Source organism: Rattus norvegicus, chromosome 18 (assembly GCF_036323735.1).
Source record: "Rattus norvegicus strain BN/NHsdMcwi chromosome 18, GRCr8, whole genome shotgun sequence".
In the NCBI taxonomy this organism is placed as follows: Eukaryota; Metazoa; Chordata; class Mammalia; order Rodentia; family Muridae; genus Rattus; species Rattus norvegicus.
Window position 1 is genome coordinate 57,406,222 of NC_086036.1, and position 140,195 is coordinate 57,546,416.

The 140,195-nt window shown below is 48.1% G+C and overlaps 5 protein-coding genes and 1 long non-coding RNA gene across 20 annotated transcripts in view; 1 reads left to right on the top strand and 5 right to left on the bottom strand.

Annotated features, from left to right (window-relative positions):
* The first annotated feature begins 5,310 nt into the window (after positions 1-5,310).
* On the top strand, positions 5,311-9,682 carry Il17b (interleukin 17B). 3 transcript variants are annotated; one of them, NM_053789.1, is made up of 3 exons: positions 5,311-5,372; positions 7,262-7,551; positions 9,347-9,682. In NM_053789.1, exons 1-3 carry the CDS (start codon positions 5,352-5,354, stop codon positions 9,576-9,578), a joined length of 543 nt encoding a protein of 180 aa, NP_446241.1. In that variant the 5' UTR covers positions 5,311-5,351; the 3' UTR covers positions 9,579-9,682. The 3 variants fall into 3 exon arrangements, with proteins under 3 accessions (NP_446241.1, XP_038952471.1, XP_038952470.1); XM_039096543.1 differs by lacking the exon at positions 5,311-5,372 and adding an exon at positions 5,446-5,763; XM_039096542.2 differs by lacking the exon at positions 5,311-5,372 and adding an exon at positions 5,862-6,018.
* Positions 9,683-14,749: 5,067 nt separating this feature from the next.
* Pcyox1l (prenylcysteine oxidase 1 like) lies at positions 14,750-25,411 on the bottom strand. 4 transcript variants are annotated; one of them, XM_039096826.2, is made up of 7 exons: positions 25,237-25,377; positions 21,053-21,259; positions 20,896-20,937; positions 19,737-19,911; positions 16,572-16,783; positions 16,192-16,332; positions 14,750-15,826 (listed from the first exon to the last, which is right to left on the bottom strand). In XM_039096826.2, the coding sequence occupies exons 4-7, from the start codon at positions 19,769-19,771 to the stop codon at positions 15,165-15,167; spliced, it is 1,050 nt and encodes a 349-aa protein (XP_038952754.1). In that variant the 5' UTR covers positions 19,772-19,911; positions 20,896-20,937; positions 21,053-21,259; positions 25,237-25,377; the 3' UTR covers positions 14,750-15,164. The 4 variants fall into 4 exon arrangements, with proteins under 4 accessions (XP_038952754.1, XP_038952753.1, XP_006254868.1 ...); XM_039096825.2 differs by having other exon boundaries at positions 20,857-20,937; XM_006254806.5 differs by lacking the exon at positions 20,896-20,937.
* Positions 25,412-31,946: 6,535 nt separating this feature from the next.
* On the bottom strand, positions 31,947-44,187 carry Grpel2 (GrpE-like 2, mitochondrial). Its single transcript, NM_001109513.1, has 4 exons — positions 44,091-44,187; positions 37,472-37,625; positions 36,505-36,586; positions 31,947-33,641 (listed from the first exon to the last, which is right to left on the bottom strand). Exons 1-4 carry the CDS (start codon positions 44,162-44,164, stop codon positions 33,277-33,279), a joined length of 675 nt encoding a protein of 224 aa, NP_001102983.1. The 5' UTR covers positions 44,165-44,187; the 3' UTR covers positions 31,947-33,276.
* Positions 38,094-40,723, bottom strand: LOC134482948 (uncharacterized). Its single transcript, XR_010059713.1, has 2 exons — positions 40,647-40,723; positions 38,094-38,994 (listed from the first exon to the last, which is right to left on the bottom strand). It is a non-coding gene; the product is annotated as an uncharacterized LOC134482948 (long non-coding RNA).
* Positions 44,188-47,898: 3,711 nt separating the features above from the next.
* Afap1l1 (actin filament associated protein 1-like 1) lies at positions 47,899-108,363 on the bottom strand. 2 transcript variants are annotated; one of them, XM_006254794.5, is made up of 19 exons: positions 108,146-108,363; positions 80,625-80,753; positions 79,656-79,739; positions 78,823-78,917; positions 77,621-77,729; positions 74,711-74,809; positions 73,931-74,142; positions 70,810-70,989; positions 68,902-68,994; positions 66,072-66,165; positions 65,493-65,645; positions 63,631-63,842; positions 61,295-61,440; positions 60,839-60,911; positions 59,540-59,651; positions 56,102-56,266; positions 53,323-53,501; positions 51,525-51,656; positions 47,899-48,957 (listed from the first exon to the last, which is right to left on the bottom strand). In XM_006254794.5, exons 1-19 carry the CDS (start codon positions 108,159-108,161, stop codon positions 48,934-48,936), a joined length of 2,307 nt encoding a protein of 768 aa, XP_006254856.3. In that variant the 5' UTR covers positions 108,162-108,363; the 3' UTR covers positions 47,899-48,933. The 2 variants fall into 2 exon arrangements, with proteins under 2 accessions (XP_006254856.3, NP_001099612.1); NM_001106142.1 differs by having other exon boundaries at positions 47,900-48,957; positions 51,525-51,653; positions 108,146-108,259.
* A 13,332-nt stretch (positions 108,364-121,695) lies between these two features.
* Ablim3 (actin binding LIM protein family, member 3) overlaps positions 121,696-140,195 on the bottom strand; it is a 119,020-nt gene continuing 100,520 nt past the window's right edge. For 3 of the 9 annotated variants that reach the window (XM_063277351.1, XM_063277347.1, XM_063277346.1), the window contains 11 exons: positions 139,756-139,885; positions 138,950-139,048; positions 137,055-137,102; positions 134,954-135,088; positions 134,310-134,374; positions 132,136-132,283; positions 129,870-129,899; positions 129,308-129,366; positions 127,226-127,286; positions 125,891-126,471; positions 122,059-122,226 (listed from right to left, as the gene is read on the bottom strand). In XM_063277351.1, coding sequence (XP_063133421.1) covers positions 126,449-126,471; positions 127,226-127,286; positions 129,308-129,366; positions 129,870-129,899; positions 132,136-132,283; positions 134,310-134,374; positions 134,954-135,088; positions 137,055-137,102; positions 138,950-139,048; positions 139,756-139,885 — 798 coding nt within the window. In that variant the 3' untranslated portion in view covers positions 122,059-122,226; positions 125,891-126,448. Of the gene's footprint in view, positions 122,227-125,890; positions 126,472-127,225; positions 127,287-129,307; positions 129,367-129,869; positions 129,900-132,135; positions 132,284-134,309; positions 134,375-134,953; positions 135,089-137,054; positions 137,103-138,949; positions 139,049-139,755; positions 139,886-140,195 lie in introns of all 9 variants that reach the window. The other 6 variants (XM_063277349.1, XM_063277352.1, XM_063277350.1 and 3 more) reach the window with 4 other exon arrangements.

Genomic DNA, 140,195 nt, shown 5'->3' on the forward strand with positions numbered 1-140,195 from the left:
GGAGCTTAAAATAGCCCCCTCTTGGCTGAGGCTCTGCAGTGAGCAGTGAGGTAGGCATTTGTGCAAATAAGGGCTTGTGAGAAGGGTTCCTACCCAGGAGGGCGGGGAAGGAGCGTGGCAGAAGAGGAGGGCCTCCTGGAGGGATGCGCTTAGGGGTTCATCCCTGCAAGAGTGCCCGTGAGTGTCCTCCTGCCTCCCTGAGCTAACTGGATCCCCTTGATCAAGAACCTACATCTCTGAGCCTCCTGGCCTGGCTGAGGTCCTGGGGTGGACACTCTGAATAGAAAAGCCTTTGTAGGGGCTGGGGATTTAGCTCAGTGGTAGAGCGCTTACCTAGGAAGCGCAAGGCCCTGAGTTCGGTCCCCAGCTCCGAAAAAAAAGAACCAAAAAAAAAAAAAAAAGCCTTTGTATTCTTCCGCCTGTATAGCCTCACTCCTGACTCGTTCAATAATGCCAAATTTCTACTTAGGAATGCCCCAAAAGCATCCCGGAAAGCCCAAGCTAAAACTCATTTTCCTAATAGCAATGAGTCGGACACTCACTTTAGCCCAGGCATTGCGCAGAGTGCTTTGATGTGCGTCCTCATTAGATCCTTACCGCAATTCATTGAAAATCAAGCGGTTGCCATTTTGAGACAGCCTAGGCTGGCCTCAAACTTACTTTGTAGCCGGGGACGACCTGAAAGTTCTAATTCTCCTGCTTTTGCCTTCTGAATGCTGGGATTAGAGGGGGTGAGCCACCCACCTAGTTTATGCAATGCCAGAAATTGAACCCAGGGCTTTGTGCAAGCTGGGCAAATACTCTTCTCTACCAAGCGAGCGGCATTCCCATGCACAAGCTAGCATCTCTATCGAACAGAAGAAACACAGGCTCGGCTTAGGCAGTTTCTTTCCCAAGGTCACACAGCTATGATGAAGAAGATGGGACCAAGATTAAAGTCCATCAACCTGAGTAGTGCTAACTCCCCTGGAGGATGTACCTGTTCCTCTGGATCCCCACAGCTCTGATCGCTCACCCTGAGTTCCAGCATCTCCAGCCCTTGTTAAAACTGGTTCGGTCAAATGTCTCACATTGTGCTTTCTCTGTATCTGAAATGTTATAGCTAAACTGCCCCTGAGCTTGGGAGCTCTCAGGTCTCTAAAGGACTGGAGTTCCTGCCATGAGCTCCTAACCTTGCCTCATCTGGCTTGTTTGAGACTGGAAGGTGAAGCTGAGGTGTTACAGGTCCTCTTTGAGAGCAGCCCCACTCCACCGGGGGGGGGGGGGCGGGCAGCTGTCTTGCACCTGGACCACAGAAGGAGACAACGGGGTAGAATGGACTTGCTTTGTGTCTTCTGTGACTTTGCAGAAGTGGTTAAATAGAAGTTCCAAGCCTCAGCGTCCTCAGTTATCAATAGAGAGCAAAGTAGGACTGAACTCCAGATGTGTTGGGATTGTTCCAAATGAAACAACATACTTGAAGGAGCTAGCCCCTGCCAGGCACCCAGGAGGTGTGCCTCATCAATAACTTCTTATTTCTCATTATTTTCTTCCCTCTATTCCCCTCTCCTAATCATGTGTGTATTTGCATGTATGTGTGCACATGTGTTCTCCTATGTGTAGGTGGAGGCACACCTCAGATGCGATCCCTCAGGAACCAGTCATCTTTGTTTTGTTTTTCCAGACAGAGTTACTCTGTGTAGCCCTGACTGTCCTGGAGCTCATTATGTAGACCAGGCTGGCCTTGAACTCAAGAGATCTGCCTGCCTCTGCCTCCCGAGTGCCGGGAGTAAAGGAGTGTGCCACCATGCCTGGCTTCTATCTTGTGTTTTGAGACAGGGTCTCTCATTGGTTAAGGGCTTGCCAGGAAGGCTAGGCTGGCCAGCAAGCTCTAGGGATGTGCCAGTTTCTGCCTCGCCAGCACGGGGAGTACAACGCAGACCAGAGCTCCTGGTTTTTCTACTTAGAATCTGGGATTGAACCAAAGCCCTTATGCTTACGTGGCAGGCCTTTTTATCAAGTGAGCTATCTTCCAGCTCCATAGTTGCTATTTTCTGAGAATATAGTAACCAGGTTTCAAATACTAAAGGCCTAGTATACAGTAGGTGCTCAAAGGGAAGGGTGTACTTAGGGTCAACACATAGCAACTCTCAGCAACTGTCCTTCACAGGCTGGGCTGGCTATCCCTGCTCTGATGTGGAAGACATCCTTAGTATTGCTTCTCAGCAGAAGTGCTACTGGGAAGCCAGGGGCAGCAAGCACAGGCCTTGTCCACCCGCTTGGAGAGCCTGCTTAGCCTCAGACCCAGAAGGAATGAGCCGCGGCATTCTTCAGGGCCGTCTGGCTTTCTGATGGTGCCATCTTGTGGTCAGCATGATGAGGCTCTCAACGCGTCTGCAGTGAACCTTCCTGCCTCACACCTACTTCGGCCGTGGATCCAAACATCTGCTGTGTCTTTCTCCACACGTGCTCCTAACCCTTATCCATAAAGACTCAAGGACCCCGGTCCTCATACACAAGGCAAGAATAGCCTCCAAGTCCTGCTTTCTTCTCCTTCCTCTGGGGCCCGGCACCCGACCTCTGAAAGACTCCACAGGTTCACATACCAGACATCACTATGGGTAGACGACCCTTCTGTGGTGTGTCAAAGCCAAGGCTGGAGGAGGAGGCTTCTGTCTGATCCAAGACAGCCCGGGAATGGGGAAACTAGTGATGGTTCCTCTGTTGTCCCTGGGGTCCATTGTGAGGAATCTGAGCTCTTGGGGATGATCTAGCTCCCCCGCCCACTATAGACTAGCAAGGATGCTCAGCTCGGCCCAAGCCTGTCTGTCAGTTTAAGCATTGAGGGAAGCGCAGTGGATAGAAGCAGGAGCTAGTTCTCCTTCTTGTTTCAGCACAAGTGCTGTGTGACCCCGGCAAGCCCTTGTGAACCCGGGATGGCCCACCTACCCTGAGTTTTATCCCTGGCTGGGGAGTGGTAAGGACCTCTGATAACTTCTAGACTGGGTTTGTATTAAAATGGAAGTTTTCCTATGTCAAAATCTCTGGATTAAAACACTAGAAATCTGGCTGGAGAGATGGCTCAGTGGTTAGAGCACTGACTGCGCTTCCAGAGGTCCTGAGTTCAAATCCCAGCAACCACATGGTGGCTCACAACCATCTGTAGTGAGATCTGATGCCCTCTTCTGGTGTGTCTGAAGACAGCTACAGTGTACTCATTTAGAATAAATAAATAGATCTTTTAAAACACTAGAGATCAATCAACACCCTTCTTCTCTTCCTGTTATGCCCAAGACTGGGTCTCTTGTATCCCAGACTGGCCTTGAATTTGACATGTAGAGGAAGAGCTCCCCAAACTCCTGATACTTTTGCCTCCATTTTCCAAGCGATGCAGTCACAGGCTGTACTGCTGGTTTCCGTTATTTTGTAATCTCCACTAGCACCACCCTGTGTCTGGACACTGGGCAGCTTCTCTTCATCCTCATGAATCAGAAGGAAAACTGCATGCACTAGCAAGTAAGAGGAACGGATATTTATGGGGTCCTGAAAGGCAGAGGAACCTCTATATTCTAATATATACCTTTCAATCGCCTTCCCTGTCTACAGACCCCCAGCGTAGCAGCAGAAGAAAGCAAAGAACTAGTCATGCTGCCTTCATTCACTCCTTAGCCAGGGCCTTTCATTGTTTAAAGAGGGGCTGGGACAGCCGGAGCTGGGGGGGGTGGGGGCTTGTTGCCCAAGGAGGTATTTTCAGAGTCTCCCGCCCTCCAGACTTTCCAAGGACAAAACAGAACCCTGTCTAGTATTTGACCAAATATGGTGGTATCTCTTGAGGAGCTCGTGCCCCAGCCAGCTCCTCAGTTATGCCGTGGAAACCTGCCCCACACAGATTAATCTTGTGACATTCAGGAGCCTCTCACCCCCACCCCCCACCCCCATCTCCAGTTCTTGTAAATGGCCAAGACTGGCCCTCAGCAAGACGAGGCTAAGGAACTTGTCCGCTCTAACCCCCTTTGCCCTCACCGCCATTCCTGCCTCCCAGAAAATGTTATCTGTCGCTTGCTCACATTCGGTTGGCTGTTCATACAAAGTGACTGACCTTAGCCGCAGAGGATGGTCAGGTTGCCTTTGGAGGCCCCATGAGCCCTGGGGTCATGAAGCTGTGGCCCGCTCTGAGAAGGCTGCACGCAACACCTCAGCCAGAAGGATGGGTTTGAGGGGTACATGGGAGAGGCACTAAGACACATAAGCTCTAATGCTAAGACATCTGTTGTTTATAATAAAAAATAATAATAATTATCACAGCATCGTTTTATAATAAACAGTGAAGTGTTTGTTGAATGCCTTCTTTGTGCCAAGCATTGTCTTCTCTGACACAGCTTAGTTATTTATTCTTTGAAGTAACATCCAGAGATGTGGGAACAGACTTAGCCTTTAAGTAGGAGTCTGCGGGGGCCCACTCTTCCCAGGGTGTAACACCCATTATACAGATAATATAACTGAGGCTGAGAGAAAGAAGGCCGTAAGTAGTAAGTCACGCAGGGGATGGAGATCTCTCATGGAAGGTGGGCAAGTGTTACTCCAGCAAGGCTATAACAGTTGGCTGTGAAGGTTTTAGGCATCTGCACCTTAGCCTGGGTGGAGCACACCAACAGAAACATGTCCATAGAGGGCTAGAACTGTGCAGAAAATATCCCAACACAAACAGTGTGGGATGGCATGTTGAGTTCTGGATAGGAACCAGGCCCAAAGTCCAACCTTGACACTGCTGATTCACTGTGGAATACTGGGGAAATCTCCTTCTCGTTCAGGTCTCAGTTTCCCTGCTTGTGACCAACAGGGTGGGCAGCCAAGCTCACCTGAGGCTGGTTGGAGTGGCTGGGGTTGTTTCTCTGGGAGATAGTGCTCCCTGGCTCTGGGCCAACCTAGTCTCAATACATTTTTCTCTCCCGACCAACCAGCAGCCCATCCCTCCTCCACCCTCACCCCCTTGCCATCCCCAAGGCAAACGAAGCTGATTGTCTCAGCTGGCGCTGTGGGTGCTGGCTGGTCAGCCAGCCGCAGGCCACAGGCAGAGGTGCCATCAGCCAGGGCCCCACCAGACACACAGGGCATTGTCCTTTTGGTCAACAGCCCCTGGGCACCTCAGCCTGGCTCCTGGCCGGCCCCCACACCCCTCACCGCCTGCCACTGTGCTAAGGCACAGCCAGCTGGGGGCCCAAGGCTCCCAGCTGACAGTGAGCCCACCCACCCACACCCCCCAGCAGCCCCCTGTGGAGCTATAATTGCCTCGGTCCATCCTGTTGCTGCCATTCTCTCTCTACGGCATCTGGGGTTCCTGGCCGGTGGCAGCTGCAGGCTGACTTAATGGGATGGACTGGCCACACAGCCTGGTACGTGGTGCTCCCCTACCCCACCTCCACCTTCTCTGTGAATGTTTCTTTCCCATTGATTACCGGCTGCCTGTGTTTGGCTTGGAATCTGCAGGGACCAGCTCTGTCCTCTCCTCCAGGTCCCGAGAGAAACAGAGCTTGGTCTTAGCCTGCAGTCATGGCCCAAGGCTGGGACTCCAGTTCTGGACCCAGCCTGGCCACACTGAACCCCTTTCAGACAGAAGCAACTGGGGAGATCCAGACAGACTCAGGGAGGGACTAGGGTTTTTCCAGGCCTGGCTTCTGGAGTCTGGGCAGAACGCATGATCTTTAGGCAAGTCCTTCTGTCTTTGTTGCCCATCTGGAAATTGAGGGAGAGGCTGTCGAGTCTGGTCTGTGCTTCCCCTGCAAGGTGAGTTGAGCAGTGTGTGGGAAGCTTCACTGAGAAAGCCTGGAATGACGGAAGTATTTCTGCAGCAGAATGTAGGACCAAAAGGAAGAATTTAGCAAACTGATTCACTGCGGCGGCGTTTACGCCAGCAAGTAGCTCTGCCAAGAGGGGCTATGCTGAAACTTGTTTCCAAGGATCAAAGCTTGCTGGGTAGCCTGGATAAGAAACCAGGCCCAGTCCTTGTGGACTGAGAGGTCGGGGAAAGCATTGAGTCTGGTAAGAGGAGGAGGAGGAGGAGGAGGAGGAGGAGGAGGAGGAGGAGGATGAGGAGGAGGAGGAGGAGGAGGAAGAAGAGGAAGAAGAGGAGGAGGAGGGGGAGGAGGGGGAGGAGGAGGAGGAGGGGGAGGAGGAGGTGGTAGTGAGTGAATGATCTGGAAATGGAGTCTCAGAGGAACCGCGCGCCAGCTCCATGAGGTGTTCCTTCTTCTCGCCCACTCTTGTTTCAACTCATTTCCTTTCTGCAAAGCCTGTAAGCAGCTCCAAAACTCCTCTCACTCTTCCACATCCCTGGAAAAGTTTAGGCTTCCTCTGCTCGTGAGCCCTCCGTCTTATTCCATTGCATGAGCCTGTAGAAAAGCTGGGCCCAGCCACCTTGCTGACCCAAGCCAAGTGCGAGCCCCAGCCCCAGCCTCCAGCCCCTGTCCCGACTTGTCATTCCGGAACGCCCCTCCACCCCCACTCGTCGTTCCTGCTACTTTTCCGTCCCGCCCCCACAGTTATCACAGCTGAGTTTCAGGGCAGGCTCGGTGGTGCAATCTATTCGCTCTGCTGGTATTCCAGAATGTCGTGACACCATGCAGATACTGACACGAGGGATAAAATTGTATGGAGAGGAGCTCAGTGCTCTCAGGGAGTCAGTGCCTTGGGGGTGGGGCTGAGGGAAGCTAAGAGGATATCAAAGAACCGCAGGTCCAAGTACAATCGCAGATGCATAAGGGGCACTCGGGTCAGGACAACTCCAAGGTGCTGAGGCAGTGAACTTGAGCCTACAGCTGTCCAAGGTGTTAGAAGGTAAACGGAAAAGGTAGAACTCTGATGGCAGAGGTCTGTGCAAAACCCCTCCTGCAGCTGCAAGAAACATGCTGAGCACAGACACAAAGGAATCGAGAGGGTTGGGGGAACAGGAGACCCCTGAGTGCCTCAGGACTGATGCCGGCCTTGGTGTGGTGAGATGACTAGAAGTCAGATAGGTTTGCGAAAGCCAGTTAGTAGGCAGTGGAACGGTCCTGGCAAGCAACTACGGTCTACAGATTGAGTGAGTAGGGTGCATAGGGGGATTTTCAAGAGACACCCTATTTTAAGGACTTCAAGATAGCTGTGGGTGTGTGGGTGTTATCAGTGCCCAACACAAAGCGGGTGTCCATACTCGGGGTGGCCCATGCAGAGGCCTCTCTCTGTGACCTAGCTTTGGCCTAGAGAGACTTGGCTCTGGCCTTTGACCAGTAGGCTTCTCCCCCAGCTCTTCCTTCTTGCCATCTCCATCTTCCTGGTGCCAAGCCAGCCCCGGAACACCAAAGGCAAAAGGAAGGGGCAAGGGAGGCCTGGCCCCTTGGCCCCTGGGCCTCACCAGGTGCCGCTGGACCTGGTGTCTCGAGTAAAGCCCTACGCCCGAATGGAAGAGTACGAGAGGAACCTTGGCGAGATGGTGGCCCAGCTGAGGAACAGCTCTGAGCCAGCCAAGAAGAAGTGTGAAGTCAACTTGCAGCTGTGGTTATCCAACAAGAGAAGCCTGTCTCCCTGGGGCTACAGGTAGGTCAGCTGGGCACAGCAGGCCACCTTTCCCACTGTCCCAGACACTGCATTCAACACCTTGGATGTGGACGAGTTTTAACCCCACATCTGCCTCTTACCAACTGTAAGGCTTTTGGTCAGTTGATTAGTTTTGCTGGGCCTCAGTTTCCCCAGCTGTCAGTGAAAGTAAAGGCCGTATGGACTCTGTAAGCTATTATAAACAGGCAGCCACATATAACACTGTCTTTATTATCCTCCAGGGGTGCTTCTAAGGTATTTTGTCCAGCACGCTTACTGGTGAGGCTTACATATTTCATGCCACATGGGTGCCTTCTTAATGTCTGCCTCAGAAACACCTCAGTGTTCCTGCGTTCACCCAGTCAAACTCCCTAGGACTGGTGCCCAGATCACAGTGTTTTACTTGTCTTGCCTGCTTACGGTGCATAGTCCCTGCTTTGATTTGGGAATGTCTCTGCTGCTCTGGGCTGCAGAAGCAATGTCTGTGTGTCTGTCATCACCTTTTAGGTCGGCATGCAAAAGGAGTCCAAGATACATGAATTAAATGGAATAAAGAAATGGCTAGTTCACTTACAGACACAGTCCAGGGCTCTCCCAGCTATGCTAAGACTCTGGACTAGCACTGTTGGCCAGCACTGTTGGCCAGCACGTTCTTTAATAAAGTCCACTGTGGTAGCCATGTGACTACTGAACCACGTGGCTAATGAGACTAAAGGACTAGCATAGATTGAAATTTAAGCTGGCGTATGTAGCTGGTGGCTACTGTGCTGAGAGGTATAGCCCTAGAATGGGGCAACAGAGTCAATAATGATTCTTCAGGCCACAGCGTGTTCCTACTTTGGCCATGCCCATGTGTCAGTCAGGGAGATTGTAAAACTGTAGGCTCATTCAGGAGGTTTCCATTCATTTCCAAGAAGCTCCCAAGCAAATCGAGGTGACTGAGGCCGTACGTTCCTAGGTTTAATTCTCTTACCTCTCACTCCTGTTTAATTGTGGAGGAAGTCGCGACAGAGAAGCAAAGTGAATCTGGAACAATCCCCAGAAGGCTCTGTTCCTTTTGCTCCCCCATGAATGCCTAAAGTTCAGGACAGAAATACTTATAACAAGGGATGTGTATAAAAATACAACCCCCAGAATTCACAGAGTGGAAGGAGAGAACTGACTCCCAAAAGTTGTCCTCCAGCTCCTTGCAAGGTCTCCCCTGACTCAAACAAACCAACAACAGTTTGTTGAGCTGAGCCTGGTATAATTCCATCACTGGCAAGGCGGAGGCAAGAGGATTGCAAGCAGGTCAGCAAAACAAGACCAGCCCCAAAACAGGAAAGGACAGGGAAAAAAAGGACAGAAACAAAAGACAGAGAGAAAGAAACAAAAGTCCAAACCAAACCACAACACTCCAAAACTTGTCAAATCTCTGAGGCTCAGTAACACAATAGAACACAGGCTTAGATTCTCTTGCAATGAATATTCTACACCCATGTGTGATCATTTTATCTCTGTAGATTAATTCCCCACAATATTAAAATAGGGTAGAGAAGGAAGAGGGATGACTTTCTTTTCCTCCCATAGTCCCCATGGTATCTTTCTGGCTGAAAGGAGGAACCTAGTTTTACAGACCCTGACTACCAGCGACTAGCTTCCAGATTTGAGTCTCCTCTTTGAGAAGGAGTTCAATACAACACACCCTGGCCGCTAGCCCTAACTCTAACCCTAACTGTGTAGACCCCTTGTGGTTGCCCTTCGTTGTTCTTCCTGGCGCTCACCCTGCCCTCTCTTGCCCACCCACTCCTTGCAGCATCAATCACGACCCCAGCCGCATCCCGGAGGACTTGCCTGAGGCGCGGTGCCTATGTTTGGGTTGCGTGAACCCCTTCACCATGCAGGAGGACCGTAGCATGGTGAGCGTGCCAGTGTTCAGCCAGGTGCCAGTGCGCCGCCGCCTCTGTCCGCAACCTCCTCGGCCCGGGCCCTGCCGCCAGCGTGTTGTCATGGAGACCATCGCTGTGGGTTGCACCTGCATCTTCTGAGCCACCAACCCTCAACCAGGTGGCTACTGCAACGATCCTCCCTCCCTGCACCCACTGTGACCCTCAAGGCTGATAAACAGTAAACGTTGTTCTTTGTAAAGGAAGGCATTGGGCTTGCTCCTTATGACTAGGAAGCTAGCACAATTTAGCTAGACAGATTCCAGATCAGCGTGAGTGAGCTTTTTCCCGGACTCGGCTCTCCAACAGTGAACCAGGCTATTAGAAAACTCTGGTCTGAGAGTGTAGCTCAGTTGATAAGAGTATCTGCCCAGCACAAATGAAGCCCTGAGTTCCATGTCTAGCACCATATAAACCCAATGGGGGTGGTCCACACCCGTAAACTCTGTGCTCTGGACGCGGGTAGGTCAGGAAACGCAAGGCCATCCTTGGCTACGGGTACAGCCTTGGATTCATGAGACTCTCAGGCAAACAAACACTGCTCTTATTTTTCTCATTTAAGATCGTGGTGGGCTTGCTTTGGGCTCCTAAGTCTGTGTAGCAGTGGTGTGATTGAAGCCTGGTTGTCTTAAGCCAATATGCTAGCCAACTAACTCAAAGTTACTAGGACCTTTAAGTTAGCAATTACTCTTGAGAAGAGACTGGCTCCAGGCTCTGCAGTGACAAGCTAGGGCTCAGCCTCTCTGGGTTTGATGGAGCCGACCCCTGTCACAGACTGGTTGTCCTCCGCCCCAGAATTCTTTGCAGAACAGATCTAACCTCCCACAAAGGACCTCTGCTTGCCAAAAAGGCATGAAAATATTTACAGTCACACACACACACACACACACACACACACACACACACACACACACACAATGAATGAATGTTTTATATATAAGAGCATTATATATAATAGGGTTAATACATATTATTATATAATATATATCCCAGAAGGGGAACTCTGGCTTCTTTTAAACATGAAAGAGTTGTAAGGCAAACTGGATATTTTTTGGTTTTTTTTTTTTTGTTTTTTTTAAATCCAGCCACTAATTTGCAGTGCTGGATATTATGTATCCGTGATCCTCAAAATGTCAGCGTGAGTCAGTCACCTGGGAAGCTCGTTCAGCCAGATGCTGGCCCAGGACTCCGAGTGCTGACTTAGTTGGGGCTTGCCATCTTTTCGCTTTGAGTACAGTGACTTCTTTTAATTTCTACCACTGTGAGTCTTGGCTGTTCCTTATGCTGCCATCTGTGACCAAACTCTGAGAAGCACTGGGCCACAAGCAAGACATTCTACTGACCAGGACGCGCAGTATGGAAAGTTATCCTAAGCCCCTACAGGGTTTTGCCCCCTGATGTTATCTCTTTCCCCTTGAAATTGAATCTTGCCCCCTGGGCCTTCTAACCCCACAGCAAATCCCCAATCAGCTGTCCTGGGCTCTAAAAATACCCTGCCTCCCCCCAGGACAGCTGAGGGGCTTGAGCTATCCTCCTCGAGTGAGTTAGCATTTCGGAGTTACCCTCCGGGAAAGGGTCAGCAGCCCCCTGCAGGAATACTTCACTCGGTTGCTTGAGCTCCTGTGTGTACTGCAGCTTCAATGTGCAGTGTCCTAATTGTCTGATTCACGAAAAGCCAATGGTTAGGTATGCGCCTGTCTGGGCCTGGAAAGTTACTTACCTTTTTTGGTATCGTTGTAGAGTGTATACTGGTTAAAATTACCCTGGGAAGCTTTTTGGCCTGGTTCCAGACACATGGAAAATACACTCCACGTGCCAGCTCATGCTGATCCCTTTAGCAGCTACTTCTGCAGGGGTTGCTTGTCTCTGAGACTCCCACAGATGTTCTCTGGGTCTTTTGTGCCTCTAAATACAGGGTAATCAAACCCAGGCTTTATACACGTTAACTACGAACTATACCACTGAGCTACCTGTCCACAAAGCCTTGTGCTCTCTGGGTCCAAGGCTTTACTGGAAGTCACCTTGGGGGAAACTGAGCTACAGAATTCCTGGGAGAGCACAGGTAGGTAGGTAGGAGGGAGTCATCCTTATTGAGGGCATGTCAGAACTCTGGTGATGTTTAGTATAGGCTTGTTACATGAGGATGGCGCTTTCCCTATTGCTGGGTCCTCGTCTGTGAAATGAACAGATGAAATTTCACTACCAAGTTCTTCTCCAGTCTACTTAAATCTATAGCCACGTCTTAAAAACAGTGTGATTTTCTTATTATTTAGAGAGAGAGAGAGAGAGAGAGACAGAGACAGAGACAGAGACAGAGAAACAGAGACAGACAGACAGAGAGGGAGAGAGAGGATGTGTGTATGAATGCATACCGCATGCCACTGTAAAGTTCACAGGATTAATTCCTTCCACCCTGTGGGTCCTGGGATTGGACCGAGGTCTTCAGGCTTGGCAGCGAGTGTCTTAACCCACTGAGCCATCTTACTGGCCTGAAACTTGGCCTCTTCTTGGACCCGAGCAGGATAGCACAGGGACTGGGAAAAGTAAACCTAGAATCCAGAAACGTACTTGGGCCTAAAGCTAACTACATTTACTGTTTTCCGCTTGCCTGTGAGAAACTACCCGTCTGTGGGGTAGTGGCCTCGTCTGCCTTGATGGGTGCTGCACATCTGTACCTTACAGAAACACAACACGTAAATAAACACAGGCTTCGAGGGACCTACCATCCGCCCCTCACTTTCCTTGGTGCTGTCTCATGACTAAGTTAGGAGCACCTAATCGTGGCAACTCCTGAAGGTCGGCCATCTTGGGTCATCTGCTCTAGAAGGTAGAACATTTGTGAAGTTTTCTGTTTTTCTTTTTTCTTCTTGTCTCTTTTCCTTCCTTCCTTCCTTCCTTCCTTCCTTCCTTCCTTCCTTCCTTCCTTCCCTCCCTCCCTCCTTCCTTTCTTTTCTTTTTCTGAGACAGAATTTCATGAACCCTAGGCTGGCTTCAAACTTACAGTGTAGCTAAGGATGACCTCGTACTCCTGATCCTCCTGAATGCTGGGATTACAAGCAGGGATGACCGTGACTCAAGGCTTCCTGCATACTAGGCAAGGACTCTATTGACGGAGCTACATTAACCTATGTGCAGGGTTTTAAGCGTTCCTTATACTGTACTGATGACTATGGACCACAAAGGTGGTGCCTTTTCTGTTTTACTGCCCAGACTCACAAGCCTCTCTAGGCCTGGGGAGGGATTGCTGGTTCTGGCCAGAGAAGGCTGAGTTGGGCCCTGGGACCAGTTTTTGATTGACCTGTGTGTTCCCCTATCTGGAGTCTGTCCTGAAACTATGGTGACCATGAGTTGAACTTGAAGGCCTGAACTTTGAGCAAGCAGGCCTGAGGGCATTGGGAGTGTCTATGGATTGGAGCTGTTTAGGTCAGATCATTTGGGCAAAGAATGGCTCTGAAGAGTGCCCCTACCCCAACCTTCCCAAGATGCCTCAGCCCAGCACTGGACCTGCCCTGGGGTCTAAACCATGGTCTCCTTAGGGAACTGAAGAAGGGATGGTTAAGAGTATGTTTTGCATTGTCTTTGGTCCTCTGACATACAATGAATGCCTGAGCCATCTGACCAGTGAAACACACTATCGCGTGTTTTACTGATGCCATTAAACTTGGGGACTGGGGGATACACACCTTTGACATTTGGGTAAGACCTCTGCTCCAGAGATTATATTATTAGAACCTGTTATTCTAAGAAAATCAGTCTACTCTGTTGTCCCCATTACTGGATGGGTGTCCAAAACCTGATCAATCAGCACTTGGCCCTTCCCTGGCCATGAGTGTTGGTGCAGGGCTGGTCTACATGGTCTGTGTTAGGAATTTGGCTCAGTGGCTGTGGAAGAACCTCCCAGGGGTTTCGGGGTGCTGTTGAAAGCAGTCTTTGGTTGTGGGACAATCTGAGAATTGCCCTGTGCTCTGCAGGTGCCCTCAGGTCATTTTAACCCATTTTGTCTTTACTGTTCAGACGTTTGTTTTTCTACTTCAACCAAATTTGTCTTACTGGCGTGCCAGTCTGTAACACCTACCACATGAAGATCACTTGTGCCCTAAAGACCATCTCTTCTCTGCCACTGCTATCACCTTCTGGAGCACGAGCCTGTCCTCCGAGTGTGAGCCTGTCCTGCGCGGGAGGGGCTTCTGCTCCAGATTCAGACTTAGTCGAGACCTCAGACAAGTTATATGCTCACTTATGTGGGCTTTCGTCTTCCCTGCAGAAGGGAGCAGCCAGATGACTCTCAGGACTATCAGTTGGGCAAGCTTCTACGCTAGAATCCTCAGGTAGCAATGTTTCCTGTGTGCACCTAAGCATCTCCCCTAAAACCCAGCTTAACAAGTCTGAGTGGCCTGTGTATGTGTCTATATCTGCTTCTTCTGTGTGTCTGTGCGGGTAGGCGGCCCATACTGGGCTCCCTCTGTAGAAAGGCCCAGATCCAAAGGAACGGAGACAAGTTTCACTTCATCGTTAAAAGGCAAGTTTTGGGGGTGGGGTTGGTGCTGAGACTTGAACCAGGGGCGCCACACATGCCAAACATATGCCCTTGAGTGAACTATGCCTGCACTCAATATTAATTTTTATCTATTTATCTAATGGTTCAGGGAGCCAACGCCCTGGCCTTCCCAAATGCTAGGCCAGCACTTTCCTACTGATCTTCATAGATTAGAGAAGCAAAGCAATGATTCCCTCTTAAACTAGGGCTAGAGAAAGCACCAGATTAAGCTTCAAAGAATTCCATCCCATGCCTCCTTTTGCCCAGCTGGAGGAGGCTTTGGGGGTGAGGGAGGACCACTCCCTGAGGACTTGTCTCTTTTGCAAGACAGAGCCATCACATGACTCCTGTACCCTTGCATAAAGAGAATGGCCAGTACCTCCAGGGGATGTCAAAAGTGACTCTTCCTCCGAAGGCCCAGCTTATTTCCTTCCATTTTTAATAGCAGTAGCGGGTAAACGTTTCTCCCTCAGGTTGGATGAGGTTGGATCAGGTCGGAAGTGTGGAGATGGTCTCTAAGGAAGTTCTGAGCTAGAATCCGCTGCAAACAGCCCACCCTAGTGCTTACTTTCTGATCTTGCCTTTTGCTCTTAGTAGCTGGTTGTACACGCTTTTCTGCAAGGCTGTGCATTTTGGGAAGTTGGGAATGGAAGACAGAAACGAAATAAAACTGAGTTCTCTGCTCTATACCCCTTCTCAGTCATCTTGGCCTCTAGAGAGAAAATGAAGTCAGAAGTGGCTTGGAGGATGGATTTTTATTTCTTCTTGAAAAACAGTAACCAAACCAAACCCAAAAAAAAAAAAAAAAAATTCACCAACAAAAACAAAACCCAAACTCCAGAAAACAAAACCAAACCCCCCCCAAAAAAACAAAACAAAACCCAACCAACCAAAACAAAACAAAGCAAAAAACCCAAAAACCTACTGACTTGAATTTGCTTCCCTTTTCTTAATCTCTCCCTCAAAAAATGAAAATAGGCAGCCTCTAAGAGGATCCTTAGATAAGCAGACAGCAGATCACCTGGACCTGCTCAATATATAAGGGCAGAGAAAGCCGCGCAGCCCGTGAATGTGACCTAGTCAGTCCTGTGCTGCTGGAGTGGGCTTCATCTTCAGTGTGGGACAGAGTTCCTGGGCTCTCCTCGGAGCCCTCACAGTTCAGTCTTGACCTTATGGATTAAGTCCTTTTGGTCAATCTTGTCCAGGTCCTGGTACCAGCGGTTATAAGCCAACAAAGCCACGTTCTTAGCTGCTACAGCCGCCACCTCCACGGAGCTGGCCGCCCACTCCAAGGCATTGAGGTAGAAGAGTTGATCGTGGAGTGCGAACTTTGGGAGGGTGCGGCGGGAGCCGTAGAGGGGGTGGGCCTGCCACTCCGCTGTCTGGACGGAGTAATAGGAACGGAAGAGGGTCTTCAGCTCCGTCCGGAAGAGGGGCTTCGGGGACTGCACTCGCCACACTGCTGCCTCCTGGGGTTGCTTCCGCCGGAAGCTGGCTGAGATGTTGACAGGACAGATATTGTCCAGAGAGCAGAAGAAGCTCGGGAAGTCTGTGGTGAGTATGTTGGCGAAGGGGAAAAGCTTAGGGTCAGGGAAACCAAAGTAGGAAGAGTTGAGGTAGCCATGGACCAGGGAGACCACAGTGGGCTGGAAAGAGCCCTGAATGTCATCAATGGGTGGAGTAAAACCTTCAAAGGTGATGTTGCTGCTGCTGTTGTCCAGGTGCAGGGGTGTGGCAATGACCACGATGTCGTAGAAGTCAGAGCTGTTGCCCTTGTCAGTCTCGTACCCCACTTGGTACAGGGCTTTCCCTTCTAGCAGGAGAGAACACAAACGTTCATTTATACCCACCCACCTTCCCTTTGGGACCTAGCACTGGGGGTGCAATGAGAATCTGGTGTCAGGGGTGCAGTCTCCTTTCCATAGTGATGTAGCTGCTGGGCGAGCACTGACAGGGCTGTTAGAATGCCCAAGCCCTTCCTCTGGTTCTGCTGCTGACTGGCTGAGGAAAGGATGTCATTTGAATTCTCAGTGCTCAAAGGCATTGTAGCTACATGGTAGGAAGCTTCCTAGCTCTTTCTGTGAACCAAGACAGTGCCCTCTAGTGTTGGTAAGCCTCACACTGATTTTCTGAAAAATACTTCCTACAGGGACCATAACTCCTGCTCTGTTCACTTACCTGTGCTGTGCAGGGTCACAGAGGTCACTGTGGCATGGATCACAGTGGCCTTGGCGAGCTTCAGCAAACCAGAACAAACCAGCTTGTTGCCCCCTTCCACGGACCACAGGTTGCCCTGAGCCCCAGCTAGTGACATGGCTCCTGGGAGAGGGAGGACAGATGTTGGGCCTTCCTTCCAGGACAAGGCTCCTCCCAACCATGAGCATGGATAACATACATTAAATACGATGTGATTTTAAAATTAAAAACATGAAGGAAGAAGGAAAGAAAGAAAGGAAAGAATGAGGGCAATGGTAATAAGCCAGAGGGTTGTCATGGGACCCAGCTTGTTCTAAGGATATGGGCAGGAAGGAGAAGCAGGCTGAGAGTTACACACTCACCAGCAAAGGCGGGCATTGATGCTGACTGGCCATAGCTGGCCCGTAGGACAGCGGAGACGACATCATCAATGAAGCGCTGGGTGACGCCCACCTGAAGCAGGGACTCAGCCACGGAACGCTGGGTCATGTTGACAAAGGTGGCTTCCCCCAGTGAGTAGAGCAGCTCTTCTGTGCCCGAGAAGGCATAGCCGTGAGCCTGGTACTTGTAGATCCTACGAGAAGCAAGGCACTGGAGTCTTGTGCAGAAAAGCTTTTGGGTCGGCCACCCATCACGAGGCCCTCCTGCAGGCCCGCCACTCCATCCCTTTGGCCTGTTCTGTGGCTTATACTGGGTTTGTCTGAACCTTGTCACTGGTGACCAGGGACAGCGCAGAGGTAAAGACACAGAGTCCGGGGTCCCACAGGACCTGGCTTCCTAGTGTGGCTCTGCTGCGTGACGGTTACCTCACACTTCCTGCCCCAGGTGCCAATGTCTCTGAGTGGATTTTGTTTTCCCAGCTTTAATTCTGCTCTGGCTTCAAGGACCGAGCTGGGTGGATGGCAATAGGCTCATATCACTACTGCCCTCCCCTCTGGCTTGACCTGTCGGGGATCTCACTTGCTCAGAGCTCCTGTCTTATCCGCCGCCATTCACTTCGGGCCCCCAAACTAGCACAGAAGGGAACCACCTGCTGCTACAGTTCTGGACTAGCTTGCTTTTGAATGGCTGCCTTGCCTGGGCTTGGCTTTCGATTCGGCCACTAGAGAGCAGTATGGAGAGGGTGGATAGGAATGAGGGACCGGAGGAAGACAGGTAGAACTTGTTTCCACAACAGGGGACAGTCAGCACGGTAGAGTTACTTAAAATGACAAGAGAGAAAAGCATATGAAAGAAAAGAGAGGGCGGAGCACAACTGTGTCCATGAGGAACGTAATGCAGTCCCAGGACTTGGGAGGGTGAGACGGGAGGGTTGTGAAAAGGTCTTATGGGCACGCCATGGCTGTGGCACTCAGGAACTCACAGCAACTATAGTTGTCTGCATGGAGCCTGCAGAAGGTAGAGCCCTACAGGCCTTCAGTCACGGATGGGGAGGAGCTCACGGGGCCCCAGGCCACCCGAGGAAGCTAAAGACAAGTCAGGGCTGATGAAGAGAGACACTGAAGTCAGTGTCTTTACTAGAGAGACTCATACTCCAGGACAGCTCCACACCAATCGCTGTGTGAGCAGCCTGACTAAAGCCAGTGGATGTCAGAGTAAACACAAAAACAGGGCAGAAGACATGAAAGTGGGATAAGGACCTGGTGGGAGTGGAAGAGAGACCAGTAAGAGAAAGAAGGGGGAGGGGGAGGGAGAGGAGGATGGAGGGAAGAAGGAAGAAGAAGGAGGGAAGAGGGAAGAGGGAAGAGGAAGGAGGGAGGAGGAAGGAGGGAAGAGGGAAGAGGAAGGAGGGAGGAGGGAAGAGGGAAGAGGAAGGAGGGAGGAGGAAGGAGGGAGGAGGGAAGAGGGAAGAGGAAGGAGGGAGGAGGAAGGAGGGAGGAGGGAAGAGGAAGGAGGGAGGAGGAAGGAGGGAGGAGGGAAGAGGAAGGAGGGAGGAGGGAAGAAGGAGGGGGAAGAGGAAGGAGGGAAGAGGGAAGAGGAAGGAGGGAGGAGGGAAGAGGGAAGAGGAAGGAGGGAGGAGGGAAGAAGGAGGGAGGAGGGAAGAAGGAAGGAGGAGGGAAGAAGGAGGGAGGAGGGAAGAAGAAGGAGGGAGGAGGGAAGAGGGAAGAGGAAGGAGGGAGGAGGGAAGAAGGAAGGAGGAGGGAAGAAGGAGGAAGGAGGAGGGAAGAGGAAGGAGGGAGGAGGAAGGAAGAGGAGGGAGGAGGAAGGAGGAGCAAGAGGAAGGAAGGAGGAGGGAAGAGGAAGGAGGGAGGAGGGAAGAAGGAGGGAGGAGGGAAGAGGAAGGAGGGAGGAAGGAAGAGGGAAGAGGAAGGAGGGAGGAGGGAAGAAGGAGGGAGGAGGGAAGAAGGAGGAAGGAGGAGGGAAGAGGAAGGAGGGAGGAGGGAAGAGGGAAGAGGAAGGAGGAGGAGGGAGAAGGAGGGAAGAGGAGGGAGGAGGAGCAAGAGGAAGGAGGGAGGAGGTAAGAGGAAGGAGGAGGAGGGAGGAGGAAGGAGGGAAGAGGAGGGAGGAAGAAGGAGGAAGGAGGAGAGAGGAGGAAGGGGAAGTAGGGGGAGGGGAAATTGAAACCAGAATGCATTACATACATGTATAAAATTATCAAAGAATAAATTAATTTAAAATGAAAGAAAGAAGAGACATCGGAAGTGCAGGGACATCTGGAGAATATCAAGAAGTCATGTCACCTTGGATGGCCTAATCTAGAGTGGAGAAGGACAGAGAGGTAGAGAAGGGTGCTATGGAACCATAGTAGGGCATCTGACACTGAGGAGGGTCAGTGATGGGGCTGGAGGAGCAGCCTCTCCTCAGGGCTCCAGGAAGCAGGGGGTTTACAGAAGAGGCGTGGCTGCTTGGCGGTGAGTACAAAGCGGGTTCAGACCACCTGTCCTCTGTATCTAGAGGTAAGAGGAAGTGGCTGGCACTCAAGAGGAAGGAAAAGAGAATGTTCTAGAGCAGTGGTTCTCAACCTGTGGGTTGTGATCCCTTTGGGGGTTGAACAGTCCTTTCACAGGGTTCGCATACCAGATATCCCGCATATCAGATAATGACATTAGGATTCATAACAGTAGCAAAAATACAGTAGCAACAAAAATAATCTTATGGTTGGGGCTCACCACAACATCAGGAACTGTAAGAAAGAGGTGCATCATTAGGAAGGTTGAGAACCACTGTTCTAGAGAGGCTGCTGGCTGCCTCCCTCAGATGGCCTTACTTCTCAAGCTACCCTGCCTCCCTGTCCTCTTCCACCCGGGCGCCTCGCATAGGCACGCCGCACTTCAGCCTTTGTAAGTTACTGAGTTTGCAACTTGTGCTTCAGAACTTTGGTGGGAGGAAAGAATGGAGATTAGTATGACATGGCCAGGCCCTGTCCCACACACTCCACAGGCTGGGGCTTGCTCTGAGCCTACATTGAATTGGGCCAGGCCCTTGGATTTACCATCTCTCCCCTTTCATACTTTCCAACCAATCACTTCCTTCCTAAGAGCATTCCTAGTCTCCAAACAGGGTTCTGCGGCTCCACCCGACCTTACCTCATGAACTTCTCCATGACTTCCTCCACCCACATCTGCAGCCTCAGGAAGCTGATGCCGTAGTACCACCAGAGGCGGAAGAGGTTCAGCAGGTACCAGTCGGTTTCCTCCAGCACGAAATGTTCTCCTCCGAAGATGGCGCTCCTTCCCACCACCTCTCGCCTCTGTCTCAGCCCTGCGGGAGACCAACAGCCCCCTCAGCTCCCCTTCAAGGACCCCAGGAGGCCCAAGCAGTACCTTGCTTGAGCTTTGGCACTGGGGCCTTCCTGATGCAAATGGCCGGAACTGTCTATTTTGTTCCTATACACTCTTGCGTAGAAGCAGCATGCTAAAGAGTACACTGAGAACATTCACTCTTCCTAGCCAATATAGAAACGAAGATGAAAACAATGTACCAGTTTGTATTTCTCTCAACAGGGATCTGCTTAGCCAAGAGCGAGGGGAAGGCTACCATTCCAGAATGTCTAAAGGCTGTTGTGACAAGGCTGGCTTTGAGGTGGGGCCCTGACCTCACATGAGTTCCTTCTAGTTTCTCAGCTCTCCAAAGAACACTCCACTCATGAATATATATGTGTATAGCCATGATTTGGTCCCTTCTCCCCCGACCCCAACATAACATATACATTATCCTGCTCTGGAAAAACATCCTGCATCCTGGATAGTCTACTGCATTCTACTGCATGCTTACATGACATTGGGTTTGAGCCCCAGTACAGAGAGGGTGGGCCGAGAGGACATGTCAACCTTCTGGTATGGCAGACCCTGCTGTGGTTCCCATTCTGTGTATCCACAAGATCCTACAGGACCACTTCCGAGAGCTGGGACTTCTTGAGAGCAAACAGGGTGTAGATTTGGAGTTTAGATGATGCTGGCTTTGAGTTCCAGCTTTACTGCCTATATAGATTGTCATCTCAGCTGAGGTAAGTTAATGGTTTGAGCTCCAGTGTCTTTAGAGTGAGATCGGTCTCTCATCCTGAAGGCTGGTAGGGTTTGAGGTAATGTCCACATATCACCTAGTAGAGTACCAGGTATCTGGTGGGCAACAGGATGTGTGCAGTGATGTAATTGTGTACTGAAGAGGCAGTAGGCTGAAAGGGAAAGACTGGTGTGGGGGTCAAACCTGAGTTCTAATCCCGGCTCTGCAACTAACACTGTGTACCTCAGGCAAGTTCTTTCCCCTCTCTGGTCTCAGCTGCTCCATCTGTAAAATGAGGAGATTGGGCTAAAATGACTATCTGACCTTAAGGGTCTGCAGGAGTCTGGGCCCCCGGGAGCCTGAGGCACCGGGCACTGGAACCCCCATGATGGGCACTCACCCAGCAGCTTGACGAAGTCCTGCATATGGAGGCTCAGAGAGTGAAAGGAGGCAGCTCCGCTCTCGTAGTTCTGCTTGTTGACGGAGATGGTGGCCAGGCGGCCACCTACGGTCCCTTTTTCATAGACGACAATTTGCACTCGGGGTCCAAAGTGTTGCTGAAGGAAATGGGCCACAGCAGAGCCCCCAATCCCAGCTCCAATAACAGCTGTCGGCAAGTCCAAACAAGGCAGGGAAGGAGAGATGGCGAGAGAGAGAGAGAGAGAGAGAGAGAGAGAGAGAGAGAGAGAGAGAGAGACAGAGAGACAGAGAGAGAGAGACAGAGACAGGGAGGGAGGGAGGAAGGGGCTGGTTACTTTTACACTATCCTGTGCAAAGCAGAGGCTCCTGGCACTTGCACTTAGTAGGCTTATGAAATTTCAAAGAGGGTAATTTCAGTCTGAGTTTTTTTTTTTTTTTTTTTTCTTTTTTTCAGAGCTGGGGACCAAACCCAGGGCCTTGCGCTTGCTAGGCAAGCGCTCTACCACTGAGCTAAATCCCCAACCCCCAGTCTGAGTTTTAAGATGCTCTAAGCCCTACAATTAAAGGGCTGCCCTCACTTACTACCACCCTTATCAGACAAAGCAAGGCCCTAGCGGGAGAGAAGGAAAGAATCTCAAATTCCAGAATGTTCTGAAACATCAGATTGAGCCGTTCAGTAGTGGTGCACACCTTTAACCTCAGCACTGGGGGGTGGGGCTGGGGGGAGAGAGGCAGATGGATCTGAGTTCGAGGCCAGCCTGGTCTACAGAGTTCCAGTACAGACAGGGCTACACAAAGACATCCCTGTCTAAAACAGACAAACCAAACAATGAGAGTGATACAGACAGACAGAATGGGCCAACTAGATGACTCCACGTAAAGGCATCTGCTGCCAAGCCTGGTAACCCCGAGTTTGATCCTTAGGACCTATATAGTAGAAGGAGAGAGCTAACTTTTGTCCTCCGATCTTCACACAAATGCCGTGGTATGCATGTACCCGCTCTGCATATATCAATCAATTCATCAGTGTTTAAAAAAAAAATCAGATAATAAACTTAGAGTTTTATAAAATTCCCCATCTCCTCCATTTCGCTTATTTCAGGGTTAACTGGTGAAAAGTTACTGACCAAACAAACACTTCCATTGGTGGCTAGAAACCAGACCTTAACCCCTGAAAACCATTCCTTAGTCCAGGATCAGCACACTATAGCCCGCAGGCTAAAATCCAAGCATAGGCTTGTTCTAGAAGTTTTACAGGCATGGGTCTTCCTTCCTTCCCCGATTTATTTATTTATTTATTTATTTACTTACTTACTTATTTGTGACAAGGTCTCCCTAGGTAGATGAGGCTGGCCTCCAACTGATAGATATCTGCCTGCCCCTACCTCTCCAGTGCTGGGGCTAAAGGCGTGAGTCACCAAGACTGTCTGGTCTGGTCTGGTCTGGTCTGGTCTGGTCTGTTTTGAGATAGGGTCTCACCATGCTGCTTAGGCTAGCTTTGAACTCCTAGGCTCAAGTGAGTCTCCCTCTCAGCCTCTTGATGCCGTTGACTCTGCCAATGAAGCCCACACCCTTCCTTTTACCTAAGGTTGTGAGATGGCCTTCAAAGTCCCAAATATTTACTCTTTGGCTCTTTATAAACAAAGTGTGTCAACCTTTGGTCACAGACCAGCCTACCACCTGATGCTGGTGGGAACCACTGTCTAGACGGACAGAAGTCAACAAGGAGCCCTGAGGGAGGAGGGTGAATTCCTTAAGAAACCCTTGGGTTGGGCTATTGCCTTCCCTGCAATTCTGTCTGTCCTCTATCTGAAACACTGCTTCCCTCTCTCACTGATAGCCCAGTCAGTATTCCTGACCAGCCAGGCAAGAAGATTGACTCCCTTCAGCTCAGCTTGCCCTAACCTCCTTCTAGGGAGAGGCAGGGATCTCTCACACATATTCCTACAGCACACTCTGCCATTGCCACACCACATTCAAAAGGTTTGAGGACAGAGAGGGAGCAGGGTTATTCTGTGCCCAGACCCTGGCAGACAGCAAAGTCCACCGAAATATCTATTCCATGTTGAAATAACCAACTCCTTTTCCTCAGTCCTTAGGAGTGAGTCACACCTTTAATCTCAGCACTTGGGAGGCAGTGGCAGGTTGATGTCTGAACTCTGGGGCCAGTCTGGTCTACAGAGCAAGTTCCAGGACAGCCAAGGCTATGCAGAGAAACCCTGTCTCAAAAACCAAAACGTTACTTCCAGAAATACCCTTAGCTTTTTCTTAACCACTCTGCTCTCTTTCCTTCCTCTTGAGAGTCCCAAATTACACATTTCCCCCAAAGAAATGGTCTCCAAAGAAGGTCTGGGGGTGTTACTCAACTCCCACTCTCCAAGGCTCTAAGTAAGATGTCATGTCACTGTGAAGAGGTTTATGAAATACACCTAACGGTGGACATTGTTTTGTCTTATAAGATGTACCAAAGCTCAACGATGAACCAAAGAGGGTTCTGGTTCCCAGGAGCCTAAGCAGCCAATGGGCAGCCAATCACTGTAGAATGATTATTCTACAGTCAGCTAGAATAATCCATAACTAAGTAGGACCTCAGGCTTTCAGGGTATCCTGAGACAAACCTGCATGCCCGTGAGAGCAGAAAGGACAGTGTGGGCAGGCCATCAGGGGGACTCTAAAGGGTCCCAGGGCCACCTAGAAGCATTGAGATGAAACCCTGCTGGAGCCCGAGGACTATGCCCTCAAATAGGAAGCACCCTCTCTTTCCTCCTTTCTAGGTCCTGTCCAAAGCACCAAGGGGTTGAAGGCGTTCAGGTTGAATAGCTAAAGGGTAGCTTGTCATCAGTAGGGGAAGACTTGGGTGATGTGTATCTGGGGACAAGCTGGAAGGAGGCAGGATGCAAGTGTTGGAATCACCATTTGGTTCTGCTGGGAGGGGTCCCTGCCGCACATCTCTAGGAAAATGGGCACTGCACATCCCTGGTCCCTGCCTGCCTAACTCTTCAGTACCCTGCCAAGTCTGCTCCAAAGTCAGTCTCCATTAGGTCTTCTCTTAATACCCAACCCCCAAGATTCTCTCTCCCATGGACTCTCAGTCATGAATCGATTCTCCAGTATGCTTTTGGCAACTTTTTAACCCTTTGTAGCCTGTTGGAGTTTTCTTAGACAATTAAACTTTAGAATTTGTACTGGTTCAGGCACGTCTATGATGTCCCAAGGCACTCCCACCTGCCCTCCCACAGCTAGAAGCTCAGCATTTTCGGTTGTAGGAATTCATATACAAAGAGATTTGAGAATCTCTGAGTCATGCAGAGTGAAAACAAAAGAAAGAAAGAAAGTTGGGAACAAATGCGGAGCTAGTGACAATGACTACACAATGGGGTATTTAGTGAGGTGTCCCCAGGCCTGCAGTTTATTTTGAAATGCTCCAAAATGTAAGTGGTGTTAGTAGCAGGAGTGGGTGGTGGACACATGAACAAGATTGTAAAATGTTTTCAACTTTGCAGTATGCCTCAAGAACTTCGGAATGAAATGTTGGGGGAAAACCACAGAACTAATCATTTTAAAAAAGAAAAAAAAAAAAGGTCGTTAAGAGTTCTATATATTGGGCTGCGGAGATGGACAGTGCTTGCCTAGCTAGTCTGAGGAGAAAAAGTTCCCCACTCTGTCACTCAACAAATCCACCCCCAGCAACCTATTGTTCTGTCCTGTGGAAGGAACTGCCTTCTACAGACCGGAAGTTCTGGTTAAATGTTACTCTTCCAAAGCCTTTTTTAGTTTCTGCAGCACCTGCCAAGTGCTCTCCGGACACGGAACTTTCTCATTCTAAGGAAGGGCCTTTCGTCCTTCAGGAACCACAGCCATTGCCTCTGCTACATAAAAGGCCCTCAGCAGATCCCTGCGAACGCCACCGCCCGCCCTGCTCCTGTCTTGTCACCCGCGAGCTTCTCTAGAGCAAATGTGCAGTGACCATGTGCTTTGCAGACAGCAAGCTGTCAGTGGCTATTCCTGCCCAGGCCCCCTCCTTCCCAGGAGACCCTCTCCTCGTGCTCAAGCCACCCTCCCCATGGTCTCCTCCCCTATGCACTCTTCTTCCGCGCCCAGCAGCCCCTAGCCTCTCCTACACCCAGTTCATCTCCGGAGCAGCCCTCCCCTAACCCCGGTCACCTGCGAACCCTCTTCCCGCCCGTCCTCAGTGAGCACCCCACCGCATCCTTCCCGCACCGATTTTCCCCGGCGGTGCGTCTCCGCCTGCAGCGGCGGCGGTGAGAAGTGTGGCCAGCACGGCGAGCAGCGGGGCAGCGCGGGCCATGGCGGGTGGTGACCAGGCAGCACGCTGCGGATCAGCCTCTAGCGGTTGGCGCTCGACTGTGCGCCCCGCCCTGGCGCCCCACTGGCGATCCGGCCTAGCAGCCTGGCTGGTCTCAGTCTTTCATTGGTCGAGCAACCGTCCTTCTGCAGTACGAAGTCCTCATTAGCTACATCTGTCTCAGGGAGAGCTCAGCCATTGGCAGCGACCCTGTCCCTCCTCCTTGGATGCGGGTTCTTCATTGGTTGGCTCATTCTGCTCAGGCGCAGGTGTGCCACTTCTTTGGATCTCAACATCAGGACCAGGGCCCAGCTGCTGGAAGATGCACAGAAGGGAGTCCAACCAGTTACTAGCTCTGTAGTGTCCCTTTTCTGTGTCTGTTTCCAGGGGACAGAATAATCTGCGCTCTTTCTAGGTTGTGGTGATCACGTGAGATAACAGAGGGGGAAGTCCTTTGGGGGCTTGTCTTTCCAGTGCTGTAAATTGCTGACCAGGCTGGCGACCTGCAGGACTAGACACGCTAGCGTGTGCTTAAACAAGCGGGTCTGCGTTATATCCTGAATTTTTGGTGTTTGTTTTCTTCCAGTTTCTACATTTTACACCTGCCTTCTACCGTCTCTCCCCTCCTTTATTTTTAACTATTTAATTTAGATAGAGGTAGCTTTGGCTGTCTTGGACCTCACTGTGTAGTGGAGGATGATCTCGATCTCCTGATCCTCCCGCCTTCACCTCTCAAATGCTGGGATTATGGAATCTTTGGAGACAGGGTCTCACTTGGTAACCTAGAACGGCTATTCTCCCTCAGCCTCTCAGTTGCTGGGAGGACAGGCCTGAGCCACCATACTTGTTTTAAAATTTATGTGCTCGAGTGTTTGCCTGTGCAGCACCTGTAGCCTGCTCTCCTCTAAAATCAGAAGAGGATGTAGGATCCCACGAAGCCAGAGTTACTCAACATGGATGTGAACCATCATGTTCATGCTGGGAAATGGACCTGGGTGCCAAATGCACAAGAGCAACAAAAGCTCTTAACCACTGAACCATCTCTTCAGCCCTTGTTCCTTATTTTAAATAAGTATTTATTTATCATTGAGTCAGGTTCTCTTATGTGCTGACCACTTAGGGTTTTTTTTGTTTGTTTGTTTTAGTCATATTGACTCTAAAATTTGTTTTTTTCTTTACTTTGTAAAACTGGGGTCTTGTGTTCATTGAATCTAAAGATGAATCTTTAGTTCAATTTTTATTCTTTACATACATTATGTCCTGACTTCTACTTCCACTTCTCCCAGCCCCTTCTCCATCCCTCTCCCCTAGATCCACTCCTCCTCCATTTCGCTTAAACAAAACAAAACAAAAAACAACCACCAAACAAAAAACCAAGCAGGTCTTTCACGGAGATCAACCAAACATGGTGTAACAAATTACAATAAGACTAGGCACAAACCCTCATTATCAAGGCTGGACAAGGCAACCCCAAGTGTAGGCAAGAGTCAGCGATCCTCCCCCCATTCTTGCTGTAAGGGGTCCCACAAGAACCCAAGCTATGAAACCATAATATTATGAGGACCTAGCTCAGGGACATACAGAGTCCATGATTGTCACTTCAGTCTCCATGAGCCCCTATAAGCCCTGCTTAGTTGATTCTGTGTGCCGTGTTATCGACCCCTCTGGCTCATAGTTTACCTTCCTCTTCTTTGGGGTTCCCCTGGCTTCACCCAGTGTCTGGCTGTACCCATTGGTTCTTATAACCCTACCAGCTTATTGCCAATGCATGAGACAATCAGGCTTTTCAAAAGAGCTGGTTAAGAGGAAAAGCAAGCAAACAAAACCACACAAATAGTTGGTACTGGGGTGTAATGAACCACTCTAAAACCAAAGTAATAATCTTTTAGTTTGCCCACAAATGTACAGGGTAGCCCCACTTGCACGATGGAGCCACTGGTGGACAAGATGGTCTTTGCTCAGCTATTTTTTTTTCCTTTTCTTTTTTTCGGAGCTGGGGACCGAACCAGGGCCTTGCGCTTGCTAGGCAAGCGCTCTACCACTGAGCTAAATCCCCAACCCCGCTCAGCTATTTTTTTAAGGGTTGATCCAGAAGCCCAAAGTGCCATTTTCACTATTATCACATGGGTCCAACAATCACAAAGCAATGAGATGACTCGAGAATGAACTCAGGAACTAACCTTCAATGTGTCAAAAAACACTGGTGTCCTTTTAAAGATTTGTTAATCTATATGTGTGGGCAGTGCCTTTGGAGGCCCGGGGAAAGCAATGAATCTCCCAAATTGGAGTTACAGGCAGCTGTGATACCACAGTGAATCTGGTCAGTTTCAGGAACTTCCTAAAGAAATTTTGGTTTACTTCCCCTATAATGATCAGGATTGAATGCCCCTGTGCATATAGGACATTTTTTAAAAATTATTGATGGGGAGGCTCCAATCCATTCCCAGGTAGAGATACCCCTGGGTTGGTGGTTCTGGCTTCTGTAAGAAAACAGACTGAGCAAGCCAGTAAACCAGTAAGCAGTAGTCCTCCATGGCCTCTGGAACAGCTCCTACCTCCTGCTCTGACTTCTTTCAATGATGAGTGATAGGGAAATGGAAACAGAATAAATCCTTTCCTCCCCAACTTACTTTTGTTTATGGTGTTTCATCACAGCAATAGTAACCATAAGAGTCAGTGTAGCGATGAGTAAGTCTGAGTGAATGTGCATTTTGATATGGATACAGCCTGCTGAGGACTACAGGGCCAATTAGTTGGTCCATGGAAAACTGGCTAAACTTTTCTCTGGAGTCTGAGTGTCTATGGAAGACTCAGTGTTTGCAAAGACTAGCAACCATGGCTTTCTCCTCCTGGATGCTTAGTCTGAGATTGCTGGGCTCCAGACATCTTTGAGAATAGTTAACTCCTCCCTTGTGCTTATCTAATAATATTCACAGGCTCCAGTGGTAGTGGCAACATTAGAGAGGCCCATCTAATCCCAGCTTCACTGTGAGTACATGTGTATGTCTGTCCTTCCTTCACTCCCTCCCTAGCCAGGGTTCCAAGTTCAAGCACACAGGTCACAGAAGGTTAGCTAACAACAATCATAATCCTCCAGCATCAATCATCATCAATCATCATCAATCCTCCTCCCCTCCTCCTCCTCCTCCCCCCTCCTTCTTATTCTTACTCATTATTATTAATGCTCTCACTCAACCAGTCTTTAGGCAACCATAAAAATGTAAGAAAAACAATGTGACAATCTAAGCAATACTATCGGAGAGCTTACTGGAGTCTCATGTACTCCTCACAGCATCACAAATTATAACCATTTTATAAGCAGGGAAGGATTAGTAACAGAAGTCACAGCGACCAGAACTAGGCTCAGAGTCTATACCAAGAGCCTGATTTCTAGTACACTGTCTGGCTTCCTCCCTTCTTTCAACTTTTTTTTTTTTTTTTTTTTTTTTTGCTATTACAGCTTCATCTCGTTCTGAATTCATGATTTAAGTCTGCAAAAACTACAGAGCAGTAAAAGAATATACTACTAACCTACTTGCAAAACTATATGGAAAGATCAGAACGCTCTTTAGATAACAGAAATTCCTAAAGTTACAGTTCCTCCTAGTTTCCTGTCAAGGGCAGCTAGTAACTCCAACATAGACACAGCTCCTTTTCTCACTGTCTCCATCTGTCAATCTGGTAGAAATGAGGCAAGAGGGGGCAAACTCCAATTGTGGAATTTCACTGCTTATTATATTTACAATGTGCACCTAGTGGAAGAGTGAAATAACGACTTGACAAGAGAATCTTCTGACTGCAGAGGGTGCTGGGAATAAATCCTGGTTCTCTGGGAGAACAGCCAGAGTGTTCTTCACCACTGAGCCGTGTCCCGGCCCCAGTAAGTGTACCCGCATGGTGGCTTACAACCATGTCTAACTCCAGTTCTAGGGGACCTGACACCCTCTTCTGGCCTCCGTAGGCACCAGGGATGCACAGGACAGACTTACATGGAGACAAAACGCGCACATAAGAGAGTCATAATTGTTTTCTAAAGTGGTTATTTATTGCTCTCGGTACACTTTATACCATCTCCAAGCCCTACCTTTGCCTAAGTGTTTAGATCTGGTGGAGATGGTAAGCACCAAAGAAAGATGGCTTCATTTAAACACATCTTACTCATGAGGGTCCCACCTGAAGATGCCTGGAGGTCTGAGACTAGTATATGCCACCTCAAAACATTCTGTGGTATATATTGAGCTGATATTATTTTGGGAAATTGCAATCATGAGAGTACTCAAAAGGCTTACTTTTTCCTTTTTTTTAATACACAAGTTGAAAATTTGTATATTTACAATTGTCAGTTTTATGTATCAAAGGACCTCCCAATGTCTACAAGACCACCTTTACTCATTATAGTTTTCTCTGCTCTTCCAGTTTCTAGGAGACCTAAGCCCTGTTCTATAGATGAGGACAGGATCTAAGCATCAATTTTCTAAGTCTCGGATTTTGTGGAATTCTTGTATTTATATATACAATAGAATTTGGTTCTTCTAGTAATCCAGTTTATTTTGTAGTCCAATTAAAGTGTCTAGAAGGGTCGTCTCTCACGAGTCTAGTCTTCGAACAGACTGGATTTTTAAGCTTCAGCAGCAGCAGAACGGGTGATGTTATAGAATTCATATACCTTCCCAGGGAGAAGTCACTCCATCTCTTAGGCATTAAAAAGGAAAGCTCTTTTCGTGTCAGCACATGACTGCTTCTGGCTAATGGACAAAGGGGAAGCGGTCCTGAACAGAAACCCCTGCCAACTGATATACTTTCCAGGCTCCAAGTTATACTTTGAGTCATTAACTACATTTCAGTTAGAAATTCCAAGATTTGGTTGTTTGGACAAATGGGGTAAATTTACAATGTAAAGTACTGTCATGGTTATATCAAGACAGACCAGCACTGCTTTTCACAGGCAGCCGTTAATCTGGGCCATCCTGCCTGCCTGGGAGAATTATGCTAAGAGAATCGGAGTGCTTCTTTTGCTAAATTCTACTTAATATTTCCTAAGCAAGCTTACAACATCAACTTCTCGTTCCTGGTTTTTCCTGTATCAGTTAAGACCTCTTATATTAAAACCTTTATAAAGTTTACCTCATGCATAATTATTATTATTATAAGTATTATTCGTGCAATAATGTACTTACTGGGCAGATATTTTATACACCATCACTTACTGAGACTTAAAAACTATACGGGTTCATAAAATTTACAAGGTAGGTGTTCATACAAATAAGGCCTAAGGTGGATACAAAGACTAGGAAACCAAGCTTGTCAGGGCGCAGAGTTGAAGAGAGCTTACTTAGGATTCATGAGACCGGGGTTGGGGATTTAGCTCAGTGGTAGAGCGCTTGCCTAGCAACCGCAAGGCCTTGGGTTTGGTCCCCAGCTCTGAGAAAAAAAAAAAAAAAAAAAAAAAAAAGAATTCATGAGACCTTGCATTCCATCCCCAGTTCTAAAAACACGAGTTTTGTTGATGTGAGAGGTAGTAATTTGTCAGCCCCTATGGTGGGGAAAAAAGGCACACATCAGCCTTATTTAATGAGGAACTATAGAAGTCCAGAACTTTTGTCTTCTCCCCATATAAGCTAACATAGGATCCCAGAGCTAATCTGACAGAGGCCAAGATCAGGGTTGGAGGAACCAGCCACTGTAGGTAATTACCCATACAAATGTATTTGGGTCACTGGCTGTTGGTGCCGCCTAAAATCACTTCATACCCAAGAAGCTGTGAAAGTAGCTCCTTGCCTATCAGGGAAGACACTGTGTAGTACCCACGTTTACCTGGCAAGCACAGGCTTCTCTCAGGTCCTCCACTGCAGGATCCCCACCTATCCCCATTTGCCATGTAAGCAGATATTGTTGCACTGGGACTAACAAAGCTGGCTTCATGGGCAAAGATGCTTCCGAGTCTGTCTCCTGCCTCCTGGTGGGTAGCCAAACGCACTGGGGTGTGATGGTGGCACTGGCAGGTTTCCTACGTGGGTGGCAAGGCCTAGAGCAAGAGAAGCATTCTGACCCCGAGGTATCCATAAAGGATGTAAATGTCACCAAGTTGGATGAGAGATAATATGAGGAGACATGTGTGGCCCTGGAGGAGCATGGCACTTGGTGCTGCTCACTGAGGCTCCCCGAACCCTAGGCCAATCATGAATAGAGGACCCAGATTATGCATATATAGTGACCGAGGCTGTGCTGTCTTGATATCCCACTTGCATCCCAGTGGACTCGGGAGACAGGGTCACCCACACTATCCGTTTACAGTCCTGTTGGACAAGACCTTATAGGTTACCCATGAAGCTCCTGAGTAAGCATGCTACAGCCTCACCACGGCCAAATGTTAACGTCAAGGAGAAACTGTGCCATGTTGCCTGAGACTTCCCACAAGACATGCCTGCTGCTTCATCTTCTCCTCCCCGGAGAAGAGCTATGAGCTGCCCGATGGCCAGGTCATCGGTATTGGCAAGAACCAGCCCTGCTGCCCGCGGTGCTCTTCCAGCCTTCCAGGTGTGGAATAGGACGGCCTCTATGAACTGACCTTCCATCATTAAGTGTGATGTCAATGTCCGCAAAGGCCTCAGTGCCGACAGTGCCCTCTGGTGGTACCACCATGTACTCAGGCACTGATGACTACAGGATACACTAATTCCCCCGGCATCCTGCACCTCTGCCTTACCTTCCAGCAGATACAGTGCACCAAGAAGGACTCGGGGAATACGGCCCTTCCTTTGCAATGATTCTAGGTGGAGTTCTAGGAGCTGTGTCACACCTTTTCTTAACAAAACATATGCAGAACTGAGACAACTTTGATCTTTTCGTCAATTATAAATATGCAAAAAATTTTTCTTGGTGCTTTGGACTCAGGATTTAAAAACTGGAATGGTGAAGGTGACAGCAAGTGTTTCACAATGTGGACACATTCATTTTATATTTATTTTTGTTGCTGCTGCTATAGGAAGTTCCCTGTTCTTTCCAAAGCAGCCCCACACCCTAATCCAGAAAGGAGGATGGCCCTTCCGAGTCCATGCAAGGGAGGCAAGCAGCATCACGTCTGTGTAAATTATATACTGTAAGAAATTATCCACCTTAGCATTCTGTTTTTATTTTTGAATTGATAGCCATCATGCCTGGTCCCTAAAGTCTATTTCTCCGACTTGAGATGTATGGAGGCTTTTGGTTTCTGGGATTGGGTTGTGTTGTCAAGGCAACCAGGGCTTGCCTGTTCTTAGACTTGAGACTAGTTTAATGATAAACGTATTCACCTTACCAACAACAAAAAAGGAAGACTGGCCTGACCCTTTAGCCCTTCCAAAAGGGACCGGAAAGGGGTGGCTATGAAACAGTGTGAGTGTGACCCTAGAAGGGAATACAAGCACAAGAGATGACTGAATGAAATGCGCAATAAAAAAGGGGCCTTGGGAAGTCTCTCTCCACTCCAGCCCAAATGATCTAAATTTATACAAGGGTAAGGCATTATTCATCCACGTACCTAAATGTCAAAACCAATCCCCACCATTTCCCTTTCCCAAAAACTCAAGATACAGATGCTGCACTAGTTCCAGCAGTCAGATGAAAACACAGGTAAGAAGGTTCTGGATTCAGTCATCTGAGTACCAATTTAAATGATTTCTGTAAACATTTTGATAAAGGCCACATGGCACTCGTCACATTGTTCAAATGCCTAGTGGCAGGACTCCTGATAAGACCAAACAGGTCACATAAGCCCATAAGACACTGCAGAGACACAGCCAATGTGACTAAATCCGAGGTGGAGCACACGAAGGACCTCATGTATAATACAAACCAGCTTAATAAATAAAGGAGACAGGTGCCTGACTCTAGGACAGGGTTTGGTTCCAGTCACCTGTTCAGAGCCTTCTTTGAGACTCTACTGCCACTTCCACTTGTGCAAGTCTAATGGTGCGGCCATGAAGTTTGTAGCCATCCTGCCGAACTAATGCCACGGTGCCAGGCTGCACCCCAACACCTGCTGGCATGTGGCAGATGAGTTCATGCTCATGAGGGTCGTATTTGTCACCGATGGGTGCCATTTTCTCTAGGCCATGCTTGGTAAACACACTTTTCAGCTTTGCTTCTAACAGGGACAGCCCTTGGAAGACTTTTTCCAGAGTAAGCTTGTGGTCCTGAGGTTCAGCTCCGTCTGAAAAGCACTCGGCAGTCTTCTCCAAAATGTCTGCTACCTCCACGAGGTCCTTACAGAAGCTCTGGATCCCTGTAGACAAACCAAACACACATCTGAGGACAATGCTGACCTTAGGGGCACAATCTGGAGGAGGTCCAGGGAAGTGACTAGTACACTTTATACTGAGTATTTCTGAAAGGGGGAAGGTTGCCACTCAGGACTTGGGGATCAGCTTAACCATCCCAGCTCGTCTGACAAGTCAGTGCCTTTTTGCGAAGTGTGTCTGTTTGGAGATAGACAGCTATCTCCAGGAATCCTACTGGGAAACTGGGAAGTTACAACTTGACCAAGTAAGTCTACATAAAACAGACTAAAACCAGGTATATCTTAGTTGTGCAGGGGCCATTCTCAAGAGGTAAGATAGGAAGATTGCACTGGGAGGGTACAGGTTGGGAGTATCAAATAGGAAAAACACATTGTGCTAAAGAGCCAAGAGATGTTCTTGAGGCTGGCTAGACAGGAAGGTATGACACACCTACAGACAAGGTGAGTGTCCTTCCTATGGCCTATCAGGAAGGTACTGGAAAAGGTCCATACAAACCTTTTAGAGCAATGTGAACTGCTACAAGAGGAAATAAAATTCAGTTGCTGAGACCTACTGTTCTCACTCTGCTGGGACAAGAAATGCTCACCATTAGACATCCAGCGCATAATGCCCAGGAAGGAAGGGTGGGTGAAGAGTAAGGGCTCTATGGACAGGTTGGCAGCCATGCCAAGTGGACAGCTACCTAAACTAGCCACATGTAAGCAACAGACAAGCTCTGACACAGAGACCTGAGAAAACTGAGCATAACAAGGAAGGAACTCTCCCGTTAAGTGCCAGGGAAGACGACCCAGTAAAGCTCTGAGGAAAGCAGTGGGAGCCTGATTCAGGCTAGTCCAACGAGAGCAGTATTAGCACTGTGCTTGCTGGTTTGCTGGTTTGCAGGAATGCAAATGGGCTCACAAGGAAGGAATGAACTCAGTGTTGCATGAAGTACCATCTAGTTTACAGGAAGAGGAGGCAGCAGGGAGAGAGAAGGGTGAGCAAAGGTGCTTCAAAGGAACAAGCCCTGATTGAGAGCAGACTAGGTTTTCAGTGCTGGCTATCATGCTCAAGTCCGCGGCTCTGAACATGTGTGAGTGCTGAGCCACTGAGCTACAACTTCAGCCCTCCAGTACAGTTTGAGAGCAGCAGGCTTCTGAGCTGACCTGTGTACTGCCAGGAGAGGCCTGGCTTCTAAGTTGGTGAAACAGTGGAGATTTGGCTAAATGGAAGCCCAAGTTCTCCTTGCTACACCAAGGCCCAGTGTCTGATTGCACTCCCACTACTGCATTAGGACTATTTAGTGTGTGATGTGTGCATGTGCTTTCCTGTATGTGCACACCAGCAGAAGCCATCATAGGTCAACACTGGATGTTTTGTCCTCTGTTTTTCAGTCTTTTACAGGCCACAGAGCTGAACATTTCAGCCAATCTGAGTGCTCTGTAAGCTTCCAGAATCTACCTGTTTCCTCTCCAACAGCACTGGGGTTAGTTACACACTTAACCTTTTTATTCATGAGTTCTGGGTATCCCAACTCAGGCCTTCATGCTTGCAAGGAAATTACCCACTGAACTATCTCCTCAGTCTCAATTTATTACATTCTTTTAATAGGTAGTAATCTCTTGGAAAAAAGAATCTTTGTGACCAAGAAGACAGACTTTGAAGTTAAAAAACTACGCATGCGAGGAGATGAGACAGTTGTCATGACATCTGTTAAAAATGCCATACTTTGTGCCAGGCACGGTAGCTCACTACCTTGGATTTTAGCACCTGGGAAGCAGAGGCAGAAATCTCTGTTGCGTTCGAGGCCAGTCTCAAACTGGTCTACATAGAGGGTTTCAGGATAGCCAGGGCTACATGGAGAGACCCTGTCTCAAAAGACAAAAATCAAAAACAAACAAAAAACCCATGGTACATTCTTTCTCCCTCCATGATCATCCAAAAACCACTTTGGTTTCCTAAGTGACTCTGGTCACCAGGAGGAAATTCCCTAGGCTAATGACTGTTATGGGCTCTCGGGCTAGATACAGTTTAGGTTAATAAACTGGCTAGCAGTTATCTAACATGAGTTTGTTCCTGGTATCTGACTATTTCTTGAGTAAACGGATAATAACTAGTTCTAATTCAAAGCTTGACTTCTGGTGTCTGCCCATCTTGCTCAGCAAGCAGGTGTACACCAGAAATTCTCCCATTGCTAAAACTGTGCTATTTGCAACAGACATTTCCATAACTCATCAGCCAATAACTGTCTTCTGTAAAAGACCACATAGGAAGCATTTTAGGCTTTGTGGGACAAGGGCAAAAGCCAAGGACTGGCTATGGTTTGTTGAGCCTTGCTATAAACTTGGTGTTTCTCTCTCTCTCTCTCTCTCTCTCTCTCTCTCTCTCTCTCTCTCTCTCTCTCTCAAATTTTAGCTTCCTTCAGGCTATTTTATAAATCACCAACTTGTGGAGTACTGATAGAAACAAAGAATTCTCACCCACAGCAGCGCAGTCTTTACCATGGAGACAGACCAAAGTTGCTTACACCAATCAAACTTTAGCCTCCCTGGTCATGCACTGTTCTTTGGATTCTCCTTTGACCTTCTTAAAGACTGGCTCATTAATGACAGAAAAGGTTGTGTACAGACTAGAATGTTGGAAATTTACTAACTGTATATGCTTAGAAAAACAAAGGCCAGCATTATCATAGCAATGGTTAACATGACACTATTCCCACCAACAGCAGAGAAAGCCTGTGGGGAGAGTGGGAGGAGGGATGAGATCAGCTAGGGACTCAGATGCATTTCTACTTCACTTACTTTACAAATATGCTACAAAGGTGCATGCCCTTCAACCACACTTATTCGTTTGCGAATCATCTCTTACCAAATATCTTCGCATCTTCCACACATCTCTGGGTCCGTCTCCTTATGTTTTCACAGTCAGCGACGGCTCTCTGGTATCTCAGCTAAACATCAAAAGCAAATTCAAGGGATGAGAAACCACTGGGAAAGAATGCTTTTACGTTCTAAGTCTCTTGCTAGTGACAGGGCTCTCAGCATGCACAAGGGCTTCAATAAAACTAGTTGTTAAGAACAAATAGTGTGAAGCTGGCTGCTCTCCAAACTACCAAAGAGGTGATCTACTTCCTCTCCAGTAGCTCGTAAGTAATTCCGACTAGCTTGAACACATCAGTTCATTATTCAGAGAAAAGAGTTTCGAATTTAGGAAAAACTGCCGAGATTTCTTTCATTAATTTGAATCTGATATGACTAAGAGTAAGTTTTAAAAACCTATCACTTATTTCAAGGCAGTTCTCAGCTTGTTTAGTCTTCTTCTCACTTGTAATTCCCGGTTTCTTTAATTGCTCTCATAAGACATGCTTCCCAGCACCCTTTAGTCCGGAGTGGCTTTGCTCTGCTTTGAAATTCTTCTGCTTTATCGATTGATCTCTTCTCTAAATGCTCAATCACGACTGTGTCCAGTAAGCCAGATGTCCTGACGAGCAGAGTACAGAGACCCTGCACACCCAACAAATATTTACTCTCTATCACCTGACTGGCAGGTACTGCGCCACCTTTTCTTTGCCAAGCCATCAGCTATCTAAATGCTGCAATGCAAGAGGGAGCCAAAAACAGGTACATTCTGAGCCACGTGGCATTTAAAAACCACACCTTTTTTTTTTAATTTTTTTTTTTTGGCCTAAAGGGCCCAGTGGTAGAAGAGGTCAAAGAGCTATTTTAGAGGAAAATTTATTTTTTAAAAAAAAACACACACACACACAAAACTTTGCTTGAACATTTAAACCAGAGAAAAGACATAAACAACAAATAATATAAAATCTACTACTCACTGTTAAATCCTGGACTTCTTTTTCCAGTTTAACAGCTTTTAGCCTTAAGGCCTGTTCAGCAAGGGAGGGACCAAGTCCATCAGGAGGGTCCTCAGAACTGCAGTCTTCCCCAGCAGTTCTCTGGGTGGCAGTGCTGAAAGGGTGTAGCCATCCCCTAGGAGGGGGGGCGGGGCAGTGGCACACAAATGCAAAACCACAACAGTTAGAGCCCAGAGCACCCACACAGAAACTCTCCACAGTTTTCAATCATTGGTGACAAACAATGAAGTCCTTCCTAGGCATTTTTCTGCTTCGTCTGTCTCATGCTTTTAATCACCCAATACCAGCAGCATGACTAGACTTTAAAGTGCTCTTAAAAGCAATAGCTTTAAGGAGAGAAAAACAGCCCATCAGTTAAGAGCACTGGCTGCTCTCCCGGAAGATGGGGATTCAATGCTGAGCCTTCCGCATGGCAGCTCACCACTACCTGTAACTCCAGTTCTAGGGGATCTGATGCCTTCTGGCTTCTGTGGGCACCAGGCATGCAGGTGGTGTGGTACACAGACACAATGTAGGCAAAACGCTCACACACAAAGTTCTATCAGTACATATTGTCAGGTCATACAATTTACCATTCAAACTGTAAAATTTAAACATTTTTACTATGTCCAGAGCCAACCAAATTCTGAAATCACAATTTCAGAACATTTTTGCCACATAAAAAGAAGGTTTTTGTACTCAGTACAGCACTTACCATTTCCTCCTGAATTGCTTGCCCCAGGTAAGCCTGACAATATTTTGTTTTTTACAGACATGCCCTATGGATGCTTAGGTCAACAAAATCATAATAGAATGTGTTTCAGATTCATTCATGTATTTGTGATAAGAAAAAAATACTAACAAGTTTTCCAATTAAAAAGGAGTAGAATGAATTTACTGACAAGTAGAAAATATTAGGTTACACAGGTAGATCAAAGGGATAGGCTTAGTCAATCTGAGTAGGAGCAGTCTTTATAGAGGAGCAGTCTCCAGAGGGGAGAAGCTATGGTGGACAACTTCTGCATACACTGCCAACACTCACACTCAATCCCCAGAGGAAGGCGTTGCCAAGTCTCAGAACCTCACCCCAGGGGAGGCTTTGCCATTCCTCCATGGGCCTGAGGCTCTGGGGTCTTTCCCATGGCCAGCTCAGGTCAGGTCACACACATCCACTATTTAATCTCCCTCAGGGCTTTCTCTGTTCTCTACACTTTCTTATTTCTCAGATGTTCAGGATGAATCTTCACTCCTGGTCCAGTGGCCGTTTGCTGCAGTATTCAGTACCAGACAGACAGCAGTAAAGCTGCCTTCTTTTGTTGTGTGCCTTTTGGCTACTCCATGTTTGTGCTCCCACTCTCCCACTTTGGGCTCCATCTTGCCCTCAGGTGCTCAGAGTCACTGTTTTTGGGAATCTGTCTCAGCCTCTTTATACCTGGAGACAGGCTCTTCATTGGCTCCAAGGACCTTTCCAGGCCTCAAAGGTACCCAAAGTGGCTGTTCTGCACCTTCAGGAAAAACACAAGCATACCCTCAATCCCACATTAGCATGGACCAGATCCTTCTCCTGCTACGATATCCTTCCACAGCGCCTTAGGGTTTACTCCTCTGTCCTTTGGTGACCAGCACCATTCTACACAGTGAGGTTGTCTACTATACAATTAAACCTTTTAATGTAAATAAGGCCTTGTTAGGTAACTGGGCAGGCATAGAGCTTTACTCCTTTTAGTTTTTTTGTAGTTTGAGACATCTATGGGATCTTTCAAAATAGCCTGTCCCTAGGGGTTATAAGGAATGCATGTGTTGTGAGCTAGTTTATGTTGGGCACAAAAGTTTTTAATGTAGAAGATGTGTGAGTAGGAATATTTTCTACCTAAAGATGCTGTGGATAGCTCGAAATGGCAAATGCTGTGAAGCAGTGAGCAGTGTGGTGTGCTCTGCAGCCTCTGTGAAGAGAGGCATAAGCAATCTGAGGACAGGTATCATTAAACATGCACAAACTGTAGTTCCCAGAGAAGACATGTGAGTAACAACCATCTGCCAGGGAGCATTGTGATGTAACCCCTGGGGTCAACACCTCATGTGTGACAGGTTGAAAGGAACCCAGTGGGTTCCTGCTTAACTACTTGCCTAGACAGTTCTGGGGAGATGGCAAATTTATGGCATAAAGAGGCGTCATTTTGATGGTACAGAGCATGATTATAAAGAGCTTGCATTAAACAGACTACGCAGCAGCAGGGAAGCAGAGAGGGATCCTGAAGGCGCTGGCTCATACACTACGTTCAGCCAATGGCAGAGGGAGACCTCAGTGTCACCAAATAGGATCAACATAGTAAGAGTTCTGGGTCCTACATAAAAGATGGCATAACTCTTGATCTAGGCTTGTAGCCACTTCCAAGGCTTGCATTATTCTGACAACATAGGAGTTGTCACTGTAACCATTGATGGGAAAAGAAGCAGAGTCTCTTAATTAAACAAGGTACAGCTGTAGTCGATGGCAGTCCTGCTGTAGGGATCCACTGCCCGCCTGTGTGACTTCATGGCTCTTAAACCCTGCAACAGCCTCCATTTACCCTATTTCTTTTTTCTTTTTCTTATAACAAAGAGGGGGTGTTCCAGGGGCTTCTGGGCCATTCTGCTTGGCCTGTAATTGTTTTCCACCAACACAGTAGCTCCAGTGAATACCCCACCTGATGCTGCAAAATGGCCAACTATCTACAGACCAGCTTCTCTGATAGTCGGTGGACTAGGAGAATAATTTCCAGTGGGGTGTGCCTTGCAGTATTGATGAGGGCTGTTAGTGGAAAGAGTCTGTCAAGGAACACCTGGCTCCTGGTCATACATCGATGGGGCTGCAATGTTTTCACTCTCTTGGTTTCTCAAAATCTCTAAGTACTGAAATGTAACTAACTGCCTGTCTCTAGAATCTATGTGTCCTATATTTCTTATACACAATACTTAGAAGTGCACACCCAGGGTTGGGGATTTAGCTCAGTGGTAGAGCGCTTGCCTAGCAAGCGCAAGGCCCTGGGTTCGGTCCCCAGCTCCGAAAAAAAGAAAAGAAAAAAAAGAAGTGCACACCCATTCACCCTTTGTTCCTTTAGCTTTATGCCTTTCTCATTTTTCCTTATCTTTTTCTACCTTATTGCCCCCTTTTTACCTGCATAAGCACACTTTCTTGTGGAAGTGGTCCCTCGTCTGACCAATAAGAGTTTCCCAGAGCCACTGTCCACACTGTCCACGTCCCTGGTTGGGCGCCAATTGCTACATCCAAATGGCTCCAGGGACAGATGACTGGGGTGGTGAGAGCTCTAAGAAAAGAGACAGAAAGCTGGGATCAGCTAGTCAGGTCTCCTGGCTGGAGAAACCTCAGCACTCGGGAAGCTTTGATTATATACAGTTTAGTATACAGATTGAACAGAGAGGCAGAGTTATTGCATAAGGCTGAACAAGGAGGTGAGGTTACTACACACGGATAAACAAGGAGGCAGGAGGCAGAGCTTATGCAGCTGGATCAAGGGGGCAGGTTTAGTTAATCTGAGTAGAAATAATCTCTGTAAGGAAGCAGTCTTCAGGCAACATCCAGGGCGTGGGGGTGGGGAAGCTATGGTAGACCTTTTCTGCACAACCACTGTTAACTGTTGGGGTGCACTAGGTGAAGGTGTATCTCTGTATATTCAATTGTGAAATTCTGTACTAGCAGAGTATGGCCCATCCTCGGGTTTTCTAGTCTGTAAACATTCACCTTCCTTACTTGCTGACTGGCTTTAATAAAGACCTGTGGCTAGACAGGAAGTGGAGGACGGAATTTCCATGCAGAGAAAGGGTCTCTGGGAGAAGCCAGTGGACATGAAGGAACAGGACGAATTATAGCAGAGCAAAGATACAGACTGGCCACAGATGAGGCCAGGATTAGTCATTCCGGTTAAGAAGATGAGCTATCTGGGAGCTGACCCAAGCAAAGACTCCATGATATTATTTATATAATTGGTGGGTCTGCGAAAGCCCCATTGTAGTTAACACTAGCACTTCCCCTCAGGAAGGTCTTGCCATTCCTCAATAGGTCTCAGACTCTGGAGTTTTGGGGATGGCTGGTCCCTGTCGACACAGGCAAGATCCAGGACTTTCCCCAGTCCCCACAATAAACCCTACTTTAGTGATGAAAAACTCAAGATGAGAGGCTCGAGGCTTAATCACTTGTTATGGACCACAAAGTTAGGCTGGGCACAGCAGCATGGGACTACCTGTAGTCTCAGGTACTGGAAGGCTGATATAGGTGGATCCTTCTGGTAGCACAGTAAAAAGCCTGTCTTAAAAGAACACCACCACTACCCTCCCCCCAACCCAAAACAAAAGAAACACACAGAGCTGGTGTTGTTTAGCCAGGATATTTATCACACAAACTCACACAAAGTAACATGGTTCTGGTTTACTGAGTAAAAGGAACTCAGTTAGGCTTAGCTAAGACTTCGTGACCACACACTATAAGGCTCTCAGGGAGGAAAGAGGACCTATACTGTGATAGAGAAATTCTGACTGGAACAGCCTATGGGGTTGCTAAAATAGAATCTTGTTTTAGTCATTTGGGTTTTGTTCAACTACCTATGCAATCTAAAATATGGCACAGCTAATCAAATGGCTAGGGTCCCAACAATGGGGACATAAATTCAGGAACTGCTTCAGGAATCCTTTCAGGGAACTTTCACACAGGCTTTTAAAGACAGGACATGGGGTTGGGGATTTGGCTCAGTGGTAGAGCACTTGCCTAGCAAGCGCAAGGCCCTGGGTTCGGTCCCCAGCTCCGAAAAAAAAGAAAAGGGAAAAAAAAAAAAAAAAAGACACAGGACATTCCCACAAACCAATTTGCCTTGCTAAGGACATTTGATAGCACAGGCTCAAATTCACAAGCACAAAACATAATCAATCGCCCCTTAAAAAGAATCACATGACTTGTGAAGAAGCATGATGACATTTACATCCTCACAAAAGAATTAGATCTTTCTCATTCTCACCACCTAAAAGAGAAAGAAAACACCTCTCCCTATAATTACCCTATCAACTAGCCAGGGAAAAGGTAAACTTTCTGCTCTCAACTTCCTCGACAGCAGACCTTGCAGATAAAACCACCTGACCTTGGCTTCTATGGGCATAGGGAAGTGAGCCCTTGCACCTGGTGTTACTAAAATAGTTCAGTTTACATAGAAATGTAGACAAAAACCTAGTTCAGAGCAGATCTTGGGAGTGCGCCTGTCCTGACCTCTAATTTAAGGAAGTTTTCATCATCACCCCTTCAGGGTCCTGGCCATTATTTCAAGTTAAAAAAACAACCAGGTTAATCAATCTGTGGGTCCAAGACCTCTTTAAAGCAAGCAGTTCATTGCTTATAGGAACAGGGAGATAATGGATAGTGGTCACTGAGAAAAATCTAAACAAAAATTTAAGGGGACGGGAGTAAAAGTTTGCTTTAAAGAGAGCATTCTAGGCAGAGTGCAGAGCTAGTTTGGAGACACACGTGAGAGAACTTTCATCTCCCAGACATTTCAGGCTGGTTCTCAAATTTTATTATGGTTTGACATCCAGTTCTACATGGTTCCAATTATTTGGTTCAGAAAAATATGTCTGAAGCAAATTACACATGGTCAGAGACTTTCCCTCCTAGAAAATTACATTTACCCTGGGTAAACAGATAGGAGGTCAAAATAGGGCCAGTTTAGAGAAAAAGGTCAGTGTTCAGAATAGTTACTCCTGGAAAGGAAACTAATGTTTGATTATTTCCTTACTCACGCAACAAACTGCCAAAAGATTGAAAATAAACCACCCTGCCCTAAGCATCTCATAGCTCTGGTATGGCGGGTGTTAGGTCAGGTGCACTACGATTAAAAAGAAAAGTGACAAATGGATGCAAATTTCCTGGATTTCCCCGCAGCTAATTTACAAGTCGGAGTTCTCTAACTCACAGACAGTCTTTTTATTCATTCTCAGGAATGAGCTAACACAAAACACCTGTTCGTGAATCACAACTGGTTTCTTGACAGGGTTACTTCCTTAAGATTTAAGTCTGGAGGAGTTAGCAAAATTCCCAAAATTCCAGTTTCCTCAACTATTAAACACGAAATAATAAAAGAACCAACCACAGTTCTAAAGTCCACTGACGGCAACTGTAAATTAAAGTATCCCCAAGACTGATGGGCTGGCCATTAGGAAAACCCAGGTCTACTGCTTTCTTTTTACACTCAGGTAAAGAACGCCCCTGAGAAGGTGGAGAGATTGCTTGCCCTAAGACCACATGGAGTCCGGCTAAGAACCCTAATACATTCATCACTGCAAGAAACAGGTGAGCAGGGGCTAGGAAAGAATTCATCTCCGATTCAGTCAGGCACAGGGTTCTACCTCCCAGGAATGGCCTCGGAGCCACTTATCTTTCTTGACCGGGAAAAGCGCGCCTATGGGCCTCAGCCTCCCTTGCAAGGGACGCGGCGGGGACGCCGGGTCATGGGACCTGAGGCTGGTCCTCGCCGGCGCCCGGTTAGCCCTCAACTTCCTTCCCATGGTTGCCCACGGCGCGCTCACGCCACTGCCGGCCCGGTCCCGCCGCCCCTCTTACCTGCTCTCTGACACAGCCCCGGAGGCCAGTAGGCGCTGCAGACGCTGCACCGCCCACAGCGAACGCGCCGCCATGTTCCAGATTAGAGCGCCGACAATGCGCGTGCGCGCTCGAGCCAAGTGGAGAGTCGCGCTCTGAAAAACCACGCCCCCAGTAGGCGGGGACTTCCGGTTTCCTGTGCGCTACCCTGCTTTTCCGGTCAGGTCGCTACCCTCCTACCTCGTAGTTCATCTAGTCATAGTCATGTGGATGCTTGTGCCAAGAGGCTCGTAGTAGGTGCGAGGTTCACTGTGAGCTAAGTGGATCCTCACCTCATCCTCGAGAAGCGAACACACAATGAGTGTAAAATGCTTAAACGAGGCGGGGGACACGGCGTTGCGAAAGTTTAGTAGATTCAGAGCCGATGAGATGACTCCCCAGGCAAAGGCGCTGGCCAGCAAGTCTCAACAACGTGAGCTCGATCCTGGGACCCACTTGGATGGAACCGACTTCCTCAACATGCCCTCTGACTTCACCATGACCTCAGTCATGTATGCGCCATGCACATAAAAAAACTGCAAAGGAAAGACTAGAGTACAGGTCGAAAACTGGTAGATGAAAAGTGGTTCAGGGAGTGACATCCGTTGTAAAGAAAGAGCCAGTGAAGAGGGAGAGTTGGAAGGGAAAAATACAATATGGCGAAGACGTTAAGACTGGGAAATTGGTGCAACCTGCATCTTCCCCAGTCACGCTCCCATAGTTTTTCTTTCCAGACTTGTTTTCCAACCTAACTGTGTGCTAATGGTGTATATTGTTTCCTCTTAAAATCTAAGCGCGTTCAGGGCAAAACTATATTGTCCAATTATGAGTACAGTGACTTGACAACAGATACAGTTACTCAGGCCTGTAATCCCACCCACTTAGTTTTAAGGCAAGAGGGTCACAAGAGCCCAGACTGAGTAACAGCGAGGTGGTGTCAAATTACTGGAGAGCTGGAGACGTAACTCAGAAAGGCTTGCCTAGGACATTCCAGGCTTTTCCTCAGAATTGGAAAGCTACTTTGCTGTTCAGAGAAAATCGAAGGGTGTAAAAAGAGGTAGGGGAGATACACTGCTGGAAGAGCCTAGGCAGGAGAGGATGGAATGCTTTGTTCTGGTTCTTGGCAGAGGGCCTTCTTATTATGCAGTCCTGAACTCTCTTCAGTGCTGGGATTGCAGTGCTGGCCAGCTCATTCCTACCACTGTGGTGGAGTTTCAGAGAAACCTGACAACCCCATGCAAGTCGCTATCCTTACGTCATATTTTTCCTTGCTTCTTTTTTTGCAATCTAGAATTTTGTGGTAGGTCTTGATCACTGATATTTTTTTCCTTGCCCAATAAATACTTGTTAAATGAATGAATGAAGTTGGGTGATGTCAGTGAAGATATAGGTCAATTTTATTTTTTTTAATACATGTGTATAGGTATGTATATGCCTACACCAAGGAATGCATATAGTCATGGGATCATTTGCAGTAGTCAGTTTTGTCTTTAAAACTATTTGGGTTCTGGGGATTGAATTCAGGTCATCAGGCTTGGTGGCAAGCACCTTTTCCCTGCTGAGCCATTTCCCCAGTCCAAGATGTAGATACATTTTAGTGTTTTGCTTGGTGTGGTGTTGCATGACTTTAATCTCAGCACTAGATCTCTGTCAGTTTGAAGCCAGCCAGGTCTACACATTAAATTTTAGGCCAGCCACAGCTGCTTCCCCCACACCCCACTCTCGACAGGGTTTCCCTGTATAGTCCTGGCTGTCCTGAAACTCAATTTATATATACTAGGCTGTCCTCAAACTTGGAGATCTTCCTACCTCTCTCTGCTTCCCAAGTGCTGGGATTAATGTGACCTTTCTTTTAGAAAAAAATTAGGGGATTTAGATGAAAGGATGTCTGAGTGTGAAAATGGACCAGTGTTTAATTTTTTAAGGAGTGGGATGTGCTCCTTAAGCACCCTGAATCCTCACCAAAATAAACTTAACTTTTACCATAGCAACTTGGTCTGACTTTGTCCTCTGCCTGTTGCAGTTCCACGAAGTCAGTCTTCTGTATCTTTGATCTCGGCTAAGGTCCAGCTCAGATGTGACAGCCAACACATATTATTGTCCTCATGTGCTCTATACTAGTGCACTTAGCATGGTGGTCACAAACTCTCCCAGATAAGAAACTTGAGGCCCTGACCGATTTGTGACCCTGTGTAAGGTTCCCCAGTAAGGATGAGTGGCCCTAAGAATGTAACACTTCAGACTTGGGAAGGCTGAACCTTGAGTTCCCTTCAGACCTGTGGCACACTTTGTGGAAAACCACAAAGGCACACTAGTAATGGAGTACGGGAGCTGGCGTTTGCTTTAGTGGCTGTGCTCATAGTTCTTTTAGCCACACAGCTTAGACTGAGTACTTACATACATGTGTCTATTCATGTATATGTAATACACATGTGTGCATGTGTCAGGTTTGAGACCATCTGTGTAGCCCTGGTTGGCCTAAAACTTACTATGCAGACCAGGCTGACTTTAAATTTGGCTTTTATTCATAAATGTATTAGGTGTAACTGCTTCTGGAGATCCACAGATTTGGGTTTAAGAAATAAGGGTTTTAAATCACATTGAACTATAAAAAATAAATTTTTTTAAAATTGGTCTCACAGAATCTTAGTGTAAAAGTACAGGCAGTAAATACTAGGGCTGGCTACTATTTAAAACTTTTTTTAATGTTTATTTTGTGTATGTAGATAGGTACAGGTGGAGGTCGGTATGAGTGCCAGTGTGCAGGTCAGAGGGCAGCTTATGAGAATGGGTTCTGTCCAACCTTTCATCATGGATTCAGAGGATCAAGCTCAGGTTCTCAGGGTTGGCAGCAAGCCCCCCACCCCCTACATCCTGAGTCATGTTGCTGGTTTCTGGCTGCACTATTTAAAAGACGAGAGTAAAATGCAGAACCTCTTGTCCAAACATGATTAAGGAGAAACATTTTCCAGAAGGCAAACACTAGGTGTGCTCTGAACATGGGCCTCAGGCGATACATGCTTATGCCGAGCAGGTGCCATGGTCTCATGTTAATGATTAATGATGTAGGGCCCCTCTTCCTTTGAGCTTAAGATCTACTTGTGGAGAAGGCATTTAACCCTAAAATAACTGCATTCCTAAGAAAGAATGTGACGGGTACTTAAGGCACAGTGCTGGGCACCCACTGCAGAATATACATCTTTTAAAAAGCACTGGAACCCAAGTCTTTGTCACTGAAGATATGGAGGTCGGATTTGGAATGAAAACCCTCCCTTTGGTTTGGATGTCTTTTGATAGCTGTTACAATTTAAATTTTTTTTTCCTTTACAGAAAGAACAAAGGTTTTTGAGTCACACCTTTCTCATCTAGCTGATATTAAAATCTACTTGTGACTTAAGCATTTCCAGCTTTCAGCAGTATAGAAAGAAGATGTTCCCCTGAATTAGTTCATTAAATATCAGCCAGGAGTCTTGGGGTGAGAGTACGATCACAGTGTGTTCTTATAGTGAAAACCAGAGGGGCTGAATGACGTCCGAGGTTATCCTCAGTTAGCAGCAGACAGCCCAATCTGGACCCAGGACCATGACCCCTAATGTGTACGCCCTACTCGTGAGGTGACTGCTGAGGTGATTTTCCTGCTCTGGTCTCCAGCTACTTCAAAGGCTGGTAAGGTTTCAGTGAAGCTGAAGTATGGTAAATCTTAGGTGGCTAACATATCAAGACTAGCAAACCCATCAGCTGGTTATTCTGAGGCACACAACTTCCCTCTTCCTGATTACCCTCTGACCTCTCAGAGTTGAACAGTTTCATCTTTATTGGAGATGAATATGTTAAAAACAGACCTAAAAGCCCAGTGTTGAGACAGTCATGAGTGGCGTAGAAAAGAGGTTGCCTAGGACTTGAGGTCCTATAAAAAATATCAAGTGTTTGGAAAAGGCTTAGCACCCTTGTGGCAGACATGAGCCACCATCCTGTTGGTTTTCCTTAACAGTCTCACTTTGTAGCAGATAAGGAAACAGGCTTGTGGGCCTCCTAGTACAAGATGACGACTTCCTCTGGCCAGAGACTTAGTCTTCCAACCACAGTCCCAGGAGCTTCAGTGTCACATTAAATAGGTAAGGACTTGACTGACAGCAACGGACTCCACCCTCCAATGCGTGCAACAGTGTCGGCATCGGAACCCCATCCCTCTGCCACTGTGCTTAAAACGCACCAGCGATCAGCTCTCTTTACCCTCTCAATGCTCAGATAATCTGATTTAAAAATGCTCAAACCTGGAAGGTTCTAGTGGCTGTCGTCTGGCTCTAAAACAGAAAACTGTGGGGTTTTTACATTCTCAATAGCTTTTGTTCCCTGCTTTGCAGGCAGGGATATATAGATTTTCCAGTCCATTACCCCTGCCCAGAGGTTGTCTGTAATGCCCAATAGGAGTGCAGCCTGCCTAAGTGTGATCAGGTGATGGAGTGGGTTTGTTTGTTTTTATCACAGCACTAGCAGCACTTCAACACGGGCTTCCTTTGCCTTAAGGACTGGGATTGGGATGCCGAGGAGAGGATGGAATGGCTTAGGTGCTTTCACTGTACTGGAGGGCAAAGATACCTAATAAGACCTGTACAGCTGTGGCTGCTTCTGTCTCCAGACTCTCCCACCCTTTGCTAGGCCAGAAGGATGCTTCCACTTCTCCCTTCCCACAGGCCCTAAAATCATGCAGCAGTCAAGCTGGTCTTTTGGGTGCCCCAGCCTTTTCCCGATGTCTTTGCGAAGAACGTATTTCCTCCTTGGACGGACAAGCTGACACTGCTTCCGGAAGGAATTCTCACCCTTTCTAGGTCTTCTTCATCTCCCATTCCTGCAGCACAGAAAGACAGGAAATCAGTGTGTTGAGGCCTCTAGTGGGAGTGCAGGCTGCAACACTCGCTGCACTCTGCCAAACCAGCCCCTTCCCCCATTCTCAGCACGACTCGACGCTCCTCCTCCTTCAGCCTCCAAAGTGCTGGGACTACACCCTCGACAGGACGGTTGGTTGGTTGGTTTGTTTAATGAGCACGAGTGTTTTGCTTGCATGTCTGCCTGTGTACCATGTGCATGCCTGGTATCCATGGAGATGAGAAGAGATGACGTCAGATCTGGTACTGGAGCACAGATGGTTGTAAGCAACCTTATAGGTGCTGGGAACTAACCGGGGTCCTCTGCAAGAACAACTGTTCTTGACCTCTGAGCCATCTCTCCAAATCCCAGAATGTCCTTTGAAAAATGTATGTTGTAGTTACAAAAGTCTGCTCAAGCTGGCCAGTGGTGGCAAATATCTTTAATCCCAGCACTTGAGAGACAGAGGTAGGTAGATCTTGAGTTTGAGGCTAGCCTGGTCTACAGAGCAAGTCCCAGGGCAGCCAGGGATACATAGAGAAGCACTGTCTTGAAAACAAAGAAGCAAAAAACCCCTAAACCAAACAACCAACCACCCCCCCCCAGAAAACAAAACAAATAAACAAACCCAAAAGTCTGCTTAAATCTGCCCAGTATGTTACAAACCACAGTTCCTCCACTGGTCTGAAGTCTATAGATTAGGAGCTGGCTGTATCCTGTAGACTCAGCCTGGCTTTTCTGTTTTATAGTTTAACAAACTATCAGCTAAGAATGCTTGGTCACATTTCTAAGCACTTGGAAACAATACCAAAAGAGTAACAGTATTGTGTGTCAAATAAAAGCGACACAGAATTGAAATCTCAGTGCCTGGACGTTTTACTGGGAGGCAGCTGCACTCTTCCTGAGTTAGTAATTGTCTTTGTCCCTCCCAGGAAAAGTTTGCTGGCTTCTGGGCCTGGTCGGTCCTTCTTGGGGTCTCACTCTTAGTGCTCAGCCTTCTGCCTGATGTCTACAAACAAGCGACTTAGCACATGCTTTTCTCTTTCTGGATTACCCTTCCCTCCAATGCCGTTTGGTCCTTCACGCTGTGTACTGAACTCTCTGCTTGTGTGTGACCCACTGCAAAGGCATTTGCTATCAATGGTTAAAGTAACTGCCCCAGTCACCTGTCACCTTTTCTCCTCTTTCTCTGCCTTATTTCACTTCAGAGTCCTAACTGTGGCCTGACATCATAGTTTTCATTTATGTGTGCATGTGAGGTGGTATCTTCCCGAGTCCACGAGGGAAAGACAGACTTATTCGGGTTCCTTGCTCTATCTTTCTATCTATCTATCTATCTGTCTGTCTGTCTGTCTGTCTGTCTGTCTGTCTGTCTGTCTGTCTGTCTGTCTGTCTATCTTTCCTTCTTTCTTTCTTTCCTTCTTTCTTTCTTTCCTTCTTTCTTTCTTTCTCTTTTCTTTTTTTTCTCTCTTTCTTTCTCAGTTTTTCGAGTCAGGGTTTCTCTGTGTAGCCCTGGGTGTCCTGGAACTCCCTCTGTAGACCAGGCTGACCTCAAACTCAGAGATCTGCCTGCCTCTGCCTCCCAAGTGCTGAGATAAAGATATGGACCACCACGTCCAGCTGTAGGTTTTTGTCTTAAAGTAGAGAAACCCCAGTGGTGTCTCCCCATCTCTTAGGTTGGGTACTTCTAGATCAAACTACTCAAGATGTCAGAGTTAGGTTTTACTGAAGCTTACTGGACACGCTGGTTGAGTTTGCTATCCTACACAGTCCAGGCTGGTCTAGAAATCCTGATTCCCGCCTCAGATTTGGGAGCTAGGACTGCAGGAAGTGACACTGTGCCCAATGTGGAACATTTGTGTTTTTTTTTTTTTTTTTAAAGCTCCATACCATCTTACCTGTATCTTCTGAAACTCAGAAAACAATTGAAACAAACATATTTTCTAGGTGTTTTGGCACAAGCTTATTTGGTGGGAAAACCTGATCTTGCCTGATGTAAGGAATTTTCTACTCTGTGGTGTATGTATTCTTACAACTTACTATAGAATTATTCATCTTGAGAAATATGTTGGAGTGTTTTGTAATACATATCCCTTTCTAAAGCCCCAAGTGTTCTTTTTTTCCCCCCCGGAGCTGGGGACCGAACCCAGGGCCTTGTGCTTGCTAGGCAAGCGCTCTACCACTGAGCTAAATCCCCAACCCCGCCCCAAGTGTTCTTAACAGCTGTCTCTGAAACTTACACAGGAGAAGTTGGGGACTAGCTTCAAAGAGTGAGCGCTGAGTCTCTCTGTTCCTGTGTTAGCTCCTTTCTTAGCCTTGGGGCAGGTTCACTACTCCCACTCCTGTCTCCTTACTACCTCAAAATGCTGTTAGGCTCAGAAACCAGATGGCCACTTGATAGAACTGTGTTAGTGAAGGGTGAGGATGCTGGCTTTCCTGGATAGCCATCCCAGTGGATCCCTGCCTTTCTCCCTGGGTGGGGTCTGGGGATAGGCCCTGTATAAAAAGATCCAGATCTGTGACTTGCCATTAGCCGAGCTCTTGCTTTACCTTGGCCTTCTGTAGCACTCTGCCTTGGTTGGAGGTTACAATGGATGGGCTCCTCTTTCTCATCTCAGAAACACAGTTGACAGGGAGCGATTGCTCTGGGACACTGCTTTGGGGTTTGTTTGTAGTTTCCTGCTAATGGGAAACAAAACCAAACCATTAAGTTTAGAACCATTAAACCATTTAGAAGGATAATCAAACTTTAAATTGGAAACCACTAGGCAAATATGCCAGCACTGACAGGGCAAGAAGGGGTTGGGGGCAGATGCTGGGGACTCTGGAATAAAGACAGTAACCAAGTCACAGAGGCCTCTCTATGCACTGGGAAGGCACTAAGGCATTATATGATTGGGTTTTCCCATGAGCCTGTGGAATAGGTGTCCTTAATTAATCACTCCATTTTATGGGTGAGATCAGGAAGGTCAAGGTTCCGTGCAAGGTCACGTGGTTGTTTACTATGAGAGCTGGGGTTCGAATCCCAAAGCTGTACTGTTTCCTTTGGGGGACGCTGCTGGTCCTGAACCACAGAGCTTCACGTATATGCACCCGACTTCTACCCAGCATTCCGTCTTACTGTCTACACTGTCTACACTGTTAAACCTTCTAGATACTTGTTTAACATTCAGTTCTGAAAGTTCCTGTGCTGTCTACAGTCATGTCAGCTTAACACGAGCTTCTGAGAGGAGGAGCCTCGATTGAGGAAATGCCTCTATAAGATCGGGCTGCATCAGAGCATGTAGGGCATTTTCTTAATTAGTGATTGATGGGAGAGGGCCCAGCCTATTGTGGGTGGTGCTGTCCCTGGGCTGGTGATCCTGGGTTCTATAAGAAAGCAGGCTGAGCAAGCCAGTAAGCAGCACCCGGCCACAGCCTCTGCATCAGCTCCTGCCTCCAGGACCTATTTGAGTTCTTGTCCTGGCTTCCTTCTATGATGAACAGTAAGCCACATAAACCCTTTCCTCCCCAGACTGCATTTTGCTCATGATCACAGCAGTGGTACCCTAACTGAGGCAACCCTGAAAAATGTTTAGAAAAGACTTTTTTTTTTTCTGTCTCCAAAGGGCATCAAAAGGATCAAAGGTATTGGGACGAGCACTGAGTGGTGCTACTGAGAAGCAGTAGCTGGGATGCAGGGACGGGTTCTTGATGCTTCCCCCCAGCCCTCTGCAAACCAGGTTCCTCATCTGTAAGACGAGGCTAACACCGCCCCGAAAGGGAGGAAGAGTTGGGTGGCTTCAGGTTATGGGGTGTGGTCCGCCCATAGAGAGTGGTTTGGAACACAGCTCCCAGTGGCAGCTCATCCTTATCAGACAAGTCAGGGTTGCTGTCTGAGAGCAGGGAGGGCATCTAATCATCCAGCAGACACTTGGTATACTACTCTCCTCCAGACTCTAAGAGGCGAGGGATATGATAAATAGTCTAACTCCTGTGGTTGTGTCTGGTGCTGGTGATCTAACCTAAAGTCTCATACACGCCAGTGCGAGTGCTTTATGCACCACACCCCATCCCTCAATTCTTAATAAAACCAATTACTCGGGGCACAGGACGCAGGATACAGATAAGGATGGACACACACCCCATCCCCCCTGTTCAGGACTATGAAGAGGAAGAGTAGATATAACCATTGGCAATTTATAGCAATGCTTCCTAGTGGAGTAACCCTGTCCTCCCTGGGACATCTGGCATTTTCTGGTGACACTTTTGAGTGTCAGAACTGGGAGTGAGAACATACATGGGGGTGTGTGTAGTGTGTGAGGGACTCAGGAGTGGCTCCCACGGAGGGAGAAGACACCGGACTCACTTGGCTCTTGCTCTTGCTGCTCACAGACAGACCGAGGGCCGGACCCCCAGCCAGGGACTGCTGCAGTCGTTCCTTCACAGCTACCAGCTTGAGCTCCAGGTCGATCCTCTGCTCTTCCTTGGCACGACACTGAGCGTCCAGAGTGGCCACGGCCTCTTCCAAGGCCTTCAACTTTGCTCCTGAGTCCAGAGACACTGATGAGAAAGTCTGCGGGGCTGCAGGCCCCATCTGTCTCTCCACTTGAAAGACGGACTCTGAGGTGCGTCACCAACCACACTGTGGTGCGGTCTTTATCTGCCCAGCCTCCATCTTCAGGAAGCAGTACCCTAATATTCCACCACAAAAACACCCTTGCCCTCCCATTCCCTATGCTGAGTGGATTGGCTCCTCGTAGTTCCGGCTTGGCCCATAACCACAGTGACTGGTTTAGGGGTCGGTTCAAATGGAGGGAATCCTGAGGTTTTGGTGGTGGCTACTGGGAAGAGATACTGCTCTGCTGGAGTGTCCAGGACTGGGTGAAGGCTTGCACTATGCAGCCACTATGTCACCACAAAGATGGAGTCACGTTTCCCTGTACTTCTCTCAGTTTGCAGTGTGTCTGTCTCTGTGCTGGTGTGATTTGGTTTCTATTATTATTGTGTACTAGGGTCACAGCACGGACCTCTCCACAGACCAGGTTCTCCAGGAGGACCTTGTTGCTTATTTAGTTTAAGCTGACAAATTTTCATTAACCCTTCTCTCATGCTAAGACGTTCCTTTTCTGTGTGTGTGTGTGTGTGTGTGGCGTGGAGGGGTGGGTAGAGGCAGAACCTAAGGGCTTGCACACGAAGAAGGGCTCTGCCTCACAGCTATACACACAGCTCTCCAGTTTTAAAAATAATAGTCTTTAAAACAAAACAAAACAAAACAAAACAAAACAAAACAGGGTCTCATGTAGCCCAGGCTTGCCTCCGACTATGTAGTGGAAAACGACCTTGAATCCTGCTCTCCCTGCCTCCAGAGTGCTGGGGTTATGGTGGTGTTGCCATGCCTGGTTTATGTGGTACTGGGGATTGAACCTAGGGCTTTGTGAATGCCAGGCAAGCATGATACCAGTGAGGCACAGCGCTAGCTCAATCCGGATCACCTCCACCCTGTTACTTACATTAGAAGGCTTTTGCAGTCATGCTCAATGCACTCATCCACTGCTTTAGTAGATGCTTATTGAATTCTGACTACATAGCAAGCACTGACCTAGACCCTTGGGATGGATCAGGGAAGAAGACAGGCCGAGGTCTCTGCCTTATATCTACACACGTGTGACAAATATATAACTAAATATATAAACATAAGTAAAAGTATAATTTATGTTATATGGAAATAAAAGACAAATACAGGCAGAAGTAATGACTATAATAAACTTATCCATACTTCAAAGCGATACAGATAAAACCCTTTGGGAAGATAGTTGTGTTCCAAACCGTGGTTCTTACCTCTGCAAAGATACTGTCATTAATTAATTAACTAACTAATTGGTATGGAGGATAGTCAGTCTGTTCCAAATTGTGGTTATTACCTCTGGAAAGTTCCTGCTATTTGTTTGTTTATACTGGGGGGGGGGGTGAGTCTAGAGCTCTAACACTGAGCTATATCTCTGGCCCCCAAATTTTTCTTATACGGAAACCAGATGGTTTTTCCTTGCCACCCTCCTATGTGTTTATTTATTCTCTCTCTCTCTCTCTCTCTCTCTCTCTCTCTCTCTCTCTCTCTCTCTCTCTCTCGATACAGGGTCTCACTATGTAACTGGACTTTGTAACTCTCAGCTGTCCTGGACCTTGCTGTGGAGACCAAGCTTGCCTGCAACTCATGGAACTCATGGGGATGTGCCAGCCTCTGCCACCTGAGTGCTGGGACTAAAAGCACGCTCCACCATGCCTGGGTTTCTCCCATGTGTTCATTCTCTACACCAGAAGTCCTCATCTTAGGCCCATTGTGTTCTATGAGTGGGCTGTAAGGTTGGCCCACTGAATCTGTCTGTACCGTTTTTGATGTGTGTTTTGTTCTTAGGGAAGGATCCTTAGATTCTATGTTCCATAAGGGCCATGCATATTCCATAAGGCAGGACTTCCTGGACCCCAGAACACATGGCAGAAACCCAGGCAGAAGTGTGGTGAACTGAGCCAGGTAAAGAATTCAGAGAAAGAGTGGAAAATGGGGTTAGAGACACCCAGAACAGGCAGTGCCTATTGAGGCCTCTGGATTTCAGAGACCCTGGGAAATGTCACTGCTCATTAAACCTAGAGCTGGACCATTGTCCTACACCACAGTGAATGAATGCAGGACCCAAAATCATCGTACTTGCGAGATACTATGGCGAGCATCTGTCTGAGCTCCACTGGGATGGTTCCCACCCTCTATCTAAGCAGTTACTAGGGCTGGAGAGATGGCTCAGTGGTTAAGAACACTGACTGCTCTTCCAGAGGTCCTGAGTTCAAGTCCCAGCAACCACATGGTGGCTCACAACCATCTGTAATGAGATCTGTTGCCCTCTTCTGGTGTGTCTGAAGACAGCAACAATGTACTCATCATATATAATAAATAAATCTTAAAAAAAAAAAAGAAGCAGTTACTAAACTCCAGGCTTTCTTTAGACAGGGTGAATGACAGCAAGAGGGGTTGGGAAGGAGCTGGGCGGGAAACCAGGAAATCTGTGTAAGAGGCCTCCCCTTACTGTTCCAGGGGAAGTGCTCATTAGGCTGAACGACCCATCGTGCGCTCCAGGCAACACCTTGGCAGGTACCTGGGTTGTTCCGAATGGCTTCCTTCAGCTCTTTCTTCTCCTGTCGCAATGCCGTCAGTTCGGTCCGAATCGTCTCCTTCTCTTTCTCCAGCCTCTCTTTTTCTACCAGGTACCTTCGGGCATCCTCCTCCGCCCGGTTCTTGCCGTACTTGTATTGATTGGCACCTACAGAGATACCAGAAAGCAAGAGGTCCTTAGGTCTGACCTCTGGTGAGGTACCTAGGGGTGTTAGCTTGCCTCTTACCTCCACTTCATATATAAAACATGGGTATTTAGGTCTACTAACTTAAGTGTACTAGCATGAGTCTCTTGGGGAAATAGGGAGCAACAGGGATTTAGCCTGCACTGGGACTCGGAACTGGGCAGACTGAGTTTGCATTCCCTCTTGACTGGGTGCACGACGTCAGACAGAAATGATCGGGGTGCTTTTGTGCCTTCTCCTCCAAATCTCAGTGTCCTTATGCACAAATAAAGATACTGATAACATTTAGCCTCCAGGATAAAGTGAGGTTGAAATGTGGTAATCAAGGAAAATTATGTAATATAGTACTAAGAAAAGTACCTAAATAATGTAGTACCTGCTAGCACACGAGGAGTGCTTAGTACCCATTAAAGAATAATAATAGTGATATCATATAATAAAACAAATTTTGTGACGTGTAACCCATCTCGCTTCGTAAAAAGTGTGGTTTGGGCGAGTCAGTATCTATGATAAAGGGAGATACCTACTTATAACTGAGATCAGACCTAGGCCAGTGTCAGCTGCTGCTCATTGCATTGCTGTGGAGGAGTAGGGGGAGAGAGAGAGAGAGAGAGAGAGAGAGAGAGAGAGAGAGAGCGAGCCCCCCAGGAGTGCACTGGAGGCCCAACCCAATGGTGGACAGCAAGCAGCTGCACAGAAACACACTGCTCAATCCACGTGTATGCTGTATGCTACTTAAATTTCCTCTAGCTGATGAGGTCACAAAATCTTTATCCATGATGTTAGTGGCCTCATGAGAGAGCAAGATAGCTGTGTATGCAATACTGTGTGGCCCTTACCAGACACTAGGCCTGCTGACTTGGACTCCGGTTTCCAAAGCTAGGACAAACGAGCTGTTGTTTTTAAAAAGGTCACCTAGGTTAGATGTTTTGTTACGGAAGACTGAGGACAAGGGACGCTTTCCTCCTGTGTGCCTCAGGATGTCACTGGTCTATACTAGGAGTTTCTGTGTGGTTTCTAGTCCTCCTCCACCTCCAACCCTGTGACCTCAGCGATGGCCTGCAGGCCCCTGGGATGTAGACAGAGACACCACTGGGCCTCAGACAGACCAGACCATTTCAACAGTTCTTATAATCTGGATTTTTGGGAGAGATTTGATTTGAGAAACAGGTGTAAGTTTTTACATTTTTTTTTTGACATTTTGCTATTTGTGGAGAGCTTTTGATGCCGCTTCTAGGAAATTGGCGAGAATATTTGACATTGGACTAGAACAAGGAAGTAGGCTCAAGAAAAATGCGACTGAGGAATGTGCTCCGTGTATCTTGATCATCTTGATAAGTCCTTGGATACAGTGACCTTGGGACCTCTGTTTATCCCTTGTTTGTTCCTTGACTGCTTTGCTTATGCCTTCGAAATGACCCTATTCTTTCATATACCTAGAATATAAAAGCAGACTGGAAAAAATTAAACCCACCCCAGCATCTGCTGGTGTCACACTAGAATGTTGTCTAATTGTCTCTTTTTTTCTTTAATCCTCACTCCCTCCCTTGAAACCTGGCTGACTGAGTTGGCTTGGTTAGTAGTGATTTCTTTACTGTCGCTGTTGACTTCGATTTCCTGTTTTGCTTATCCTCTGATTTTTTAATTTTTGTACTTTATTTTTCTTCGAGACAGGGTGTCACTATGTAGCTCTGGCTGTCCCAGAATTAACTCTGTAGACCAGGCTGCCTTGAACTCAAGAGATCTGCCTGCCTCTGCCTCCTGAGTGCTGTGATTCAAGGTGCAAGCCACTATGTCCAGGGATTTTTCTCTTTTCACGACAGTGTCTCACTGCACAGCATTAGATGGCCTTTGTGTTGATGCAGATAAGGCTTGCCTGGAACTTGTAGTGACTCTCTGGTCTCTGCCTCCTGAGCTCTGGGGATTGCAGCATGTCAATGACAAGCTTCTCAACCACACTATGCATCCCTCATTCTGAGTGAACCAGACAGGAGAAAGGACTTGTTGCAAAGTCTCAGCCAAGTGAGGAATAGAAGACAGATCTCCTGAGTTCCAGGAGCAATGATTTACACTAACACAATGGAGTGAGGGAACAGAAAAGTGTTGTGTTTTGTGTTTTTTTTTTTTTTAAAGAAGTCTTGGAAAAGCAAAGACTAGAAGTCCAGGCACAGTGGAAAGAAACACATTGTCCTGTAGGAAGTTGACTTGCTCTGCAATGGTCTTATCTAGTCCCCTGTGGGATCTGGAGAGCACAGGTGGGAACACAGGTGGGCGTGGATCTTGTGGCATCCCTACAGGACGGCAGAGGGATTGGTTCTTTGCAAACCACTCTAGGTCAGAAACCAAAACTCTGGTCTTCTGGAATAGACAGGCTTAGAGATGCTCTCTCTCTCTCTCTCTCCCTCTCTCTCCCTCCCTCCCTCCCTCCCTCCCTCTCTTTCTCTCTCCCCACCCCCACACTTATATACCTGTACATGCATATATAAATTTTAACACCCAACCGTTATACAGATAATACTCATGTAGTCTTAAAAACATTAAAATTAGGGCTGGAGAGATGGCTCAGTGGTTAAGAGCACAGGCTGCTCTTCCAGAGGTCCTGAGTTCAAATCCCAGCAACCACATGGTGGCTCACAACCATCTGTAATGGGATCTGATGCCCGCTTCTGGTGTGTCTGAAGACAGCTACAGTGTACTTACATATAATAAATAAATTTAATTAAAAAAACATTAAAATTAGCAGCTAATATTAAGAATTCACACACTGGGAGGTGGTAGCACCTGACTTTAATCCCAGCACTCAGGTAGGCAGAGGCAGGCAGATCTCTCTGAGTTTCAGGGCAGTTAGGGCTATACAGGGATACCTCAAAAATACAAACAAACAATCCCAAAAATTTACGTGAAGTTTAATTTCTGGCCTCTTGACTAGTTAGTAAATGCTACATGGTGTCTCCTGGGGAAGCCACACAGGGTCTGTCTCTGCAGCTGGGACCTGAATGCTCTACCTCAGCAAACCTCCCTCCCCCATTCACCTGCCCTCTACCACCCTGTCTTACCACACCAGGCAAGCTCTCCCACACTGCCCAGCCCCATTACTTTCCTTAGGGCAGAGCACACTGGTGCACTTACTCCACTACTAGCTCATCTTGATTCCTTACTCCTGGGGAAATCTGGTCTTGAGACCCCCGAAATGTTCTACTCTCCCTCCCTCCATCAGAAAAGGCCACAGCACTCACTGGAGGCATGGCGCTTGACTTTGACCTGTGGGTCCGCACGATGGGACTTCTCACTGCAGGAGGAGGCATGGCGCTTCACCTGAGCTCCGGTGGGGCGCTGGGGCTCCTCATCCTGGGCAAGGAGCACAGAAGAAAGTTAAGTGCAGGCAAGGTTCACCCCATTCAGGCAGGGAGCTTCTGGCCAGCACCTCTGGGAGCTTGGCCTTAGACATATGGATTTGTGCAACACTTCAGTTTACAGACCACCTTCACTAGGAGGATCATTCAAACCTTGTCCCTTTCTTTGGGAGGTAAAAGGCAACCTTAAGCTGGAGTACCTACTGAGAGGACAAATTAGTGGGCACAGGAAACAGTGAGTGACCATTATTATAGGCATTTTGTCCCCATATCGTTTGAAAGCATGCTTCTATTTTCTGAATTGCTAATGCGCAGTCTTCCCTCAGAAGATGGAGAGGAGGAGCAAGAGGAGGGGGAGAAGAGGGAGGGAAGCCATGCCATAGATGAGAGGAGCCAATGACAGGTGATAGAACTTATTGGACTGGCCGAATATTTGTGCTTCAAGAGTATTTCTCGGGGTTGGGGATTTAGCTCAGTGGTAGAGCGCTTGCCTAGCAAGCGCAAGGCCCTGGGTTCGGTCCCCAGCTCCGAAAAAAAAGAAAAGAAAAAAAAAAAAGAGTATTTCTCACGCTCCGAGTCCAGCCAACATGCTGGGGCCTGGTGTGATACATTGCTGTCATCTAACATCGTATTCTGGACAGCATTGCTATCTCTCTGTACAGAACGTTCCGATGTCTGGGAGCTGTGCTAATTGCTTCTTTTCAACACAGATCATTTTATTTTGTTCTCAAAATGTTCCTCAGAAGGATGAAGCCAGAAAGAGCAAAGCTGGCTCTGAGAAGAAAGGCCGAGGTCTCCCCCGCTCCAGTCTTTGTATCTGAAGCGCTAAGGCCGTGCAGCAGCTAGCTTCTCTGAAACTAAGCAAAACCTTCAAGTCGCATCCAAGAAAGACCTTAGGAACAAAAGGGCAGGCTGGGAATGTTTCTAGAAAAGGGGGATTGTGGAGGGGAGAATGCACAGGCGTGCTGTGTTCTCAGAAACTTTGTTCCCTGGCCTCTAGATGCCGCCCATCCACTGGCTGCACTGCGCCCGCCTTCTAGTTCTTCCCAGGAGAAGGCACACAGCGTGCTGTTGGCACCAGGCAGGCTCAGTGAAGGCAGTTTCTCTGAAGCGAAGGATAAAGTGGGCCGTGAAGGGGAAAGAAGAAACGGAAAGACGGGCCTTTGCCACGTTTGACCGTACCTGCACCTTTTCATAAGGAACCTCATCGTAGATGCGGGGCTCGGGCCACTGATCCTGGCACGACTGTGCATACCTAGAACACAAAAAGTTCAATGATCTTGGTGACAGTTTGCGGCTTACGCTGCCTTCCTGACTTCTCGCATTTGATGCTGGGAGCAGTTTCTAATGTAGAGCGAAAGGTCATGTGCTTGTGAGGACTGCATAGGCATGTGTGAGTACCACAAGTTTGACCACACTCATTTCCAGCATCCTTTGTAAGCCAGAAGACAGGCTCTAGGATGGCAAGCACCAGGCCCTGCTTCCACCTTGATTGTCGGTGCGGTCCTTCCCAAGGAAGCAGACTTCCTGTGCTTGCCCCTCCCCTTCCGTTCCTGTGCCCACCGCTACATGCAGAATCTTGGAAATGGAGCTGAGACAGAATATGCTGGCCAGAGGGGACCACGGAGCCACCCTTACAGGAAGGAATTGCGCCCAGCACTGACGATGCTGGTTAAGGTCTCCACGTCGACGTAGTCATAGTGCAGCGCCTCTGGGGTGACTTTGGAGCCCATCTCCACCAGCAGCAACCCGAGCCAGCGGCCCATGTCCTCTGAGCAGCTTGCCTGGGGAGAGGAGGCACAGTGGGGTTCACAATCCCTCCGTGAAGCCTTGTGGCTGCTTGCTCTTGTCAGAGAAACACGCAAAGGTTTGTAAGTACTCAGTCCTTAGAGACGGAGGAAGAATTAGACTAGACACACATGCAGAAATGGGAGACTCACAAATTCTCTTTTTTCAAGTATCTGTCAAGAGCTACGTCCTCTGAGGGGGTCTCTGATTACTTCTATATGATGGCACACCTCTACCCTCGGCCCTCTGGGTTTTTAGATCCAACCATTTTTGATATAAAAACATGTACGTGTTCTCAAAACTTCTTCCCTCTTCTTTCATGCTGGGGGTCAAACCCAGGGCCTTGTGTATACAAGGCTTGGCTCTATTACTGAGCCACATCCCCAGCCAGAAAACATATTGTTTTAAAATTATTTTTATGTCGTGTGTATGACTTATTGTTTTGCCTGCATGTGTGTACATTCATGTCTGATGTCTGCAGAAGCCAGAAGAGGGCATCAGATCCCTTGTAACTGGAGTTATAGGTGGTTATGAGCCAAATTGTGGGTGCCGGGAATCAGAACAGGGTTCTCAGCCAAAGTGGCAAGTGATTTTAACTGCTGAGCTATTTCTTCAGCCTCCGTATTTATAATTAATTCTCTAAGTTATGTGAGCAATTGCACAAAACACACACAAAAACTCAATTTTTCCCCCTAGGCTGAATTTAACAAAGCATTATAGTACCATTTATAGGGAAATCTCCCCAAACTGTTGGCCAGTTAAACATATACTTAATTCTGATTTAAAAAGCATTATCATGGGGCTGGAGAGAGATGGCTCCGTGGTTAAGAACACTGATTGCTCCTCCTCCAGAGGTCCTGAGTTCAATTCCCAGCAACCACATGGTGGCTCACAACCATCTGTAATGGGATCTGATGCCTTCTTCTGGTGTGCATGAAGACACTACAGTGTACTCAAATACATTAAGTAACTAACTAAATAAATCTTTTCAAAACATCATTAGCATAAAATCAACTTAGCTAGTGTGGTAGTTTGAATAGATATGGCCCCCATAGACTCCTGTGTTTGAATACTTGGCTATAGGAAGTGGCACTGTTAGGAGGTGTGGCCTTGTTAGAGAGGAAGTATGTCACTGTGGAGGCTGGCTCTGAAGTCTTCTATGCTCAAGTGACACCCAGTGTGGTACACAGTCTCCTGTCCCCTGAGGATGAAGGGGGACAGGGAGCTCTTCCAGCTCAGGTCTGCCTGCATGCTGCCATGCCTCCACCATGATGATGACGGACTGAACCTCTGCAACTGTAAGCCAGGGAAACGAGAGACTCAAAAGTAGGATTAAAACGGACACAGGGAGGCAGATGGATAGGCTACTGTGGTTCAGGAGCCTTGAGAAGCACTGCCCTGGCCTCTGTTTGTCTATAACACAGGGAGGTACACATTTAAACTTTCCTCCTGGGTCAACATTTTGAATTCTAAGTATCCAAAGGGCTGTCGCTTGGAGTGTTATTGGTGTCCCCAGCGCCAGCAAGTGTGGGGAGGGGAGGGTGGGGGTGGTAGGAAAGCCAGTGAGCAAGCGCCACAAAACTCGATGTTCAAGATGTGTTTACCGAGCTTGCTGCGTGTGCTGGACACCGTGTAGGAAAGATAAATATTGTACAAAAGCATGGCCGCAGCCCTGCCAGCACGAAGCTGGAAGGATCTGAACTCAGTGTGGGAAAACTCTTCCTAGAGCCTGGAGTTGCTCGGTGAAAGGGACAGGCACCTCGAAGGGCAGTGCTTTTTTTCTGAGGTCGACGATCCCGGTGGGAAGGCTTAAGCTAGAACTCCAAAATCATATTCCAATTGGACCATGGGAGGTGCCTGTTAGACCTAGAACTTTAAGGTCAGGGCTGATAAGTAAACCTGGGCTCTAGAGTTAGGGCTGTGAGAATTAGGATACCGGAACACAGAGTGCCATGTCGGGTTTGAACTTCAGACAAACGATATAGAACCTTTCAGTCTAGGCACATCTCCAAACTGCCTGGGATACCTTCCGAATAAATAAACCATTCTCTGTTTGTTTGGAATCCCAGCATACTCGGTGTCCCCGGGTGTTATCTGACAAGCCCATTGGGTTCTTCCCCAAAGTTCGTGGGGTAGAGTAGCAAATAAGACCACCACCCCGGGCTCCCTGGGTTCACTTCTCTCACCTCCAGGATGGCCACCTCCTGTCGATTGCGCAGGATCCTGAAGGCAAAGGGGTGCCTGGGTCCGAAGCCTGGGGCTACCTCACAGCCCCTGAGGGCAATGGCATTCACGTGGGTATGCAGGTCTGTGCGGTCTTTGTGAAAATAGAGAGTGTTGCACCTGAGGCGACACCACCGTTCCTTCCAGCCGTGGTTTACCAGCACATTCAGGTAGCCTGGGACAGGAGACAGTGAGGTGACCCCTTTATAGCTCCTAGGGCAAAGGCTCTGAGTGGTGCGGTATCTACGCAAACCTTGTGATCTAGCTTAGCAGAAAGGCCTGGCACCTTAGGTATCCTCTTTGTGTCTCAGTAGCCTAGCTATGAGTGCGTGTTGTTGACGCCATTCGTGCATCCGTTCACAGCCTCGGGACCACACCAAGTGTGACGGGAATGGCCGACAGCAGTACAAAAGCTACAACTATCCCCCTCATTCCCGCAAATTAAATATTACTGAAAGATGGGAAATGGTGGACGGTGCTGACACCTAGTGGCAGAATGTAGAAACGCCGCCATCTAGCCACAGTAAGGATTCTTAAACCTGAGCAGAGAGCCGACCACAGATGGAGTTAGAATCTCCTTTGAGCATTTATTTATTTTTCCCTCACCAGAGCATGCTATGATTCAGTGATCATGAAATATTTCTTTGTAGCCACAACTTTTAAACTAATTGAGTACTTCTGCATATCCAAAATAGATGATGTTATTTTTTGTTGTGCTGGGATGGAACCAGGGATCTCACATGACTTAGGCTCTGCTACTGGACGAACCCTCATATGCTTTAAAACGGGTGAATATCTTACCGTACACGAGCCACAGCACCTGTGTGAGCCAAATAACCCTTTCTCTACCAGACAGTTTTTATTAACATGTATTTATCTTTTTTTAAAGATTTATTTATTTACTATATATATAAATACATTGTAGCTGTCTTCAGACACACCAGAAGAGGGCATCGGATCCCATTACAGATGGTTGTGAGCCAGCATGTGGTTGCTGGGAATTGAACTCAGGACCTCTGGAAGAGCAGTCAGTGCTCTAACCACTGAACCATCTCTCCAGCCCGAGATGCATTTATCTTTAAAAGTAATATTTTTAATCCCAATTTCCTTACCAGACTAGGCTGCAAGCTACATACAGTTACACATATATGTACATGTCTATAAACCGGAAACCTCTGCCGTTCACGGTGCTTGACCGGAGCTCCGTGCAAACAGCTCTAGTCTCTACACAGAGTTTCCCCACACTGAGTTAAACTCCTCCATCTCCATAAAAGCAGCAGCCATACTCTTTATGTAACTTTTATTTCCCTCTAGCTCATAAAGGCCAGGAAATAAGCTCCACATACATCGAAACCCATATACCTTTGTTGATATTGTTTGTTTCTGAGATACGGTCCATGTACTCCAGGCTAGCCTCTGGCCTCACACGTACAGTGTAGGCACAGATGACCTATGACCTCGAACTCCTGACCCTCCTGCTTCCAGTCCCCTGGTCCTGGAATGACAGATTTGTACTACTGCGTCCAGAAAACCTTGCACGTTCAAGCTGTGAATTTACTCCTATTAGCTGGGGAGACTGAGGCCTGCAGGTGGACAGGGGTTTGACTTGGTTCCCAGGAATCATAGATATGATGGTCAGTTGTTGTTTCTTTCCTAGGCCGTCCTTTCACCCAGGGGAGTGAAGGGACGCACGCCATGGATGTTGATAGAGTGGAGTCTAGCCATCTCGGGGCAGGGACTAAGGCACGGAGAGTCCCCTGGAATTAGCCTCAGGAGCCCAGGCTCAAGAGTCTGAACTACCCTTCTGCTCAGAGTCAGTACTCACCACAGCATGGAGCCTCGTCCTCACTGGAAAATGTCTGCAGGTCCTCAGACAGCGCCTTCTTCTTGGAGAAGCTGATGATGCGTGTGATCTTGCGGCCGGCGGCTCTGCTCATGGAGTCCTTAAGCTCAGCCAGGCTGTTCTTCTTCCCTTTGCCTGACGGCACAGGAGTGGGTCACAGGGGATGAGGAAGGAGGCCATCGTCCCACTTCTACCTATCTCTGGCCTTCCCGGAGTCCCTGCCTGTAATTACTAAGATATCAAAGGCCCAGAGGGTCTCTGGAGAGATGGCTCAGTGGTTAAGAGCACTGAATGCTCTTCCAGAGGTCCTGAGTTCAAATCCCAGCAACCACATGGTGGCTCGCAACCATCTGTAATGGGATCCGATGCCCTCTTCTGGTGTGTCTGAAGACAGCTACAGTTTACTCATATATAATAAATAAATCTTAAAAAAGAAAAGAAAATCCCGGAGGCCTTACTCTGGTCCCTAGGATTGGCTCTACCACGGTGGACCTGTAGCAAAGTCCCGCCCACCTTTGACATTCTCCAGCATGGACTCTGAAAACTTGTGGAAGCTCCTACCATGCTCACAGGCTTCTCGGCGGCTGAGAGTGGAACTGCTGTCGTTCATGCCCAGGCTGTCGGAGTCTGAGTTCTGTTTCTCTTGGGACAATCTCTGGGGAAGGACACAGACAGCCTCACATCAGGGGGACTCTCTTGTCCTCCCAGTCTTCCTCTAATTCTCCAAGCAACATCTATCATGTGTCTGACACCACACCAATATGATCAGGAAGGTGGCAATGACTTAGACACGGCCATGTCTTCAGGTTACACTCTCCTGGGGGAGTAGGGTCATTCATCATAGTGCATTGACAGCAGTGTCCTGGAATACACACTGTATCTGGCACGTGACAGGGAGCTGGGCAAGCATTTAAGTGGGATGTGAATGTAATCCAGTAGCACTGAAGGGATGGATGAGCAGGGGCAACCTTGGATGATGAAGAGCCACTGGGCAACCCTGAGTGATCAATCAGAAAGGGATGGACCCAAGGTGATGACATAGAGGAAAAAGGATGAGCTAGAGAATGTTTGCAAAGGAGTCATGATAAAACCCCGATGATCAGCAGGAGTCCATTATAATTCTTGAGTGAGAGGATGAAGGAACGCACACATACACACACATGAACACACACACACACACATGAACACACACACAAACACCCCTCCACACACATTTTGTTGCCAGTCTATTATTTTTAACTCATTATATTAACTGTGAAACAATCATACCCTCACTAATTCATTAATACATTCATTTGCTACAACAGAGATGGAACAGAAATGATGGAAGGACTCACAGTGCTACTGTTACTTATTAGCTGTGGGAAAAATCCATCATCCCCAGTCTCTGTTTTCTCTTGCCAATCACACTCACCAGAGAGCTGGTGTATAGGAATCTATGAAGCCAACGAGTCAGTTCTAACACCCATGTAATTTGCTATTATCTCGTTTCAAGAAGCTAGACTTGGCCCGGCCAGACTTGAGACAGTGTTAAAATGATACCCACTCCTTCAAGAAGGTACAGCAGATCCTGAGGAGGATCCATTAGAACAGGCCCAGTGATGATTTGGGATAAACCCAGCACTAAAGAGCAGTGAGGACAAGAAAGGAGTTTCCCTCTGTCTCTTATGGGCTGGGTGTGGGAGAGGGACCTATCAGGAAGTGTATGGGCTGTCTAAGCATAAAGAGCCTTGATGGTAGGTTCTGAAATAGAAGTTATGGCTCCATTCATTCTACAGCAGCTTCCCCCTCAAGATGGGAAGCAAATACAGAGGAAGGCTGTGGGCACTTTATAAATGAACTCAGGGATGGTATTTCAATCTCATGATCCCATGGAAAGAGACCCCCACCGACACAACATCCTGGCTCTTCTACCAAAAAGACCACCATAAGCACATCAGCTGCCCTCGCCCTGTATACTCAACCACGGCAGAGAACTCCCACCACACAGCTTGTCCACTGTTGCTCTATAGAGCCTTGACCTGTACCAGAGGCCATACCATGGTGTGCATCTGCAGTCACACCCCTCTTCCAGTGTCAATTTCTGTTTTTCTAACAGCCTTACTTCTGGCAAAGGCCAAGCATGGACGGGGCTAGACTTCTCCTTCAGTAGGTACCTGAGACCAAAACTCCAAGGCTGTCTTTCTGACCTCACGCCTTTGCTTCTACTGTTCCCCAACTTCACCCACCTTGGCTCAATTATGTCACGCCTACTCTTTAAGGCTCAGCATAGGCAGGCATCCACGTCCCCCCATACTCCAGCCATCCCAAGCTCCCTGTTCCATCTCCTATCCCTGTCCCGGACCAGGTAAACCAGTTCTCTCTCATTACACCGAGACGCACAGTCCACCTTCACACCCACATTTTCTCTGTTCTGCAACCTGTTCCTGCCGATAAGAGCACCTTTTAAATATAATTTTATTTCATTTTGCCTTTTTAAATCCTTGTCCGAAGCATCACTTCCATGGGAATAGTCCTGAACCTCTGAGACAGGAGCATATCTTCCTGACACACCAGGAACCTGGCACTGTCTCTTTTGGCTTGTACCCAGAGTAGCAGTTACAATGCAGTACGATTACTTTGGCTCAGGTTTGCCTGACTTGGGGCCGTAGGAGTCGTGGGGTCAAGGGTCATACTGGTTTCTGCACAGGGCCTGGTACGGGTGGAGCCTCTCTGTAGAGTTTGCCCAGTGGTTGGTCAAGGTGCTCTGTTGGCGTAAGCAAAGTCCTGAAGAGCCGGTCTGTGTGGCCTGAAACCCTGGCTTGTTCCTCATTTACTACCGGACTTGGTGTTACAGCTTTTTCTTTTGAAAATCTGTCTCCAACACAAGCATTCCAGAAGCGGGGTTTCTGAAAAGAGAACTGGATCCTAAGGGCTCTTCCTCCAGCGGATTTACTCATGGCTAAACTATCTGAAACTGAGGGGAGGCTGCCGTACTCGTTAGACCAGGTGTCTCTTGAGGGCATGTCCTGAGAGAAGATACACCAGGTCCCTTCCTGCCTCCCCGTCTGTTTCCGGTCTTTTATGAGGAGAGCTGCACTGCCTGCCTACACATTTCCCACCTAGGCCTACTATTGCAATAGACACTCTGATGAGGCTCAGCCTCGCCCAAGGCCTGCAGCACACAGCCTGTGGGCTGACTGGAGGTGACCCACAACAAAACTCTCCTCCTTTAGTTGTTGATGGCAGGGGTGTTGTCACAGAGACTAAGTTTGACTTAGCTCTGTTGCTAAGCTTGTACGATGTCACAGGTGTGTGTGTGTGTGTGTGTGTGTGTGTGTGTGTGTTCACCACCAGCCTGTGCTTAGTACCCACTACCGTATCCAGAGGAGATGACTGGAGACAGACATACCTTGTCCTGATCCAGCTTGCACAGGATGACTGGGGATCTGGGGACCTCCAAGCTCTCAGCTCCACCGATGGGCCGGCTGACCTCTCGGATAACCTGTGATGAAGACACAGAGCTGGGGACAGAAGCATGGCGGCTGGTGTTCGTGGAATCAGGACTGTGTGAAGAGGACTAGGACCACCAGGAGGCAGAGTAGGGTTGAACTAGACATCTGCATAACTGTTGGCACGTCTGAGTCTGTCTGAAAGGACTTTCTACATCTGTAAGGACACTGCTCTCTGCTGCCTGAGGAGGGGGAGACCCTGGAGAAGAATGGTATGAATCTCAAAGACTCACAGTGGTGCAGGGCCTGCTTCTGTGAGCGCTAGGACATTTATCATAGCCTCCAGGTGGCTGGGGTCGTCCCCTTGCTTTCAGTGACGTGGAAACTGAGTCCCTTACTCAAGGTTGTAGGAAAAAGCATGCAGGTGATAAAATCTGAAAAATCAGTGTCTAAACTGGGCGTGGTGGTGGCGCACACCTTTGATTCCAGCGCTCAGGAGGCAGAGGCAGGTGGATCTATGAGTTCAAGGCCAGCCTGGTTTATTGAGTGAGCTCCAAGACAGCCAGACTATACAGAGAAACCCTGTCTCAAACTAAACTAAACTAAACCAAACCAAACCAACAACAGCGAAAGGGCACCATGTGATGCTCAACTAGAGAGCAGCATTTATCCCCACAGCAGTCTGTGATCCCCCAGTTACAGGAGAGATGATGTGACTTGGAGATAAAGGCTCTGGTTGGAGGCCGCTGAGCCAGACCCACAGTAGGCTATGTGACTGCCAGACGGTACGCCTTGGGCTAGACGACGGAGGACCAGAATAGCCAGGCAGATCCCTCCGAACCCTGGGCCTCAGGCTCCAGCTTCTGACTCATAAGGAGCCTGAAGCTTGAGGCTCCCAGAAGGCAAGCTTTCTCCCTTCCATCCCCTCAGGACACAAAGGATAAGAATACTGAACATTCCAGGGAGAGCTGATTCTCACCAGAGAAGGAAGGGAGGAGAGACAGGACGGTAGGAGAGGGGACCATGGTGTCCAGTGGAGGTAGTAGAGGGCAGAAGGTCTGCTAGAAAGGACTTGGGAGGGGGGTAGTGTGGCAATCACCACCACCACTTACTGACTGACAGGCACTGGGCCTAAACTATGTTGAATCCTTAAAAGAACCGTTGAACTGAGGAAACCGAAGCGAAGGAAAGGAATGCCATTTGCGGGAGGTCTCACAGCCAGCAAATGCTGCTCAGTTCTAGAACCTGAACTCAAATCCACGCACCGCCAAAGTCCCTTGCCATCGCCACGCCGCTGTGGCGCTGTGCCCACTTTGGAGCAGATCTTAGCGTCGTCCTGGCCTCAGTCACCCGATGCTGTCTGTGATCCTTGGCAGTCGTGTTACGTCCCCTGTGCCTCAGTTTACTCACCATGTAAGTAACAACACGAGGCCTTGGGCACATTCCATGGTACAAAGCGATTAATACATAGCTTCATGGGTCTGCGACACCATAAAGACGTTGGACTCCAGTGGACATTACAGCAATATACATTTCCATCTAAGGAATCCCTCTTTCCCCACACCACTTTTTTTTTTCTTAATTAAAAGGGCATGCTGGCCTAATGATAAAATCAGTTTTCAAAGGCATGAAGCTCACTGTTCCAGAAGTGTAGGTTGGGCAAACAGTAGGTTGCTAGATAGGGAAATTACATGGCTGGAAGATTATAGACCTCTTATATGAGGTCTGTCTGTTATGAATATCCAAGGCCCATTTGATATGAGCCACACACATGGCACCTGGATCCATTTTCCCCCAAGGTTAGGACCCCAGGCCTGGGGAAAGAAAGGGAGGTCAAGATGGCAGCTTCCTGTGTGCCCTGTGCATACCTTCAGCCACTCCTCAGCCTGCTCCCTGCTCTGCAGAGCCAACACCAACACCTCCGTGGCCCCCTGGGAGAAGCGCAGCTCGTGCCGCTTGTGCCTGCTGTCCTTGGGCACATAGACGACGGTGCAGACATCTAGTGGCAGCCTCAGGTGTGGCTGTCGGTCCTTGGAGCTTTTGTAACACTGCAGGGGGAGAGATGGGGGTCAGAACCTTCTGCAGAAAATCCTCACATACAGAGAAGCGTCCCCACCCAGTCCCACTGTGAGCACTATCTCAGGGAGAAGCCCGAAGAGAGGGAGGGTCTCTGGGAATCTTCCAGCACTGCTGTGCACGAGGAAAAGGCAGACTACAGCACAATACTAGGAAGGCCATGTGGATTGAAGAACCAGAGAACAAATAGAAGGGCTTGGGAGGATGCCAGCTTAAAGGGCTGCAGGAGTGAATCCCGGGAGGGATACAGTGTTGCCCTTGAAAAGGCAGGCTTTCTTATAATCTCGACCACAATGCTACAAAAGGGGATCTATAATGGGATAAAAATGGGATCTAATGAGGGATAATGGTTGCCAGGGGGAGGGAGAGATACTTCCTTTAGTAGTGCACACACTGTAGGGTGGGTACATTGCTATAAGCAATCCTGAGTAAGTAATCACATTGGTACACACACACACACACACACACACACACACACACACACACACACACACACACACAATGCAGTGGGAGGGGCTGGTTGGAAGCGGAGGGGATTAGCTCAAGTGGGTTGAGAAGGTGACCGAGGTGACTACCAGCGAAATAAAATCTATGCATGCATGGATGCATCTTTCATAGTGAAACCTGTGATTATGATACTAAAAGCTTTAAAAAAGGCTAACACGGACCAGTGGGTAAGGGGATCTGTTACCAAGTGTGGTGACCGGGGCTTGATCCCTGAAACCCACGTGGTGGAAGCTTAGAACCAAACTCCAGCAATCTGTCCCCTGGCTGCCACACATCACCTCAGTGTGTGCTCCCAACTCCCCAATAAAGAAATAAATGAAAAAATTTAAAAGAGGAGAATCATAGTCTGATTTCTCTTATAACACAATTGAAAATCCTAGAAGAAACACTAGCAAAGGAAATCTAGCTGCTTACAAAACACAGGGGCCGTTACTGATTTATTCTAGGAACACAGGGGTGGCCTAACATTCAGAGATCCGCATAATTCATTACAGTGAAAGAGGAGAGAGAAATCACACAACTCAGTCAGTAGAGGCATAAACAGGTCCTTGATAAAATTCAGGACCATATATGCTATAAAGCAAGGAATCAGAGTAGTGAGGAAGAGACTGCCCCGCATATGAGATAAAAAGAATGTTTAAAAACACCTTAGCAGGGCTGGAGAGATGGCTCAGTGGATAAGAGCACCGACTGCTCTTTCAGAGGTTCTGAGTTCAATTCCCGGCAACCATATGGTGGCTCACAACCATCTGTAATGAGATCTGTTGCCCTCTTCTTGTGTGTCTGAAGTCAGCTACAGTGTACTTATATATAATAAGTAAATAAATATTTTAAAAAATAAAAACATCTTAGCAAGAGCACCCTGTACTGGAGGGGTATAAAAGCATTCCCTTTGGAGTTGGGCTGAGACCGGCTGCCTTCTCCCTTCTCTGTCTCTGGGCTGGACAGCCTGCAGCAGCAGCAGGCAGTCAAGCAAAGCAAAGAAAGGGAGGCGTAAGAACTGGGAACACCCCATTGTGGCCCTTAGACTGGCCCTGGTCTATGGTCAGCCTTCACTGCCCAGGGTTTGAAAAGCTCCAAAGCCACGTGTGTTGATCATGGCTTGAAAACAGATTAAAACCTTTTTTTTTTTTAAAAAAGAGAAATAGCTATTATCCTTCCCCACAATTTTGTTCGCTTCCCTACTTTGGAATCCCCAGTGCCCAGGGTTTCACTGTGTAGGCCTGGCTGTCCTGGAACTCACAGAGATCTGCCTGTCTCTGCCCCCTGAGCGCTGACATTAATGGAAGTGCATTTTGTTTAGGGGTGATGGTAGTTAGAAATGGTGCAATAAAAAAAAAGCTTCCTTTAAAGAGGACGAGTTATAGACTTGTATGTGCAGGAAAGGAATTGAGGCATAAACAGATGTGTGAAAGCAAGAGTGGAAACAGGGAGTGTGTCTTATTTTAGTTTGTTTGTGGGTGTTTAGTCTATGCACATTTGTGCAGTACCCCAGGAGACCAGAAGATCCCCCTGGAACAGGAGAAACAGAGAGCTGTGAGCCACCATGTGGGTGCTAGGACTCTATTCCAGGTCCTCTGCAACAGCAGTCCATGATCTTAACCACTGAGCCATCGTGATTATCTCTTAGTCAATGAGATTCATTCATTCTTTTGTCTCTCTCCAGGGTCTTGCTGTGTAGCCCTGGCTGGTCTTGAACTCAGGAAAATCCTCCTGCCTCCACTTCCCAAGTGCTGGAGTTGTAAGCAAAGATCTCTCTCTCTCTCTCTCTCTCTCTCTCTCTCTCTCTCTCTCGACTTACTTCTTTATTATATATGAGTACATTGTAGCTGTCTTCAGACACACCAGAAGAGAGCATCAGATCTCATTACAGATGGTTGTGAGCCACCATGTGGTTGCTGGGATTTGAACTCAAGACCTCTGGAAGAGCAGTCAGTGCTCTAACCACTGAGCCATCTCTCCAGCCCCCAAGATCATTCTTTTAAAATCATTTTCTTTTTTTCCTAGTGATATATATATATATATATATATATATATATATATATATATATATATATATTTTTTTTTTTTTTTTTACTGGGGGTTGAATTCCAGGACTTGAGCATGTTAGGCAAGTACTTGGATACTGAACTACATTCCTAACCATCGCCTGGTTTATGAATAAGTACACTGACTTGCATAATAAAGCACAATGAATGTTTTAAGAAATTAAGAAAAAATTCTGGAAACAAAACCTAGGCGAGCTTCCATCTGACTTTCAAGTGCGTGCGTGCGTGCGTGCGTGCGTGTGTGCGTGCGTGCGTGTGCTGGAGCTCTGATGTATCATTCCCTGAGGTTCTGTGCAGAGACCAGTTACACCCGCAGACACACAAGGACACACACACAGGTCCCCAGTGAATCACTCACCAGTAGCTGCTCCTCCTTGATGACCGTCAGCTGCTTGGCCCACTGCCCAAAGCGCTTTTTCCGAAGCAGGAAGGCGCATATCCTGCAGTCCCTAACCAGGTGCATAGAGGCCTCTTCTGAGGGCCACTGGTGCTTGGGCTGCCGTCCCTTCTCTTCCTCCTCCTCCTCATCGTAGGACTCATAGGAGCTACTCATGGCGTCAGAGTCATTGTCTGTGGGTGTCGAGAGAAAGGACCCTCAGTCTCTGTGCGGCTCCCAGGAAAGTCCCTTCTTACCCTGGCATACAGCCTGCTCTGGGCCGAGCTATAGAAGGCAGGGGGATGACAAGGGTGGACCGTAGGCTTTACTCAAAAGCTTTGCTTTAGACCGGTCCGGGTGATGGGATCTTTGAGATTTCACTTCTTGGGGGTTCCTCACTGTCACACGGTCATGATAAATACCAGATCCTACTTCATCTGGCACGAACAATGTTTGGCTAAGCGTCTTATACCAATAACTGCTCAGTAAACGTCTGTTATTGTTCTGACCTCATCACCATACACAGCCATTGTCCCCCGAACATCCCCGTGAGCCGGCAAATCCCCAGGACAGATAAGGAAACCGAACTTGGGCAAGAGTCAAGTGAGTCCCATTCCAATGGTCTTCCCACCCAGCCCACTGAGAGAACAAGAGCTCTGGGGCCTGTCTGGTGATCTCAGCCTGGCGAGGGCCGGTGGTGTGTGCATGCCGGGGGTCAGCTCTTCAGGGGGACAGCTGTGTGAACAGCTGCCTGGTACATACAGGAGCTCTTCGACTCTCCATTCATCCTTGTCGTGGGGTAGCTGCTGTCTGCGTCCTCGTAGTAGCCATCCACAATCGACTGTGCTGGGCTGCAGCCATCTGTGGGGGTGTCAGAAAGAGCTGAGCTTATAGAAATATGGACAGAATCCAAGGGCAGGGCTGGAAAAGCCCCAGGGGTAGAGATTGGGGACTAAGGGCAGTCTCAGCCTGGGTCCAACGTATGCTCCGACTTCCCACTTAACCCTACATACCCATCACTATGAAGTGCCTTGTTGAGCCCTGTTGGATCTCCAGGCTACTCTCGTGGGCCTTCTGACATTTTAATCAGAGAATTACTCCCCACCCCTCAAGACCTAACTCAAAGATGTCTCCTCTCTTCTCCCAATGGCATTCAGTGTGTGAGAATGTCCTCGGTCAGAGCCCTGCTTCTCTGCACTGCAGGTGGGGTACCCGGTGCAAAAGGTTCCATTTTACATACAGGGCAACAGGTCCCACAGAGATCATAGTGGCTGAGCCTGGATCAGGACTGAGCCGGATACCTTCATTCACACAGGCTAGCTCACTCTCTCATCACGACACCCTTTAGAGCCCCACTCTGGGTTGTTAGGTCCCCCGTCCATCTGTTTCCTGAGGAAAGCCATACTGAGGTCCAGCTATGGGGGTGCTCAACTCACTCCCAAGTGAGGCTCAGAGCCTGCCTTTGCCTCTCCGAGGCCTACCTGTTGGCAGCGTGACCTGCAAGGTGGACTGGAGGCATTGGGGTAGGTGGGTGAAGTGGGCTCGTGGGGGCAAAACGCTAACACCAGGCATGAGTGGATGCTGGGTGCAGGAGGAGGAACACTGTGACTGGCTGCCTTGGTTGTAGGCTCTGACTGCGTCTGCGGTCTTTCCTGAGGCCCTCCCTTCCTGCCTTCGCAGAGGGAGCTTCTCTGCCCTGTACTAGGGAAATGAGCTCTCTGGGAAGGTTAGGGAGCCTCTTCTCGCCAGGGCTCTTGACATGTGACTTGAGGCCCAGCAACTACTTTGCCCATTGCTTATTCCTCTGCCCTTAATGGACCAGATAGGAAAAGTTGCCGGGTTCACCTCTGTGACACGGAACTGGAGACTCATGGGTGAAAGAAGGCCACAGATCACTCGGTCCAACCTCACCACAGGCAAAAGCTGTAAGCAGCATAAACGTCATCAGCTGACGGAAAGACAAGCTGCATGTGTCATGTCCTTAGCAAAGGGGCTCGGCCACAGAGGAAGCCATAGAGAAGTCACTCTGCCGCACACTCCCACACAGACAGACCTTGCAAAAGCTATGCTAAGTGAAAGGAGCCAGGCTAGGAAGGTCACGGGTCAGATGATTACATTTTACATGAAATGTCCAAAGCACACAAAGCCACATTGCCAGAAAGATGTTATGCCACTGGCAGAGGCTGGGGCATCAGGATGGAGAAGCAGTGAATGAGGAGGGGCTGTGGGTCCTGGTCCAGGTTCTTTTGGGGATGAGGAAAATGCTTGGGGACTTGATAGCAGTGGTGGCTGAGTGAGGCTAAATGCATAGCTGGACACTTTCGCCCATGGGAAAATACCAACGTAAAGAGCATGAAGAACACGTTCCCTTCACACGGATTTGCTTATGTCTTCCTTTCTTCCTCACTATCTTCTCTTGAGAAGGGGGTCTCAAACTCCTGGGCTCAAGCCATCCTCCTGCCTCAGATTCCTAGTAGCTGGGATTCTAGCGGATGTCATCAAACTGGCTCAAATAGGATGTTTTCAAATTACATATCACACTCATTATTATTATTATTATTATTATTATTATTATTATTATTATTTTATACAAGGGCTCTGTTCCTGAGCTATCTGCCCAGTGTCTCACCTGGATTTCTATTCATTCCCCAAGGAAAAAATAATCCTGTTACTAGCTTCTTGTGTGTCCTAGGAAAATTGTTAAAATCAAGGCATGAATGTGTATACCCTGTCAGAATAAAACCCAAACAAACGAAAGCGTGCTCTGAGAAGTATTCCGTGCTTGATTTTCTTCCATGGCTGCGCCATTCACATGCACCCTGTGAATTTGTTTCGGATCGCAGCGGACCTGCTTGGTTTCCAGTTCGGTGGGAAGAGAGTGCTCTGCTGTGCTGCAGAATGGCCGGGAAATGGGACACTGACTTTGCCAGCTACAAACTCAGCTGCGCATGCTTGGACACCAGGCCCACAGTTTTCCCTGTGCAATGTCGAGTCCTTATGCTGGGTAAAGGGACTCCATCTGATCCGCATGCAAAGGATGCTGTACGCTGGGAAGTCAGCAGAAGAACAAGGAATCTCTTTTGAGGCTAATTTAAGAGTTTGTCCCATCAGTAAAAATACGTACACATATTTTTGTATGTATTTATATATAAATTATATATGTATGCTGTTTACAAGCATCATGCTATAAGGAGATAATAAAATAAAATATTCATAGTTTTAAAAATGGTTGAACTATATATAAATGAACCCTTTTACTATTTCTGCCTGCACCGCTGTATGATACGGCTCCCTGGGGCTGACCCTTGAAGCTTGGTTTGGACCATGGGTCACATCCTATGATAAGCTGACTTGGTAATACATATGTACACACAGAGACAAACTATGAAACTATAATCGGGGCTAATCTAATGACTGTCACTTAGGTCCTAACGCTCTTTCATGAATGGATCTAGTGCCTCCTTGTTTCAAGAGTGGAAGAACTGAGATCCTCAGAAGACAGGGGTCTGTCTCAAGCCACACAGACCTGAGACTGGAAACCAAGCCATATCATTGGTTCCAAGGTTAGGAGCTCAGGATAGCCAAAGGTGATGAAGCTGGTGGAGCAGTGGCTCTTGACCTGGTGCTACTCAGGGAGGGAATCCTGTAAGCCATGAGGGAACCAGAACTTACTGTGAGAGCTGATATACTCGGGAGACTTGCCGGGCCCCAGGGGAAGGGCTTCTTCATAGTAGTCCTCAGGCGGAGGCTTGTTGGGCAAGGGTGGAGGCACATCAGCTGTCTGCAGTGGAACAGATAGGGTTTGTGACACAAGGTGGCTGTGAACACAGCGGAGGGGAACGCTGACATGAGGGAGGCAGGGAGGCTGGTGGGACAGGAGGCCAGGGCCCTAAGGAGGCAATCAGAATTTTTGTGTTTCGAGGTCTCATTATGTAGCCCAGGCTGGCCCTGAACTGCAGCGTTCCCATCCCTCCCTCCTGCGTGCCGGGATTATAGCGTGTGCTGCTATGTCTGGTGTAGGCTGTAATGTTGAATAGACTCAGAGCTGGCAACCTGAGAGCCTATTTGTGCTGCTCTGCTTCTGTAAATTCTGCAAGCGTCAGAGCTCCTTGGTAATGCCTGAGAGGTTTGAAGTTGCCCAGCATGGCTGTGGTGGGTTTTGACTGTGCACACCTGCAGTTCTCCGACACCAGTGTGAGCTCTGCCACCACATGAGGAGCAATGGAACAAGTAAACATGGGGTCCGTAATTGAGCAAGCAGTGAAACCTGGGGTCAGAAAATCCCTGCTTTTCAGCTCAGCGCCGTCCTTTACTAGCTGTGGGTCAGTGGGTGCCATTACCCGCCCTCTCTGAGCCTCATCTGTAAAATGGGGATAGCAAGTGTGTCACATACGTTTGGTCGCTGTATGTGCATGAAAGGCATAGCAAGTTAGCAACTAGTACCTGTGACGGAGGTGACGAGGATGAGGTTCTATGGTTGACAAGCAAAGCTTGCCCTTAACTGTAGTCCCAGGGTTGGGAGCCCTTACTTTGTGAGTATGGAAAACCAAGGCTCTAAGAAAGGTGTTTTGCTCACAGCCTCCCAGCAGAGCAGCAGGGTTGGCAGAAGCCCACACTTCCTAGCCCAGAGCTTCCCCTCTCTCCTGTGTATATAACCTGAGGCTCGGGTGGTGAAGCCCTTTGGGCTGGAGGGCACAGACTAGGCTCACCACTTTCTCTCTACTCTGCACGAACCACTGTAAGCAAGTCCTGGGTCAGTGACAAGTCCACGTGGTCCTACATCTGCCCTTAACCCTCACCATGGAGAGAAGACGGGGTCCCTGGGGTTGCAGGAAGAGCCTCCCTCACCCTTGCCAGATGGGGCTAGGACTCACGCTTCTCAGAGACGGGCTCTTGATTGGCTCAGGGCTGGCTTCTTTGCTGCGTTCCCCATCATCCGACATATCCCGAAGGTCACCCAGGTCACAGTCTAAAGAAAAAAACCAAGGACAAACATGGCAGAGGGGAAAGGTGGCTGGGTTTGGGGTCCAGGTGGTCTGCCTGTGAAACCAGACTGGACTTCCTCTGTCATCAGGAACTTGAACAGGCAGCTGACAGAGTGCCCTGCACACCTTCTGGAGGTTGGCCGCACTAATGGCTCTTGCCTGGCTTCCAGAGACAGACCACAGTAGACTATCTTTGTGAGGTGCCTCAGAGATCTTTGGTGGTGTGACACAGAGGCATGGGGCTTCCTGCATGGGGGAGGAGTGCCCACGTCTGTTGTACAGGGGCTATAGTCTCAAAAACTTCCCTAGACCATCTCTCTCCTTAGATGAACAGTGGTTTTGTCTCTATGATGGTCACATGATACCTTCTCTCTCACGTGCCAGCATGGCTGCTCTCAGGTCCAGGCAGCCGCTCTCCCCAGTCATAGCTCCTACTTTCTCTGGAGTTGCTGGACCTCTCAGCCGAGCTCAGTGGCCATGACTGCTGGACGGCTGGTAAGTAAACCACTCTGGGCTTCGCTATCTGGCTTGCATGTTCACTTCCACAAGCTTGGGGTGAGTCCTTCCTAGATTCAGGCAGCTTCCAGAGCTGCCAGGGCGCAGGACCCCAAGGAGACCTAATGGCTCACTGTGAAAGCCAAGAGCAGCACAAGACATCTTTGTGTACATGCATGTGTGTATGTGGGTGTAGAGGGATAGTTCATGGCTAAGACAGAACTTACCAAATTCTTCAAAGAGAGACTCCACAAAGCTGGGTCCCGAGTGCAGGTCTGCAGTATTCACATACAGGAAGGAGACTTCCTTTGCTGAGGGAGGAGGACAAGCTACGGTGAGCAGGCAAGGCTACCTCACACACCTCTTCCCACTTGTTTGCATTGCCAATGAGAGCGTGACCTCTGTCTCCACATGAAAAGGTACAGCCATAGGGCAGTGCAGGGATGTCAAGGAAAAAGGGTCCCTGTAGGGAGAAACCTTTGTCCCTTGCATCCCCACAATGATCCTGTAAGGCAGCAGGGAATATTCTGTTTGGTATGGCTCAGAGTTACCAGTGGTGACTTTCAACCTTATCCTTCACACTCCAGAAGCCCTGCAAGCCTGGGGTATAGCTTGTTCGTTATGAAGAGCCTGTGCTGTCTGCTGACTTGGGGTGTCTCAGAGAGGCTGAGGCAAGCGGCTGAGTAGGCAATGAAGCAAACGCACATGGTTTAAGAGGGGGCATGAGGAAAGTGGTGGGAACTGTTTTAACTTGTGAGGGTGAGTGTGTCACAGGAGTGAACGTCTATTTGCAGCTGCATGCTGTTCACGCACGCATATGTTATAATGTAGTCAAAACATGTGTTTATATGTGTATGTGCTGTATGTGTATATAGCATATGTTACTGCTTACTGTGTGTCGTGTGTGGTCTATATGGTGTATTATGTGTGAGAGTTATGCTGTGAATTACGGTGGCAAATATGTGTGTGCATGTTCCGTGTAGATCTGTGGAGGGCTGGGTTAGAGGAGGACATACAATACAACCAAGACTACAGCGGAGGGGCAGGGTTTCAGTGGATGAGCATATTGGGTCACAGCATAGGACCTGCCGTGCTAGCTGAGCTAACCTGAGGCTTAGACATCCCCTTAAACAGGCCATGGGGTGAATGCTACCATTGTTTTGTTGTCTGTGTAAGTGGGATTCTTTAGGGCTGACCTGGGAGGGGCTGCAGGCTCTGCAGGAGGGAGGCCACAGCCATCTTCTTCTCCAGGGTGCTGTCACTGAGATACTCATGGTCCAGGAGGCTGAGGAGCCTGGTGAGCTCTGGGATTAGCTGTTCCAGCACTGGGGAGAGACACACAGGCTCTGAGTTAAGATCCTGTCCACTCCTGCTAGAGGCTAGGGCAGCAGGGGCCAGACGGCAGGGCTCTGTTTACTAGGGAGACACAGGGACCCACACACAGCTGTCCCATGGCTGGTCACCAACCTTTCTGGGGAGGGCCCTTCTTAAAACCAGGTGGCTTTCCTCCAGCCTTCCTACTCTGCCTTAGACCTCAGATGGCCTTGGCCTGAGGACAGGGCCTTCATGTTGGCACTTGTGAGCCCAGGCCACTCTAAACAGAGGCAGAATGGCTTCCTTTGCCTCAGCCTGATTTGGAGGCACAGGGACTCTGAACAATCTCAGCCAGAGTCCCCAGCTGCCCAGGACACAGGCAGGAAGGGAGCCTTCCTGTTTCATCATCCACATGCTTCAATCTCTGGAACCTTCTGTTTCCTGTGCCAGAGCCAAATGAAACATTAACCCTTCCTTCTCCATGCTCAGAGGTATCACGGCTGCTCCTTCCACCCATACACTGGTGCATCTTGACCCTACGTGTGCACAGGGATCTCCTGGGTTCTTGCCAAAATGCAAATTCTGGCTCTGGAGGTCTGTGGCATGAACTGAGTTTTTGTGTTTCTGATAAGTTCCCAGGTCAGAGACCCCAGGGAATTGCAACATCTCAGAGCAGAGAGTCCTTTAAAGACAGGAGCATGCCAAGAGCATGATGTCATTGACATTTCTTTGTCCCTTCTACAAGCTAGCTAACTTCCCAGTGACTCAGTTTCTTCCTCTCTAAAGGGGTTAACCACAACACACCTTGCAGAGGGGCTGTGAGGGTTTCTTACGCCATGCCCCAACTGTTCTTGCTGCTTCTGGAATTCACCCCACTTACGTTGGATGCTCTAAAGGCTTCCTAAGTGTGGGTGAAACCAGGTGCCTCACTTTCTAAGTATCTAGGCTGCAGCCTGTTCAGAAGAGTGCTTCATGCTGAACTTTGTTTCAAACAGACATCTTTTGCACACTGTCACTGTTGGGGGACAGGTAGCAATGTCATCTCTCTGTGGCATTAAGCATTAGCCCAAAGTTGGAGCAAATGAACCGCGGTTGACAATCCAGACAGGGCCTTACGACTGTCCCAGTCACTGGGCACTGTGGTAGCCACTCTAACTCATCCCCACCAGGCTGCTGTGGGTGGTCTGGAGACCCATTTTCCAGGATGTCCAGAGGCCAGCAGAGCTGAGGGACCTGTACAGCTTCAAAGGAGTGGGTGTAACCCCACTGCTTCCCAGCTGTGATCTCAAAGCTTGAAGAGGAAGAGAGCTGTTGTCCTCAGGGCCCGAGTCCCCCATGCCACCGGAGATGAGGGTCTGAAGGACTGGTAGGCTCTCCTTGTTAGAGCAGGAACACTTTAAGTTTCCCTAAGAGCCAAACTTCTACTGCCTGGAAGGAAATATCTTCTGAAGAAAGGGACCAGAGGGACACACGGATTTCAGTTAAGATGATCTCAAAACATTGCTGGACATTATGTGTTAGGCTGGTTGTTCTGGGGATTAGCAAAAATAGAAGAAAGATTGTCCCAGGAGAAATTATTCTGTCTCTGTCTCTCTTTCTTCTCTCTCTCCTTTCTTCTCTCTTCTCTCTCTCTTTCTCTACACAGACACACACACACACATAGACAGAGAGAGAGAGAGAGAGAGAGAGAGAGAGAGAGAGAGAGAGAGAGAGAGATTGATTCATACCTAACCACTCACAAGGGAGATAGTCATGGTGTAAATACAACAGGGCAGCCTTGCTTCCCTGCTCGTCAGCAGCACCCTGGGGGTGAGTATTGGGCAGAACAGCCTTACACCAGATATTCTGGGTTTTATTGCTCTCAAAATTCATTTATACTTTCAGAAATTCTTGAGGGTCTCTAGAATCTCTGGTTTTCTGCGGGTTGTGCCAATCAACGCTGCATAACAATTAGACCTGTATGTATGAATAGCCCTGGCTGTCCTGGAACCCACTCTGTAGATCAGGTTGGCCTCGAACTCAGAGATCTCCCACCTCTGCCTCCCAATTGCTGGGATTAAAGATCTGTGCTACCATGACAGGATAAACCAAGAGATCCTTACACCACAAGGATACACACTCATCCCAGCAGCCTTTGGGGCTGCCATCTTCACGTGCCCCTCCACACCAACCCTCGTATTATCTGAAATGGCTCTGAGTCAGGCTTGGCAGTGCACATCTGAAGTTTCAGCACTCAGGAGCCTGAGGCTAGGGGCTAGCTGGAGCCCAGGGAGCTAGCGACCAGTCTGAAATCACAGCAAGATCCCGGCAGACAACAAGAAGGCCACAGAAACGTTGCTTTGATCTTGTGGTCCCCTGGAAAAATATCTTGGGATCTTCAGGTGTTTCCAATCCCCATGCAAGTGCCTAAGGGCAGCATCCTTCTGGCCTCTGCAGAAGCTGTAATTGTATTTATTGCCCTGAGCACAGCTTGGCCGCACTTTCTAATTAGGAACAACTATGTGGAGTGAATTCTCTGAGGATGAGATCTGGGCTTTACTACCACACTCTGCAAGGAGAGCTCTGTTTCCCTACCAGTCTTTGATAGGATCCTGCTCATGACACCCCGACTTCTAGGTACTCCCTCCCCTCCTGTGGGGGATTAAACTCGGGGCACCTGGACAAGCTAGGTTCCCTCTGAGACCTAAAGGACTGATTGCCGAATAGAGATGGATCACTGAATGCAACCAGAGAAAGGAGAAGGAAGGAGTTAAGGCAGACAGGAGGAAGATAACAGAGTGGACTGCTACCCAGGCTGCAGTGGTTTCTGCCTCCCAGAGAGAAAGTTCAGCTTGCTGTAAATGAACGAGGCCTTTCCTTGGGGCTAGTCAGTCATCTTTTGCTGGCCTGTTATTGCACTTTCTTTAAACCTCTGGTAGTTTGAATGAGGATGGCTCCCATAGGTGCATCTATTTGAATGTTCATTTCAGTTAGTGGAACTGTTTGGGAAGGATTAGACGCTGCGGCCTTGTTGGAGAAAGGTGTGTCACTAGGGCTTGGGCATAGAAGCCCATGGCGGGGCCAGTAACCCCCCCCCTTTCTGTCTACAGCTTGCTGACTAGGTGTGAGCTCTCAGCTATTACTCCAACACCATGCCTGCCTGCCTGCTGCCACGCTCCCTGCTGAGATGACAATGGACTAATCCTCTGAAACTGTAAGCAAGCTACCAATGAAATGGTCTCTTCTGTAAGTTGTCTTGGTCATGGTGCCTCTTCGCAGCAGTAGAACAATAACTAAGACAACCTCTACTGACCTAGGGAAGAGGACATAGAAGCTCAGGGGAAGAGACGTGAGTGCCAGGGATAGGCCTTGGACGTAACTTCAAAGCTAACCCTGGTGTTTTAAGCTCTGACCGCTCAACTCAACCAAGCAACTTAGAGGCCAGGGCAGGAGGCGGGAAGCCATGGCAATGCTTGACTTCCTCTCCAAGCCCTCTTTGCTGACAGCGCTGAGTGACTGCTTCACCTGTGAGATTCTTTCTAAGGGGCTGAGGTTTCTTCTGCATGGTCATCTTCTCAGGCAGCCTACCAAAACGCCATAGCCTTAACTGTTTGAGAAAACGGCACTCAGAGCAGTTATCCAGCAGGGATCCCAGAGATGTTGTATATACACTGAGGACAGAGCACCATTTAGCCAGTACCAGGCTCTTCCAGGGCAAGAGAGCTCAACTCAGGAAGCTTGCTCAGAAGTGTGTTCCTTCTATGAGCGATTTTCCTGCCACAGGGATTTTAACCATCAGAGAATTTAATCAAAGAGAAGGCTTCTATGTCTAATATAGATGACAAACTCCGTGCCGCCAGGTCAGCGGATCACCTTGATTTTTAGGTAGAGTAACACTCTGGGGGTTGTTGGAAATGTAGACTCCTGGTCCCCCTCGCCTCGAATGACTCAGTAGGCCTGAACCAGGGCCCAGGAGCTGGCGTTTTAGCAAAGACTCAGGTGCTTTGCCCTGGCAGTTCAAGGATTAGCGTTTGCAAAATATGGCAGCAAACATCTATGAACCACAGTGATTACAGGAAGGCTTTTATCGCTTAAGAAACATCGCCTGCCTCCTCCAGGGTAGCAGAGGTGAGGGACAGACACTCCTGCAGACGATGGTAAATATATAGCTTCAGGGCAGAGCCTCGTGCAGTGGCTGGTGATCTGGGTCTAACTTGTAACGAGTCCTTGGATTCTTGTACTTTCATACTGCACTTGTGCTGAGCTCTGGTTTTGCAGTACGTAAAATGAGAACTGGAGGGCTCCCAACCTCAGGGGCTCGGGGGACTAGGTAAGGCCCCGCTGCACCTGTAGCCGATACTCATTAAACGACTGCTGTACTGTGTGCTGTGGTCAGAATTGTTGCTGTCTATTAACACCCTCAAGAGCTTCTGGATTCCAAAGCACTGATACTTGTGGATGACAGGCTATCCGTGTTTTAACCCGAGGCACATGGCAGATGCCCAATGAACAGTACTCAATGAAAATGATACTTGGATGAGCGAGTCCAGCTCTCTCATTTTAAAGATCTTGTAAAGTGAGGGTCAAAGAGGTTGTGTGATTTGGCTGTGGTCACGCAACCAGTTGAGGGAAAAGAAATAGCCGGTGTAAAACTGACACACAATTTACCTGAGACTGATGCTTAAGATGAATCGTATCAGACAAACCAGGGGCTAGCCAGAGTCCTCCTCCGTCCGGTTACTGCTGTTTTCCAGCAGTGGGATCCTGGAAACATTTCTAAACGTTTCAAAGTTTCCAATCTCTTAGCAAGCAGTAGATTAGCAGTCACTCCCCCACAAGGTGACAGTGAAGTCACTGATTGCATCAGACAGCCGGGCTGCATCCACGTCTGCTCCCAGGACGGCGCTCCTGGTGTGTGGGTGTGTGTGGGCATAAGAACGGGGACTCTGCCAGTCTTACCACATGGACAGCTCACAGGTCTGGTCCTGACTGAGCTTGGTCATGGCAGACGCAGTACGGCCCCTTCCTTCATACAAGGTGCTCAAAGTCAAGTGAAGGGGACAAGATTCTTTAGTTAGAGGGACCAGCAATGTCACCCATGAGCCAGGCCTCTATTCTTCCAAGTTACATTTATAACCTGTCTCTCTCCTTTATTCCTGGCCCAGAGAACATGAGCTTTTCACGGGAGAGACTTAAGGAGTCGGCATGGGGAGACGCTGAGGGAATGTGTGCAGTTGACATGGGCACAGCCATGTCTAGGGTAATAGCCTCAGACCTATGGGAAAATGCAAAGTCTCCCTGCTCCCCAGGGGTGAGGCTCAGAGGGATGGAAAGCCTTCCTGTGGTCCAAGGGTGAAATTGATCACGTGCACAGAAAACATTCACCATAACTTTTTCCCCCTCATATGTCCATGTTTATGATCTGGAGACTGCACTTCACCTACAGAGTTTATACCTGTCTCTGTGATCCAACCATCTACCACCTCTTAAAACAAACACACCAACCTTCCAGGGTTCCGCACCGCCTCAACCAGAGGGTCCAGTCTACCTGACCCCAGCTTTTCAGTCAGTCAGTCTGTCTGTCTGTCATTTCTTTAGCCCAGTCAAATCCACAGAGCTGTGCCAGTGCTCAACAAATCAGAACAGAATAATAATCTTCATGTCTAAAATCTATTTAGAATAAATTTCTCTAGTGTTCTTGGTTTAGTGCTAGAATGGCTCAGTGAATTCTAAGGACTAAAACAAAACAGGAAAAATATCTGATTGTCCATAAATCTTTGATCTTTCAAATGAGAGTAGACAAAGGTTTCAGACACAGACACTCAAGATGAGGAGAGATTGTTCTCTCTGCTGCAAAGAGGGTTCTCAAATAAAATTGAAATTTAGGAACATACCTAAGATTAGACTTCTGAGAGTGTATTGTTTCTGGGGAGAACCCATCTAGGACTAAGATCAATGATCTATGCTTCTCACTCCCTGCTGAAACAAACTGAAAACAGGATGCCATGTATCAGAGGTTAAATCCAAGGCCTGTCACTTGCTCATAGCCCTGATGCTGGCTCAAAGAAAGCTTTAGCCAGGAGGATTCTTAGCAGGTAGGGAGCACAGAACTCCAGTAAGAACACTGGGAATATGGGATTTATTGAAAGGGCTCAAAGGTAATACGTCTAATTTCCATTATAAAAGAGAAAACCAGAGGACCTCAAAACCCTTCTGTAAACCACAGGCAAAATAAACCCTGATGGGGCTCCTCCAGGTTTGAGGTCAGTCCAGCCCACCTTTGAACCTGCTACCTTTCAGGTCTCTTAACAGATCACAAAGTCAATTCACCCTTGTCTGCTCTCAAAGCAGCTACAGCACGGTTTTACATGGAAAGGATTTACAAAGGGTCTGAAGAATTTTCTTTCGGTTTACTCAAAGTTCTAAGCAGCAAAATGTTCCAATTTCCTCCTTATAGACATTTGTTTGGAAAGAGAATATGCCATTTCTTGTTTTAAAAATTAATTTGTTTTTTTCAAGACAAGTTTTCTCTGTGTAGTCCTGGGTGCCCTGGAACTTATCCTGTAGACTGCCTTGAACTTGCCTCTGTGCTAGAATTAAAATCGTGCACTATCACCACCCCAAGTCATTCATTTAGATGTCTGAACCCATTGTGGTGGTGAACACCTTTCATTTCGGCACTCTGGAGGCAGAGGCAGGAAGATCTTTGTGAGTTCAGGGACATCCTGGTCTACATAGTAAGTTTTACGATAGCCAGGACTACATAGAGAGATCCTGGTTCAAAAAACCTAAAAGGAAGGAAGGAAGGGAAGGACGGAGGGAGGAAGGGAGGGAGGGAGGGAGGAAGAGAGAGGGGAGGAGGGAGAAGGGGAAGGAGGAAGAAAGGAAGGGAGGGAGGGACAGTTCTGTGTGCCGTGTTCTAGCTAGCAGGCCCATTAATGGGATATGGCCTATAAGAACCTTGGGCGGTAAGTTACACCTAGGAAGGCAGAGTACCTACCAGATGTGAGATTGAGTGTTTGGGTCTAGAGACAAAAGGAAAAGGAATCTTCCTATGACCCAGGAAGACCTTGCCATGGGACCCCATGCTGGTCCTCAGCCTCTCAGCCCCAGGCATTCTATATAAGTATCTGATCTCTGAGGATTTCCCTCTCCTGCCTGCCCAGTAGGCCTTCTGCTCTCTACTCCATCATGTTTCCTTAGGAAAAGCTCTGTTGTCTTGGCCTCACTAATCTCTCCTGATTTATGCTATCATACCTTGATGCATCTCTCTCTCTCTCTCTCTCTCTCTCTCTCTCTCTCTCTCTCTCCCCCCCTCTCTATGGCATTTCATGGTGGTAAGACTGTCTTAAAAGCATTTATTTACTTATTTTTAAGTGTGTAAGTGTTTTGCCTTTGTGTATGTGTGTGCACCATGTATGTGCCTGGTCCTGGCAGAGGCCAGCGGGGCAATCAGACTCAGAACTGATGTTAGGAAGAGCATCAAGTGCTCGCTACTGTGAAGCCATCTCTCCAGCCCTCACCTGGTAAAATTTAAATCTCCTTACCATTTTTTGGTTTGCTTGTTTGTTTTTTGGGGTACCAGAGTCTTGTGTATCCTTGTGTAGCCTCAGACAGAGGGATGGCCTTGAACTTCTGATCCTCCAGACAAGTGCTGGAGACAGGGGGATGGCCTTGAACTTCTGATCCTCCAGACGAGTGCTGGGAGCATCATCATGCTGGCTGTTTTATGTAGTGCTGGAATAGAATCTTTCTTGTCCTTGTCTGTCTGTCTGTCTATCTGTCTGTCTGTCCCTCCTTCCTTTCTGTCAGCTTCTCTCAATCGAGCCTGAAAGGAATGAATTATGGGCACAAACTTTTTTCTTGTGTGGATAAACTCTAACAACCTGCTGATGTGGTTTAAACAAACTCTTCCACCCTGACAGCAGCTCGGCAGAGTAAAAAGGTGCTTGGAAAAAGAAAAGCAAAACCCCAAGACCTCTGGTTATAACAGGAAGCAGAAGCCCAGGTTCTCCCTTGGCTCAGCTCCCAAAGACTGTGCTGTCTTGTAAGCCTCATGGAGATATAGCTGAGCCTGATCGTGGGTGTGGTGTGCTGGCGGTGGGTGTGAATTCTAATACATACATTGGAGATGGTGGTAATCAGAAGATACCGAGGAAATGGCCTGTGATTGGGAAATGGTCAGCTTGCTGGGATTCAGAGTGACCAAAAAACAAATCCCTGGACACGGTCGTGATACAGTTTCTAGTGGAGAGTGGATTAGCTAGCTGGGCAAACCTTCCCTAAATGTGGGTGGTACCGCACTGTAAGCTGCAGACCTGGATTGAATAAAAAGGAAAGCACCAGGATCCACCTCTCCTGCTTCCTGTGGATACATTTTGACATGTTTCCTCTCACTCCCATTGTGGTGATGTCCTCTTCATGATAGTCTGTAACCTCAAATCGAAAGCCAAAACAAACGTTTTCTTCTACAAGTTGCTCTTGTCACAGCCACAAGTTAAGTAACAAATATATCCCCTGGCCCACCCCAAGTTCAACTCCCATTGTCCCACTTCCTGGTCATGCATGACTGAGATGAATATCCCCTTTGCTCTACATGTACCACTGTTAGCCCATAAATATTCCCCCTCTGTAGGAATGGGCTTGACACAAGAGAACTACTTAGCATCTAGCACATTGCAGACACTCAGCCAACATGGGTGGTTTACCTACTTTACAAGACTTACACGTTATTCAATGCATTAATTAATTAATTAATTAATTGATTAATTAATGCTAGCCATGTTTCATAGGTTTGAGGATGGCAGAAAGGGAAGGGCTGGTTGTGGTGCCTTTCCTCCAGAATGTTGCTCCCATGCATGTCCAATTTTAGGATAGCTCAGCAGAGGCCACTGGCAAGGCTAGCAGAACTGTCCCTTCAATCTGTAGGTTCAGAACTCGCACCCTCTCTGACGAAGTCACTGCAAATCTTCCTGGCTGAGGCCACATTGGATCTTGCTTCTTCCTGTGGCTTTACAAGAGCTTTTTTCTAAGACCAAGGAGCAGCCACACAGTGGGCAGAATGCTGGACGTGACAACATTGGTTGGATTAGCAGTCTTGTTTTTCCAGCAAAGTAAACATTTCCTGTTGTCCCGTTACACAGGAAGACAATGGTAAAAATGGAATGCAAAAGAAGCAACAGAGACACTCCACATGGCCAGCCAGCTCCTGGTGCTCAGGATCTTCCAGGAGCTCAGTTTTGCCCCCGTGGAAGACACCTTGGAAGGCTTGTGCATGTTAAGCAGAGCGCTTGTTTCCCACTGGGGAGAAAAGAACAGGTTTGACTTTGTAGGAAGGAGGCTCAAAGTCAGGAGGAAGGTCTGTGTAGGTTGAGGACTTGATTTCAAAGGACTTGGTTTGAGTTTTAATGCCCCTTACTTACTTTGTGTGATTTTGGGTAAGCAATCTTATCTCTTTGAGCATCAGTTTCCTCCTAGGTTTGAAGATGTTGAACTCATGGATGTATCGTGCAGGGAGATGAGGAATGACCATGCTTTTAAAGCAGGGGTTAGTACCAGGAGAGTAGACTAGCGTACTTCTCTAACCTGCTATAATTTTAGCAAGATAGAAAGGTAGAAGCCAGGAAGACTTGGTCAATGGGCAGGCAGGCAGGCAGGCAGGCAGTTGGCCATATCTGGTGGCTCTGAGCCAGGCTTGGGGACAGGCTCAGGGAAATCCAGTGTCTTTACTACTATTCTCAGCAGCAATTTGTTCCTGTTGCGGGCTCTTGCTTGGGGAACCTGTTCCTAGCTCTGAGCCCCAGGGAAGCCCCAGCTTCCTCACATTGGGCTATTTGCCATGAGAGGAGGTGGGGGCTCACCGATGACTTCCCACTTCTGAGGAAATAACTTCTGATTGTGGAACTGGGCTCTCCCATAATTGTTCCTTTGTCTGTGGATTCCTCCCTGTTTAGCTCACAACGGAAACAGTTCTAGGAGGAAGTGGGAAACTGTGACACCAGCTCCTTCTCCCCCACAAGATGGGAGCTGCTTTTGTTTGGACAATCAGCACTGTCTCCCTCATAAGAGGCAGGGGGCACACAGCAGAAGCACAAGGAGCCCCCATAAAATAGCAGCTAGCATTTGCAGTGCTTCAGTGATGTTCCAGATGTTGCACTAAGCACTGTGCTACATTGCCTCGTTTCTCCTCCTCATCCTGTACAATATGTACAATCTGCTATTCTGTGCATGGATCAAGAGAAACACAGAGGCCACAGTCATTTATCTAGAGATGCACAGGAGCACAGACTACGATTCACACTCAGATCTAATTCAACTTAAGCTTCTCGTGACTACCCTGTAATCTTTTCTGGCCATCTTGTTACTTAGCACTTCCTACAAGGAGGTTCTGTGTGGAGTGGTTTTATTTCTTTTATTAGAAGGGACAGAAAGCCTCAGGGGGATGAAAACTGGATTGATTCTAATTCTGGCTTCAGGAGTTATTCTCAACACCAGACCAAACACATACAATGCCATTCTTAATTTAGTCATTATTTGTGCCATCAGTAATTCTTATTATCTCTGTAATTGGTTATTTTCTATCGGTCCTAAGCATCCATCAACTTAGCACACTACATGAAAGACAGGACCTTGACAGCCCCGGTCTCTGTGATCCCTAACGTCATCTTCAGAGTTGTCTCCTCCCTGCATTTGCTTCTCTTCTTCATAGTTTTTGTTGTTTGTTTTTCCTGGTATAAAGGAGGTTTATTTGGGGGAAGGGGAGGGAGAAAAGAGGCAGACAGATGGGAGCAGAGCCATGGAGAAGTGGAGACAGAGAAGAACGAAGGATTTAGAAAGAGGGTCCAGCCAGGAATACATAGAGAGAGAGAGGGAGAGGGGGAGGGAGAGTGGGAGGGGGAGGGGGAGAGAGGGGCAGGGGGAGAGAGAGCCTTTTTTCATAGTTTTATTGTAACTAGATAAGATGATGAAGATCCACATTTTAAAGTTTTAGTGATTAACTTTATTAAGAGGACTTGATGCTACAGATAACGCTTTGTTACCTATTTTGTTGCAGAGGGATTTGTTCATGTTGCTAATGCTCCTTGCATTCCCCACTTTGGAGGGCTGCGTGCTTTTCTACCATGGGACCATCTCTGTATCTCACTCTGTGATTGCTCCCTCTCTGTAACACCGCTGTGTACTAGATACTGTAGCACCGCTGTATACTAGATACTGTAGCACCGCTGTGTACTAGATACTGTAGCACCGCTGTGTACTAGATACTGTAGCACCGCTGTGTACTAGATACTGTAGCACCGCTGTGTACTAGATACTGTAGTACTGTTGTATAGTAGAAACTCAGTTTTGGGTTTTTTGTTTGTTTATTTTGCTTTTTGAGGCAGGCTTTTTCTGTGTAGCCCTTAAGCTTGCTCTGTAGACAGGCTGGCCTCGAAGTCAAGAGATCTGCCTGCCTCTGCTGACCGAGTGCTAGGATTAAAGATGTGTGCTACCACTGCCCAGTACGAATTCAGTTTTACTGTGGTTCTGGATCGTGCTGGAGATCATGGTACAACAGTGAAAATTTTCTGGCCACCCATGGTATGTTGTGTTTTGGTACAGAGGAGAAGACACAGACACTGGAGCCAGAATCCAGGGATCAAATCTTGGCTACCTCCTTCCAGACTACAAGGCCTTGGCCAAGTTGCTTTGTGTATTTGAGAAAACATTGGTTTTCTCAACATCAGAGTAGGTGGTTTTAACTGTCTGCCTAACATGTGAGACTTACCATATCACTATGACATGAAAGCACTCTGTGTGCTGAGCTTTTGTAGACTGATCAATTTCAATCAATGGTAAAGATGTGTTGGAATAAAGGTTCTTATCATGTGAAGGACTTCATAAAGATTCAGGAGGCGCGGCTAAGCAGCAGCCCATACACAAGCTCAGGCTGAGGTGGAGGCCAGCACCCAGGAACCTCAGCACACAGAAGGATCAGCAGATGCCTCCGACCGCACAGATGGGAAATGACTATTTTGTCCTGCATTGTGGCTCGGGTATTTGAACACTTGTCCTCAACTGTTTTGGAAAGCCGTAGGCTAGAAAGGCTTGCTGGAGGAAGAGTATCACTGGGGGTGGGGTGGGGTAGACCTTGAGGTTTCATAGCCGTCCCCCAGTTACTCTGCTTCTCAGAACAATGCTACCAACCACCTCATATTCACGGCTTTTCAGTCCAGCTTATGTCTGACCTTCTTTTAGTACCTGAGAACCCTTCCCAGTGCATGTGTCCTCTTACTGACTTGAGCTCCAGTGACCACCTCCTAGAAGCTATGTGGCCTGAGGTAAAATGTTTAATCCCTACATGTCTGCTTCCTCGTATGCAGAGTGGAAATAATAGTATCCAGTAGAGCACAGCACAGCATCCTCATGCTAACCAAGCCAAGCCTTATTATGGCTTAAAGTCACATCAAATGGCAAGCCAAAGGTTGCTTCTTGTCATATATTTAGTCACAATAACAAGAAAAGTAATTCATAAAATTGGTACCAGGAGTGGGGTCATTATGTAATAAATCTAGCTGTGCAGTTTGTTGATGTTTGGTTTTCCAGACGATTATGGAAGAGCTAGGAGCTGGAGAAACCCTAGAATGCTATAAACAGAGCTTCATGGGCCCTTCTAGAGGAAGTTTGGAAGACAAAACGTGGAGAGAAATGCAGACAGCAGAAGCCTGACTCATGAGATTCCAAAGGGAAATGAGGACTCTTAATTTTTTGTGTCCCAAAGGAATAATGGTGTTCTGGGCCCTGGAGGGCTGGAAGAAGTTTGGATATGTTGCAGTGTGGATCAGTTGCTAAAGCAAGAAGGAACTCATGGAGGAGTGAAAGGAAGCTAATTGGACAGACGTGGCTAACTAGGGCTGAGCAAACACTTCAGATGGGAACAGATGCCCAAAATAAAGCACCTTGCTGTGAAGAGTAGAGGCCACAAAGCCTCGTTTCAAGTGCAGTTAAAGGGCAGAACTCCAAGTCTAATGGAGAAATGAGGTTCTAAGTGCCTATTCAGGCATCTACTTCCATGACCTGTAATCAAGTTGCTGTGTTGTTCTTGTTGTTGTTGTTGATACTTTGAATTAATACAAGAATCCCTCCTCTGAGGTCTCCTCAGGGGAAGCCTTGGAGGGGTGGGTTCTGACTTATAGCCAACTTCACAGCAATTCAAGGCACATCAGAAGGTTTTCAGCCTAGAGGACAATCCGAAGTGTCAGTCTGAGCTCACCCTTAGCATCCCTCCTAGACCATCTATCTCACTTACTAAGCATTACTGTCAATAACAGCAAGGCTTCCCAGCTGCTTGATAGGACTGAACACTGTTCATATGTTTCCTTCTTAGTGACCTTTGTCCTACAGGTGAGAAACCAAAGGCTTGCTGAAGGATGTCAGCTGCCCAGATGGCTAGGGAAAGGGAGGAAAGTCCATTTGATTCTGGGTGCTTCTCACCCCAGTTCACAGTGCTAGTCACTACTCACTGGCTGACCCTAATCTTTCCATAGAGGCATCTTGGGTATCTGCTTCTTATTTTTAGTCCAGACTGAAAATTTCTTCAATACAGTCAACACAATATTGTGGTGGCACTGCCCTACTACCCAAGGAGCACTCTGTTCAAGATTCCCTGCCTTCCCAGGACCTTGGATAGATTGTCTGAAGAGGATTCGCTGGCCCCTCTCCAAGTGCACCTGCTGTGACCCTCTGCTGGATAGACACCATTGGACACACACTAAGTGAAGCACTGTTATCGTCCTCATGGGCTCACAGCTTATTGGAAAAGGACATGGTACAACTCGGTTCTAAAACCAAGAGTTGGGTAACCTTACCTGCTCAGGAAGGCAACACACATGTTTAAAACAAGTTTCACATGATGGTGTGGTGGTGCAGGTTTGTAACAGCAATTCAAGGCACATCAGAAGGTTTTCCCAGAATCACAAGGGAGAAAGGCAGAAGGGATCAAGGCCATCGTTGGCCATGTGTGTGTGTGTGTGTGTGTGTGTGTGTGTGTGTGTGTGTGTGTGTGTATGAACCTATACATGACAAGCCATGACACACGAATTGAGGTCAGACAACTCTCAGGTGTGAGTTCTCTCCTTCCACCATAGTTTTCAGGAAAGCCCGAGATGTTAATCAGTAATGAGGGGGGATCCGGTTTGTGCGAAGCCACCTGCAGAGTTCTGCAACCTCATGGCAACATAGCCATAATTTCCATTTTGAAGATGAGGAAATAGGCACAGGGACATTAAAAATCTTGCCTGAGGTGACATAGCTTCTAGGCAGTGAACTTCTAGGCACTGGAACACAGGTCAGTAGAAGGACACGTCACAAGCAAACAACACTGGGAGGTATCTCAGAAATTAAAAAGGAGACCAGACGAAAGCTACATGTGTTGGCGAGAACTTGTAATCTCAGCTCTGAGGCAGTGTCAGGCTGCTTCCTGGGATTCACCGGCCACCAGACTAGTTTACTTGGCAAGTCATGAGCCAATGAAATACTCTGTCTCAGGAAGAGCCCTCCTGGGGTAGATGGAACAAATATATAGACCCATACCTGGGCATTGGGCAGAGAGTGAGAGACTGTGGAGCTAAAGGAGATGTCTCTATCAAATCCCTCCCCTTAGGGCTCAGGGAACTCTGCAGAAGCAGATGGAAAGAGTGTAGGAGCCAGTGGGAATAGAAGACACCAAGGAAGCCGCCTTCTAGACACACAGGGCTGAGGTGCATATGAACTCACAGAGACTATGGCAGCATGTATAGAGCCTGCACATGCCTAAGCCAGATGGTGTCCCAGTGCTGAAGTTAACTAGAGGTTAAGAAGACACCAGCCTCCGTCTCTTACCCAGAAGCTACCTGCAGCTGATAACTGCTCTCAAAGGAAAAACTACTTTTCACTGGTAAAGTCTCACTGGGTATACAAGCCACATTAGGGGCGGGCCAAATGGCTAACACAAAAGAAACCTTGCAGATCTTTTGCTTATATATTATGGCTTGCATTCATTCATTCATTCATTCATTCATTCATTCACTCACTCATTCACTTATTCATTCACTCACTCATTCATTCATTCATTCATTCACTCACTCACTCATTCACTTATTCATTCATTCATTCATTCACTCACTCATTCACTCATTCATTCATTCATTCACTCACTCACTCATTCACTCATTCATTCACTCACTCACTCACTCACTCACTCACTCACTCATTCATACAGGGTAACTCTGTGTAGCCCTGTCTGTCCTGGATCTAACTCTGCAGACTAGGCTGGCCTTGAACTCAGAGATCTGCTTGTCTCTGTCTCAGAATGCTGTGTTTAAAGGTGTGTGCTACCCCCCACCCCCACCAATTTTGTTTCTATGGGTTTTTTCTGTGTGTGAAAATGTGTGTCTCACCATCAGTATGGGTTTCTTGGGCTTTTTCTTTTACTCTTTTCTTGTCCTGTTTCTTGTTGTTGTTGTAGATAATGATACTATTATTTCAGATGTCTGTCTGTCTAATGACAGAGGGAAGGGGAGGATCTGGGTGGGCGGGGAAATGGGGAGCCTCTGGGAGGAGTTTGGGGAGGGGAGACTGTAGTTGGAATATACGGTATGGAAAAAAGATCAGTTTTCAATTGAGAGAGAGAGAGAGAGAGAGAGAGAGAGAGAGAGAGAGAGCCTCTCTCTAAAAGGAGGTAGATGGCATTTGAGGAATGCCAACTACATTTGTCCTCTGGCCTGCATCGACAGGTGTGAGTCTCTACATACACGCTTGGGCACACTCGCAAAAGTAGGTCAGACACAGTAAAAACAGTAAAAACAATTACATTCCACCCAAACAGAATGCACTAGTTGGCAGCACTGTGATCAAATACCCAACCACAGCAACTTAAGGGAGAAAGGGCTTATTCCGGCCCACAGTTTGAGGGGACAGTCCCTTATGAAGTCACAAACATAAAGCAGATGGCTACATTGTTCGGCCTACAAAATCAATGCCCTAAGGACAATGCTGGCACAGTTTGCCCAAGATAGAACCCGGTACCCCTTGGACTCAAACTGTTGTGGTCTCTCAGAAGAACACTTTCCCTTAAGCAGTTGCTTTCCAGCAGGGAACCCCTTGGTGGCATACCGAATTCACGTTCTCCCTCCAATGAGTTCCCAGAGGTTTAGGTTGGACTTGGATGGGTGAAGTCTGACCCCTGAGCACCTTGGCGATTGCCCTGGTGCAGAGACAGACGTTCTTGAATAATGCTAACCTCTAACAGTTCATTGGCACTTCACCCTTGTCAGCAATTCTGAACTCAACTCCTTTTCTTGCCAAACTGCACATTTTTTCATGTCCTTCAGGTCTGTTTTTGTCTCCTCTCTTTATAGACCTGAATAAAGAACTCTGGAGAGTAACCAGGAGCCAGGCTGAATGCTCCCGTCTTGAAATTGCCTTCCGCAAATACATTAACCATCACTTTTGAATTTAGCCTGACCCCAGTTCTCAGGATACAGGCAGAAGGCAGCCTGATCCTTGCCAGTCTAAACAAGAATGGCATCTGACCCAGTTCCAGGGCCATCTTCAATCCTGCTGCCTTCCTCCAGTGACAATAAGGGGTGCCGTGAAGGTGAGGTGCTGGAGAGAATCATGGTTCCTCTCTTGCTTAACTAACAATCACAGGCTGGAGAGATGGCTCAGCTATTAAGAGCACTGACTGCTCTTCCAGAGGTCCTGAGTTCAATTCCCAGAAACCACATGGTGGCTCACAACCATCTGTAATGGGATCCAATGCCCTCTTCTGGTGTGTCTGAGGACAGTGACAGTGTACTCACATACATTAAATAAACATTAAAAAAAAAGACAATCATAACTTGTACTCCAAGCTTCACTTCGAAGAACTAAACCAGAAGTGTCCTGTAGGCAGGGTATTTTTCCATGCCTGTCTGGAGCCTCTTGACCGTTCCAGGGGAAGAAACTGAATTATATGGAAGCAGGTATAGACCAAATCCAAAAGAGGTAACCAGACACCAGCAGGCATCTAAGTAAGGCCCTTGACTCTGACCTTATCTGTCTCTATAATTAGGCACAGTGCAAACAGCACAACCTCTGAGAATAGGGACACACCCTGTTAGAGACCCTGGGAGTGGGGCCTCCTCTCTGAAGCCACTCAAGGCTTAGCTTGCCTCTTTCTGCTGCAAGCATTCTGGGCTGCAGGCATTCGCTTCGCAACTTCTGGGCCCTTCTTTCCTCTCTGTCACTTCCCCCACCTGGAATATCATCTGCAGAGTTTTGGAGGGTCTTGGCTACAAAGTGTCCCTTGAGCCCTCTGGTCCTTTACACATTCTCTTTGATGCAGGGCGACCAGATATGATTTCAGGCCACAGACAGTCTCACTTTCTCCAGTTTGTTCTCTACAGCCCTTCAGAGCCACACCTGGCTGCTAGGGAGAGTTGAGGAAAAGCCATTAGTCTCTCTGGTTTCCTGGCACGGTCCCAGGAGATCAGTTTTCTTGGTTGGAGTGGAGCTAAAAAAAAAGTCTCCCTCAGTTACATATCAGCAGGTCTGCCCTCAGCACACCCTCCTACAAGAATGGGCAGGAAGGGTAAATATTTATTCTACAAATGAATGAATCTGATTCCATCTTCAAAGGAAAGCTTTTGTATAAATTATCATAATTTCTCCATCTTAAGATGCTACTGATTTGAAGATGTTTTTATCTACTGAATAACAGCTTTTTTTAGAAAAGGGAAAAAAATGAATAAATTAACATGTCAATTGTAACATACACTCCGAGGTTTTTAAAAAAGTCTTTGTACTGAAAATTTTAATTTTTTTCTTTTGGTTCTGGGTCTCTCAGAAAAGAGGCGCTCAAACCCGACTCAGCCATGGTGACGTAATGCAAGGCAGGTTTCCATGAAGTGTCCAGCAGAGTCCCCAGATCTGACCCCTTGGAGGCTCTGGATCAGTGGAGCTGGCTGTGGCTGCTGTGCACTGACACCAACAGCGGGCTCTGCCCAGCTAACAAACAGGCCTGTTCCCTGAAGAGATGGGTCTGCTCTCTGCTTGGGACATTAGTGATTCTGCACAATGTTATCTGGGGGCTCTGTCACATGATTAGGGAAGCTACTGCCCTAGAACCTCAGGTCCCCACTGTAAAAATGGTGGTGGTGGGGCACATGGTTTTCATCTGATCTTTTGCAAAATCCACAATGTTTGTTTGGCTTTCACATGGAGTGGAAATATGAGGGAGGGAGGTTTTCAGTACCTACCTCACCCACTGTAACTCAATTGCTTAAATTTTGTTTGCAAAATAATTTTGAGGCTAAAAGTCATCTGGAAAATGGAGGGAAACCGTGTTCCCACCCCCTGCATTGTTTTGGCACACTGCTTCGTCCTCAGTACCAACACACCCTTACCACAGTACTCCCAGCAGGGTCTGCACTCCCTCTACAGCCTTACCTAGAGTGGGCAAACCTCTGGGAAGGACTAGATCAGTGGTTCTCAACCTTCCTAATGCTGCAACCCTTGAATCCTGCTGTGGTGACCCCTAACCATAAACTTATTTTTGTTGCTACTACACACATTGTAATTTTGTTACCGTTAAGATTTGTGATGTAAATATCGGATGTGCAGGGTATCTGATAGGCAACCCCCCCCCCCCCGTGAAAGGGTTGTTTGACCCCTGAAGGGGTCATCATGACCTACAGGTTGAGAATGGCTGGCCATGACCGTTGTTCATGGTTTTTAGACTTTGAAGGAGGCTTATGGTCTATTTCAACTACTCAACTATGGTCTTGTTACCGAGGAAACTCATCAAAAATGTATAAGGAATGGGCATGGCCCTGCACCTAGAACACTACTAAGTCTGATACTTGGCCCATGGGCTGGTGTCTGCTGACCACTGCACTGCAACAGAGTCACTGCACAATATTCTGTCAGATGCAGCAGCCCGAGAAGGTGATTCAAAGAGCCAGGGGCTGGGTCGGGTCCCCATCTGCCACAGTGCACTGGCTTCCTTACCTCACACCGTTCACTCGCTCTCCTGCCCTAAATGGAACTGAGGGAATCGAGAAGGTGCCTGAACAAGACACATGCGCTCTCTCTCTCTCTCTCTCTCTCTCTCTCTCTCTCTCTCTCTCTCTCTCAGATCAGTTTTCTTCCAGGTTCCTGGAGGGCTATAAAAAGCCCCTTGGCCTGCCTCCTAGGCAGCAGGCTGCTGGTGAATTCCCCCGACCTGGAATGACTGCAATGTAGTGCCACATTCTGCCCCCACCAAGGCCTGACAGCTGTGCCAGGGAGAAGAATCACGCCTGGCCAGCTCTGCACCTCTATGTCCCACTACGAGTGTCACTGGCATTCCAAATGGAATCTTACCCGGAAGACTAATCTAGCCTGGGACCCCCCTGGGCCAGCCTCCTTGGTGGCTTCTATAACTTTAAACACCAGCTATGGTGGGAAGGCTAGGAAGGGTAAGACATAACTTAATACACAGGGCTGCTTGGCTGTACTCCTCTGATGGAGGGTGTCCCCGAGAATGACTTAGATATCCTTCTCTTAGTACCTGTCCAATCTCTACCTTGCGGTCCTTACCTGGTGAGCCCCCCAACATTCATGCAAAGCAGCAGAGAACAATGCTAAAGACGAATGGGTCCGCATGAGACCAAAAAGCTTTTGCACTGCAAAGTAAATAAATAAACCACAGAGTCGAGACCATTGTGCCCGCTATATATCTGACAGGGAACTAATACACCCTGGAGAAACTATACAGAACCCAACAATTAAACATTAAAAGAACAAATAATAATACAGTCAATAAATGAACAAATGAATCATAGTTCTCAAAAGAAAGACAAATGGCTGATACATATAGGGAAAAAAAAGTGACCAACACCCCTAGCCACCATGGAAATGCAAAACCACTTTACCGAGAGTCCATCTCACCCCAGTGAATGACCAGCAACTCAGAAACAAGTGACAGCAAATGCTGGAGAGGAGGTGGGGAGGAAGGAGTCCTTAGACACTCTTGGGGGATCAGGAGGGAATGCAAATTGCAGCCACAATGGGAATCACGGTAGGGGTACTTGAGGAAGCAAAAGCTAGAACTATTACATCATCTGACTAGACCGTTCCTGGGTATGTGTCCAAAAGACGCTTACGTCATGACACAGAGAAGCCACACCTGCATTTACTGTGGCACTTTCACGATGGCCAAGCAAGAAGTCAGCTCAGGTGCCCATCAATGAATGAATGGGGGGAAGTGAAATGTGTATGCCCCATCGAGTTTTATTCAGTTACAAAAAAACCCAATTGCATCACTTGCATCAAAGTGGAGGGAACGGAACTTACTATCAGTGAAGAAAGCCAGACTCACGAAGGCAGATATATGTTTTTTTTCCTGATATGAGTGATTTAGATTTAAGAAATAACATAGGAGCTGGGCAGTGGGGGTGCACGCCTTTAATCCCAGCGGTTGGGAGGCAGAGGCAGGAAGATCTCTGAGTTTGAGGCTAGCCTGGTCTACAGAATGAGTTCTAGGACAGCCAGGACTACACATTGAAACCCTGTCTCAAAAAACCAAATAAACAAGCAAGCAAGTGACACAGATGTAGAAGAAGTATTTGGGTAATCTGGGTAATCATGGGGATTTATTGTCATAGTACATTATATACATGTATGAAAACACCATAACGAAGCTTATTATTTTGTACAATGAACATATACTAATGAGAAAGGAACTTAGATTTGGAGGCAGGCAGAGATGAGTAGATACACAGACTTGCTAAGACTCCATGTTTTTTTTTTAAAGAATTATTTATTTATGTGTATGAGTACACTGTGGCTGTCCTCAGACACACCAGAAGAGGGCATCAGCTCCCATTACAGATGGTTGTGAGCCACCATGTGGATGCTGGGATTTGAACTCAGGACCTCTGGAAGAGCAGTCAGTGCTCTTAACCGCTGAGCCATCTCTCCAGCCCAAGACTCCGTATCTTTATCTGTAAGACGCAGGTGGCGATGGTATCTGCATCGACTGGAGTCATGGTGAGTGCACAGTGGAAGCAGGCATTTGGCATAGGATAGACCATGGGGATACACTGCAGACGGCAGTCCTAAGCGTGGGGATTCACGGGTACATGGAAGACACACATCAATGATAACCAGGACCCTCTAAAAGCCCAGACTTCTGAGGAGGGACTGGTAACTGGAAGTCTTAGGGGAACTAAAACGGGATGCGGTGAGAAGACCCCGCAGGTAGGTGATGCTGCACTGGTCTCTTTCTGGAAGGCGCTGAATCTCCTTGTCTGCACAACAGGGAGAATGGCTGCCTTGTCCACTTCCTAGGACTACTACCACGGTCGGGAAGAGCCAACAAAGAGAAGCTCGGGGATAAAAGTGTCTGAGGAAGGACGTAAGGACATCAGCATCCGTTTCTCAGTCTGATGATTCTATCACATGGCTCCTCCTTCCCACTGCATCACCCTCCCCAGCCTATAAATGGTTGCTAAGTGATAGTATACGTGATGACCATGCGCATAGGGTGGTCTAGCCTTTGACAAAAGTGTTCTATAGATGCTCAGCATCCATGAGGCCAGGCGGAAGTGAACACCACTGGGGTGATGTCAAACTTAAAAAAAAAATGTAGGGCAGGGTTAGGAAGAATTAGATATCTTATGGGCTACAATAAAGAATTTGCATGACCGTTCACCTTTAGGGTTTTGTTTGTTTGTTTGTTTGTTTTTTAGACAGAATGTAGCTATGGTTGACCTAGAACTTTCTATGTAGATCAGGCTGGATCAAACCGACAAGAGATCCATCTGCCTCTGCTTCCTGAAGGCTGGGATTGAAAGGTGTGTGGCCACCACGTTCTGCCTGGCGATTTAAGAGTTAAAGTAAGAGAACTCTAGTCTGAAGGAGCTACATTGAGTAATAGGTACAGACCACAGAGTTCTACTTGGCTGAAAGTGGGAAAGACCTTTATAACCCCTCATGTACTTAGAGCGGGCAATTGGGAATCCGGGAAGGTTGTGTGAGCGGGGTCAAAGGTCATGGCAAAGCAGTGTATGAGAACTTTGGTATTTGCCAGTGAAAACAAGTTTATCCAGGGCCTGTTAAAAAATGCAGATTCCCAGGTTTCACCCCAGAACTGCTGATCAGGTGTCCAGAGTGTGTTTCCCCTGAGCTCCACATGGCAGGCTCAGGTAGATTAGGGGAGCACTACTTTAGACACACTGGGAGTGGTCCTTAAGGCTCGATGGAGAAGCCAAGGGTAGAAACAGGAAGACTCCGTATCGGGGAGCAGGATATAGGAGAAGCAGCCACCCAAGATCCATTTCCTAGGAGCAGTCAACAGGATTTGGGATCTGTCTATACAAGGGTGGGAGGTCAAGGACACAAGGGATAATGAACGATAAAGCCATAACTCTGTCCCTCAAATCACCATCAGTGACATGGCAAATCCTGGTGCTACAAATGATGCATCCAGGGTCCATTCAAAATTGGGTCCTCTTACTTTCTCTTCTTCAACATCCTGATAGACATTTCCTGGACAACTAACTACTCAGTGTAGGCATGGTGGGAGGAACTGAAGAAGAGGTTAACTGAGACAACGAAAATGACCACATGAGCAGCAGTGAGCAGAGGCAGCCCCTGGGAAGACTGAGAAATATTGCCCCAGGGAAGAGATGCTTGCACAATGACTAGGGCAAGTGGAGTGAGCCAGGGGCAGGCACAGAGTATTCAGAGCTGGAAGGCGGAAAACCAGCAAGAGGAAGTTAGCTGGTGGAGGGACCAAGGATTGCAGCTTAGAGACAAACCAGGCAAACGTCTGCTCAGGTCAACATGGTCTCTCCCTTTCCCTTTCTTTCTTTCTTTCTTTCTTTCTTTCTTTCTTTCTTTCTTTCTTCCTTCCTTCCTTCCTTCCTTCCTTCCTTCCCTCCCCTCCCTCTCTCTCTCTCTCTCTCTCTCTCTCTCTCTCTCTCTCTCTCTCTCTTCCTTTCTCTCTTTACATTTCATTTGTTGAAAGAGGGAGAGGGAGCACACCCTCCTCAGAGAACAACTAGCAAGTCAGTTCTCTCCCTCCACCATGTTGAGTCTTGAGGATCAACCCCAGGTAGTCAGGTTTGGGGGGGGGCAATTACCTCTACCCACTGACCAATCTCACTGGCCCACTAGTTTTCAGCAACCGCTTTGAACCGCATCAGACCCCCATCTCCTCAGATTCCCATTTTCACGCTCTGATCCATAAATCCCACTAAAAGCCGCACCGTAGCACACAGCTAAATAAAAGCAGAATGTTTTGGGTCACAGTACACACACCTGGGAGCCCTGTTCCCTCCACTGTGCAGGAAGATGTCTATGGAATTTGGAACTTTAGGCACAGGTAAGAGCAGTCCTTAGCCTACATATTTGTTAAGGACGATTTAACCCCTGCCTTATGTCCCCAGGCAGCACTGGCTTTAAAAAAAAAAATCTCTTTTGCGTTTATTTACTGTTTTTGTCTGTTTGTAGAACTCTTCCTGCCTCGGTTTCCTGAGTCTTGGAATTGCAATCATTCCTCACCACACCCAGCTTTGAACACTTTTATTCGTAGGCTTTTAAGTGGAGCCCGCACCAGCCTTTTGATTTGCCTTTAATAGAAACTTCTGGAAGCTATTTCTACTACCTCTCCTATAGGATGCTAACCAGTCTCACGCCGCTCTTTCAAGTTTTGCCTTGTTCATAAACACCCCCATTTCCTCTGAAAGCACTTCATGTAGTTGTGCACACAACAAAAGGAGCCGCGGAGGCTCGTCTGACATGGCGGGGGACGACAGAGTTCAGAACTTGAGCCCTTGGAGGTGAGCTGAGTGAGTTAACAGCAAGCGTTTCTGTGCACCCTGCATGCTACACTTTGGGGACATACACTTCGCATCCACACCTCCAAGAAAAGGTATCCTCGCTTTGCCCACTTCATCTTCACCTGGGGACGGAAAGTTTGCTAGCTTGCCCTGTAGAAGATGGAGTCGTGAGGCTTATCTGTGTACTACGTCACTAGTGGTGCTCCAGTTCTCTTTGTGTGACAGGCATACACCAGGAAATCCTGTGGGAAGGGATTCCATAAGGAGTGGTTTCTATGTATGTGGCCGGGCTCTGTGACTCCTGCTCCACTCGCTCATAGACGGTGTGGCGTGAGAAGAGAAATCCTGTCTCCCATGTTTGTTCCTATTCTCTGTGTGGGGGATGATGACGTCAGTATGACAGAGAACTCGCACTGAAACAGATCTTGTTTTAGGGCTTGGCCGCCATGGAGGCAGTTAAGTGGTGTGCTGAAAATCAGGGCTGTGTTCAAATCTTGCTCTTGTGCGTTGCAGAAAATGACCACAATTAACATCAGTGGCTGCTCTGGTCTGACTTAGGTCTCTTGTCTACCCTTACCGTCTACCCAATCATATGCTGAAGCCCTAACTCCCATGTGATTGCCTTTGGAGCCAGGGCCTCCCGGAAGCAGATGAGGTTAAATGAGGTCATGAGAATGGGGCCTGAATTTGATGGGGCTGGTTTCTGTATAAGAAGTGGAAGACCATAGAGAAGAGGTGTGTGAAAATACAGAGAGAAGGGGGAAAACTAGGAAAAGGCCTCCTCCTGGTCTACTGGAATGGAGAATTGAGATAAGAGCTTTCTGCTATTAAAGAGACCTGGTTTGGGGAATTGTGCCTTAGCCCGCTTTCCTGACAGGGGATAGCATCTGAGCCATGAGCCGCTGAGGGAGAAAACCTAGACAGGGAGCCTCTTGCCTGGTAATTGCAGTGGTGATTTCTATGGTAACTGCTGCAAATACCGATGAGTGTTCTTGCTCAGGGAGACCCTGTCCTGCTTAAGACCATCCTACCCTGGGTAGGAAGAGGCTAATGCTTTAAAACTTTCCTTGACATGGGGGTGGGGAAGAAGAGAGCATGTCTGCCTGCGGACAGGGGCACAGCAAGGAAGGCTATGTCTTACTTTTTGTTTTCTGTTGAGGTAGCAAAATACCCCCACAAAAGCTATTTGGGGAGGGGCAGTGTTTATTTTTATCTCCCAACTCCAGGTTCCAGCCCATTACTGTAGAGAGGGCAAGGCAGCAGGAACTAAAGCAGCGAGTCTCGTCCACAGTCAAGAGCAGAGAGAGGACCCGCGGTCTTGAGCCCAGCTCAGGGGCTCCTTTTTTATACACATTTAGGGACTAGTGCGGCCCACTGCTAGGCTGAGTCTTCCCACATCAACTAACAGAATCAGGAGAATCCCTCAAGGGCACGCTCAAAGGGCAACCTAATCCAGACAATCCCACAGTGAGGCTCTTCCCCGGTGACTCTAGAATGTGTCAGTTCACAGGTGAGAACTGCCTCCAGATAAGACTTCAGAAATTACATTAGTAGACTGTGATGGCTGGGCTTTATCAACTTGGCCCATTCTAGTTTTTATTTAAAAACAAACAAACCTATAGGCACAGACAGATTTTTGCATTCTAATCCACCATACAGTCGCATTTGCTCTCACCACAGTATTGGAAATCTAGGAAACCGAGATTTCCCACTGCCCACTCAAAGGTTGACATGGCTTTTGTAGCTCACGGCAAAGTCCCATTGTGGGAATTTTGCGGGATTCTCTTTTAAAATAGACATCATTATGAGGAGGTGGTGGTGCTGCGTGATTTCAATCCCCACACTTGGGAGGCAAGGGGGATCTTTGTGAGTTCGAGTCCAGCCTGGTCTAAGGAATGAGTTCTAGGACAATCAAGGATACACAGAGAAACCCTGTCTGGAAAAACAAAACAAAACAAAGGCAAAACAAAACAAAACAAAAACCGCCCAGCGCCAAAACAATAAAAAACCAAACACGATTAATTAATTTGAGGTGCACAAGAAGGTTGATCTCACTTATTCAACCCCAGTGGTCATCTCCCGTCATGTGATGTGTCAGACTCACAAGCTCTGCTTCCTGGCTTCTAGAAGTTCACTTCTGTTCAAGGGAACAAGATTAAGGAAGCTAACGCTACAGCACTAACAGGTTCCTGTGACAAGAGATGGGTGAGAGGGTGTGTGGGGGGTGGGTAGAGGAGGAAAGTAGAAAGGTCAGAATCCTTGAATGCTCTGGGCACTGAGAGATTCTGGGGGGTCCCATCTCCTAACTACAGTGTCTGGAAGCTGCTTTTTGAAGTGGGCACAGTGCTTATGGAACATTAAAACCCGAGTTCTCCATACAGATTTTGGTTCAGGGAACAAGACCGAGTGTATGCGAATTTGAGGACGATCCTTGCTTTCGTTATGAGGCTGGGGTATTGGGAGGCAGCAGAAGGAATAAGATGTGCCTATTAGGTTTTACTGCCCCGGTGGGAGGTGCACCCTTGCCCTGACGTCAGTTAGCAGGTGAGAGCTGCCTTCAAATCATGCCTCAGTCTTGAAGAACAATCTGGAAGTCCTTCCTCTAATGTCTGCCTGCTCTCCAAGGACTCTGAAGAAGGTGGGTGCTGAATTTTGTGTTGGAGAGGGGCAGATGAGGAGGACGGGATGGAAGGTCCTCGAAGGTCCTCTGAATATACACGGGTGCAGAAGGTAACCCTACACACCTGCTCAAGCACTCGCCCTCGCCCAAACACTTCCTTTGCCCCTGGGGCCTCAGCAGAGCAAGCAGGAGGCGGGTTGTAAGGATGATTGTAGGAAGGGAGAGGAATTTTCCACTAACAGCAACAACAATAGAAACTGCTTCTCTTAAAGACACAACACGCAGTTTGCCAAGTGCCTTCCTTCACACCTGTGATCTCTGGATTCCAGAGGTGCTGGCCAGACCCAAGTTTGATCTACCCCCCCTCCCCCAAGCTCAAGTAGGCACGGGTCCACTGCAATGTCCTAACCTTTACTAAACTGTGTGCTGTCCCCACCCCAGAGTCCCAGGAAGCCCTTATCTTTGTCCTGGGCAGTCCCAACTGAGTAATCCTCAGGACTAGTAAGTCCACCAAACAGAGGCACAGCAGAAGCGTGCTCACGAAGCCCTGCCTTCTCCAAAGTTCTAGGGAGCCACACACTTAAGTCTCCCCAGGGCTTCTCCTAGGGAGCATAGTAGGAGCCTTATGGGTTGGCTGTTCAAGGAGTTTAACCTGTACCCTGTATTTCACACTCACTCTATATGTGGCGACAAGTGGGTAGCTCGATGACCTCAAGACTCCTGGGAAGCCTTTCATAAAGTTAGAAAGGAGAGTGTGCAACTATGCCAATTTCCCACCCAACGAGGGGACTTAGACCTAGGCCACGGGGTGGGGGGGTCGAGGGGAGGGCGCTGACACACAAGAGATTACTTCTGCTGCAGGAGGCACCTGTGCTCAATTTGTTTAACGTCCGCCAAGCCCTAGCGCCACCTCTCCTCTTTCTCAGTCCTATCCGGCCTGCGATCTCCCAGGCCTCCCTTCCCCGCCGCAGGAACCACTTACCCCTGCTTCGGTCCATGGCTCCGGCACGGATCCTGGAGCACTCAGCCCAGAGCGCAGCGGCTGCCGCACCAGGCGGCGTGCGCTCTCCCGGGCTGCCGGGGCGGCTAGCTCGTCCCCTCCCCCAGACAGGATGCTCGCAGGACGCCCCCGCCCCGCCCTGCGCGCTCCCGGAATAGACCCGAGCACGCCTCGCCCCCTGCGAGTGTCTCGGTCCCCGCACTGGCCAACGCCACGCCCTGCTTTCCCTCGCCCTCCTGCTGGGCTAGCAGGGACAGCCTCACAGCTCACACGCTTGGGTTCGGTGCCTACGTGGTCGACCTGCCTGGACCACTCAATTTTGCTTACCCTCCGCTAAAGACAGGGAAGCGAACCACTCACTCCCCTGTGGGTACTGCCTTGCATTCCTTCCAAGGACTCAGCCTGGCCCACCTTTTTGGCTTTGAGTTTATCGTGTCCACTCCCAAAGTTCTTTCCTGAGCCAGGCTGGTAAAACGACAACAAAGGATTGAGAAATATTAAACAAAGATCTTAAATTGCTAAAAAGACAGGTGGTGGATGGGGCCCCATGTCAGCTTTCCAAGTTCCTAAATGTACTAAACTGTGAAGAGATACCAAAACAGTGTGATAAACACCGCAGAAGGCAACAGTTTTAGCACTGGGAAATATAATGCGGTGCACACCTCCGAAGATAATTATGGGATGCAGAAAATGTATTGCTACAGCCCAGCCGAGAGATTTAGTATGGGTGTCAGCTTTTAAAATTACTGGTAGGGTAGGACTGTGGTCGGCCTGAGAGGCCTGAGTTTGAGTCTGTAAGTGCCATTCAAGGCCAATGCTCAGACACACTTCTCCAACTGTGGGCCTTACCCTGTATTCAGTTTTGATTGAGGGATACATTGTAGCATATCTAATGTTTGGAACGTCTGCAAAGACACTGAGGCAAGAATGGGCATCTTGTATTTTCTTCACCTCGAAGTATTTCCTCCCGAGTTTTTACCTGCAGGAAATTAACATTACCTGGGGCAAAATGACCCCTGTAGTTTGTTCTGTGCGTTTGAATGTAGAGGGCTTAGAGAGAACATTGGTGCGGTTAAAAAATAAGTAAAAAATTTTTTCCGAGTCTTTCCTTCCTACTCAGTAGGAGCTGCATGTAATGTCCCACCTTCGAAGCCTGTCTGCTCATCTGTGCTGAGGGAGAGACCTCGGACTGACCTCACGGAGCTGTTGGCAAGGCATGTGAAAGGATACTACAGACCCACTTTACAAACCATAAATAGCTATGAAGATGTGAGCCATTGTGAGCTTCCAAGTTCCTCTTTGTCCCTGCCCTCTTTTCCAATTTGAAAAGGTCATGTTCAATTCTAAAGCAGCTAATCCACAATTGCAAGTGGATTCAGCTTCCTAAGTCCACTGCTTGAACTCTGGAACTTGGAAGCCATCAGAACATTCTGAGTTCCTAGGCTAGCTTACTAAATCACCATTTTACCCAGAATGCTTTGCAGCACTGAGCATAGAACCCAGGGCCTTCTTCAGGCAAGGCAAGCATTCTACCATAGATCATCACCCCAAGTTTTTTTCCTTCCTTCCTCCCTCCCTCCCTCTCTCCCTCTCTCCCTCCCTCCCTCTCTCCCTCCCTCCATCTCTTCCTTCTTTTCCTTTTGAGACAGGTTTTCCTAAGTAGCTCAGGCTAGCCTCCAACTCACTCACCTCTTGCCTTCTGCTCCAGAGGTTTGGATATAGTGACAGTCGACCATGTCCTCTGATGAAATCATTTTCAAATGACAGAAGAAAATACTACCATTGTCAAATAGATGGAGGCTTTGGTAGACATTTTTAAACTTTAAAGGACCTTGAAGTTTGTATTCAGATAATTATAGCGAGGAGCTAACGAGAATTTACGTGTTTCTGTGGGATGACGGGTACAGTAACTTTAACTGAACTATGGCCTAGAAAATGTATAAAAATGGGAGTGAACGGGGTTGGGGATTTAGCTCAGTGGTAGAGCGCTTGCCTAGGAAGCGCAAGGCCCTTGGTTCGGTCTCCAGCTCCGAAAAAAAGAACCAAAAAAAAAAAAAAAAAATGGGAGTGAACACAATCTATGTACAGCTCTAAGGATTAATAAAGTTAATTATGTGGGAGGTACAGCGGCTCTGGCTTACCCCACAACCTCCACCAAGTGGAAATGTTGGCCAAGTTGACTACAGTTGCTGTCAGGGAGATCTAACGAGATCTGTGTGTTAATACAAAAGAATCATCATAGGGTTTTCTACATTTTTCCTTTAAGGAACCATAACAACGATCTCACTATCCATCGGTTCCCTTAGGCAACATTGACTGGGATCTGTGGATGTTGGTGTCGAGAGAACAGATGCTAGGTAGGAGTGAGCCCCATCTTCAAAGAATCATGAAGTCTAGAAGAGGAGGTAATTTTAACACAGATTGCTGTGTCAAAAAAAAAATACACAAGAGCGATCAAGTGCTTTGGAGTCCATGAGGACAAAGCAATGTTTCATATGGACCATGGAGGCAGTACTGGGGGACAGGCATTTGCTCAGGAGCCAGTTGATCTGCATGTGTAATGAGGAGATAGCATAACAGGCAAAGAAGGGTGAGAGCTGAGACACCCAGATAGAACCCGGCAGGACTGTCGGCAGCATGGTTTGGATTGGCCAGATCATAGGGTATCAGGTGCTAGGCATGAGGACAAGGATTGGGAAGGGGACTGTTGATGTCTAGCTTTTAATTCCCTCTTCTGTTTCTCCATACGTAACTCTGGCAAAGATAATGAAGACTGGCCCCGTATCTTCTTGCTCACTGCTGTGTTTTCCAGGCTCGCCTGGTGCTTGTCTAGAGAACTCCATACACAGAGGTCCAGCTCTGTAAAAAGATATCATTTGGCCCCGGGGAACAATACCTGGAAGAAAGCTTTCAGCTCTGTCCCGCTCCTGGTCTTGTGAAAACAAATGGTAAACCCCAGACTCTCTCTTAGCTTATCAGGTAGAGCCGGAAAATCCTGGGGAAGAAAAATCTGGAGTCTGAAGGGCTCTTGTCCCAGGGAGAGAAACGTTCCCACCTTCCAATCCATCATCTTGCATTCAGGGTCAGCGTCCCCTGTGGTTGCCAGAGTGACCTTTTCATGACCCCAATCAGACTATGTAACTTCCACCTCAAACCAATTCCACATTCTCTTCTGCATCCAACTTCCTCCAACTTAGGGCATTTAGATGCCTTCTTTATTGAGCTTGGAGCATCTCAGGAATCTCCAGGAAGTAAATGCAACTGGACAGATTGGAATCAGATCTGGGCTTTCCAGTTGACACGGCCGTGGCATGACTCTCAATTTTCCCATCATGCCCTCAGTGTGCAGTTCCCTACCTACCCTTTCTTGGCTTCAGATCACTGTTCAGGTGGGTGCTGTGCCTTCCTCAGAGATCCCTGCATCCCAGCTCAGCCCCCTGCATCTGGTAAGTGAATATTCATGACAGGAATCAGTTAGTGAAAACAAGGCACCTGCAAGGCCCACACCATCAACACTGTTGCTAATGCTGAGTCCGGGGCTGTTATCCCTCTGGAATTGTCTTACTGGGATCTATTTTCAGAAGGTGATATGGTGTCCTGTAGCCTGGATCTATGCTAGCTTCTACCCCAAGGCTCCTCTGCTCTGTGCTTTCCAGGCTCCTGTGTGCACCAGGGCCATATAGCTTCTCCTTGGCCCAGGGTCCTCTCCTATGTTCTTTGTTCAGGGTAAGCTCCAAGCTCGAGTGTCTGCTTGGTGCTGGCTGCAGGATGAAAACCTCTCTTGTTCCACACAGCACAATGTTGGCATTATAGCCCTGGTCCAGGGAAGTGACACATGCTGCTGGTCCACCCGGGGCCCCAGCGGGCAGACAGCGATCTGGTGACAGCTGCAGGGAGGAGAGAGGGTGAGCCAGCACTCCTCTTTTCTGAGAGCCGTGGCATTTCTGTTCCAGGGCTTGGGGTCTGTATGAAACCTGGCTGGGGGCTCCTGCTGAACTCAGGGCTTAGGCTCACACAGGCATGAGCTGTGAGGCCGGAGGAAATGTTTGAAGGAGGGAGCCATTGTCATCAGGTCCAAGTGCCTCACGGAGCCTGGATCTATGCTAGGTTCTACCCCAAAGCTCCTCACAAACAAACATAAACTAAAGTCTCTGGGCTGGGGGGTGGGAATGGGGCAGAAAAGGGTGTTTGGAGTACTGGGGTCTGTGGTAAAGCAGAGCTCTCCTGTTCCCTTTAAATGGAGGAATAGCCAGTCAGCTCACACCTGGAGTGAACAGAGGGGTGTTTTTTTTTTTTTTAAAGAAGAACCCAGAAACTCAGATTTTCACATAAACATAAAAAAAGGTACCTGTGAGTTTATGCACACTACACGCATGCATGGCAGTCAGAGGACAACATGAGGGAATCGTTTTTCTTCTTCGACCACGTGGGTCTCAGCAGACTCAGGTCATTTGGCTTGGTGGTAAGCACCTTTACTTATTGAACCAATTCGACAGCCCTTAAGATTGATTGATTGATTGATTGATTGATTTCTTTAATTTAAGGACACTGGTCACAGGCTGGGGTATCTCTCAATGTGTGCCTAGCACGCATGGAAGCCTTGGGTTTGAACTCCAGCGCAACATAAACCGAGTCTGGAGGTCCATGCCTGTAGTTACAGCACTAGGGAGGAGGACAAGGTGGGAGGGTCAGTATTCCATGGTCGCTCTTGACTATATAAAAAGTTTGAGATCAGCTTGGGGACCCTGATCTTAAAAAAATATCAATCATGGATTTCTCTTGTTTTAGACCAGTGCTTCTCAACTCTCCTAAGGCTGCGATCCTTTAATACAGTTCCTCATGTTGTGGTGACCCCCCCAACCATAAACTTATTTTTTATTGCTACTTTATAACTGAAAATTTGCTACTGTTATACACTGTAATGCAATCATCTGTGTTTTCCAATGGTTTTAGTTGACTCCTATGTAAGTGTTGTTAGACCTCCAAAGGGATCACAACCCCCAGGTTGAGAACCACTGTTTTAGAATATTGAGATCCAGCTAAGCCATGCCTTTGGGCCGTATGCAAACCATCAGCCTTCCCTGTGGAGACTTCTGGAGCTCCTGCCCACCTTGAGCGCCCGTCCACCTGGGAGCCTCCTTCCAGAATGCTGCAGCAGAAGGTCCCTCTTTTTAGAAGCTCACCATTTTATTCTGAGGCTCAAGGCAAACACTGGGCTTCGAGATTCAGAATGAATTAACCTGGCACTAGAAAAATCCCAGAGCTGAGAGGAGTCTAAGGCACCAGCCAATCTGGTCCTGGCCTTTGTCACATGGGAAAATGGGGGTCAAGAGCAGGTAAAGACTTTTAGTGAAACTACACAAGGCCTTGGCAGCAGAATAGAGAGCGGTGGGGACAGGAATCTAACAATCAAATGACTATGTCATTTCATCAGAGAGACAAGTGTCTTGGGTTGTGTAGAGTTTGTTCTGATCCAGGTGGCCCAGTGTGTTAGGGACAGGGAGGAAGGCACACTTATGGTACAGTCAGGTGTGGTACTGGGAGCCAGAGATTGCATAAGGCTATGGCACACCTCTAGGACTGAAAGACACACTCCTAGTCTTTCACACTGGCTTTTCCATTTCCCCAGGGATTCACACATCCTGCCGTCTTCGCCACAGCCTGACACTCCTCTCTGTGAAACACAGTGGTGAAGAGCTAACCTTTGGAAACAGGTAGATCTGATCCCGATCACTTGACCTATCCCTGCACTCCAGGCCATGATAATTCAACCTTTCTGAACATAGTTTCCTCACCAAGCTAGTAAGACTTAGGAGAGTGGCAGGAAGGTTTAAACACAACTACATGCCAGGCAGTGGTGGCGCACACCTTTAATTCCAGCGCTTGGAAAACAGAGGCAGATAGGTCTCTGAGTTCAAGGACAGCGTGGTGTACAGAGTGAGCTCTAGGACAGCTAGGACTACACGGAGAAACTGTTTAAAAAAAAAGCCAAAAATTCAAAGCATGACTATGACTGTGTATGTTGGATGCCTGGTGTCATGTGTGTCAAATGGCAGACATTCTTCAAATGCCACTTGATGCTCTAGCTAGGGAGATAGCCACTCACGGTTAAGTACATGGTTATCAAGGGAGGTAGCCGCGAGTTCAAGTACAGATTTTGCCACATGTAGCTGTGAACAACTGGATAAATCCTTCACCAGAAAGTTCAAGTTGTTCATCTGCAAACCGGGGAGGAAAGCCATACAAATGAGACCAGAGCACGGAGCTCACGTCTCACCTGCTGTTAGATGTCTTGTTACTTGTCATCAGTTTGGTTTTCCTTGGTAAGAGCAGCCGAAAGTTTATGGGAACAGTAATGAAATCTTGACTACCTATGCCGAGGCTGCCCTCTGCAGGGAGTTTCTTAGGTCAAAGCACTGGCTAGGGAACCCACTTGGTCAGGTTCCTTCTGCCCTGCAGGAACATCTGGATTCCCACAGGGGAAGATTGCCAGGGTCCAGCACTTGCTGCCGCAGAGGCTGATGAGAAGCTGCACTTTGTACAGACTTTTAAAGAATCAAATGGCACCCGGTTAGTGGTGGCGCGGGTAGGTCTTTAGTTTCCTCACTCAGGAGGATCTCTGCATTTGAGACTAACCTGGTCTACAGAGAGAGTTCCAGGTCAGCCGGGGCTACATAGAGAAACTCAGTCTTGAAGGAAAAATAAATGGCTATGTTATTTCATCAGGAGCACAAACTTCTCGGGCCACATGATGGATGTTCTGATCCAGGTGGCCCAGTGTGTTAGGGACAGGGAGGAAGGCACACTTATGGTACAGTCAGGAGTGGTACTGGGAACCAGAGATTGCATAAGGCCATGGAAGAAGGCCTTCTCCAGAACTGAAAGACACACTCCTAGTCCTTCACACTGGCTTTTCCATTTCCATTCACACATCCTGCCATGAGCTTTTACAGGGACAGACACATGCACCATCCGGGTGTGGTCACCCCTCACATGGACGGCACATGAGGCCATGCTGCCAGCATTAATATAGTGTGTTTGTCATAAAGTCCTTTGGTGGAACGCAAAGCAGCTTAAACCCAAAGGCTGACGTAGAGAAACGCTGCCTTTCAAGAGAGCACAGATCTAAGTATGGAAACAGAGCAGTCTCTGCTCTCTCCTCCCTCTCCGGGCTCTTCCTTGTGTTCATAGTCTCTGCTTCCAGGTTGTCAGTCTCTGTGACGAACGACGGAAGCTAGTAAGCTTCCCTGAGAGCTGGAGAATCCGGACAGGCATGTTCAAATAGCTGGAGAATCTGGAGATTCGTGCTCATCTCCCTGCAGTTCCAGAAGTGGCCCAGAGGGGGCACTCATAGCCTGGGGAAACAATGATTTGAACTTGGCAGAGCCGCTCGCAATGATGAGAGTAGTGTTTAGCTCATTTCAACAAGGCAGCCCATTGGTCACTAGGTTTAGAGGACACGTCATTCTTTAACTCTACTTATGTGCACACTTGTCCCTGCTGGCCTTTGGTGTCTCTTGCCCATGTCTCCCAGGTATAGAGGGGTTTGTAAATGGCTATGCATTTACTCTCACAGATTGTGCGTTTTGCTCATTTAGAGTCCCCACTCCAGGGCTTCTTGGTGATTTGGAATCAGCTCATAATGGTATACGTAAGTGGGTGTTTGTCATGGTGTAGTCAAACATTTTAGGGTTGTGAAATACTTAGATCCGCATTCTACACAGGGCATTAGAGTGGGCATAGTTCTGTGATACTAATTGCTATTCATTGAAAAAGATTTAAAATTTTTATGTACACAGGTATTTTGCACGCATGATGTCTCTGCACCACATGTGTGTCTGGTGCCCAGGGAGGCCAGAAGAAAGTGCTAGTTCACCTGGAACTTGAATTAGAGCTGCTTGAGAGCTACCATTTGGATGCTGGGAACTGGACCTGGGTCCGCTGCAGGAGCAGCAGGGGCTCTTAACTGTTGAGCCATCTCTCCAGCTTTCAGTTGCTGCTCCTTTTAGCAGTTCTTTGTTTTCCCACTAACCTTTACAGCTGTGTTGAATAGCAACACTTCGAGCTCAGGAGCTCCCGTGAAACTCCTCAGAGGCCAGCTGCAGCCATCACCCCTCCAATAGCCTGCGTTTGTACCCCGGTGCCTGCAGTCTGCCGTGGGCAAGTGTCTCTGGTGCGGCTGACCAGGATTCTCGTCTTAATGAATCTGCTCAAGACTCAGTTGGTCTGTTCATAGCTACAAAGAGCAGCCATCGTAGTGGCTTTAATTATGACCCCTGATGTTGGTGGCTCCTAACACTATGTCCTGGTATTCGGAGAGGCTATATGTATGGGAGAATACCCCTCTCTAAGAACTTCAGAGAGTCGGACAGATAAGGTTGAGGCTGCCCATAAAAGGTAGATGACGTTCCTTGGGGCTGGGGATTTAGCTCAGTGGTAGAGCGCTTACCTAGGAAGCGCAAGGCCCTGGGTTCGGTCCCCAGCTCCGAAAAAAAAGAACCTAAAAAAAAAAAAAAAAAAAAGGTAGATGACTTAGAGCGGAGCGTCTCACCCTTTCTGCTGGGCATCTCTTGGGAGAACTCGTTAAAATAGAGATGCTGATCAGAGGCCAGGGCAGGGCCTGAGACTCTGCATTTCTCTCCCATACTCTCCTGATTGGAAATGACATTCTTTGTGGGGATAATTAGAGTGATTCTTTCTCACACTCACAGAACAAGCCAGACTATCCGTACAAAGCACGGAGGAATAGGAGGGCACCTGCTAGAATGTATGCCTGTCTCCATGGCTACCATGGCCCCGCCTACCTGGCTACCTCTAATTCACTTCTCTCCTTAACTGGTTCCACTCCGTCCTCACTTCCAGGTCCTCTGTAAGACAAGTTCTCGCCCACCCAATCCCTTTGCACACACTGTTTCCCTGGGCCTAGAATGCTGCTTCTTCTGCTCTCTCTGCTGATCCGTTTCCTCTCTCGCTCAGTATTTGAAGGGAGTTCCTTTCCCGTGACATCCTGTTTGCTGTCTCGGTGGGAGCTGTCTCCATGTGCTATCTCTGTTTACTTATTTAGAACTTGTTTCTTTTATAGACCTGCACACGGGAGGCACATGCTCCATACTGTTTATCTGGCAGCAGATGCTTATGAAGTAAACATTTGTTGGGCGCATATGCAGGGAGGAGCAAAGGCGTTCTTGGCATCTTTTTTGCACATTTGAGCCACTTTTCTGGAAGGGAGAGGAGGAAAGTAGGAAAAGTATTCTCTACGTCTCTACTTTTTTTTTCTTTTAAAAAGGAATTGGTTGTTTAAAAATTGTGTGTATGGGGTTGGGGGTTTGGCTCAGTGGTAGAGCGCTTGCCTAGGAAGCGCAAGGCTCTGGGTTCAGTCCCCAGCTCCGAAAAAAAGAACCAAAAAAAAATTGTGTGTGTGTGTGTGTGTGTGTGTGTGTGTGGTGTATACGCACACACATATGTATATGTGCACTCATGCACATGTGTATGTAGGTCAGAGGACAACTTATGGAGTCATTTATTTCCTTCCACCATCTGGGTTCCCGGCACTGAACTCTGTTTACCAGCACCTTACCTGTTGAGCTATCTCAATTATTTTTGCTTAAAGAATTATGGAATAAGAGAATAATAAGAATTACGGAATAAAGATGCTGGTTGTAATGTCTCATTTTCAAAATGACTTATTCATTCATGTGCTTCTGTGTGAGCGCATGCACACATGTGGGCACCTGTGTGTGTGTGTGCAAGCCAGAAGAGAATGTCAGGAGGTGTTTCTTTCTATCACTCTCTGCTTATTCTTCCAAGTCAGGGTCTCTCTCTGATTCAGAGCTCGTGCTTCCTCAGCTGGACTGAAAGCCAACCAGCCCCGGAGACCCCACCCCTACTCCTAACCTTGCACCTCTTGGATCTGGGGTTGCAGGGGTACTTGGGGTGCTCAGCTTGTTATGTGGAGGATGGGGCCTGAACTCAGGTCCACATGATTGCATAAGCAATTGCTCTTTACCGCCAAGGCATCTCCCTGACTCCCACATCTCATTTTCCGAGATGTCAAAGTGTGATCACAAAGTGGGCAGCTTAAAATAGACAAAGCACGGTAAGCCTCCATTTCTTGAAGAGAGCCGATGCGGGGCTAGTTTATGACACACTTGGTCAGCTGTAACTACTGCAGGCCATCTCAGGGACCTTGGCAGTGTGCACTGAGTATCTTCAATGACAGTGTGGTGAAGACTGCTACACTCACTCACAGGTCATTGCTATCCCTTTTTTATTGCCTTTCTATTAGGTAAGAATGTGTACAGCCCCTGGGTGGGGCCTGAGGACGTTGGGTGAGGAAGGCTTCACCACTCTAGTAGTATGAGTGCCGGTGTCTGCTAGCATGCCACGTGACCCAAAATAGAAGATCCTAGCAAACTAGTGGAACCTCAGAATGGCTTGAAACAGGGTGGAGGCTCCTTCTTTCTCCCATCTTTATGGAAGTCCCCTTGGGTGCTGGCAGCTTGGCACCTCCCCCATGGTGCCAGTATATGGTTGGCTACTCCAGAGGTCCTGTCAATACTCCATTGGTCCAAAGGCTGTATAAAAAATGCTTGCTGCTGTGCAATACAGTAGAGCTGCACCTCGATGCTGGTCTCCGGAGTCTGTTTCCCTGCTTTGTTGACTCTGCCTCCCCTAACCCCCATCCCGATTCCCACAGTAGGGTCTGCTCCTCACTGTGGTGGCTAATAAACGCCAAACCTAAATGTTCTTGTCTCCCCTGTGGTAAGCACAAGGAAGTACTTCACAGTTCCAACCGGCCTGAACAGAGGCAGCCTTGGGTCTCTGGGAAATTTCTCCTTGTTAAACTAGACTTGCAAAGGGAGGTTTCTTTCCTGTCTTTTAAATATGGTTGTGCGAGGCGATGCCTGGGAGCCCAGCAGCCTCTTGTAAATGTGGGGGACACGCGGGCAGAGGATGAGAGCCAGCACAGAAAGGAGGATGGAGTTTCTGCAGGGGCTCAAAGAACCTGGCTCTAGATGGCATCGCTGAGTTGCCAAGTTCAGAAACCTTACATCACGGGCTTTTGGCTGTTCTTTCTGCTTAAGCCACTTTTAATAAGGCAGTTCGGACTTGCAGGTAAAAAGAGACTTGCCTGCTAAGAATGGGAGGCTGGGCTTTCTATTTAGACTAGCTGAGATGACTCCTGGTCCTACTGGAGGTAATACATATTTTTTCTGAAGTTGTCCAATCTGCGAGATGCCGGTGTTCATCATGGGTACCTGTTGGGTTGCTAAGAAACCTGATTGAGATGTGATGTCTAAGGTCCTCTGAATAGAAGGACTTTAGAACTTGGCCCACTGATGGTGTTTAATACTACTTTCGATTGTAGAGTCTTATTTGTGATCAGAACACCCTCTGTTATCACAAAGTGCCATGTGTTCTGCAGAAAGCAAGCTGCATAGTGTCTCCTGTGTGTGTGTGTGTGTGTGTGTGTGTGTGTGTGTGTGTGTGTGTTTGTGTGTGTGCCATGCAAGTATATGTGGAGGTCAGAGGGCAACCTTGGGTGCTGTCCCTCAGATGCTGCCTACCTTGTTTTTTGAGACAGGGTCTCTCATTAGGACTTGGGGCTTCCCAATTAGGCTCAGCTGGCTAGCATAGGAGCCACAGGTATCCACCCATCCCCCAACCTTCCCAGTACTGAGATTGCAAGAGTACACTACCACTCCTGGATTTTTTTCCTGTATGGCCTAGGGATTGAATTAAGGCAGTAGTTCTTAAACGTATGGGTTATGACCCCTTTGGGGGCAAGTCATTCATTGAATGACCCCTTCATGTGGGTCATCTATCAGATATCCTGCATATTGGATATTTACAGTTGTGAAGTAGCAACGAAGATGATCTTATCATTGGGGAGTAACACGAGGAGCTGTATAAAGGATCACAGCATTAGGAAGGCTGAGAACCACTGAACTAAGGTCTTTGTGCCTCAGCATTTTTATTGAACCAACTGTGGCCAGTCCTAGTCTTTAGTTACTTTTGTGCATGGTCAGCCTGTTCCCATACCAGCTACTTCCCCTACACAAGAAAAAAATAGAAGGACAAGGGTTTGGGTTGAAATGATGTGCTTTTATGGGAAACAAAAACATCCAACAACAATAACAAAAGCCCTTCAATCTCCCAAGTTGTTAACCATTGACAGTGAGGCAGTTTGAATGATTGCATCTGGTCGGGGACATTTCTAATGGGTCGGGAAAGTTGAAAAACATTGGCCAAAAAGAGAAGTGGCAGGGAGGTGACATCTTAAATGAGAGTACACTGAACTTCCCTTCCGGTCCCTCCGCCCTGTCACCCTTCCAATTTGCAGATTCCTCAGATCCTTCCTGATTCTGCTCACATGCAACCTCTTCCAGAAGCCTCCTGGGTCTGCACCAGCAGCACACGCCTTCGGCAACGTTACGCACACCTTCTCAGGCCTCCGTCCGTCTGTCATTTTCTGCCTCGCGTCCATCATGTCTGGCACATGTCTTAACCAGGTCTCCTATTACTACGCATGCCCCAGAAACCAGGGCCTTCTAGGGGTCATCCCGGTGCCCCACCCCCTCCCCCAATCAGTGCTCAGCATTCAGCAGGTGCTCAGGAAGGGTTTGTGGAAGTCACTTCTACACTTGCCATATCACATCCAGCTTCTTGAACGTCGTAATTGTCCTTTTAAACATCTCCGTCTTTCCTCTGGGACCACCCCCCCCCAAATACTGTGACACAGGCTTTTCCAAGAGGGAAGAGCTGCCGCTAATCAATGACTCAGAATTGAAGTGGGCGGGGGTGTGAGAAGGCTCTGTTCTCACCTGTCCCAGAAAACAGGAGAACCAGTCCCTGAGACCATGGGGGCAGAACAGGAGCAGGGGGTTGGTCAAGGCCTCATTTTGGAACCCTCTCAGCAGCCAGGCTTCTGAAAGCTTCCCCTGTGAGCCCCAGCCAATGTTGTAGCGCTACCAAAGGATGACGGGAGGGGGTCCGATAAGAATGCCTTGCCCTCTAGGGACCAGTGGCCTAGGCCAAGATTTTTCTTTGGGGTGTGGCCTATTCTCCCTGCACAGGGTGGTGAGTGTGTCTGGATGCTCGCTGGAGCTATGGTGGGAACATTAGCCCTGTGGTGTGTAGATCATCAGGCACATAGATTGTAATAAGGCTGAAGAGTACAGGCTGCAACAATGGCCTCTCCTAGAAAGGGATGGGGGTTGGGAGGTGCTGGGACCACTGAGGTGGAGAGAGGAGCCCAGTTGCGGGTGGTAGAGGGGAGGGGAGTGCCTTTGTCTGTTTCCTACCATGAATTCTAGATTTGCACGAGGGAGTGCTTAGGACCAAGGGTAGAAGAAGGAAGGGGTTGCTGAGCTGAGGAGACTCCAGGGCCTACCCACGCTGTACTAATGTAAGCGATGGGTTTGAGGACCACACATCTAACCGCATCACCCCACGGAGCGCTGAGCTCCTATTTTGGATGTGTGGAGAGAATTCTTTACGAGGCCTCAAAGGTGCTCACTGATTTGGGTGGATCCCCGAGGACCTTCCGCCGGAGGGCCCAGCGGTGACCACAGTGTGTGAAAACATCAGCCCTGGCGACTGGGGAAAGATCCTGCAACGGGGAGTAGAGGCTCCTCCAGGCACCTTTTAAAAGGAGAGTTGGACCTTGGGGACTCAAGGTGGGACAGATGTCTCAGTATAAAAAGGATCCCCAGCAAAAGGATGGAAGTCCCTTCGAATTCTTTCCCAGATCCCCATGGCACGTAGAAAAGAGAAGTAAGGAGCATAAAAATACCTCGGTGGTGTGGGCTTGCCTGACAGTACGGGAAAGCGAGTCTCCTGGCAGGCAGCGTGTTGGGTTCCATTATACAAGAGGACTAGACTGTGTGTCAGGATAGAGATTTACATACATCTTTATATAAACGCATCTATATGTATACAGCCTCCGCCTAGAACAGCCGGGCTTGCTTCTTCAGTTCATTCCTCTTCCAGAGGGCTAGCCTCTCGAACTCTGAGATGGTCATGCCGAAGACTTGGTAGAACTCCTCCTGGGACAGGTGGCGCTGAACGGAGGGGAGGGAACACAGACGACAGCGTGAGGAAGCGCGGTGTGGGGACAGCAGCAGTCAGTCACTGTACCTTCACCTTGAGTGCCCTGCCTCTGGCCCAGCATTGGGCCGGGGAGGTTGTGTGGTATGGGCTGAGTGGATGGAGGTGTAGGTGTAGTTTCTCCTGGGAGGCCTCTTGGGGTGCGGTATTCTTGCTCTAGAAGCTTCCCTTGTCTCCATTTCAGGTGGGCGTTGACTTTACTACTTGTGCACCCTGGTTGATCTCACCATTACGCATCTGCGCCTCATGTATCTGAACATGTTACATGTGTTTACATGGTTAATGCTACCCAACACCCCTTTGGGGTAGAAAGAGGTACACCTAATAATTCAGGGTGTATTGCCTCATCTTAACAGGTTTACAAATGACCTAGCAGTCTGTGCCTCAGAAGAGTGAAAGGCATCATGGTTGTTATCTCTCTCCCCAGTGGAATGTCCTCTCTTTTCCCTTTTGAATGGAAACCAGTTTGTCGTATGACCGACCAAACATTGTTCTGTAGTTCTTGGCAGGTTCCTCTCCTGCCTTTCATTTTCTCTTCCTCTCTGTTCTCCGCAGTCTTGAAGGCTCATGTCAAAAGCCTTTAGACTTAGAAGTAGATGACGTTTAAAATATAGCAAAATATTAGGAATTGATAGATTTAGGTGAAGGGTAGGTGGGTGTTTGTTTTACCATTCATACCGCATTTCTAGAGGTCTGAGGATATTTAAAAGTGTGTAATTTAAAATCAAGTCTGAAGAAAGGAGTGAATCCATTCAAAGTGTGACGCCCAGCATGGAGTGGCAGAATGGCTACTCTAGTTAGAGTACAGAAACCCTTTGAGATGTATGCGCTTGGTCTGACCAGCTTCTGGGTGATTTTTATAATAACATTTATTTTAAAAGGAGACGTATGGCCAATCTTTGGGCTGCAAGCTTCCTGAACTCTCTGAGCATTTTATATCTCTAACTGGGTGTTGAACAACCAGTGAGAATTGTGCGCACAGCCACACAGCAATTAGCTAGTTTGTTGGCTTATTATCATGGTGAGCTAATACTTTAGCACGGTCTTTAGTTAGGTAGACATGGGTGTGTGGCTTTGGGCAAATGAGCAATCGTTCTAAGCCTCCTCAGTTTTCCTTTCTGGAAAAAAGGGCCATCCTAGTACCTACCTCACTGGCATAGCAAGAGTGAACTAGAACACAGAGTGCATGGGTGTGCCTGATGTGCACACTTACACCACTGTGTGTGTGTGTGTGTGTGTGTGGTGTGTGTGTGTGTGTGTGTGTGTGTGTGTGTGAGAGAGAGAGAGAGAGAGAGAGAGAGAGAGAGAGAGAGCACCTTCTGTGTATGTGTGAGCTTTTTGAGACGTGGACAAATTGATGACCCGATCCACTTCCTCCTTCTCTCCTCTTCTGTACTTATACCGTCCCAGGCATACTCACCTCCTGACATCTGCTATCCCAGGGGGTTCACCCCTGCAGTAAAGCCTCAGTACTGGCGTTCCCTCAGCCCAGAAAGTGCAAGCGCTAAGAGATCAGGGTCTCCATTTTGTTCATAGACACACAGAACAATACTTAGCGACCATAATGAATTTTTAAATTAAAAACTTCATTTGCTATTATTATTTTGTGTGTATGTGCATGGTGTGTGCTGTACATGTCACAGAGCATGTGAGAGGGCAAGACAACTTTGTGAACTACATTCTCTCCTTCCCCCTTTACATAGTTTCTAGGGATTGAACTAAGATTACCTGGCTGGCAGTTTTACTTGCTAAGCTATTTTGGCAGCCCTATAATAAAACTGTGATAAATATTTGCTGGATAAATGAATGTACTCTGAACTTCTTGAAGACACATCAGGGTTGAGAACTGGAGTAGTGGCTGGTCCAGTGTTTCTAATTCATTGTTACATTTTAGACATTCCCTGGGTGATTTAACCTGGATTACATGGATTGATCTGAGCTTCTTCCCAGGTTGATTTATCTGGTCTGAGCTTCCCCCCCTGTTGATTTATCTGGTCTGGGGCAAAAACCATGTTTGATGAATGTTCTCTGCTTGGGAAATGAGCTCACTGGGCCTGAACTTTGGGGACTGGAAATTCAGTGTCTTAAAGATGGTTCTTTTGGAATGGCTGGGAGCTGTCCTCTTCAGCACCAGCAGACACCTGAAGCTTCTTGTTAAGAAGGGAAAAAGTCACCCAAGGTTCTTGGGCTGCTAACCCAGCACACTAGGGCTGGGGACATTTACAGAGCTCCGTGTCCCACTTGCAACCCTCCCATCTGCTTCCACCCCTAGTGAGTTCCTCAGCACCAGAGCAAGGCTGGTCCCCATACCTTTCCAGCATACAAGTCTACCACTGTTTTGACCTTTCTCCTAAGCAGGACGCATTGTGCAGGACAGAGTCTTTCCCATAGAATGCTCAGGCTTAGGCAGAGGAAATGACACAAACAGGGGCTAGAGGTACGTGAACCATGGACCTCTTGAGTGCAGGCAAGGGGAGGCTGGAGGACTGGGCACGAGACCCATCCTAGGGAAGGACTTGAGAAGGATTTGGAAACTGTGATCTCTGATGCAAGGCCCTAAGAAGTAAGACAGCCACAGGATGGTAAGGACATTTGAGGAGAGTTAAAGGCACGAAGGACACGTCATGGGACAGGGCAACACATTTTCTGGACCAGAGGTAGCCTGGGGTGGGCACTCTATGCTAATTAAAATACCACCCAGTGCCATGCCCAGGACCCCATCTAGACTGTTTCAACTGCTCACGGATGCTTCTCCCCATGTCTGTCTAACCCACACCTACCTCTTCCTGCAAGTCTGTGTCAACCAAGCAGGACTTAGTGGCATTCTTTGAATAGCACCATAGTAATGTCTAGCTAGTACTTAACCTTAGCTGCCGAACTCTGCTTAGGGCTTGATGTATATCCTCATCTACTTCTCTTGGCTGCTTGAGGGAAGCCCTAGCAGGACATACTCATCAAGAACCAGCTTCAGCAGGTCATCACTCACCTGAAGTGCCCGCCCAGTGATGGCAGAAGCAGAATGGAGATTTGTAGCTTGGGACTTATTTATGCTTTCTCCCTCTAAGCAGAGCCGTCTGCCTCATACCTCACACCCATCCCATGACCTGACCCTGCTTTAGTACAGCCCTGAGTATGCAGGGAGCAAACCTAGTTGTTGTTCTGCAGACAGAACGTCAGCCCCCAGGTGAGAGACACCAGCAGCTGTGCACCGCAGACACCAACCAGACTGAAGAGGGAACAGCTCAGAATAGTGCAGCAGTCAGGCTGTGGAAGCTTAGCCCAAGTGTGCTTTTGCATCAACTTTCAACAGGTACTTAATTTACTCATTCCGTCCTGAGCTGGGCCAACTCTGGCAATTATGGGATCTCTTCGATACCCAAGGTCTTCCTCATGATCGTATAGCACCAGGGATGTTTAATGTATGCCCTGAAATGGCTCTGAGTGCAAACCTTCATACAACCCAATATATGCGATTCATTCAGCCTAATACAAAGCTGTAAACTTAAAACACCAGGAGATTTTCTCGTGATTTAAAAACTAAATAAAGAGGTTCCTGAGTGTGCACGTGATAGAAGACAAGGTTATGCTGCAATGTCAGACAGACATGACTGTACACACCTCTAAGCGAGTTCGGTCCACATCCTTTGGCAGCCGGTTCCTTCCTCTTGTGGTCACCAGCAGCAGCTCATATGGGTAGATCTAAGGAGAAAGGGGGGCATATCTAGCTTGGTTGAGGTGGGTGAGTTTGTCTTTTCCTGCAGCAGCTTGTGACTGGGCTGCTTCTTCTATTCACTAAGGTCAGATATTTAATCAGGAGCAAGGGCTGGCTCTGCCCTCCTTGGGTTGGCATGGTCCCCAGAGTGCAATAGTATTGCTAAAGATAAGCTTGGTGGTGGCATTTGACATTAATGTGGCCCCAAGGCCTTTGGAATGTAAATGTCTAATAGTTGGTAACTGTTAAGCTATCCGGGTGGTGCCTGTGGTGTCCCAGGATCCTTAGGGGCAGCAGAAGGGTTAGAGGAGACCTAGGGAGGATTCAGGGACAGTGGGCCAAGGAGAGACCATGTTAGTTCTGACAGGTCCTTCATCTATGCCTCGTCCTTGCATAGATGGTGTTGTCATCCTCTTGCTGCTCCCCAAGGTAGAGCTTCCCCGAATCCTGGAGACCCCCAGGGTCTATGTGTTCTTTACCTTGTACTCTGCAAAGAGAAAAGAGACACGCGCCAACTAGAACCCACCTCCGGGCTGTAAGTCACTATGCTGGCCTCTGTCTCAGTGTCTCAGGGGGCTGGCTTCCACACAGTGACTGCTCTAAGCTCTGAGAATCTGGGTCTTCCTGAGTTCACTGTGGAGGGCGGTATGAGCATGAGGTGGGGGCTGGCTGTTGCTGAGATGGCTTTATGAGGAAAGTAGCTTGTGAGCTATGCATAGTAGGAAGAAGACTCTGAGATGATGGAGCCTGGGGAAGTGATCTCCATCATCTAGGGGGCCTTGGAGGCTGGGATATGACCCCGCTAAACCGGGGTCTACTCTGAGCGGCCATTGGAGCCTGGCATGAGATCTTTCCTGGCAGAGAGCACAGATCTCATGGAGAATTTTCTGGGAAAAGTGTATAGTTGGCTCTGATGGTCTCCCTCTACCGTGTCTGACTGGAACCTTTAGTGCAGAGTAATCAGCACTTTCAGATGCTCTGAGAGCCTGGGTTGGACAGATGGCCTGGAAAACACCCAAGGTCCAGGATGCAAGAGGATGTGGGAAGGGTAGGGAGAGAGTGGAAGTGGGAACTCAGGGTTTGGACAGAGCCCATCCCCACCCCACCCCCACCCTCCATCCCCTGCTACAGAACCGGTAGCAATGGTTTGCAGGTCAAGCAACAGTTAGGAGCACTCCATCCGGAGTTGCTGGGAAGTCCCGGGAGGGCCTGGCCCTGCAGCTCCAGCCAGCACTGCTCACCTCGCATGCCCCAGTTGACTGCGTTCATGCTGTCGTAGTGGAAGAGGTCGGCACTGGGTGTCTGTAGGGAAATAGAGCCAGGCTGGCTTGAGAAGCTCACCTCTGCTTCCCAGAAGCACTTGCCTACCTCCAGAATATGGAACAGGGTCAAGGCAGGGGACTCTTTCTGTTAGCATCAGTGTCAGCTTAGGGAAATGTGACTCTCTGTTCTTCTTGCAATGTTGTCCCAGGACACAGCAGACAACCAGTATGGATCCACTTATTAGTGGAATGATCCTTTTGTACAAGATCTTCCCTGACAGAGAGCCCTAACGGCAACTGTAAGTCACCCCTTCCTCGAACCAGTTCAACTTTTTTCTTTTCTCATAACACCATCTTTCAACTTTATATATAACTGGATTTATTTCTCATTATTAATACTTTGTTTTCCCCTACAAGAATCTAAACTTTGGGAGAGATGGCTCAGCCATTAAAGGCTAGACTTACAACCCAAAAAAGTAAACTCTGAAGAGACAGAATATTAAAAAAAGTGTTTGACATGTATGTATGTATGTATGTATGTATGTATGTATGTATGTATATATGTGCACCGTGTGTGTGTGTGTGTGTGTGTGTGTGTGTGTGTGTGTGTGTGTATCTTGTGGCTGTGGAGGCTAGAAGGGGTCTTTGGATTCCCTGGAACTGCAGTTATAGGCATTTGTGAGTGACAATGTAGGTAATAGGAACCAAATCCAGGTTCTTTGCAAGAGCAGCCAGTGTTCTTAACCCCTGAGCCATCTCTCCATGCCCTGGGCAGGGGTCTTTTGTTCTGGTCATTTACAGGTCCTAAGCACTCAGAGCAGCAGAACCTGGCAGCGGAACAGGCCTTCCGTAAATGTGTGGAATGAATGAATGTGTGCTGGAGTGCACGGAAGACAGGCATCTCCACAGGCCAGGGCCATAAATACCAAAAATTCTCTCCACTAGAGCTTCTTGTGTGTCCCATTCTAAGATGGTTTCCTCGGGGAGCTATGGCTTCCACTCCTGGTCCTCTTGCAGGACCTACTCTACACAAGACACAGAAGGATCCCACTAAAAATCCAAGTTGGGTTCAGAGGGCACATTTCCGAGCACCCTCTGAAATTCCTCCCTGGGGTTGTAGCTTCTAAGGACACTCCTATGTGGCTTCATGCCCACTCTTTCTATTCTGGTCATGTGACTTGGGACTATGGCTCTCTTCTGGAACAGAAGACACTTAGTCATGTGCTTCTTGGCAGGCCTTCAGATGCTGAGCCCTCCTACCACGCCCAGGCCTTCATTTAAATTTACTGCTGTCTCATCATCACTATCCCCATGTTTATATCCCAAGATTTTCCATCTTGGCACTTCTGGCCACCTGGCTGTTCCATTTTCTTATTTTCTGTCCATCTTCTTTTTTTTTTTCTTTTCTTTTTTTAGGAGCTGGGACCGAACCCAGGGCCTTGTGCTTGCTAGGCAAGTGCTCTACTACTGAGCTAAATCCCCAACCCCCTCTGTCCATCTTCTAACAGGGACTGTGAATGTCACAGGAAAAGCGACTCCATTCACTCTAGGATCCTCAGAACCTGGAGCAGTGCCTGGCGCTTAGTAGGTGCTTAAAAATCAATAGTGTCACACTGTCCCTGTCCCCATCACTTGTTCAGGTTTACAGCAACATTTCCCCCTCCCTTTCCAGCCACTGAACTAGCTCTGAACTGATTACACGGATATGAGCTGCTGAAAGGTGGGGTGTAGAAGGTTTGAATCCCAGCATGGCCACTCATTAGGTGTGAGAACCTGGGCTTGTACCTCCCATCTTTTTGCCTTTATTGCCCCACCCACAAAATGGGTTTCACATTAGTGACTGCCTTGCCTGAGGTGTGAAGGTAGTCGGTGCTGGTAAAGCCAGCAAGGAACAGAATTCTGTCCTAGCTTTCTACTGGGCAGCCCAAAGGGGAGAGGAAGTTATCATCACTTTCATCAACACCAACGCCACTCTAAGGCCTCTCCTAAGTCCTACCCAGGTTGTCACTAGGGTTAGAGAGTTAGCATCTGAGGGAGAGGCTCCCAGCACAGCCCTCTTACCCTGTGCAGCCCATTTCTCCTGTAGGCAGGCAGTGAGGCAGACTTGGAGATGAGAGGGTCTGAAAAAGAGGCAGAACAACTGTCAGGATCCCCAAGCCAACGCTACTCTCCCTGGGGTGGTCCGGCCATTATTAACCTCAACCTAGTGGGAAGCAGGGTGGGAGTCAGGGGATACACAGTCCTGAAATTTTCCAGATTGTCTTGGGGAACCCGGCTCCTGCAGAATTCTAGGCCCACCAGAAGCTCCTACTCACACACTCTGGCCTTGACGTATACTCATCTATCCTCTTAGAATAGATGCCTGTGTTTTGGCTACAGGCCTTGGAATTGGAGTTAAGTTCAGAACCAGGCAGGCTCCTAGGTGGGTATAAGACCCGTGTGCTCTTTCCTTCTCTTTGGGAGAACCCCAAGTGGAGACCCGCAGTCTGACAGTGGATAAACCGTCTTGACAGGTGGACTAACTCATGCTCGGATTCGGTCAATAGAGCCACGGGGAGCTGCAACTGCCTGGGCTCTGTCCTCACAAGACACAGGGGCTTTATGGTCGGGCAGGCAAACATACCACTGTCAGCCAGGTAGTGTGAACGGGGGGCTGCAAGAGAGAAAATTCAGGTCAGTGCTCGTGGGTGTAAACTGGCAAGGTGGAAACATTGATCACTTACAAAGAGACATGGCTTCACGCTCAGACACTGGCTGATGGGAAGGAGGGGCTTCAATCAGGGTCATTTCCAATTAGGTCAGTTTCTTACTGCCGAATTTAAATACCACATTCCTTCCCCCTCTCTGCATGGAACATATGCTCTGGGATATCCGTTGCATAGATGTAGCTGGGATACATATATATGTTTGTATGTATGTATGTATGTATGTATGTATGTATGTATGAACGTATGACTTTATATGTGTATTTATGTATTGTGCTGGTGATGGAGGGCAGGGCCTCACACATGCCAGGCACATTCCTTTCTACTAAGTTACATCCCTAGTCAACAGGTGTATTTGACACACACATGTCTCGGTGCCCTGAATTACAGAGCTTTCTGCCTGCATGTAAGCCTGCAGGCCAGAAGGGGGCACCAGATCCCACTCTAGATGGTTGTGAGCCACCATGTGGTTGCTGGGAATTGAAATCAGGACCTCTGGATGAGCAGACAGTGCTCTTAACCTCTGAGCCATCTCTCCAGCCCAAGGCACTTTTTTTTTTTATTAGTGATTGATAAGGGAGGGTCCAGCTCATTGTGAGTGGTGTCATCCCTGTGTCCATTGTGAGTTGGTGGTCCTGGGTCTATAAGAAAGTTATGAAGAGCAAGCCATTAAGTAGCACCTCTCCACGCCTCTACCCCAACTCTTGCCTCCAAGTTCCTTCCCTGCTTGAGTGCCTGTCCTGACTTCCTGCAGTGATGGACTATGATGTTGACATATAAGCCAAATGCACCCTTTCCTCCCACCTTGCTTTTGGTCATGGTGTTTCGTCACAGCCACAGTAACCATAACTAAGACGGCATGACATAATATAGTAAGATACTTAGCACAGTGGTGGGGGAGAGCCCACCTCAGTGGTTAAGAGCCTGTACTGCTATTGTAGAAGACCCAAGTTCAATTCCCAGCACCTACCTTGGGGTCCTCACAAGTAACTATAATTCCAGATCCAGGGGATCCAATACCTCTGCCCTTCATGAGTACCTACCCTTGTGTGTGTGTGTGTGTGTGTGTGTGTGTGTGTGTGTGTGTGTTTGTGTGTATGCCTGTATGTGAATTTGCAAAATCTTAAAGAATGATATTTAGCACAGTCCCTAACCCATACTTAACACTCTTTTTCACCATCCCTCTCCATCTTCAGTCTCACCAAAATCAAGGGTTAGCAAGGGGAAGAAGGGAAAGATCATGGCCTTAGGTTTCCTCCAACTTAGGTCTGACCCTAACTTAGTCACATAATGGCTTTCTGGCCATGGGCAAGTGGTCTATTGTTACTTCTCTCATCTGTGAAATGAGTGATGATAACTTTTCTACACTATGTAGATGGTCAGGACCAACAGTGATGTCTGCCAAGGCCAGGAGCACAGAACTATAGCCAACAATGCCTTCTCTCACTCAGAAAGCAGTGGCTGGAGACACAACTTCCTAGTAGGACTGAACTCCATGGGGGTGAGAGGAGACAGACAGAGCAGGTGTGCCTTTCCAGGAACAGTAAGGAGCTCTGCGAGAGTTTCAAGTTGGGGCGCTTGAGACATAGTTCCTACTTGCTTACTTCTAAGTGATGGGAGGCTCAGCACCTCAGAAAAGAGGCCCTGTATTTTATATTTAATGAAATCTTAGGCTCCACAATTCTCCCAAGAGGAGAACTTAGTAGAACATGGATTCATTTGGCGCCCCAGTCTGTGGTTCAAACCCAGGAGAGGCCCAGAAGGATGAACAGAGAGTCAGGAAAGTGAGGGAGCTTGGGGCTACCGTCAGAGCCAGTCTCTTCTGATCCCTTCATTAGCTCAAGGAGAGATGGCTCAATGGTGAAGAGCACTGACTGCTCTTCCAGAGGTCCTGAGTTCAAATCCCAGCAACCACATGGTGGCTCACAATCATCTGTAATAAAATCTGATTCCTTCTTCTGGTGTCTGAAGACAGCTACAGTGTACTTATAGTAAACAAACAAACAAACAAGCAAATCTTTAAAGATTGATTCTGGGTGCTGGCTATGTTCCAATACAATTACAGCAAGAGGCCCACTAGAGGGAGATCCATTTCTAATAATCAGTGATCTTGGGCTTCTGTGCCCCAGAGTGGGGCTGGTACAAAGCAAGTAGCCAAGAGAGCCATGACAGAGAAGTGCTTACAGCCATTGAAGGACATCTCATAGCCAGTGGTGTGCAGGGCCTCCCGACTGCTGGTGGAGCTCCGCGGAGGGGTCCAAGGATCCGCATAGGAGCTTGATCGTGCCTTCATTTCTTCCTTCAGAATCAGCCGGCCAATTCCACTCTGGAGCTGGGGGGGTGAGGGGGCATGAAGTCAGGAGTAGGCAATGGGGCAGGATCAGGCATGACAGGAGCCTCTGCTGACCTTTCCCAAACTCTCCCTCCTTGCAGTGGTCATGTTTTCCTCTGTGAGTCCATCTCTGTTTCCTAAGTAGTCCTGAGGGCTGGGTGAAGGCTCTGGAGGTGGGTCCCCCTAAGGGTCTAACTAGTGACCGGATCAACCTGTCCTGCCTACAGTTGCTGGTTCAATGATGTGCACCCACCTCCCTATTTCACTTGAAATGAAATGTCGTACGATCTGAATGTTAATGATTCTGAAGTTCTGTCATTGCTCAGTAGCTACAGGGCATTTGTTCTAGGAATTCTCCCCAACTCCAGCGGTCCAAGATCCTCAGACACTTAGGCTGTCTCTGATAGACGATGGCGGTGCGGTATTTGTGTATAGCCTAAGCATCTCTTCCTGCACGCTGGAGCTTGGGTCACCTCTCACGAGCTGACTAGCCCAACAGAGACACCACGTGACAGTTCTTATGCTGTCTTGTCTGAGGAGTCAGGGTAAGAAAAGCAGCACAGACACACTCTTTAACAACACACTTTTCAGGCTGTCGTTGTTTGAACCCAGTGTGAACGATAACAATGACGTTTAGCAAATTTATAATGCTGTGTAAAATCCGCCTCCATTTCATTCAAACAAACATGGGGGCTCTCAGGTCTTATTGCTCTTATTGTGCTTTCAAGGGTCAGTCTTTTGGAGGGGTTTATCAGCACTCCATTTGTGTGTGTGTATACATGTTTGCAATATGTGTGCACACGAATGTTTGTGTATGTGTGTGCACATGTGCATGTGTAAAGGTCAGAAGTCAACATTGGGTCTCTTCCTGTGACAGTTTGTATATGCTTGGCCCAGGGAGTGGCACTATTTGGAGGTGTGGCCTTGTTGGAGTAGGTGTGTCACTGTGGGCGTGGGCTTAAGACCCTAATCCTAGCTGCCTGGAAGTGAGTACTCTGCTAGCAACCACCATGCCTGCCTGGATGCTGTCACGCTCCTGCCTTGATGATAATGGACTGAACCTCTGAACCTGTAAGCCAGCCCCAATTGAATGTTGTCCTTGTAAGAGTTGCCTTGGTCATGGCGTCTGTTCACAGCAGTGAAACCCTAACTAAGACACTCCCTCAGTCGCTTTCTGCCTTATTTACTTTTATTTCTTGAGACAGGGTCTTTCACTGACATTTACTGATTCAGCTCGACTGGGTGGTCAGAGAATTCCAGGAACCCATCTGTTTCTGTCCCCCCTGCCACCAGCACTGCGGCTATAAATGTGCACTGCTATGCATGGCTTTTACATGGGTGCTGGGGATCTGAACTCAGGTTCTCATGATAAACTTTGCTGGGTGAGAATTTTCTTTCATCCTCCCTGTCTTTTAATGGCTAATTAAGAGCAGACTGTGTGGCTATACCACACTGCGCGCATCTGTTTGGGAACTGATGCGTATTTGGGTTGTTCCCACTCTGGGCTATTGTGATAAACACTGATATGAACATATATTTGCTTGGATGCTTGTTTTCATATCCATCCATCCATCCATCCATCCATCCATCCATCCATCCATCCATCCATCCATCCATTCATCCATCCATCCAAATAGGATTACTGCGTGGGTCCTATGGTGATTTTATGTTTAACTTTTTGAGGAACTGTGAATCTGTTTTCTACAGTGGCTAGGCCACTCCGCACTCCCACCAGCAATGAAGGATACTGTGATCTGCTTCCCACACATGCAAACAACCATTTTGAACATGAAGCCAATGCAGAGGCAAACACCACAAATCAAGAGTGATTTTCGATCTTTCTAAGAGTACTTTCCTTTGGAGCAGCTGCAGTGTCGTCATAACTGAAGCTAATCTTGCTACCGGACTCTTCAGTTAGGTACAACTAACCATGCATCTCTTCTAGGGTGAGTTTGATTTTGATTTCTGTCATTTGCAAATGAAAAAAAAGAACCCAAGTATTTTCATTCATTCGTAGTCAGCTCACCTTGTGCATACTGCGGTCAAAATCGTCTTCCTCTCCTCCAGATGAGAACCTTCTGGCTCTGGGCACTGTCAAAGGACAGGGGAGATTAACTCCAGCCAGCATGTGCTTTCTGCTCAGCCCTCTGGCTCCCTCCCTCCATCCCCCAGTTTCTGTGGGCTCCTCACTGCTGCTGTTGTAGCGGACGGTCTCTGTCTATTCTGCTTATGGCTGCTTCTGTGTCATACTCTTTCTCTGAATGGAGGTTTCTTAGAAGGTAATGAAGTCACCCCTGGGGTTCTGTAAAGCCTTGTATAGATAGGAGAGTCAATTAGTAAAGCCCAATGTTGAATTAGCGTAGATATTGATGAAAATTCCTCCACACCATAGAAAGAAACATTTTGGGCTGTGAGGTATGGTGTGGTATCTAGAGGATTTATGCCTTTTATCTTTAGACCCTAGGTCTCCTTCCCAAGGACAGGAACCTGGCATTTTGTTCCCTAGTACATCCCTAGGATCTGGGGCTGGCATCTAACACCTGCTGTGGAAGCAGCAAGAATCTCATATCTTCTCCCAGCATTCCCAATGAAATGGCTGTGGGAAGGAGTGGGTGACCATCGCTGACACAGATGGCAGGGCTCTGCCCTTTGGCCCTATGATGATACTACCTTTGGGGGACCCATGGTAGGTCCAATAGTCAGACTCTGAAGCATAGTAGGGGTCTGGTGAGTAGGCTGGGCTGTACTTGGAGGCCTGGCTGATGTCTTCACTCGTCTTGCTCTTGGTTGCTGTGGACAAATCACCTGTGAAGGACCCAAGGACAGCACTTTAAGAAGATAGAGTCACGGCTCTGACCATGCACTCTCTGTCATGCTCCAGCCCCAGAAGGCAAGGCTACTTAAGGTTAGAGGTCTCTGGAGGGAGAGCCTGGGGCATGAAACAGGAGCCAGAGAAGCCCTTGGTGAACCCCCCACCCTCCGTTTTACATTTGAGGGAAGAAAAAGGACCCGATCAAGACCACCCACCCACCCAGCCGGTTTGTTAACAGGATTGACTAGACTTTGGGCTTCTTCTAGCACATTCCGTGGGATGCGATGGTATACATTAAAACGATATCCTTGAAGAACAAAACAAAACAAAGAACCCTGAAGTTTCCAGATGAATCTTGCCCTTCCTTCCTGACATCTTTGAAGTCTGCTTTGTCATGGCTTTGAACCACACTGAGGGAGGAGTTGCCAGACAGGGCTAAGGCGCTGGCGGAGTTAGCTCAGCTGTCTCCGTGTCCTATTTGAGGAGGCTGTGTGTCTTGACGGAAGGGGTGCTGAACGGGGAGTGAGGAACACAGAGCTCTGGTCGCAGCTCTGCCGCTTGATTTGAGTTCAGTCCTGGGCAAATCCCGGCCTTCCCGGCCTCGGGTTCCTTATGGCTAAGTCTGAGGACTGTGTTAGCTCATGCTCTACCTGACTTCATGCTTCCACCTGAAGTAATCCAAACACAGCAGGCTCGCAGCTCACTACGGGGCCCCTGTTCCACCAGCTCTGAAAACCGAAGAGGCCTGTTTAAATGCAGGTTCTGAGGTGGTGCAGATCTGTAATCCCATCAGTCAAGAGGCTTGTAGAGAACAACTAGGAGTTCAAGACCAACCTGGGACTGTACAGTGAGTTTACGGCAAGCCTCTCCTCCCCTCCTCTTCAAGACAGGGTTTCTTGTGTAGCCTTGGCTGCCCTGGAGCTTATTCTGTAGACCAGGCTGGCCTTGACCTCACAGAGATTCGCTTGATTCTCTTAGCAAGAGTTGTCTTCACCCTCAACCCTAAAAAAATTACTCAGCTCTTCAGCGCCCAGAGCCAGTACTGACTCTCGTCCTGCCCCTTCTACCGTCTGATTAGCTGAGTCCACAGTACAGGTTATTTCTACCATCTCCAAGCTTGAATCCAAGCCTGTGGTTTCCTCCGTTGTCCGTTGTCCAACCAGAACAGTGAGCAATTGAGGGCACCACCCAGGGTAGCAGCTGCCGTCTGCCTCACCAAAGGGAAAGTTTTGCTTATTCACCAGAGCTTAATGAACGCTCTGTAGTAAGGAACAGGTGGTCCCAGCATCATGGGTAAAGCAGCTAAGAGACGATCTCTGGGCTGTGATCTCAGCATTTCTACGTTTAAGGGGTCTGGGTCAGGGAGGAAGCTGGCGAATCTGCCCTTTTAAAATTAGTTTCTAATAAATGAATTAACGAGGGGCCAGGGAAGGAGGGTGCTTATGTAGCATGCACAAGGCCCCCAGGTTTGATCTCCAGCACCAGGGAAACAAAATGCGAAAGGAGAAAACGGTTTCCTGCTCCTTTCTCATCTATGAGCTTCCGTCTGCACTCAGAGAAGCAGGAGGAAAACCTTAAAGCAGAGGCCTTGAACTCAGTACAGGGATCCACGCATCTCACACAATTCTAATGAGCGATTTGAATTGCTGGCATTCTGAGTGCAGCTCTCATAGGAGTTCAGGCATTTCCCAGGCATTGCTCTGATCATGGTATTTAGAGCAGCAAAGAGCAGGCAAGGTTGGGGAGGTGGTAAGAAAAGATTTCAGGGACATCAATACTTTTTTGCTCTTTTGACATGACATTGACACCCAAAGTCACCCTGAGTGATTGGGGGTGGGGTAGCAAGAAGGATGATGGTGTGGTCTTGCATCACCTCCTTCCTGGGAACCATCTGCATTGTTGGTTACCACCCCCTCCCCCCTCATTGTTTGGCCAAGCTCTCTCTGCCTCTGACCATACCATGCCGTTTGTAGATCGGGGGTTTTCGGTAGATGTTACTTTCTCCAGCTGCCAGAGACCAGGAAGGGACAGTGGGGAGGAGAGAGAGAGACAGGGGAGGAGACAGCACTTGGTCAGTTGATCTGAGAAGAGAGAGCCAGTCAGCAACTTTTTCCAACGGGCCACCATCTTTCTTTCCCCTGCCAGACTTCCTAGTCTCTTCCGCTGCTCACACCAGACAGGTTCCCGGTATAGCAGGGGAGAGGGCAGATGCATACAAATGGTACCAAGGAAGGGGAGGTGGGCATGCAAGAGAGAGGGAATGCTAAGCAGGCCAGGTGCTGGAAGTGCTCGACGCTTCTGCCCCTAGTGGCCACGCCTCGCCTCACTCCATGCAAAAGTCCTCTGGAAGCTGCAGGGTTTGGTTTAGCCTTGTCTACATTAAGCCTCCCTCAGAGACATGCTGGGCCCCTCAGGAGCCACGGGGAATGGTGGGTAGGGAATAGAAATAGGATCAACAATCGAGGGGCAAGTGAGGAGGGGTTGCACAGCTGGAAAACGGTCTAGACCTGGCTCTAATCATAATGCTGGTAGTTAGTTAGTTAGTGTTAGTTAGTTAGTTAGTTAGTTAGTTAGTTAGTTTTTTTGGTCAACTTGATGCAAGACAGCATCCTCAGGGAAGAGGGAAATTCAGCTGAGACTCTGACTCCATGCGGGGACTTTCTCTTGATTAATGATTGATGTTGGAGGACCCAGTCCACTGTAGGCAGTGCAATCACTGGGCATGTGATGCTGTGGTATGTATGTGTGTATGTATGTATATATGTATGTATGTATGTATGTATGTATGTATGCATGCATATATAAATAAAGTAAGTTAGGTGAGCAGTGACAGCAGGTTAGTAAACAGTGTTCTTCCACAGTCTCTGCTTCAGCTCCTGCCACTAGGTTTCTGCCCTGAGCTCCTGCCTTGGTTTTCCCCAGTGATTGACTATAACCTGTAAGTGAAATAACCCTTTTTCTCCCTACTTGCTTTTGGCCATTTTTTTAATGACAGCAGTAGAAAGCAAACATGAACATCCACGGTGTGATTTCCTACCAGGCCATGTAGCCTCTGGCTTCCTCTCACCTCCGCTAAGTATGCTGACTTTATTTCTGCTGCTCCCATTTCTTGGCTGTGGGACTGTCACAGCACTAATGTTGATGCCCTCTCCTCCAAAAGTCTTTTTCCTGTCTACCGCACCAACACAACCTCCCCTACTCCAGCCATTTCTCCACAGCGCTCTGGCTTTCCCCCCTTTCTGTCTGTAGTGGCTATTATCACCTTCTACTTCCTTTTCACTTTTACGGTCTTTTTAAAGATTCACCATTGCTATCCACACACCGCGAGTCTCACACTAACACCTGAACTAAGTGGGTGGATGGCTCTCTCCGCACATTTAACTGTCCTCACTACGAAGGTGAGATCTGGGCTGGAGCAAGCCCAGCTGAAGCTTCAGGGTCCAGAATACTACCTACCTACCCAGAAAAGCCAAGGGATGGGCCCCAGACCACCAGATGACAAACAGTGGGGTCAGGATTCAAGCCAAAATACCCGAGGCAAGCACCCTTCACCAGTTTGCCGTTACTCTGTCCATCAGTCACATAAAGGACCAACGCTTGGGCATTTCATGTGAGCTTCCTGAGCCCTTTCTTCCCTAGTCCTTCCTAACGGTCATGATCAAAGCTGGTTGTATGGAGAGAATAAACCAAAGCCCATAGGCATGCTGGGGCTGGAAGGTGTGGGTGATCGGTTAGGATGGGTCCCCAGGAACAGACTTCTCAATGCCTGTGTCACATCAAGCCAGTGGCTCAGGCATCTGGCACCCCCATGGAGCATGCACTCATGGGGAGAAGGGAGAGCTGGCAGCGCCTACCTGGGATATGAAAGTGCTTAGGAGCCTGGTAAGAGGTCGGAGTGGAGGACCTCACATCTAACTGGCTATGGTACGGAGAGCTCCGGCCACTCTCAGGCCCTGGAGCGTGCGGGCAGTGGTCCCCAGAGAGAATAGAAGCATAGAGAAAACAGGCATTAGACATGGTAGCATTGAAGGAAGCACTGAAGGAAGCAGCGTGGGTGGCAGCCGGCTGCGGTGGCAGGGGTGGGCAGGGCTGGGTGCCCCAGTGTGCTCGGTTCCAGAGTGGAAGCAGCCTGTGCTTTCATGCACCATGTGGGTGAAACAAGCTTGACCTTTCCCCTCATTTGACCCCCAAGTCTGACTCTGCCAAGAAGATATCTATTTGTGTAGCCTCCCGCCCCACGTTGCTCAGGCTCCTCCCTCTGTTTCCCCCTTTCTCCAAGTCAAAAACTTGCTCCTTCCCTTCCTTCAGGGTGGCCACACATACTTTAACTGGCTGGGGCCCTCAGGTGAAGACCAGACTCCGGCCATGATGAGTCACGTTTCTTCCTGTGGATACACAGGCTGAAGGATGAGACAGAGGACTGACTCTTCCTCTAACCACCGTCCCTGGGCTGCCTGACATGCCCTCTCCTGGCAGTTCTCTACCCACATTCCTGCTGCTTCTCGGCACCACAAACCCATCTGAGGGACTCAGTAGGGCTCACTAGTCACCCGAGTGGCCACAGGCTTCGGAAAGTGTCTATTGGCCCTGCAGCCCACAGACGCTGAGTGGCCACATTGCCGTGACTCTTCATCTCCCTCTGGGGCTTCCCGTGCCTTACCTGAGCGGTAGTAATGATGAGGTGAGCGGGAGAAGGTGGGAGACATGCCTTGCTGACTGTAGGTGGGGGAATCGATGTATCCCGGGCTGGAGGCCCGTCTCTGCCGGAGGTCCAAGTTCTCATAGATGTCCTGGGGAAGGAGGCAAGACTATGAGCAACAGCCATGGTGCAAGACTTTTTTTTTTTCCAGTTAGGTGCTATGGAATCTGAAATTCTAGGGATTCAGGCTTGAGTCACACATACAACCTGAGGAGGATGGGAGTGAGTTCTTAGGCCTCATTCACCACTCACAGCCCGTGGCTAGAACCCACACAGGCAGTTCCTGGAGTCTAAGGATTCCAGAGGCCCAGACGAGTCTGGGGTTCTTTCCTAGCCACTTCCACCCTTCATGCCATTGCTTGGTTGGGGGATACATTTTGGATTGGGACCACGTCCTGTAG

What these genes read in the sequence shown, in the direction of transcription:
- Il17b (NM_053789.1), top strand. Translation starts at nt 5,352, where the DNA reads ATGGACTGGCCACACAGCCTG. An exon ending in TGGACTGGCCACACAGCCTG is followed by an intron (nt 5,373 to 7,261) that starts GTACGTGGTGCT and finishes CTTCTCCCCCAG; the next exon opens with CTCTTCCTTCTTGCCATCTC. An exon ending in CTGTCTCCCTGGGGCTACAG is followed by an intron (nt 7,552 to 9,346) that starts GTAGGTCAGCTG and finishes CACTCCTTGCAG; the next exon opens with CATCAATCACGACCCCAGCC.
- Pcyox1l (NM_001134542.1), bottom strand. Translation starts at nt 25,381, where the DNA reads ATGGCCCGCGCTGCCCCGCTGCTCGCCGTGCTGGCCACACTTCTCACC. An exon ending in CGCACCGCCGGGGAAAATCG is followed by an intron (nt 21,260 to 25,293) that starts GTGCGGGAAGGA and finishes ACTTGCCGACAG; the next exon opens with CTGTTATTGGAGCTGGGATT. An exon ending in ATCAATGCCCGCCTTTGCTG is followed by an intron (nt 16,333 to 16,571) that starts GTGAGTGTGTAA and finishes TCCCTCTCCCAG; the next exon opens with GAGCCATGTCACTAGCTGGG.
- Grpel2 (NM_001109513.1), bottom strand. Translation starts at nt 44,164, where the DNA reads ATGGCGGCGCGTTCGCTGTGGGCGGTGCAGCGTCTGCAGCGCCTACTG. An exon ending in AAGAAGTCCAGGATTTAACA is followed by an intron (nt 36,587 to 37,471) that starts GTGAGTAGTAGA and finishes TTTGATGTTTAG; the next exon opens with CTGAGATACCAGAGAGCCGT. An exon ending in GGAAGATGCGAAGATATTTG is followed by an intron (nt 33,642 to 36,504) that starts GTAAGAGATGAT and finishes GTTTGTCTACAG; the next exon opens with GGATCCAGAGCTTCTGTAAG.
- Afap1l1 (XM_006254794.5), bottom strand. An exon ending in CGAGTATATCAGCTCTCACA is followed by an intron (nt 74,810 to 77,620) that starts GTAAGTTCTGGT and finishes ACACCCCCACAG; the next exon opens with ATGGCTGCAGCCCAGCACAG. An exon ending in CCGAGAAGCCTGTGAGCATG is followed by an intron (nt 65,646 to 66,071) that starts GTAGGAGCTTCC and finishes CTGTGCCGTCAG; the next exon opens with GCAAAGGGAAGAAGAACAGC.